Source organism: Lethenteron reissneri, unplaced genomic scaffold (genome assembly GCF_015708825.2).
Source record: "Lethenteron reissneri isolate LAM-NWPU_2019-01 unplaced genomic scaffold, ASM1570882v1 scaffold_1639, whole genome shotgun sequence".
In the NCBI taxonomy this organism is placed as follows: domain Eukaryota; kingdom Metazoa; phylum Chordata; class Hyperoartia; order Petromyzontiformes; family Petromyzontidae; genus Lethenteron; species Lethenteron reissneri.
The window spans coordinates 5,582,695-5,694,498 of NW_026891376.1; the positions used below are offsets into that span (position 1 = coordinate 5,582,695).

At 51.5% G+C, this 111,804-nt stretch overlaps 4 protein-coding genes across 7 annotated transcripts in view; 2 read left to right on the forward strand and 2 right to left on the reverse strand.

Annotated features, from left to right (window-relative positions):
- LOC133362990 (serine/arginine repetitive matrix protein 2-like) overlaps nucleotides 1-8,226 on the reverse strand; it is a 60,830-nt gene extending 52,604 nt beyond the window's left edge. For all 3 annotated transcript variants that reach the window (XM_061581971.1, XM_061581970.1, XM_061581972.1), the window contains exon 1: nucleotides 7,874-8,226. The gene's annotated coding sequence lies outside the window, so the exon portion shown is untranslated. The remainder of the gene's footprint in view (nucleotides 1-7,873) is intronic.
- A 3,289-nt stretch (nucleotides 8,227-11,515) lies between these two features.
- LOC133362992 (TBC1 domain family member 10A-like) lies at nucleotides 11,516-40,591 on the forward strand. Of its 2 annotated transcripts, XM_061581977.1 has the most exons (9): nucleotides 11,516-12,001; nucleotides 19,345-19,477; nucleotides 20,869-20,976; nucleotides 22,185-22,291; nucleotides 25,117-25,231; nucleotides 33,972-34,037; nucleotides 35,004-35,196; nucleotides 35,973-36,172; nucleotides 36,991-40,591. In XM_061581977.1, exons 1-9 carry the CDS (start codon nucleotides 11,958-11,960, stop codon nucleotides 37,084-37,086), a joined length of 1,062 nt encoding a protein of 353 aa, XP_061437961.1. In that variant the 5' UTR covers nucleotides 11,516-11,957; the 3' UTR covers nucleotides 37,087-40,591. The 2 variants fall into 2 exon arrangements, with proteins under 2 accessions (XP_061437961.1, XP_061437962.1); XM_061581978.1 differs by lacking the exon at nucleotides 33,972-34,037.
- A 14,486-nt stretch (nucleotides 40,592-55,077) lies between these two features.
- On the reverse strand, nucleotides 55,078-72,135 carry LOC133338982 (ras-related protein Rab-3D-like). Its single transcript, XM_061547116.1, has 5 exons — nucleotides 72,104-72,135; nucleotides 62,121-62,420; nucleotides 61,500-61,618; nucleotides 58,842-58,966; nucleotides 55,078-57,560 (listed from the first exon to the last, which is right to left on the reverse strand). Exons 2-5 carry the CDS (start codon nucleotides 62,418-62,420, stop codon nucleotides 57,382-57,384), a joined length of 723 nt encoding a protein of 240 aa, XP_061403100.1. The 5' UTR covers nucleotides 72,104-72,135; the 3' UTR covers nucleotides 55,078-57,381.
- Nucleotides 72,136-84,409: 12,274 nt separating this feature from the next.
- On the forward strand, nucleotides 84,410-95,296 carry LOC133363037 (cytochrome b-c1 complex subunit 6, mitochondrial-like). The gene is made up of 4 exons (XM_061582046.1): nucleotides 84,410-84,564; nucleotides 86,950-86,988; nucleotides 93,225-93,380; nucleotides 95,153-95,296. The coding sequence occupies exons 1-4, from the start codon at nucleotides 84,532-84,534 to the stop codon at nucleotides 95,183-95,185; spliced, it is 261 nt and encodes an 86-aa protein (XP_061438030.1). The 5' UTR covers nucleotides 84,410-84,531; the 3' UTR covers nucleotides 95,186-95,296.
- Nucleotides 95,297-111,804: the final 16,508 nt, after the last annotated feature.

Consider the following 111,804-nt stretch of genomic DNA (forward strand, 5'->3'; position numbering starts at 1 on the left):
GGTCACCCAGGAGCGGGAGCGCGCGTGAGGGCTGGAGCCGATTTTGTCGCTGCGGTCTCCGTGGCTAAGTCGGTGAACTACGGGGTTGAGTAAATGAACCTTATGGCGGGACCCCGGGGTCCCATACCCCCTATGGCTCTCGCATAAATTGCTTTGCGACGTAATTGTATGTCTGTTGAAGGCGAACGATACGGCAATCTCTTCCTCTAGAAGAGCTCTACGCGATGCGCTATTCAACGTTTTGTTGATGACTACGGCTGCGCTTGGACGACACGATAGCAGAATGACCCGCGCGAGGCGGGTCACGGCGTTTATGTGCGCGGTGGAACGGAATCGCCAAAGATTAATTAATCAATTACGATCTTAATCAATTACGATTTTGACTTCCGTTTATTCGGGACACCGGGGTCCGCCATAGGGTTCAAATGTCCTTGGTTGTCCTGAAATTATTGCATCGATAGGGCGTAGCAAATCAAAGGCGTCGTTAATACACCATGGAGACACCCTGGGTTCTCCACGGGGACACCCTGGGGACACCACGGGGACACCACGGGGACACCCTGGGGACACCACGGGGACACCACGGAGACACCACGGGGACACCACGGGGACACCATGGGGACACCACGGGGACACCACGGGGACACCCTGGGGACACCACGGGGACACCACGGGGACACCCTGGGGACACCCTGGGGACACCACGGGGACACCACGGGGACACCACGGGGACACCCTGGAGACACCCTGGGGACACCCTGGGGACACCACGGAGACACCACGGGGACACCCTGGGGACACCACGGGGACACCACGGGGACACCACGGGGACACCACGGGGACACCATGGGGACACCCTGGGGACACCACGGGGACACCACGGGGACACCACGGAGACACCACGGGGACACCCTGGGGACACCACGGGGACACCACGGGGACACCACGGGGACACCACGGGGACACCATGGGGACACCCTGGGGACACCACGGGGACACCACGGGGACACCACGGGGACACCCTGGGGACACCCTGGGGACACCCTGGGGACACCACGGGGACACCACGGGGACACCACGGGGACACCCTGGGGACACCATGGAGACACCCTGGGGTCTCCACGGGGACACCCTGGGGACACTAGGTGAGACACGAAATGAGACACGGGATAATATACGGGGTGAGACACGGGGACACAGGGGGAGATGAAGACACGGAGACACAGAGACACAGGGAGATGGCGACATGGCGAGACGGGGACCTGGGGACACGGGGATACAGAGACACGGGGAGATGGAGACACGGGGACATATACACGTAGAGAGACACAGAGAAACGGGGTTGAAACACGGGGTGAGACACAGGGACAGCTCTCTGACCCTTCTAGAACATTGCTAGAATACACATCGAATTCACGTATACACATTTACACACACAAGCGAACACAAAGGTCCCCCGTATCGCCTTATCAGGCTGTAGGGGCAATTGCTGTTAGTAACGAGGAGCAGCGGCAATAGCTGTGCCTATGAAGGCACCACGCCCGCCCGGCCGCCTTTGTCTCCCCCGGTGTCTGATGTTGATACTGGACACACCGCACCAAGTACTCGTTCAAGGCTGAGTCGACCTAGGGGAGTCCCAGGACCGGTTCAGGAATTCTCTGTGAGCGGGAATCGAAGTCGGGTCTTTGAGGCGGGTGGCGCCACCGCTCCTCAACAGATGTGCGCACGCACACACGTGTAAACACACGCACACACGTGTAAACACACACACACGTGCGCACGCACACACGTGTAAACACACACGCTCACGCGTGTGTGTGCGTGTGTGTGCGTGCCGTGTCAGCTGGGCAGTGGAGCCTCATGAATATTCATGAGAGGAACGTGAATAATAAATGAGGTCGTGAATATTGAATGATGTCATTAATAATTCATGAGGGTGAGGCGGGTTGGCGTTGGTGGTCCAGTGGTGAGGATTGGGAGGATGGTGATGATGATAGTGATGGTGATGAAGATGGTGAGGATGGTGAGGAAGATGGTGAGGATGGTGATAATGATAGTGATGATGATAGTGATGGTGTTGATGGTGAGGATGATGGTGAGGATGGTGATGATGATAGTGATGATAGTGATGATGATGAAGATGGTGGTGAGGATAACGGTGAGGATGGTGAGGATGATGGTGAACATGGTGATGATAATGGTGATGATGGTGTTGATGGTGATGATGATGACGATGGTGTTGATGATGGTGATGATGGTGATGATGGTGAGGATGGTGATGATGGTGAGGATGATCTTTGTCTGTGTGAGTTTGGGTGAGTGAGTGAGTGAGTGGGTGAGTGAGTGAACGGATAGGTGAGTGTACGAGTGGGTGAAATATTGAATGGATGAGTGGGTGGGAGAGTGAGTGGGTGAGTGTATGAATGGGTGAGTGATCGAATGGGTGAGTGTATTAAATGGGTGCGTGGGTGAGTGTGTGTATGAGTGAGTCTGTGTCTGTGCCACTGGGGAAGACAAAGGCGGCCGAGCTAGGGGTGGTGCTCGCCACCCACCCCCTCGTGTGCCATTGTGGCGGCCTTAATAGGCGCTGCTACTCGCTACAACAGGACTTGCCCTAACATTACTGTGTAGGCTACCTGGGGAATCTTTGTCCGTGTGCAAGTGTGCACATAGGGACTGCTGCTACTCGCTACTAACGGCACTTGCCCCTAAAGTCTCTGGAGGTTACACGTGGGAGCTTTGTCTGGGTGTGTGTATATAGGCACTACAGATATTCGCTGCTCACAGCATTTGTCCCGACAACCCTGTGTAGGCTACCTGGGGGAGCTTTGTCTGTGTGTGTGTACATAGGCACTGCTTCTTTTCGCGACTAACAGCACTTGCCTCTACCGCACTGTGGAGGCTACCTGGGGGAGGTTTGTCTGTGTCTGAGCGTGCGAGCTGCGTACAGCACAGAGGCGGTGACCTTCCATCGTCATTGGGAGCCTGCGAGAGGGAGTGTGTGTGTCACTGTGTGTGTGTCACTGTGTGTTTGTGTGTGTCAGTGTTTGTGTGTCAGTGTGTGTCAGTGTTTGTGTGTGTCAGTGTTTGTGTGTGTCAGTGTTTTCGTGTGTCAGTGTGTGTGTCTTTTGTCTCTGTGTGTCAGTGTGTGTGTGTGGCTTTTGCCTGTGTGTGTCAGTGTGTGTGTGTGTCTGTGAGTGGGGAGTGGTAGTGTAGCGGTGAGCGCGATGCGCTATAAGTCCGGCAACCCGGGTTCGATACCCGATCATGGCCAACACCACCATTGACGATTATCTGAACCGGGCCTCCCCTCGGTCGGCTCAGCCTCAAAATGAGTACCTGGTGCGGTGTGTAAACATCGCCACTGGGGAGACAAAGGCGGTCGGGCGTGGTGTTGGCCACCCACCCCCTCGTGTACTGTTCCGGCCTTCATAGGTGCTCACTAATAGCACTTGCCGCCACAGTATGTTAAGGCTATACGGGGGATCTTTGTCAGTGTGTGTGTCAGTGTGTGTGTCAGTGTGGGTGTCAGTGAGTGTGTGTATATGTGTGTGAGCTTATGTGTGAGTGTGACTGTGGGTGCCAGTGTGTCTGTGTGTGTGTCTGTGTTTCAGGAAAGGGCGGTCCTGCACGGATGCCATGTTTTCTGTCCGTCTGCTACAGCAGAGGTGGAGGGAATTCCAACAAGACCTACATCTCTGCTTTATTGACCTGGTCAAGGCCTATGATACCATCAGTAGGCCTGGGCTCTGGGTTGTTCTTAGTGCTTTCGGAGTCCTTGACCCTCTGCTCACGATCATTAAGGACCTTCATGATGGTGAGTGGGCCCGAGTAAAACTACGTGGCCGGGAGTCGGAGCCATTCCCTATACACCTTGGGGTGCAACAGGGATGACCTCTGGCTCCAACATTATTTAACATCTATTTTCACCACGTAGTTCGTGAGACCTTCAATAACTGTACCGGAGGAATTTCCATCTAGTACAGATATAATGGGAGGCTGATCGATGCCCGGATGCGGTCAAGAAATGGCTCCCTATTGCTCAACCATGTTATGTATTTCGATTTAAAGCTTTCGTGACTGCAGGGATTCATCTTCTTGTTTCTTTCGGTAAAGTCACGTAGAAGGGAAGTAATAAAATAATTATTTTATTACTTCCCTTCTACGTGACTTTACCGAAAGAAACAAGAACATGTTATGTATGCCGATAAATCTGATGATTGCTGCTCACTCAGAGGAGGAGTTGGAGGCGCTGCTGCTAAACCTGAAGCTTGCTACAAGGAGGTGGGCCTTACCATCAGCCCCACCAAAACTAAGCACCTGCTAGGGTATTTTGTACCATCGGACACTCCATCCCCACAACTCCCAATCGGTGATGGGGCATTTGTGGAGGGAGTGGAGAGTTTCCCATACCTTGGCAGTATGCTCATGACCGGCTCTGGTTTAACAGCAGAGGTCTCACTCCGAATCAGTCTAGCGGCAATATCTTTTCATCGGTTGCGTCACGCTGTGTGGAAGCTACCTGGTCTGTCGCTCCGCACGATGCTTCGGGTCTTCTCGGCCATAGTCATTCCCTCCCTTCTCTACACTTGCGAAACGTGGACCCCCAGAATGGAACATCTTCGCCGGTTAGAAACATTTAGGCTGGCCTGCCTACGATCCATGCTGGGTTTAACCAGGCTGGGTTGTGTAAGGAGCTCACACATCCTTGAAAGATCTGGACAAAGTCCCATCGGTGAGCTCCTCCGGCAGGCAAGGCTGCGTTGGCTGGGCCATGTAGCCCGCATGCCAAGCCACCGCATGCCTAAACAGCTTTTGTTCGGCCAGATCGAGGGGGCTAAACGGGCGCGGCACGGGCTAGAGAAGAGATGGAATGATGTGGTACAGGAGGATGTGGGACTGAGTGGACTTGCCAATGACTGGTGCCAGCGGTTTCAAGATCGGCCTCTGTGGAGGAGGCTCGTGAAGGACGCTGCTGGGCAGTTGGAGGCAGTCGCCCTCCAACAACAACGGAGGGCGGAGGAGCGACGCTCACAACAACGAGCGGAGCGCCGGGTGGTTAAAGCACAGCAAGTTGGCACAGTAGGGGGCACAGGTGGTGCATCAGCCACTCATCTCAGTCAGTCGATCCGTGGCACTTGGGTCTGCCCCGTGACCTCCTGCCAGCGGGCGTTCGACACTTCACGTGGCCTCAAGGTGCACATAGCCTGGCATAAGCGTCGTGGTGACGTCACCGCCACTTAGTGGCGAATGTCGGTTGTTGTTGTTGTCAGTAGTAGTGCAGCTACTAACCCGGCGACCCGAGTTCGATTCCCGCTGACGGCCATAACCACCAGTCACGATTATCTGAACCGGTCCTGGGCCTCCCCTAGGTCTACTCAGCCTCAAATAAGTACCTGGTGCGGTGTATAGTAAACATCGCCACTGGGGAGACAACGGCGGACGGGCGTAGTGCTGGCCACCCTCCCCCTCGTGCGCCACAGTGCCGACCTTCATAAGCGCTACTAATCGCTACTAACAGCACTTGCCCCAACAGTCCGTTAATGCTACACGGGGGATCTTTGTATTTCTGCGAGTGAAAATTGGTGATGCTGTAGCTGCTGCTTTTAATGATGATGCTGCTGATGATGCTCATGATGCTACCGCTGACGATTCTGCTGATGATGATGCTGATGATGTTGGTGATGCTCAGGATTCTGCTGATGCTGCTGTTGTTGATGATAATGCTGCTGATGATGCTGATAATTATACTGCTGCTGATGATACTGCTGCTGATGATGATACTGCTGCTGATTATGCTGCTGATGATACTGCTGATGTCGCTGATGATGATACTGCTGCTGCTGTTGATGATGCTGCTGATGCTGATACTGCGGCTGATGGTACTGCTGCTGATGACACTGCTGCTGATGCTGCTGTTGATGATGCCAGATCCACGTGCCCCCACTCTAAGCCGCTTTTGTGGAGCTTATAATGCGTGACAGGGGCCAGGGTAGCTTCTGAAACGATAAATAATAGTAGTAAAGTGAATCACCTCAGGCGAATGATTAGTTTTTTTAATCATTTTGTGATAATTATTTTATTATATTTTGAAGTATTGTTTAATATTTTGTAACATTTTTAAATTTTTGATACATTAGGCAATTTTTTTATAGCATTTTTATTTATTAAGTTTGAAAAATATATTTTTTGACAATTTTTCGATTTGTTTGATACATTATTATTTATTTGTTTTATTATTTTGTGACAAAAAAAATAAAATTGTATTACTGTTTTTTTAATTATTTTCATAACATTTATTATACATTTTAAAACATCTTTTGACTATTTAAAAAAATATTTGTTTTTACTATTTTTTTATCTTGTGATTATTTTTTGACTATTTTGTGATTATTTTTTATTATTTTGTGATTATTTTTTTGATTATTTGTGCGTGAAAATTTGTCGTGAGCGATTTTGCTCCTGATTTTCTTTTTACCTTTGTTCGGGTGTGTTTTGTGAATTGTGTTTGTGTATTGTGTTGTGTATTTTCTGTATTGTTTGTGTATTGTCTGTGTATTGTATTGTGCGTTATATTACATTGTGCATTGTGTTTGTGTACTGTGTATTGTGTAGTGCGTATTGTGTTGTGTATTGTGTGCATTGTGCTTGTGTAGTGTGTATTGTGTAGTGTGTATTGTTTGTGTATGGTTTGTGTATTGTTGTGTTTGTGTTGTAACGTTCTTGGACCAGTCCGCGCACGCTACAAAGAGCTTTACAAATAATCGGATTTCCCCTGCTGCGATATAAACAAATATCCCGATAATAGTAAAATAATAATGTATATGTTATTATAATATAAATAACATAAAAATCACCTGACTCCCGCCATATTTCGGAATATTTATTTTATACTGTAGGTGAGCAATCCGATGATCTGTAAAGCTCTTCACTCACAGATGTCCAGTTAGTCGACCTCGGCGTTGTCCACGCAAGCTCCCCGCTAATCCATATGGCGGGGGGTCAGGATGGGGGAGGGAAGGGGGGGACTAGTGGGGGGTTGTGGGGGGGGGTACCACCCCTAGGTCCACTCGGCTTGAAATGGGGGTGGGGGTCACGTGACGTTAGTGCGTGGTAGCGGTCAGCGCAACGAACCTGGCGACCCGACTTCGATTCCCGCTCACAGCCAACACCAGTGACGAGTATTTAAACCGTTCCCGGGCCTCCCCTAGGTCGTCTCAGCCTCAGATGAGTACCTGGTGCGATGTGTAAAAGCATGACCACTGGGAAGACAAAGGCGGCCGGGCATGGTGCTGGCCACCTATCCCCCTTGTGTGCCACATTGCCGGCCTTGGTGGGTGCTCCGGCCCCAACAGTCTGTTCAGGCTATACGGGAGATTTATTTCTTTGTACTCCACCCCCATTCACTGCTATTAAACATCGGCATAGGGGGAGACAAAGGTGGCCAGGCTTGGGGTGCATCGTGGTACTGTACCACCCACCCCCCTCTGTGTGTACCACAGTAGCGGCCTTCATAGGCGCTGCTGCTACTCGTTACTAACAGCACTTTCCTACATCACTGTGTAGGCTACCTGGGGGAGCTTTGCCTTTGTTACGTGAAAGCAATAGATTATCACAACCACCGCAACCATCACTATAACAACCACAACAGCCGAAACACAACCACATCACCAACATCACCACCGCCACCACCATCATCACCATCACCCTCATTACCTCCATCACCACCACCATCGATACCACCATCACCACCATCAACAATATCACCACCATCACTAACACCTCCACCATCAGCACTACCATCACCAAAATCACCACCACAACTACCCTCACCATCACCACCATCTGCGCGTGGACAAAGAGTGAGGCTTACCGGAAAGCCGGAGACACGAGGAGACGCAGAGGCAGAGCCCGGGAGACGCGTGGAGACAGAGGGAGACACGGAGGGGAGACACGGAGGGGAAACAATCAGAGACACTGGGAGACAGGGGGAGACACAGGGGGGAGAGAAACACTGGGAGACGGGGGAGACACAGGGGGGGAGGGAGACACCGGGAGACAGGGGGAGATACGGGGGGAGGGAGACAAGGGGAGACACGGGGAAAGGGATTGGGAGACAGGGGGAGACACGGAGGGGAGACGTGGTGGGGAGACGTGGTGGTGAGACAATGAGAGAAACTGGGAGACAGGGGGAGACACAGTGGGGAGGAAGACACTGGGAGGCACTGGGAGGAGAAACACGGAGGGAGACACGGAGGGGAGACACGGGGAGAGACACGGATGGGAGACGTGGTGGGGAGACAATGAGAGACACTGCTAGACAGGGGGAGACACTAAGAGACAGGGGGGAGACACGGAGAGACACAGAGAGACACTGATAGACCCTGCGCGGATTCAGCACCGCGGGCCGTGGACAGCGCGGCGCATGCGCATTGCGCGCCCCGCCTCGGGCTGCGTGGGGGGAGCTGGGGGGGTTCAGGGGAGATGGGGTTTCAGTGTGTGCGTGTGTGTCACTGTGTGTGACACTGTCTGTGTGTGTGTCAATGGAGGTGTCTTTGTGTGTGTCAGTGTCTGTGTGCGTGTGAAAGTGTGTCAGTGTGTGTCTCAGTGTGTGTGTCTTTGTATGTGTGTCTTTGTCTGTGTGTGTCAATGTGTGTCAGTGCATGTGAGTGTGTGTCATTGTCAGTGTCTGTTTCTTTATTTTTGTGTCAGTGTGTATGTGTGTGTGTGTCAGTACACATACATATTGACACGCAAAGACAAAGATCCCCCATTTAGCCTTAACAGACTGTAGGGGCAAGTGCTGTTAGCGAGCACCAATGAAGGCCGGCACGGCACACGAGGGGGTGGGTGGCCAGCACCACGCCCGGCCGCCTTTGTCTCCCTAGTAGCGAAGCTGACACACAGCACTCTGTACTCATTTGAGGTTGAGTCGACCTAGGGCAAGCCCAGAACCGGTTCGGATAATCGTCGCTGGTGTTGGTCGTGCGCTAACCACTACGGCGCCACTCCCCACACACACACTGGCACACACACACACACTTACATAGAGGCAAATACACGAACACACTGACACACACATTGACACAGACACTGACACAAAGACACATACACACACAAACGGACACACACTGACACTAACACACTGACACACACAAAGACACTAACACACTAACCACTAACACTCACACTGACTGACACAAAGACACACACGTGCATACACACTGACACGCACAAAGACACTGACACACACAAAGACACTGACACAAACTGACACACACACTGACACACACACAGATACTGACACTCACACACACGAAGACGCTGACACACACACTGGAAGTGACACACACAATGACACAATAACACACACACAGACCGGTGCAGAGGCACAGAAGAATCAGCAAACACAGCTGATGGCAACTCCTCCCCTCTCCCATTCACACACGCGTGTCTGTGTGTACGCGTGTGTGTGTACGTGTGCGTGCTCGTTTGTGTACGTGTGTGTGTACACGTGTGTGTACGTGTGTACGCGTGTGTGTACGAGTGTTACGTGTGTGTACATGTGTGTGTATGTGTGTGCGCGTGTGATGTGTACGTGTGATGTGTACACGGGTGTGTACGTGCATTGTATATATGTGTGTCTGTGTATTTGTGTGTGAGTGGAGAGCAGTAGTGTCGCCGTTAGCGCACTGCGCTACGAACCCTGCCACCCCAGTTTGATTACCTCTCACATCCAACACCAGTGACGACTATTTGAACCGGTCCTGGGCCTCCCCGAGGTCGATTCAGCCTCAAACGAGTACCTGGTACGATGTGTAAAAGCATCACCACTGGGGAGACAAAGGCGGCCGGGCGTGGTGCTGGCCACCCACCCCCTCGTGTGCCATACCGGCCTTCATATGTGCTGCTGCTCGCTACTAACAGCACTTTGTGGTTGTAATTGTTGTGATGGATGTGATGGTTGTGATGATGGATGTAATGGATGCGATGGTATTTATTGTTGTTATGCAGTTGGAGGCAGTTGCCCTCAAGCATCAGCCGAGAGCAGAGGAGCGACGCTCACAACAGCGAGTGGAGCGCCGGGCCGATAAAACACAGCGAGTTGTACCTAGCCTAGCACAGCAGTCAACCCATGGCACCAAAAGGGTCTATCCCGTGACCTCCTGCAGCTAGCCTGGCACAGCAGTCAACCCATGGTACTTGGGTCTGTCCCGTGACCTCTTCCTCCTGCACCTAGCTTGACACAGCAGTTAACCTATGGTACCTGGGTTTGTCCCGTGACCTCCTCCTGCACATAGCCTGGCACAGCAGTCAACCAATGGCACCCGCAGGAATCTGTTCCGTGACCTCCTCCAGCACATAGCCTGACACAGCAGTACATTTATGATACCTGGGTCTGCCCCGTGACCTCTTCCCTCTGCACCTAACCTGGCACAGCCGTTAATCCATGGTACCTGCAAGATCTGTTCCGTGACCTCCTGCACCTAGCTTGGCACAGCAGTCAAGCCATGGTACCGAGGTCTGTCCGGTGACCTCGTGCCAGCTGGCGTTCGACACTTCACGTGCCGTAAAGTACACCCAGCCCGGCACAAGCACCGTGGTGCCGTCCACCGAACTGTGGTTGTTGTATGACACATCCAGCACTGGGGAGACGAAGGCGGCAGGGCCACACTTGGCCCAGATGCCCAATTGAGCTATCTGGGGGGGGGGGGGGGGTAGACATCTGCTAGGCGTAGATGAATGAGTTGGGGGTGGGGTGAGTAGGTGGGTGAGTGGGTGGGTGAGTGAGTGGTGGGATGAGTGGTAGGGTGAGTGATGGTCACGTGATCTCCCGAGCTCTTTATCCGCTCAGCAGATGGGCGACAGATGGGGGAGGGGGTTAGACACGTGACCAAGCCCCGCCCCTCTCCTCCCATGGGACCCACGTGATCCACCCCCCTCCCCAAGAGAACCCACGTGACCATCCCCCTCTCCATCTCCCCCTTCCCCCCACGGCACCAACATGACAAATCCCCCCTCCCCTCATCCCCCCTCCCCCCCAGGTGACCCACGTGACAAATTTCCCCTCCCTCTCCCGGTGACCCACGTGACAAATCTTCCTCCCCCTCCATCCCCCCCTTCCCCCCCACCAGGTGACCCACGTGACAAATTCCCCTTTCCCTTACAGGTGACCCACGTGACAAATTCCCCTTTCCCTTACAGGTGACCCACGTGACAAATCCCCCCAGGCGACCCACGTGACCCCCCCCCCTTCCCCCCACGTGACAAATCCCCCATACCCCTCATTCCCCCCAGGTGATATACGTCACAAATCTCCCCTCCACCCATCCCCCTCCCCAGGTGACCCACGTGACAAATTCCTCCCCCCCCCATTCCAAATTTCCCCTCACAGGACCCACGTGACAAATCCCCCATCCCTCCCCAGGTGACCCACGTGATCAATCCCCCCCCCACTCACCCCCCACGCGCTTTACGACAGCGAGTAGCTGCCGATTCTCCTTTACGGCAGCGACGGTCGTCATGGCGACGAAGTAAGCGGCCTAGTAGCTTAGGCTAGAAGGTTTTTAACTTTGTAACATATTTATTTTGGTTTAATCCAGAACTAAAACTGGGAGACAAGGGGATAGGGTTCCCAATCGAGAGTCTGACACGGGTCACCAACATGATAGACGTCGACTGTAATACGAAGCGAATAGAACAAATGGGAGAGAAATCTGAGCAAAAAAATATATCTGCAAACCACCGTAACTCTGTTAAGGCGTGTCGATATTTTTATTGTCAACAATTTCACGGTTTTATTATTAAAGCGAAAATGTCGTGGGGAAAAGAGGGAGTCTGTGTAAGGGCCACGACGGCGGTTTAAAATAAAAAATAAATCACTAGGCCCCGATCGGGACCACGGTCTTGCCTCGTCTCCCTGGGCGGGTTGGAGTCTCGGGCCCCGCGGAGGCGCCATGGCGGAGCGCGGGGTCGCCGAGGCCGAGACAACGAAGCCCGGGTGAGTTGAAGAGCTTCATAGCTCATCGGGTTTCTCTTCCAGGCCAAATGAGAGTGAATGAGTGTGACTGTGTGAGCGTGTGACTGAATAAGTGTGAGAGTGTACGCGTGTGAATGAATGAGAGTGAATGATTGTGAGAGTGAATGATTGTGAGCGTGTGAATGTGTGAGAGTGAATGATTGTGAGAGTGAATGAGTGTGAGCGTGTGAATGTGTGAGAGTGAATGAGTGCGCGTGTGAATGAATATGAGAGTAAATGAGTGTGAATGAGTGAGTGCGCGTGTGAATGAATGGGTGTGAGAGTGAATGAGTGTGAGGGTGTGAATGAATGAGTGTGAGAGTCGGTGAGTGAGAGTGAGTGTTTGAATCAATGTGTGAGTGAGTGAATGAGTGAGAGTGAATGCGCGTGAGAGTGAGTGTGTGAATCAATATGAGTGAATAAGTGAGTGATTGAATGAGTGTGAGAGTGCGCGTGTGCGTGAATGAGTGATTAAGTGTGAGAGTGAATGAGTGATTGAATGAGTGAGAGTCAATGAGTGAGTGCGTGAATTAGTGTGAGTGAATGAGTGAGATTGTGATTGGATGAGTGAGTGTGAATGAGTGATTCAATGATATTGTGAGTGTGTGAATTAGTGCGTGATTGAATAAGAGTGCGAATGAGTGAGAGTGAACGAGTCAATGTCTGAATGAGTGTGATTGCGCGCGTGAATGTGTGAGAGTGAGTGTGTGAATGAGTGTGAGTGTATGAATAAGTATGAGAGTGAATGAGTGTGAGAGTGCGCGTGTGAGTGAATGAGTGATTGATTGTGGGAGTGAATGAGTGTGTGTGTGAATGAGAGTGACTTGAATGTATGCATGTATGTTGAACTTCTTCCGCACCGTACGTATCCAACCTTGCTGATCGGAAGTGCGGGAGGACAGAAAACTAAACACAACAAGAAGCAGTTCTCAATGTAGTTGTGTATAGTGTATTGTTTAATAGTGTAGTGTATAGTAGTGCAATGTGTAGTAGTGTAGTGTATCGTAAGTGTAGTGTATTGTAGTGTAGTGCATAGTGTTTAGTCGTGCCGTGTGTAGTAGTGTAGTGTATAGTGGTGTAGTGTGTAGCAGTGTAGTGTATATATTCTCTTACCTATAAAATTCATTTTCTGTCCCGTTCGTCCATCTGTCTGCGCACGCGCTTGCGAGGGATTTGGCTCTCAAACGGTGGGGTAGGACGTAAAATAATTGTCCAGGTGCCACGCCGTAAGCCCCGCGGTTGGCAAGTGCTATTTCCTTTTCCCGTCCATCACCTTGAAATTCGTTTAAATAGCGCTTTTTTGCAAGTTATATATTTGTAAAATTCGTTACACTTTTATTTATTTATTTCCCTTCACCGCTCGGGGTGGCACAACGCAGCAAACTGTGTATGCGCACAATGTTCATCACGGTTAGCCCCGAGCAACCCACACACGATCGGCACAAATTTTCATTCGCGTTAAACATGCAACTAAAACACACAAAACGCTGAGGTTGTTTGTTCACAGTGATGTCCTCTTCTCCCCACCCCACCCCAATGCGTCCTGTTACTACTATAGAGCCCCTAGATATTATTATAGCGCTTACATAGTATTATTGTAGCGCGGCCGGGGTGAGCGGCCCAATCCTCAGCCTGCCAAGATGACACCTTGGCCGGCTGCGCACTCTAGGCGAGGGCGGGGGGCTCTGCACGGGACTAGGCCTCACCACGGCAATGTTCCGTACCATTTCCTTGCATCTTTCCCTAACCTCACCTTGCTAGAAACCCAGTTTTTTTTATAAACACCTTCATAATATTACATTAACTATGTTTGTGTGCAGACTACTGTTTTTGTTTGCCTGCTCACAACTAAATGTTTAAAAATCACTGTCATTATATTTATTATTTGTCAACTCACCTTTATAGAAAACTTCTTTCGATAATCACCTTGATAATATTACATTTATACTGTTTGTGTGCAAATAGCTAATATTTATCTTCCTTGCTTATTTCACTAAACTCACGTACATATAATCCTGTTATTTTAATAATCTCCAAAATAAAAAAAACACATTGATTTTTGTGTGCTCACAACTAACATTCTATCAATAACTTGGGCATTAATAATATTCTTATTATTGTGTCAACAAACGTTCACAGGAACCGTAATTTTTAAGAATCACCTTGCAAATATTACATTCATAATGTTTGTGTACTGACAACTAAGATTTAAAAAATTACTTGGTCAATATTAATATATTTTTAATTGTGTCTACGTCCGTGTGTGTATCAGTCGATGTGTGTGCGACTCGATGTGTGTGTGCATGAGTTGATATCTCTGTGTGTCAGTCGCTGTGTGTGTATTAGTCAATGTGTGTGCATGGTGTGTGTACACAACTAATATTTAACAATTAGGTTACTTCAATTTTAAATAATTACGTGTGTGTCTGCGTCGATATGTGTGTGCGTAAGTCGATGTGTGTGTGTCAGTCCATGTGTGTGTGTTAGTCATCGCTTACGGCTGGGGTTTGCATCGTCCCCGACTCCTCCAGATGTCGAGGGTAAATGGGCGAGGTTTAGGACTGTGACTCATGCAGCTGCAATGGCTGCTTTGGGTACGCAGTCCAGACCTCCCCAAAGACCCTGGCTGACAGAGGAGGTGTTCAGGATAGTTGAGAAAAAGCGACAGGCCCACTCTAATCGTCTACAGCATCCCACATCAGAGAATGAGGAGGCTTGCCGCAGCCTTCGCTCGGAGGTTCGGAGAGCCGTGAGGCGCTGCAAAGATGGGTGGTGGTCGCGGGTTGCTGTGGAGATGGAGTCTGCCTCAATGGCCCGCGATCACAAATCCCTATTTAACTCCATCACAAAGGTAACCTGCAGCGCCACACCTATTACCATCATTAGGGGAAAAAACGGTGATCCAATATCCGACCCCCAGGAACAGGTTTGCAGATTTCCTGAGCATTTTTGTGAAGTCCTAGGGGAGGGGAAATCCCTCGACATGGGAAACATCGTGGGACAAAGTGGGGATAACCCTGCGGAGGCTGCAGTGCCCAAATATTTGAAGAAGTCACCCCATGTGAGTGGCTGGCTGAGGTACCATCTGTTGAGGAAGTACTAAAGGCGATCCAGAGTCTGAGACCAGGAAAGGCACCGGTCAGAGATGATCTCCCAAGCGGAATACTGAGGGAGGGTGGCGTTTGTGCACAGACTGCCCTACATGACATAACAACAGTCTGGACCACTGGACGGGTTCCGCAGTACTTAAAGGATGCCCTGGTGGTCCCCCTTTTTAAGAAGGGGGATTGCACGGACTATAACAACTACAGGGGCATCTCACTCCTCAGTGTGCCGGGAAAGGTCCTGGCAAGGATTATTCAACATTGCCTTGCTAGGCACGCTGAGGAGAGGCTTGCGGAGCCTCAATGTGGTTTCAGGAAAGGGCGGTCCTGCACGGATGCCATATTTTCTGTCCGTCTGCTACAGCAGAGGTGTAGGGAATTCCAACAAGACCGACATCTCTGCTTTATTGACCTGGTCAAGGCCTATGAGACCATCAGTAGGCCTGGGCTCTGGGTTGTTCTTTGTGCTTTCGGTGTCCGTGACCCTCTGCTCACAATCATTAAGGACCTTCATGATGGTGAGCGGGCCTGGGTAAAACTACGTGGCAGGGAGTTGGAGCCATTCCATGTACACCTTGGGGTGCGACAGGGATGTCCTCTGGCTCCCACATTATTTATCATCTATTTTGGCCTTCAATAGCTGTACCGGAGGAATTTCCATCTGGTACAGATATAATGGGAGGCTGATCGATGCCCGGGTGCGGTCAAGGGATTGCTTCCTATTTTTCAACCATGTTATGTATGCCGATGATCTGGTAATCGCTGCTCAGGATTTGGAGGCACTGCTGCTAAACCTGGAGCTTGCCACTAAGAGGTGGGGCCTTACCATCAGCCCCATCAAAACTAAGCACCTGCCAGGGTATTTTGTACCATCGGACACTCCACCCCCTAAACTCCTAATTGGTGATGGGGCAGTTGTGGAGAGAGTGGAGAGTTTCCCATATCTGGGCAGTGTGCTTATGACCGGCTCCGGTTTAACAGCAGAGGTCTGGCTCCAAATCAGTCGAGCAGCATTATCATTTCATCGGTTGCGTAACGCTGTGTGGAAGCTACCTGGTCTGTCGCTCTGCACGAAGCTTCAGGTCTTCTCGGCCACAGTCATTCCCTCCCTTCTCTACGCTTGCGAAACGTGGACCCCCCTAATGGAACATCTTCGCTGGTTAGAAACATTTAGGCTGGCCTGCCTACGATCCATCCTGGGTTTAACCAGGCTGGATTGTCTGAGGAGCTCACAAATCCTTGAAAGATCTGGACAAAGTCCCATCGGTGAGCTCCTCCGGCAGGCAAGGCTGCGTTGGCTGTGCCATGTAGCCCGCATGCCAAGTCACGGCATGCCTAAACAGCTTTTATTCGGCTAAACGGGTGCAGCACGGGCTAGAGAAGAGATGGAGTGATGTGGTACGGGAGGATGTGGAGCTGAGTGGACTTGCCGATGACTGGTACCAGTGGTGTCAAGATCGGCCTCTGTGGAGGAGACTCGTGAAGGACGCTGCTGGGCAGTTGGAGGCAGTCACCCTCCAGCAACAACGGAGGGTGGAGGAGCGACGCTAAAGTACAGCAAGTTGGCACAGTAGGCGGCACAGGTGGTGCATCAGCCACTCATCTCAGTCGACCCGTGGCACCTGGGTCTGCCCCGTGACCTGCCAGCGGGCGTTCGACACTTCACGTGGCCTCAAGGTGCACATAGTCCTGACACAAACATCGTGGTGACGTCACCGCCACTTAGTGTCGAATGGCGGTTGTTGTGTGTGCGTGTTTAGTGTTTGCGTAGACAACTAAGATTTTACAATTTAAATAGTACATTTCTTAATATTTATGTCTGTCTAAGTACATGTTTGCATGTGAGTCGATGTGTGTGTGTGTGGCTCCATGTGAGCATCTTAGTCCATTTCTTTGTGTGTGTGTACGTGCATGCGTGTGTGTGAGTCGATGTGTTTGTGTGTGTCAGTCCATGTGTGTGTGGCTCCATGTGAGTAAGTCCATTTCTTTATGTGTGTGTGTAGGTGCATGTGTAGTGACATATGACGTCACTACTGTGTCAGGTCTGTATACACATGACATCACTGCCATGTTGGGTCTGTATGCGTGGCGTCACTGCCTGTTCGGTATGGAGGCTGTTGACGGGTGCCACGGGGGTTGTGTCAGGCCGTGGCACTTCGAGTGACCCCGGCTGGACACGTGACCGGATTCAAGAGGGGTCCGGGGACCCTGGGGGTCACGTGGTCAGGGAGTGGAGCCTTCTCGTGGGTTCGAGAAGGGGGGTGTGGTCAAGGTCTGGCCGACCACGCCGGAGAGGTTTATCAGTGGGCTGAGCGCGCAGAGCTGGGCTATTGGTGCCTGGGATGAAGCCGTCGTATGAAGACTCTGATGAAAGAAGCCTCCAGTCATCGTGGCCAAGCAGAAGCCCTCCTGGCTTGGCCACGCCAAGTAGTACCCGAGTATTAGTGAGAGTAGGACGGTGGTCACCACCTTATGTGTAGGGTGTGTTGCAGTTGTGTTGCAGTTGTATTAAATAAATAGTGTTGCCTCCACATGAGTGTAAGTGTCTCTATCGAACCATTACGCATGTGTGTGTTAGTCCATGTGTGTGTGTAACTCCATGTGTGTGTATCTAAAGTCGATGTCTGTGTGTGTGGGTCAATGTCTGTGTGTGTAGGTCGATGTGTGTGTCTGTCTTTTTCGCCCGGGCAACACCGGGTACTTACCGCTAGTAGGAATATATAGCAGTGTAGTGTATAGTGTATTGGATCGTAGTTTATAGTATAGTGTATAGTCGTGTATTGTATAGTAGTGTATAGTATAGTGTATAGTAGTGTAACCGAGAAGATGGATTCTGGCTTAGCAATCATTGGAAGGACGTAATAAACCATTTCGACACACATTAGGGTGGGTAGAATAATACATAGTGTTATATTAAATGTATAAGATATAGGTTGGTTTACAGCAATACAGTATATAATTTAATGTTGGCAGTATATAGTACGGTATATGCTCGTGTGATGCAATAGAATAAAGTTTAGATGGAAGCATATTATATAATTTTTACGACGTAGAATTGTAATGTATTACTTGCTGTTAGTAACTCAGCTTAGTGTAGAGTATAGTAAGTATACTGATGGTGCTATGCTATTTATACTTTAGTTTTTTATGTAGTTTATACTTTAGTTTTCTACGTGGTGGTTGAGTAACTGCAGCTACATATCATTAACATTCCTTTCCTTTGTTACTGCTAATCCCTGCACCCCCCCTTGGTGCTGTTGATCCTGCATAATGCATGGGCATAATATGACTTTGAAACCCCCCCGCCCACCTCCTACGCATTTTCCATGAATATGCTAAATTCCTCTTCATATGCACATTCTTTTGTTAAGGCGCTCTTTCCTCCACCTCCAACGCAGCTTATATATAAGCTCCTAGCTTGGCATTGTCTCATTCTTCACCTGAAGACGGCTGCTTGCGTTGTAGCCGAAACGTCGTGAGAATTATTTTATTTTATTATGTTTTATTTTTATTATTTTATTACTTCCCTTCTACGTGACTTTACCGAAAGAACTAAGAAGATAGTTTATAGTAGTGTATAGCAGAGGTGGGACAAAGTCATTGTTATGCAAGTCCAAGTCGAGTCTGAAGTCATCAAATTCATGACTCGAGTCTGACTCGAGTCCAAGTCACATGACTCGAGTCCACACCTCAGAGGTGGGACAAAGTCATTGTTATGCAAGTCCAAGTCGAGTCTGAAGTCATCAAATTCATGACTCGAGTCTGACTCGAGTCCAAGTCACATGACTCGAGTCCACACCTCTGGTGTATAGTAGTTTAGTTTATAGTAGTGTATCGAAGTGTAGTGTGTAGTAGTGTCATTTATAGTAGTGTGCAGTAGTGTAGTGTGTCATAGTGTAGTATATAGTGTATTGTATAGTAGTGTATAGTGTAGTTGTGTGTAGTAATGTGTAGTGTATAATAGTGTATAGTTTATAGTAATGTGTAGTATATAGTGTATTGTATAGTAGTGTAGTGTATTGTGTAGAAATGTATAGTAGTGTAGTGTATAATGTAGTAGTTTTATAATAGTATGTAGTGTATAGTAGTGTGTGTGTATACGTTGAACTTCTTTGGCACCGTACATAGCCAAACCAAACTAAACAGTTCTAAAGAAACAAGTTGTCAATCGAGATTATGTAAAGTTGTAAACGATGATGATGACCTGCGAGTGAAATGCAGGCAGCAGCAGGAGGAGGAAGAGGTGGAGGAGGAGGTGGAGGAGGTTCCGTTGGAGTTGGTGAGGGAGAGGGAAGTTCAGTGGCTCAGAGTCCTCTCCGACTGGGACGGGTGGATGGGCGCTCGGCCTGGCAAGGTGAGGGTGAAGCACACCCTGAAGGGGTGGGTCTGTGGGTGGGTGAGTGGGGGTGGGTGAGTGGGTGAGTGGGGGTGGGTGAGTGGGTAAGTGGGGGTGGGTGAGTAGGTGATCGAGTGGGTGGGTGGGTTGGTGAGTGTGTGAGTGGGTGGGTGAGTGAGCGAGTGAGTGAGTGGGAGAGAGAGGAGAGGTGGGCTGATGATGAGTGAATACTTGAGTGGGTGAGTAGGTGAGCGAGTGGGTGGGTGGGTTGGTGAGTGTGTGAGTGGGTGGGTGAGTGAGCGAGTGAGTGAGTGGGAGAGAGAGGAGAGGTGGGCTGATGATGAGTGAATACTTGAGTGGGTGAGTGTGTGGGTGGGTGGGTAAGTTAGTGAGTGAGTGAATGAATGGGTGAGTGAGTTGTTGAGTGGATGACTGGGTGGGAGCGTGTGTGAGTGAATGCATGAGTGAGTGAGTGTGTGAGTGAAAGGATAAGTGCGTGGGTGAGTCGGTGTATAGGTATGTGGGGAGCGGTAGTGTAGCAGTTAGCGCGCCATGCTACGAACCCGAGTTTGATTCCTGCTCACGGCCAACACCAGTGACAATTATCTGCACCAGTCTTGGGCCTTCCCAAGGTCGACTCAGCCTCAGATGAATACCTGGTGCATTGTGTAGTAAACATCGCCACTAGGGAAACAAAGGCGGCCGGGCGTGATGCTGGCAACCCACCCCCTCGTGTGCCACAGTGCCGGCCTTTATAGGTGCTGCTCGCTAACAGCACTGGCCTCTACAGCACTGTTGAGGCTGAACGGGGGATCTTTGTATGTGTGTGAGTGTGTACATAGGTGCTGCTACTCGCTACTTACAGAACTTGCCCCAACAGTCTATTAAGGCTACACGGGGAATCTGTATGTGTTTGTGTGTACATAGACGCTACTCGCTACTAACAGCACTTGCCCCAACAGGTCTGTAGAGGCTACATTGAGGATCTTTGTCTCTGTGTGTGAGTGTGTGTCAGTGTGTACATAGCACTTGCCCCAACAGTCTCTTAAGGCTGAACGGGGGATCTTTGACTCTGCGTGTGTGTGTCAGTGTATACGTATTCGCTGCTACTCACTATTAACAGCAGTTTAACATGTAGGCTTTCACAACCCATATTATCCATAATAGAGGGGTTTTTTAATTAGGTTAGATTGCGTAAATATAAATGTTGTGTTAAACCCGCCACCACCCGACACGGCCGATTAGTAGGGTTTGTCACGTAAGCAAAACATACCAATTCGTTACTAGTTGAGCACTAACCGGTTGCGAGTTGGAGAGTCAACCCACAACATGTGTGCGTACTAAACAGCTCTTGCCCCAACAGGACTGTTGAGGCCACACGGGGGATCTTTGTCTCTGTGTCTGTACAGGTTCGTGAACTCTGCAGACTGGGAGTGCCCAACTCTCTGCGGGCGCGTGTTTGGCTCTTTATGACGGGAGCCAGGACTCGCATGCAACGGAATCCGGGAAAGTTCCAGGTGACGTGAGCATGCGTGCGTGTGTGTGTGTGCGTACCTGTGTGCGTGTAGCGGTTAGCGTGCTGCACTACGAATCCAGTGTCTCAAGTTCGATTCCCACTCACGGCCAAAACCAGTGACGAGTATCTGAACCGGTCCTGGGTCTCCCCTAGGTCGACTCAGACTCAAATGAGTACTTGGTGTGATGTGTAACATTGCCACTTGGGAAACAAAGGTGGCCGGGCGTGATGCTGGCAACCCACCCCCTTGTGTGCCACAGTGCCTGCCTTCATAGGTGCTTGCTAACAGCACTTTCCCCAACAGTCTGTTCAGGCTATACGGGGGATCTTTGCGCTTATAGGCTGTGTTGGCTGGGTCATATAGCCCGCATGCCCAGCCACAGCATGCCCAAATAGCTTTCGTTTGGCTTAATAAAGGGGGATAAATGGGCACGGCATGGGCTAGAGTAGAGATGGACTAATGCTGTACGAGAGTATATGGAGATGAGTGGACTTGCCGAAGAGTGGTATTAGCTGTATCAAGATCGGCCTCTGTGGAGGAGGCTCATGAAATACGCTGCTGATGGGCAATTGGAGGCTGTCGCCCTCCAGCAACAGCGGAGGGCAGAGGAGCGATGCTCCCAATGACGAGCAGAGTGCTGAGTGGCTAAAATACAGCAAATTGGCACAGCAGTGGGCACAAGTGGTGCATCAGCCAGTCATCTCAGTCAGTCGACCAATGGCACCTGGGACTGTCCCGTGATCTCCTGCCAGCAGGCAATCAACACTTCACGTAACCTTAGAGTGCACATGGCCTGGCACAAGCACCATAGTGATGTCACCGCCACTTAGTGGCAAACAGCAATTATTGTTGTTGTATATTTGTGTCTGTGTATATCATGGGGAGCGGTGGTGTCCACTTAGTCCTTCATTCAGCTGTGCACTCAGCTGTCCACTGGGCTGTTCAATCAGTCCTCCACTCAGCTGTCCACTCAGCTGTGCACTCAGCTGTCCACTCTGTCCTCCACTCAGCTGTTCACTATGTCCTCCACTCAGCTGTCCACTCAGCTATCCACTCGGCTGTCCACTCAGTCCTCTCCTCAGCTGTCCAGTCAGCTGTCAACTCAATCCTCCACTCAGTCGTCCACTCAGCTGTCCACTCAGTCTTCCACTGACCTATCCAATCAGTCCTCCACTCAACTGTCCACTCTATCCTTGGTGTCTCCGCAGGAGCTTGCGTCTGCGCCGGGCGACCCGCGTTGGGTGGAGGCGATCGAGAGAGACGTCCACCGGCAGTTCCCCTCGCACGAGATGTTCACCACCATGGGTGGATATGGGTACATGCACACACTCATACACCTACACACACCTACAAAAAAAACACAAAGGTCCCCCGTTTAGCATGTAACAGACTTTTGGGGCAAGTTTTGTTAGCGAGCACCTATAAAGACCGGAATGGCACACCAAGGGGGTGGGTGGCCAGGACCACTCCCGTCCGCCTTTGTCTCCCCAGTGGTGATGTTTCCACACCTCACCAGGTATTCATTTGAAGGTGACCTAGGGGAGGCCCAGTACCAGTTCAAATAATCGTAACTGGTGTTGGCCGTGAGCGGGAATCGTACCCAGGTCGCCAGGTTCGTAACGCAGTGTGCTAACCACTACGCTACCGCTCCCCAGACACACACCCACACAACAACAACTGGCATTTTCCACTAAGTGGTGGTGACGTCACCATGGCACTTGTGCCAGGCTAAGTGCACTTTAAGGCCACATGAAGTGTTGAACACCCGGAGGCAGGAGGTCACGTTACACACCCAGGTGCCATGGGTTCACTGACTGAGATGACCGGCTGATGCACCACCTCTGCTCCCTGCAGCAGCGCAGTTCAGCAGCAGCGCCTCCAACATCTCCTCTGAGTGAGCAGCAATCACCAGATCATCGGTGTACATAGCATAGTTGACCAAGAGGGAGCCATTCTTTGACCGCACCCGGGCATCGATCAGCCTCCTATTGTATCTGTACGAGATGGAGATTCCTCCAGTACAGCTATTGAAGGCTTCACGAATTACGTGGTCGAAATAGATGTTAAATAATGTGGGAGCCAGAGGACATCCTGTCGCCACCCCAAGGTGTACAGGGAATGGTTCCGACTCCCGGCCACGTAGTTTTACCCGCTCACCATCATGAAGGTCCTTAATGATTGTGAGCAGAGAGTCAGGGACTCCGAAACACGAAGAACAACCCAGAGCCCAGGCCTATTGATGGTATCATAGGCCTTGACCAGGTCAATAAAGCAGAGATGTAGGTCCTGTTGGAATTCCTTATACCTCTGTTGTAGCAGACGGACAGATAATATGGGATCTTTGCAGGACCGCCCTGGTCTGAAACCACATTGGGGCTCCGCAAGCCTCTTCTCAGCGTGCCTGGCAAGGCAATGTTGAATAATCCTCGCCAGGACCTTTTGTGTAGTAGTGCAGTGTATAGTAGTGTCCTGTGTAGTAGTGTAGTGTATAATCGTGTAGTGTAAAGTATGTTATTGTAGTATATAGTGTAAACTAAAGTAGTGTCGTGTTTAGTAGTGTCGTGTGTAGTGTATCGTCGTGTAGTGTATATTAGTGTCGTGTTTAGTGTATAGGACTGTAGTGTATACAGTGTTGTGTGTAGTATAGTGTATCGTGTAGTGTTTATTACTGTTGTATAGTATATAGTGCAGTGTATTGTAGTGTAGTGTGTAGTCGTGTAGTATAGAGTAGTGTCATGTATAATAGTCTGTATGTACATTTAACTTCTTTGACACTGTACGTCGCCAACCGTGATAATCGGAGGTGCATGGGAAGGACAACAAACTAAACACAGCAACAAGCAGTTGTAAAGAAACGAGTTGGCACGGGGGAGAGTTGTCTCAATGTAGTATAGTGGTGTAGTGTATCGTCGTGTATAGTAGTGTAGCACAGTATAGTGAGTAGTGCATTGTGTAATGGATTGTAGGGTAGTGTGTAGTATTGTCCAGTGTAGTCGTGTAATGTATAATAGTGTAGTGTATAGAGTAGTGTATTGTATAGTGCATGTATGTAGGTACTGTATAGTAGTGTAGTGTGTAGTGTATAGTTTCGTAGTATAGCATATAGTGTAGTGTATAGTATTCTAGTGTAGTATAGTGCAGTGTATCGTAGAGTAGCATAGTATAGTATAGTGAGTAGTGTAGTATTGTACAGTGTAGTAGTGTAGTGTATAGTAGTGTGTAGTTTATAGTATAGTAGTAAAGCGTTTAGTGTAGTGTATAGTACTGTAGTGTAGCATATAGTGTAGTGTATAGTGTAGTAGTGTTGTATGTAGTGTATAGTAATGTAGTGTAATGTGTAGTGTATAGTACTGGAGTGTATAGTGTAGTGTATAGTATTGTAGTGTAGTATATAGTGGTGTAGCGTATAGTGGAGTGTGTAGTATTAGTGTAGTGACGTAAATGGAGTCACTATGGCATTTAGCGCCAGCTACTGTCACAAGAGTGGAATTGTGCGTCTTGAGCCTCTGTCTGGTACCAGAGTAGGCATGGCATGGAAGCGGGCCGTAGGGGGCATGGTTCTGGTGACAGTCAGAGAGCGGGCAAATGAGGACGTGAGATTCTGGGTGAACTCAAGAGGGCGCGTGACCGGGACAGGTTAGCGAGGGGGCTCAAAGGGTGGCTTGAGGGGCACGTGATGCTCGGTCGAGAACCCTCTGGTGAGATCCAGAAGGGGCGTGGCCGAAGGTGGAGCGAGGCCACGCTTGGGAGCATAAAAGGGAGGTCCCGAGAGCAATCGCAGCTGTCTGTTGGAATGGAACCCATCGGTGCTACGTCTCTTTGATCCTCGGTCCTCGGTCTTTACGCTTGGCATCGTGGGTCAGGCAGTGTGTTACTGACTAACCCGGTTATGTAGTTACCTCATTGTGGTCTAGTTAACCGTGTAGTTATCACCTATATGTAGAACCCGTTGTTACGTTTAAGTAGTAGCCTTGTTGGGGCCGTGTAAGAAACGTGTTGCCTCCCAGTTCAAGAGTGTGCCTCCGTATAACCCACTACTTATTGGTATGTATATGCGTTGAACTTTTTTCACACCGCACGTAGCAAAAATCGTGCTGTGTGTGTGTCCCAACCACTCCTACCACCACCCCTCACCATCAGGCAGAGGGATCTGGCCCAGGTGCTCCGAGCATTCTCCGTGCTCTGCCCGGAGGTCGGTTACTGTCAGGCGCAGGCGCCCATCGCTGCCACCCTGCTCATGCGCATGCCAGCCGAGGTGCCAACACCCGCACATACACAAACGCACACACACGCACGCATACACACACACACACAACAACAACCGCCATGCACCACTAAGTGGCGGTGATGTCACTACGACGCTTGTGCCAGGCCATGTGCACCTTGAGGCCACGTGAAGTGTCGAACGTCCGCTGGCAGGAGGTCACGGGGCAGACCCAGGTGCCACAGGTCAACTGACTGAGAATGTCTGAAATGACTGGCTGATACACCACCTGTGCCCCCTACTGTGCCAACTTGCTGTGCTTTAGCCACCCGGCACTCCGCTCGTTGTTGTGAGCGTCGCTCCTCCGCCCTCCGTTGTTGTTGGAGGGCGACTGCCTCCAACTGCCCAGTAGCGTCCTTTACGAGCCTCCTCCACAGAGGCCGATCTTGACACCGCTGGTACCAGTCATCGGCAAGTCCACTCAGCTCCACGTCCTCCTGTACCATATCACTCCATCTCTTCTCTAGCCCATGCCGCGCCTGTTTAGCACCCTCGATCCGGCTGAACAAAAGCTGTTTAGGCATGCGATGGCTGGGCATGTGGGCTACATGGCCCAGCCAATGCAGCCTTGCCTGCCGGAGGAGTTCACCAATGGGACTTTGCCCAGATCTTTCAAGGATTTGGGAGCTCCTCACACAATCCAGCCTGGTTAAACCCAGGATGGATCGTAGGCAGGCCAGCCTGAATGTTTCTAACCGGCGAAGATGCTCCATTAGGGGGGTCCACGTTTCACAAGCGTAGAGAAGGGAGGGAATGACCGTGGCCGAGAAGACCTGAAGCTTCGTGTGGAGCGACAGACCATGGAGCTTCCACACAGCGTTACGCAACCGATGAAAAGATATTGCCGCTAGACTGATTCGGAGTGAGACCTCCACTGCCAAACCGGAGCCGGTCATTAGCACACTGCCCAGGTATGGGAAACTATCCACTCTCTCCACAACTGCCCCATCACTGATTGGGAGTTGTGGGGGTGGAGTGTCCGATAGTACAAAATACCCAGGCAGGTGCTTAGTTTGGTGGGGCTGATGGGAAGGCCCCACCTCTTAGTAGCATGCTCCAGTTTCAGCAGCAGCGTCTACAACTCCTCCTCTGAATGAGCAGCAATTGCCAAATCATCGGCATATATAACATGGTTGACCAATAGGGAGCCATCCCTTGACCGCACCCGGGCATCGATCAGCCTCCCATTATATCTGTACCAAATGGAAGTTCCCCCGGTACAGCTATTGAAGGCTTCATGGACTACGTGGTCAAAATAAATGTTAAATAATGTGGGAGCCAGAGGACATCCCTTTCGCACACCCCAAGGTGTACAGCGAATGGCTCTGACTCCCGGCCACGTAGTTTGTACCCGGGCCCGCTCACCATCATGAAGGTCCTTAATGATCGTGAGCAGAGGGTCAGGGACTCCTAAAGCACGAAGAACAACCCAGAGCCCAGGCCTACTGATGATATCATAGGCCTTGACCAGGTCAATAAAAGCAGAGATGTAGGTCTTGTTGGAATTCTCTACACCTCTGCTATAGCAGACGGACAGAAAATATGGCATCTGTGCAGGACCGCCCTAGCAAGGCGATGTTGAATAATCATTGCCAGAACCTTTCCCGGCACACAGAGAGTGAGATGCCCCTGTAGTTGTTACAGTCTGTGCGGTCCCCCTTCTTAAAGAGGGGGACCACCAGGGCATCCTTCCAGTCCTGCTGAACCCGTCCAGTGGTCCAGACTGTTGTTATGATGTCATGTAGGGCAGTCTGTGCACAAACGCCACCCTCCCTCAGTATTTCGCTTGGGAGATCATCTCTGACCTGTGCCTTTCCTGGTCTCAGACTCTGGATCGCCTTCAGTACTTCCTCAGCAGATGGCACCTCAGCCAGCCACTCACAGGGGGTGACTTCTTCCAATATTTGATGCACCGCAGCCTCAGCAGGGTCATCCTCACTTTGTGCCATGATGTTTTCCTGGCTGAGGGATTTCCCCTCCCCCAGGACCTCACAGAAATGCGCAGCAAATCTGCAAACCTGTTCCTGGGGGTCGGAGATTGGATCACCGTTTTTTCCCCTAATGATAATAATAGGTGTGGCGTTGCAGGTTACTTTTTTTATGGAGTTCAATAGGGATTTGTGATCGCGGGCCACTGAGGCAAACTCTATCTTCTCAGCAACCCGTGACCACCACCCATCCTTGCAGCGCCTCACGGCTCTCCAAACCTCCGAGCGAAGGCTACGATAAGCCTCCTCATTCTCTGACGTGGGATGCTGTAGACGATTAGAGTGGGCCTGTCACTTTTTTTCAGCCATCCTGAATACCTCTGTTAGGCAGCGTCTCTGGGGAAGTCCGGACCGCGTACCCAAAACAGCCTTTGCAGCTGCATGAGTCACAGTCCTAAACCTCGCCCATTTACCCTCGACCTCAGGAGGAGTGGGGGACGATGCCAACCCCAGCCGCAAGCAATGATGAAATTATCAGCTAACTGAGACGAGGCCACCTTAGGTTGGAATGGGGTCCTGGGTGTACACCCACCACCGGAGTGGAAGAATGGCAGGCGCATCTTACAGATGACTAGTCGATGGTCAGAGGGCAGATCAGTTCCATGGTAGGTCCTGGTGTCCGGCAAAACAACCCCCTACCTCCTCGCGGTGCCGGACGAGCAACGCTTTCGTGTATAGTGCTGTGAGGGCGGAATGGCCAATTCCGATTGGCCTTTCTCCTCATGCCGTCTGTGACCACCACAGTGGCTAAATGGGGGCTCTGGACGGGTGCGAGGGGCTGGTAACTAACCCCTCCACCTTAAATAAATTACCACTAAACCACGACTGAAATACGCACACACACACGCATGCACACACGCACATGCACACACGCACATGCATACACATACACACACGCATACACACCTGCACGAATTCACGCACACAAAGAAAAAGATCCCCCATGAGCCTCAACACGCTGGAAGGGCAAGTGCTGTTCGTAGCGATTATCAGCAGTGCCTATATACACACATACGCACGTATTGCCTCGATAAACTGTTGGGGCAAGTGCTGTTAGCGAGCAGTGCCTATGAAGGCCATCACTGGCACACGAGCGAGTGGGTGGCCGCCATTATCTTCCCAATTGCGATTTTTGATTCACACCACACCAGGTTCTCATTTGAGGCTGAGTCGACCTAGAGCAGGCCCAGGACCGGTTGTTCAGATGATGTATGTGTAGTGTGATGTACAGAGGCACACAAACAATGGTGGAGGCAACACTTTTATTAAACAACTTTCCCAACGGGGTAACTCTAACCGCCTCAGGTTCTATAGTAAAGTGTGGCTACCCTATCGCTATGTGAGTGCGGGTTAACTATCGACTGGGTCAGTCAGCACACATGCTGCTGACCCACGATGCCGAGCCAAAGACCGGGGCTTCCCCTTTATTCCCCTGGCTGTGACAGGAAGTGTCACTACATATGTTTGTATGTAGAACTTATTTCGCTCCGTACGTAGCCAACTGTGCTGATCGGAGGTACGGGGGGAAGGACAACAAACTAAACACATAAAGCAATTCTAAAGGAATTAGTTTGTCAATCTAGATGATGATTTTAAAGTGGCATTATAGCTCCCAGTGGCTTCCTAATATCTGAAAGAAGAACGTTCCAGACGGCCGCAGAAGTGCATCTGAATGCGGTGACCTCCGTCTTTGTTCAGTGGCCAGCCAAAACATGCACCAACCATGCTCGTCACTATGCCAACTCTGAGTTTTATCCGCCCGACAGACAGAGCTTATGCCGTACCGCATTCCGGCCAGGACAGCCCGGCTCGTTGGCCGCATCAGGCACCGGCCACCCCGGAATTCGGCGATTAATCTACGGGTCAAGGCAACACATATCTCTTTAACCTAGATGGATCAACAATCCAGTGACGGCGAACGAATCGGATGCGCACGCACTGTGGCTGGCGGACCTCCACAACCTCAACGGGGCCCTGCCAAGGGCGATGTAATTTAGGGGATGTCCCAATGGGCACCTGGGAACAATGTAGCCAAGCTTTGTCCGCCTTCCTCCACGGAAGCCCGGAACCCTGGTGTTTCTGCAAGCACTCGTTAGCCACTTGTCGGTTGGCCGAATTATCCACAGCAGCTTCCCGTGCTTCACGCAATCTGTCAAACATGACCTTCATCGAAGTAGGCATGGCGGATCCCTTTTTAGACAAGCTTAAGCCCATTTGCACGTGCATCAGGGGTTCGGGCTCCCTCGCATGCATCAAATAAAATGGTGAAAACCTCGTTGAGGCATAAGGGGCCAACCTATATGCGGCGAGGACGCCCGGAATAAACAGGTCCCAGTCTGACTGATTCACATTCACCTGGTGGCACAGCATGGACGTGAGGGTGCGATTTAAGCACTCCACCATTCCATCGGTTTGAGGGTGGTAGGGCGAGGTACGAATTTTATTTGTACCGAGGAGGTCACAGACCTCCTTGAGCAGTCGAGAAAAAAAATTCTGACTCTCGTCGGTAAGAAGCTACTCAGGGGCACCCTTATCTAAAACGTAGCCATGCAAAAAGGCATCGGTGATAGACGAGGCTGACTGATCTTGTAAGGTACTCGACCCCGACCAAAAGATACCTGTGGCCCCGCTGAGAAGTTTGGAATGGGCCTAAAATGTCAAGGGCCACAAGTTTGTTTATGCGAGATACCTGTATGGACTGTAGCGGGGGCCGATCATGCACAACTGGAGGCTTCCGACGCGTGCAATTCTGGCAGCCTTTAACAAATAGCACCACGTCACTTTCCCTGCCCCGGCCATGGAAAGTGACGCGTAAGGAGGCCATCAAGCAGGGCAACGGCTTGGACGGTCGCCGGAGTAGAGACATGGTTGCTGGATTTAACACGGCGCCACAATTTCAACAGAGAGGTATCCTCAATCTGTAAGGGAGACCATTCATCGCGAGGGAGACCCAGGCCGGAATCCGTGGGCAGCGGCGCACCTCGAAGAGGAGCCACGTCGGCCGTCGCGACCAACTGGGGCATGGAGTCAACTGGAGCCCTGCAATGACTCGAGCCAGTCGTGCATGCGCACCTACTGTCCGGTTGCAGCCTAGATAAAGCGTCCGCATTTCCATGCTGTGCCCCGTTTCTGTGAATGACGTCGAACGCATAGTCCTGCAGCACATCCAGCCAGCGAGACAACTGACCCGAAGGCTGGTCTACGCGCAAGGGGTATTGTAAGGCGGCATGATCCGTCCGAACAGTGAACCACCTGCCATACAAGTAGGGCCTGTACAGTTGGACAAAGTACACAATGGCCAGCAGCTCCCTACGGGTCACACAATAGCGTTGCTGCGTGGAGGACAACACCCGACTGCCATATGCAACAACCCTTTCGGCGCCGTCGACCACCTGGGAGAGCACAGTCCCTATGCCTGTGTCACTGGCATCCGTGTCTAACACAAAGGGCAGCAAGAAGTCGAGGTAACCCAGGGGGCAGCGCATCAGCCAGGGAATCCCAGAGCGCAACAAACGCTTCCTCCTCCTCTGTGCCCGAGTGGAATTTTTGGCCCTTAGCGGACAGCGCATGGAGTGGCTTAGCAATAGTAGCGAAATTCCATACAAAGCCACGGTAATATGACGCGAAGCCCACAAAACTGCGCACCTCTGCAACAGATGTGGTAATCGGCCACGCATGGGCACAAGCCATTTTCTCTGGGTCTATAGCGACTCCTGACGCGCTGACCACATGGCCCAAACATTTTACGGACGACTGCAGAAAATGGCACTTTTGTGGTTTGAATTTGAGGTTAGCAGCACGCACTTTGACGAAGACTGATTCTAGATGCTGCAGATGTTCGTGAAATGTGTGGCTGAAAACGATAACGTCGTCCAGATATATCAGACAGGAATCCCACTGTTGTAGCGAAATTTTGAGACCATCTCCATGAGGCGTTGAAAAGTGGCCGGGGCCGAGTGGAGGCCCATAGAAAGCCGATTGAATTGGAACTGCCCCTGGGGTGTGCGGAAAGCAGTTTTCGGTTTGGAGTCCTCATCAAATGGCAACTGCCAGAAGCCCGAGAGGGTGTCAAGCAAATCGTCCATGCGGGGAAGTGGGTAGGCATCTGCCACTGCAATTTTGTTTAATTTACGAAAATCAACGCAGAATCGGAGACCCCCATCCCGTTTCCTGACCAACACAATGGGGGCTCCCGAAGGGCTATTAGAGGGAGAGATGATGTCCGCCGCCAACATCTCATCAACCGCCAAGCGGACATGATCTTTCTCTCTGGGGCTAAGGCGATGGGAGTTCAACTGAATAGGGGGCAAATTCCCCGTGTCAATGGGATCGGACAATAGGGACGTGCGTCCGATATCGAATTTACTATGGCTAGAAACATCGCCAAATCGTTTAATAAGTGCTCGAAGTCGCTGTTGCTCATCGGGGGATAAGAGCGAATTTTCCTGGCAAAGTCTGTCAATCCAGGAGTCATCCAAATTGTCATCCCTGACTATTCCAGCCCCAAAAACGTCAACTGGCGTGGCGTCTACTGCTGACTGAGCAGGGTTCGCATGCGCCAAAACGGTACCGGCCTGTATACCAACGTGCGAAAGACCCACGTTCAAAAGCTGCAAAAAGGGTTTCTGGTCCTTCGACACGACCGTCAGAGCACCCAACAAGGAGGAAGTCCGAGATAAATAGTTAGAGGGAGTTAAGAGGACTCCCGCCTCAGGCCTTTGCAATTGCAGGGGTTTGCGCAATCTCAGGGACACCAACATTTGGGAACCCGGAGGAATCTTAATCGAATCACAAGCCAGAGCTCGTACACAGGCTGCAACAGGAGTCAGTAAGGTGGGAGAGTTTAAAAAAACTCAATGGATGGCCCGACGGCATCTCCATACAACCTTGGTCAATTAGTATTTGAGGGGTATACTGGCCAAGAAATCTGTGCCTAAGAGGCCTAGCACGGACAACGTCTTCGAGACCAGACCGGGCCCTTCCAATTCAATGTCCCCAATTGTAATGGAGGCGACAATATGACCCAGTATCCCCAAACTGCCTCCGTTTGCGGTGTTGGCTGAACTCCCGCTGGGGGCATGGTCGAGGTTGGAGGTGTGGGTGCAGTAACAGGCTAGCGAGGGAGAGGCTAGCGGAATCCTTAGTGTGAGTGTGATAGGTTAGGGGAGAATAGACTAGCGGGATATTCAGTGAGAGGTTAGCAGGGTCAGAAGCTAGCGGAGTATACAGTAAGAGGCTAGCGGAGAACAGGCTAGCGGAGCCAGAGAGAGAGCATCCGTGACAGGCTAGCAGAGTGCGGAGTAAACAGGCTAGCAGAGCAAGGGAGAGTGAGCTCGGGAGTAGCAGGCTAGCGGAGTAAGAGAGGGAGAGTTCGCGAGAGGAGTACGTGATGTTGAACGTGAGGAGCACCCGTGGGGGATGCTTCGAATAAAGTGACAGGAGAATAAGAAGTTGTCCGCGTGAATAAACACCACTACACATACATAGTACATACATACAGACTACATATATACTGCATATATACGATGCACGTACCACATACTACATGCCTACAGACTACATACAAAGTACATACATACAGATTACATATGTACTTCCTACATATAATCTACACTACTATACACTACACTACTATACACTAGACTACTGCACATTAAACTACTGTGGTGGTTGTTACGTGGAGAAAGGCGGACAGAAACACAAGGGTGTCTGCACCCACACACGGGTGTCTCCATCCACATCCGCATCGGTTAACCCTGGGGGGCCATGGGGGCGCTGTGATCCCCCATAGCCCCACCCCTCGGAGAGGATTCCTATAAAAGGCGGGGAGCCAGAGGGCTCGGGGCCAGTGTGTTAGAAGCTTACCATTGAAGACTGAAGACCGGCAGAATAGGCCCTGGAACTCCCCTGGCTCGCTGTCCTTGTCAGGGCCGAGCAGGGCAAGCCAGTGGTGCGGCCCCAAGAGCTCCAGGACCGCTGCTCTTGTAAGAGCACGGCCTGGTTAGCTGGGTGCCGGGATCCGTGATTGACCAGGGCCGGATCAGATAGCCTCCCCTAGCACTCATAGCGGAGGACTGGGAATAGGACAGTCAGAGGATAGTGCTAGGGGTGTTTCCCATTGAGTACGGGTTAAGGGGCTGTTACCCCTTCAAGTATTGTTACCGCCTTTTGGTTAAATAAAAGAGTGTGCCTCAACTACGTCGTCTGTCTCCCTGGGAACTCACTACACTACTACACACATACATGTACTACTAGCTTTACTACCCTGCTTCGCCCGGGACTTGGATTCACGATGCCCGGCCTCCTTTATCTCCCCAGTGGCGATGTTCACACACCATACCGGTTACTCGTTTGAGGCTGAGTCGACCTAGGGGAGGCCCAGGACCGGTTCAAATAATCGTCACCGGTGGTAGCCATGAGCGGGAATCGAACTCGGGTCGCCGGGTTCGTAGTGCAGCGCGCTAACCACTACGCATGCGCGGGTTACATGACAGAGATGTCATGTAACCTGCACAGTCTGGAAAGTACCCACATGGCAAATTTCAAGTTCTTTGCATGTCGGGAAGTACGCTAAACATTTTGAATAGACACACATATTCACAACTTTGCCTTTCATATATATTGAAATATACTACACTACATACTATATACAGACTACATACACATACATACTACACAAATACGTAAAAAATACATACGTACAGACTGTGTAGAGTCCAGTGCTGAATCCGTGTACCCAACAGGAGGCGTTCTGGTGCCTGGTCCAGATCTGTGAGCACTACCTCCCTGGGTACTACAGCCCTGGACTGGTCAGCACTAACACCTGCACTAACACCAGCACTAGCACATGCACTAACACCAGCACTAGCACATGTGTAATGTTAGCATTTGCAGACACACTGTTAGGAGGCAACAACTTTTATTCACACAATGCTACACCGTTACACACCTAACCCACTTCGGACAGGGCTACGTCCACCTATCCTCTCTGCACAGGGTAACTATGTATCTGGTCAAAGCAGCCGTCATGCTGTTGACCTACTTCAGACGGGATAGCTGTCTCTGGCCAGAGCAGCCCTCGCGCTGTTGACCCACGATGTCGAAGAGCGTGGACCCAGGCGACGAGCAGGATTCTTTCTACCACTGAACAGCCTCGAACCTCGTTTGAGCCTTCCCTTCTATCCTCTAACGCCCCCGCTACCCCCGCTCCTCCCTTGACCGCCCCCCCCCCTCGGCCCGTCCAGCCAATTCCTGTTCCCCTGCACCTGTTCACCCATCCTGTCACGTGCTTAACCCGAGCCGGGGTGACTTGTCCTCACGTGCCCCTATACCTCATCCCGGCCCATCACGTGCATGGTACTGTACCCTGCTAGTTATCTCCACAACACGCACAGCGCAAAGCGCCGTAGTGATCCGTATAACGTCACTACACTTGTACTAGCACTTGCATCAAATACCTGCACTAACACCTGCACTAACACCTGCACTAACACCAGTACTAGCACCTGCACTAGCACCTGTACTAACACTAGCACCAGCATTTACACCTAGACTACCACAAGCATTAGCATCTACACTAACACCAGCACCAACATGTTGTAGTGTGCCAGTGTGTATGTGTGGTTGCTGAATGTGGTTGCTGCATGATTGTGGCTGCTGTATGATTGTGGTTGTGTGGTTGCTATGATTGTGGTTGTGTGGTTGCTATGATTGTGGTTGCTATATGATTGTGGTTGTGTAGTTGCTGTATGATTGTGGTTGTGTGGTTGCTGCAGGAGGCGGTGCAGCAGGACTGTGAGCTGCTGTCCCTGCTGCTGGCGCCCCGCCTGTCCCCGCACGCTCGCGTCCTGCTGCACCGCCTGCAGCTTCCACCGACGCTCATCCTGCCCGAGTGGCTGCTGTGCGCGTTCGCACGCACGCTGCCTGCACCTAGCCTGGCGCGCGTCTGGGACATGTTCCTGTGCGAAGGTGACACGCGGTGACACACGACGTTGAGACACAGTGACACACACTGACACACGACGCTGACACAGTGACATGCGGTGACACACTGACACACATCAGTGACGCATGGTGACACACGACGGTGACACGCGAAGTTGACACACACTGACACATGACGCTGACACGCAGTGACACGTGACAGTGACACACGGTGACCCACGGTGACACACGACGGTGACACGCGACGCTGACACACACTGACACATGACGCTGACACGCAGTGACACACGGTGACACACGGTGACACACGGTGACCCACGGTGACACACGGAGACACGCACTGGTGACATGCGGTTGTGTGCCACCATGTGTCACCGCTACCCCTGCTGCAGGCGTGAAGGTCCTGCTGCACATGGTGCTACTGCTGCTGCTTCTGCTGCTGCTGTTAATTATCCTGCTGCTGCTGCTGTTAATTATCCTGCTGCCTCTTCTGCTCCTGTCAATGCTCCTGCTGCGTCTGCTGCTGTTAATTATCCTGCTGCTGTTAATTATCCTGTTGCTTCTTCTGCTGCTGATGCTACTGCTGCTGATGCTACTGTTGCTGCTGTTAATTATCCTTCTGCTAATTATGCTGCTGTCAATGCTTTCTGCTGTTGCTGCTGCTGTTAATGATGCTGCTGCTGTCACTGCTACTGCTGCCAATGCTCCTGCTGCCAATGCTCCTGCTGCTGCTGTCACTGCTCTTGCTGCTGCTGTCAATCCTGCTACTACTGTCACAGCTACCGGTACCCCTGCTGCAGGCGTGAAAGTCCTGTTGCGGGTGGCGCTGGTGCTGCTGATCGGGACCTTCGAGGAGCTCGCTGCTGCTGCTGATGCCGGGAATGCCGCCGGGAACTCCGCTGGCACCGTCGGGAACGCCAGCGACGACCTGTACTCTGTGCTGCAGGCGCTGCGCTGCCCGTCGCGCCACAACACCCACCCATCGTCGCTCGTGCCGCAGGTGTGACTCAAGACTGCCGCTCCAGTCTAGATTACAGATTCTATACTGGATGTTTGTGTGTGTGATTGAAAAGCTTTGTAGATCACCAGATTATTCCAGTCTACATTACAGATTCTGATACTTGACGTGCGTGTGTGAGCGATTCAAGAGCTTTCTAGATTATCGGATGAGTTGTCATAGATACACCCATAAAGACCCACCACTGCCAACACCACACAGTGATAGCGATTATCTTACACCGGTCCGGGCCCCCCCCCCCTAGGTCGACTCCGCCTCAAGTGAGTACCTGGTGCGGTGTGATGTGTAGTAAACATCACCACTGGGGGAGACATAGGTGGGGAGGGCGTGGCGCTGTACCACCCACCCCCTCATGTGCCACATTGGCGGCTTTAATAGGCGCGGCGCTACCCACTACTAATAGCACTTGCCCCTACAGTAACTGCATGAGCTACCTGGGGAAGCTTTGTTTGTGAGCGAATGAATGTGTTAGGGAGTGAATGTGTGAGTGGGTGAGTATGTGAGTCTGTCTCTGGGACTGGGGGAGACAAAGGCGGCCGGGCGTGGTGCTGGCCACCCACCCCATCGTGTGCTGTTCTGGCCTTCATAGGTGCTCGTTAACAGCACTTGCCCCAATAGTCCTTTAAGGCTATATGGGGGTTATTTGTCTGTGTGTGTGTGTCTGTGTGCGTCTGTGTCTATTTGTGTGTGAGTGTACATAGGCATTGCTGCTCGCTACTAACAGCACTTGCCCCAACAGTCTGTTCAGGTGACACGGGGGATCTTTGTCTTTGTGTGTGTGTGTGTCTGTCTGTGTCCAGATGCTGTCCCTGTCTCTGTCCACACGGAGGCTTCGCCGTCTCCACCTCTCCGTGATCCGCGATCGGAGACGCAGACGGAATCAGGAAGCGGCGTGAGCACCCAAACCCAGAAACCCGGAACGCGAATCCAGGATTGGAATTCGGACTCCGGAACAGGACCATGAACCGAACCAGAATGATAACTGGAGACAGGTCTGGAACAGAATTGGGACCACAACCTGAACTGAAACAGGGATCCAGGACCACAACTGGTTCAAGGATCCGGATCCAGACTAGGACCAGGACCAAAACCAGAACCAGAACTGGAACCAGATCTGGAACAGAACCAGGACCACGACCCAAATAGAACCATGACCAGAACTAGAATCAGAATAGAATCGGGTCAGGACCACAACCCGGACCGGAACTGGGACCCAGATCTGGACCAGAACCAGGACCACAACCCGAACTGGAACCAGAACCGGGACCAGAACCAGGACCTGGGACCCAGAACTGTACCTGGGGGAACAAAAAAAAAAGGAGTGAACTCTTCTTCAGTTGGGCCCAAAAATCACACCTGGCGCTCATGGAACTGGGGATAAGACCCGGAGCCGGAGTCCGGAGTCGCAATCCGGAGTCCAGAGCCGGAGGTGGAGTCCAGAGTTCAGAGGTCAGAGTTCTGGAGCTGAGAATCCACATCCATGACCAAAACCTGGAACAAGGAACTGGGGCATTTGGGAGCCCCGGAGTACGATGTTGACCCGGTTTTGAGTCAGGGGCTGGGATTTGATCTCGGCCTGGGTCCGTTGGCTAGGAGATGTTGACTACCTCACTTGGTATGCAGGAGGTTTGCGGAATATAGACCGTGACCCCGACGATGCCTGCTGCTGTATATTTGGAGTCTGCGTCTCTCTCTGCCCTTGGAGATGTTAACTACCTTGCCTGGTATGCAGGAGGTCGTGGGTTCTGCTTCTGAAATACTCTAAATACCATGGTAGCTGGGAGATGTTGACGACCTTGCCTGGTATGCAGGAAGTCGTGGATTTGGTCCCGTGACCCTGACTATGCCTGCTGCTGTATATTTGAAACAACGGCAATCATTGCCAAGTCATCAATTCCCAAGGATGAGCAAAATACCTGATCAAACCAAGGACATAAAAACCACCAAGACTCTATGGGCAACCAAAGATTTAAAAACCTGATGTCCCATTAAGACCCATAGTTAGTACAATAGGCTCTGCCACATACAAATTAGCACAGTACGTAACAAAACAAATACAGCTCTACATCTGTAGGACCTCTTCATTCATCAAAAACTCTGAACATCTCATAAATATAATTAAAGATATTAAGCTTAACCCTAAAGATATTATCATAAGTTTTGATGTGACTTCTCTGTTCACGAGGGTTCCGGTCAACGAGTCAATAAAATTACTCGACACTGGTAATTAACGCAGGTTTAGCCAAATATATTCCACGACTAGCTGAACACTGTCTAAAGAACACCTACTTCTTGTGGAAAGGTGACTTCTGTAAACAAAAAATGGGCTCTTGTTTGTCTCCTGTGATAGCGAATTTGTACATGTGTAGTGAATAACTCGGAGACGATCAGACTTGGAGGCACTTCTTTATTAACAAGCACCATCGGGTTAACACTCTTAATAATTAGTCCGTCTATGATCAGCAACGCTACTCAGTCAGGACAGATGGTAGGCTGCCTGACTGGTGACGCCCCGAGATGGTGAAGACGGAGACGATGACAAGAAGGATGGTGAAGACAACGAGAAGAATGGTGAAGACGATGAGAAGAATGGTGATGAAGACTTCAGCAGCACGACAGTGATCCCACTCCAACAACATTCCCGAGGTCCCCTACAGGGGCCCCTCTTATACTGTTAGCATGGCCTGGCTCCGCCCCCGGCCATGCCTCCTTTCTGGAACTTACTAGCAGGTTCTTGGTGTGCCCCTTCTGTGACCTTTCTCCGAGATCCCCCTCAGGTGTATATCCTGGCCTGCTGACGTCAGGACTGCTGTAAGCCGCAGATCCCCTTCGCTGCCAGCAGCCAGCGCTATGCTACTACCCTTCGCCACTGCACTACTATTCTATGCCACTACACATGGAAGATTTTGAAACCAAAGCAATAGCTTCAAGCACACTAAAACCCTCTGCTTGGTTATATATGTGGATGACACATTGGTGGTCTGGTCTCAACTCGCAAAAACCCATCCATCCAGTTCACCATGGAAATGGAAGCTGACAGAACTCTACCATTTCTGGATATTCTGCTTGGACGGGGTTTCAATGGTAAAATGACATACAGCGTTTACCAAAAGAAAACACACACTGACACCTATCTGAATGCAGAGTCACACCATCACCCCGCACAGAAATCCGCTGTCATTAAGACGCTCATTCATCAGGCTAAGAAAGTGTCAAATGGTGATAGTCTGAGAAGTTAAATTAAACATGGTAAAGAAGCACTGCAATTGACCAGTTACAATAATGCACAAATCAACAGGGCATTGAATGTCAAAACCAAATCAAATAACACGAGCATTGAAACTGCCCAAGTAATTAAAACTATTAAAATACTGTACATTGTGGGAGTAACTGATCAACTAGCTAGATGTTTGGAAAAACAAGCATCCGAGTCAGATTTGGCACAATACATAAAATACAGAAATTAATATCTGGTACAAAAGATGTACTACCGAAACTATCAACAGAAGTTGTGTACCGGATTAATTGCACTTGTGGCAAATGTTATGTTGGGCAAACAGGATGAATGATCAGCACGATACTAAAAGAACACCAAATAAATATTAAATACTCCCAAATACAACTGTCAGCAGTCGCGAAACACGTGTGCCAACAAGGACACTCAATTCATTTAGATAATGTTGAAGTTCTGTGCAAAACAAGTTACTACTGGCCAAGACTAATTACCGAATCTGTTGAAATTGAAAGAAATGCAAATAAGTGTAACCGTTCGGATAGCTACCGACTTAGTGCTGCTTGGAAGCGAATCATAAAATAAGATATTGCTTAAATGCATGCCTATACAGTCCACCATACTTGAATAGGGATTACGGTTGGAAAGGCTATTTTAGTACACACAATGGACATGAAGTACAAGATTAATGGGCTTGCAGAATGCGCATGCATAATGTACGTTGATTTATTAATCCCCCCCCCCCCCCCCACTTCGCACAAGAAGAGCAACACACGTGTTGTCATCACATCTACACCTCCACAAATCTGGCCGTCGCCTGATGAAGCTAGTTGTAATTACTGGCAAAACGTCGTACTCAGATTGTAAATGTTGTGGCTTGGCTCTCCAACACACCGGTGTGCTGTACTAGTGACGAATTGGCATGTCCTGCTTACGTGACAACCCTTACTAATTGTGACGGCTTTAACGACACATATTTACGTGATCTAACCCCAAGAAAAACCTGTATTATGGATGTATGTTTGCGTCTCTTTCTCCCCGTGGAGATGCCTGCTGTTGTATATTTGGAGTCTGCTTCTCTCTCTCTCCCCGTGCTGGTCGCATGGATTTTTCTATGGGTCCTACAGTGTTTCCGATCTACATTTATAATCGATGCCACGCGTTTAGAGTATTTGCAATAAATATCCACGTGATGATGATATCAGCCACCTGGTTGAGCTGTGTGTGAATGAGACTGAGTGTTTATATGTATGTGTATGTTTAATTTTTTTCGCACCGTACGTAGCCAACCGCGCTAATTGTAGGTACAGGGGAAGGAACAACTAGAAGCAGTTCTAAAGAAGTGGGTTTGTCAATCTAGATGATTTTAAGGTAAATAGCTCCCAGCTGCTTCCTAATATCGGAAGGAAGAGCGTTCCAGACAGCCACAGAAGCAGCCCATCTGAAAGTGCTGCGCGATGCGGTGACCGTTTTTGTTCATTGGCGAGCCAAAAGTGTAGTGTATAGCAGTGTATAATGTAGTTTATAGTGTGTAGTGTGGGCCGGTGGTTGCCTCAATCACAGGGTGACATGATGCGCCTGGGGCTGCAATCATGATTAGCTTAGGTGCATGTCCACTTGCTTGCTTGCCTGCCAGCTGCTCTGCTTGCATGCTTGCTTGGTTGCCATGTTTTGTTACCCATGCTGATAAACTTTGCAGTTGGCTAGCCATCATGGTGAAAAAGAAACCTGAGTGCATAAGTCTTCCTTACCAGGACAGAGCCTCTCCATCAAAACTTTTACTGTGCCTCCCCGTTGGTAGTCCCGTGCCACCAGGCCAAACCAGTAGGGTATCTTGGAGCTGCAGTGGTCCCCAGAGGTATCTACAACTTGCCAACCACTGCCTCACTGCCTGGTGGGTAAACTTTGGCTAGGGCAGTAAACTCTGACTCCAAATCTGTGGTGGGTACCCGCAATGGCGCTATTCAATAAACCGGATCTACAGCAGTCCTCTACAGCTTTGGCCAGAAGAAGGTCGCCGTGAGCTGCTCATGCCATCAGAGTCTGGCTGGAGTGCAGATGGTGGGCGTATGAACTGTGCAATCCTACTCTCACCTTAATCCACTCACTGCGCAGGCTTCTAGCTCCAAACCCTCCCCCCCCCCTTTTTTTAAGCCCAGCGGCGACAGTGAATGGTGGAAGGTGCAGGTCAAGGATGTGGCCAGGAGCATCTAGCCAAACTCTGCACGTAGGCAGCGATGGGGTGTAGGTCGCCAAGACATGAGATGGGACAGCGTGCTGCTCACCACTGATGGAAAATTTGGTCTAATACTTGTCTTGCACTCACTCCGGGTGGTTAGCCGCTACCATTAGAGCATCCCATTCAGCGGCTGAAACTCAATGAAATCCAAGACTCGTTTACCCCTTCAAATTGCTTCATGGAACGTCCGAAAAAACTGACAGACTGCACGGAAGGACAGCCCTCGTGGCCCATGAACTCAGGAAATACAACACCGACATTGCAGCGCTCAGTGAAACCTGCTTCCATGGAGAAGACTCTTCACAGAGGTTGGTGAGGGTTATACCTTCTGGAAGGGTGTTCCGGAAGTTGTTCGCTGCCTGTGAAAACCTCCAGCGCGTCCCTGAATGTCTTGTTGGCATAAGTGAGCCGCTGATGACATGGCACATCCCCTTGGCTGGGGGACGCTCTGCCACGCTCATCAGTGCTTATTCTCTTACGCTGTATGCAGACGATGCCAAGGAGGCCTTCTATAAAGCTCTCGACACTGCCATTAAAAACACACCACATACCGACAAGCTACTCTTCATGGGAGAATTCAATGCCAGGGTGGGCTCCGAACACCACCTAGTGATCACCAACACCCTTTTCCAGTTGAAGGACAAATACAAAAACTCCTGGCAAAACCCCTGCTCCAAGCACTGTCACCTCCTAGATTACATTATTGTCCATCACTGTGACCAAAAGGATGTACTAGTGACCCAAACCCCCAAATAAGATGCTGAAATGTCATACCCTCAAAAACCCTACTGTCATGAACAACCTGCGGCGTCTCCTCTCCACCAAACACCCCCAACCCCCCCCCCCCCGGACTCCGTCCCCAACACCACATAGACTCAGCTGCGCACAGCCATCCTCGAGGTAGCCTCCATATCAGTCGGGTACACCAAAAAGCGTCAGCAAGACCGGTTGAACGAGAATACTGCCGACAACCACACACTCCTGCAGAACAAACGCCAAGCCCACAAAGCCGTCCTGTCCAACCCACACTTCCCCACTCTCCAATCCTCCCTCTCCCAGGCCAAAGCAGAGTCTCAGTGTGATCGCTGTACCATGGAGGACACCTGGTGGGTCCAAAAGGCAGATCAGATCCAAAGCCTCTTGGACAAAAACAACACCCCACAGTTTTATGATGCCATCAAAGCCCTCTATGGCCCCTAAAAACAAGCCATCACCTCGGCCAGGTCTGCTGATGGCAACACGCTTTTCAAGTACTGCCAACATATCTTGGAGATATGGTCAGAGTATTTTGATAGCCTCATCAACCACACGAACCCTGCAGACCTACTCATCCTAGACACACTCCCAGATATCCCGCCCATTCATGAACTCGTGACCCCATCACAGTTTTCTGAGGTCCACCAGGCGGTCAAAGGCCTGAAAAATACCAAAAGGGCTGGACCTGAAGGCATCCCAGCTGAAGCCTTGAAAAACGGAGGATACCTTCTCCATCACCACTTGTACATTCTCATCAAGTTCATCTGGCTGTCCGAAACCATCCCGCATGAATGGAAGAATGCAAATGTAGTTAGCTACAAGAATACGGGTGACAAGTGGCTTGTGGCAACAGCAGATGTATCTCCCTCATTTAAGTCGCCAGGAGGGTCCTTGCCAGGATAATGTTCTACCGGCTCGCAGAGCACCTGTATGAAAACATTATCCCAGCATCCCAGTGCGGCTTCAGGAAAGGCAGGAGCACCACCGACGTAATCTTTGTGGCAAAGCAACTGCAGAAAAAATGTCAGGAGCAAAACAAAGACATCTTCATCGCTTTTATTAACATCACCAGAGTATTCAACACCAACTGCGAGACACTGGCAGCAGCTCAAACTTGGGGTGCCTCCCAAGTTTCTGAGTATTCTAAAACAGTTAAGAGAAAGAAAGCACTACAAGAGTGGTGCTTTGTGTGTAACGTCAAGCAAGGTTGTGTTCTGGTTCCAGTCATATTCAACATGATCCTTGCTGCTGTCACAAGCCTGGCACACAACTCCCACAGCTCAATCAACGGACTCCAGCTACAGTACCGTCTGGATGAAAAACTCTTCAACTTAAGTCCACACAAAAACGAGAACCCAACCCGAAACGTCGTGAGAATTGTTTTATTATGTTTTATTTTTATTATTTTATTACTTCCCTTCTACGTGACTTTACCGAAAGAAACAAGAAGATGAATCCCTGCAGTCACGAAAGCTTTAAATCGAAAAAGATCTCTGAACTGCAATATGTAGACGACTGTGCACTCCTGGCTCACATCCCATAATCCATGTAACACACCCTCAACCTGGTATCCTCCTTCTACTGCTCTGTCGGCTTCCAAGTCAATACTCAGAAGACAGAAATAATTCTCAACTCTCATCCGCGTCCCCCTCACTCCACACTTTCAACATCAGTAGTCTATCCCCCAAATTGGTACCCCATTTCACCTAACCCGGCTCTGCGCTCTCCCTATGTGCCCCCCCTATGTGCCCCCATGACGACGAAACCCACACTCGCTTCAATAGAGCCTCCGCTTCCTTTGGACGCCTCCGGGTCAGGGTCTTCGAAAATCATAACCTCAAGACCCACACCAAGATGGCAGTTCACAACGCCATTTGTGTCCCTATCCTGCTTTACAGCTCAGAGACCTCGACCCCATATAGGTGGCACATCAACATCCTGGAAGCCATCCACATCAGATGCCTCCAGCGCATCCTAAGGCTAACCTGGGAAATCAAAGTACCCCAACGCCAAATCGTCCTGCATTGAGGCAAGCATGGCTAAACGACACCTCCGCTGGCGTGGCCACGTGATCCGCATGCCTGATCACCACCTCCCTCCGTCAAGTTCGCTATGGCCAACTCAGCGCAGCCAAATGCTCTGCTGGAGGACAAAAATAGCGCTTCAAGGACCATAGCAAGGACCTGCTGAAGCGCTGTAACATCAACCCCTCCAGCCTATAACCCCTGGGGCTGGACAGGTCTCCCTGGCAGTCCACCTGTGCCAGAAGGATTCAGCACTTGGAAGACGCCTTCTCACAGAGGAAATACGAGAGACGCACCCAGAGACACCAACACGCAGCTGGGATAACGCCATCCGACACCCAACAGACGCCGCATGTCCCATCTGCAGTAGAATGTGCGGCTCTGGCATCGGCCTCCACACCTACATGAAGTGGCATGAGCACCAAAAGCGCTTAGCCACATATACACCCCATAAACAAGTGGAGCGGCGTCATCATTGTCTTTGATGGACAGCCAAGAGAAAGCGGAACGTGTTTAGTAGTGTATATCAGTGTAGTATGTAGTAGTGTAGTTTAGAGTAGTTTAGTCTGTAGTAGTGTATAATGTATTGTATAGTAGTGTAGTGTATAGTCGTATATAGTGTAGTTTAGTGTGTAGTGTATCGTCGTGTATAGTATACTGACAGTCCTCGACTTACGAACGCCTGACTTAGTGAAGTGCTTACAAACCAGCTTCCATTAGATACAAAAAGAAATAGCATTGACTTTAGAACACGAACTTGCAATTGCACAAACTGAACCACGGAATTATTTTGTTCAGAGGAGTGGTCATCTGCGAGATGTCGTGATTCGGCCTCGCGCTAGTAGTGAATGTTTGCGTGTGTGTACGTGTGTTTGTGTCAGTGTGTGCGTGGAGGGAAGGCCAATTCCAAAATCAGCTATACCCCATTCATGGTGCTTGTAGCCAAAACAGCGGCTAAACAGGGGTTCTGGACAGGTGCGAAGGGCTGGTAACCCCTCCAAATTCAATTATTGATCACACACCCACGTGAAAAATATTGAATATAGCTTCTGCTGGAGGCCACGGGGGCACAGACGTCTTTGACGTCTCCTGGCCAACCCTCATTTGGCGGAGCCAGGAGACTGAATCCTTATCCTCGGGATTCCTCCAGAAAAAGCTAAAGCCATGTGGAATGTTCGAAAGCTCACTGTGGAGGAGAGGCTGCTACTCCTGTCGGGAGCTGGACCAGTACCACCTGGATCTCTGCGGTATTCAGAAGGTCCAGTGGTCCGGCTCTGGCTCCTGCTACTATAAGGGGTGGACAGTTCTCTAGTTGGGACAGGAAACTGCCAAACAACAGGGAGTGGCACTTCTTAACAAAAGAATGAAGTTGGTGTGGGCACATGGCGGTGAGGTGTGGGAAGCTGTAAGCCCCAAGCTATTGTAGGCTTGCCTTCCTATCAATCAGAGGCTAGAAGTGGTGGTCGTGGTTAATTATGCCCTCATCGAAGATGAACATCAGTGGAGGGATGCAGGCATGACCAATGAGTCAGATGCCTTCTATGACCTCCTGTCACAGGTGCTAGCTGATGTGGCTTCTCGGGATAAAGTCATCCTGTTGGGTGACTTTAATTCCCGAGTGGGTAATGATACTGGCACCTGGTCTGGAGTGATTGGAATGCATGGATCAGATAAACTCAATAACAATGGTAGGAGGCTGCTCGACTTTTGTGCACCCCATCGGCTTGTAATTACCAACACCAACACGCTGTTCCGGCATCGCACATTCACACAACATCATGGATGCACGCCGGGTCCAGGCAAGAACATCTGCTGGACTATATAGTGACGGAACAATGGATGCGGGCCAATGTCTTTGACACCAGAACCGACCGTGGAGATGATTTGCCCACTGACCATCAGCTTGTCATCTGTAAGATTCGCCTGCCTATTCTTCCAATCCGGTGGTGGGTATACATATAGGACCCCATTCCAACCGACAGTGGCCTGGTCTCAGCTAGTTTATGAAAGTTTCAAGCGAGTAGTTTACCGAAAGAACGAAGAAGAAGATGAATCCCTGCAGTCACGAAAGCTTTAAATCGAAATTGAGTATTTAATAATCGCAGCTGGGGTTGGCATTGACTCCCACTCCTGATGCTGAGGGGAAATGGGCAAGGCTTAGGACCGTGGCTCATGCAGCTGCAATGGCTGCTTTGGGTGCACGGTCCAGACCTCTCCAGAGACCCGAGCTGACAGAAGAGGTTTTCCGGCTGGCTGAGAAAAAAGTGAAAGGCCCACTCAGTTCAGTTCATGTATTAGGTATAGCCCTGTGAGCCATGCGGCTCTTGAATCGGGTGCAATCGCAACAAACAAAAACATGAACAAGAAACATCTTAAAGTGACTACGCGCAACATAAAAATCCAGGAAAAAACAGCAAAGTCTTCCAGAAAAGCACCGTATATCAACGCTGTGTGCAAAAATGCCAGTGGGATGCAAGTCAAACAATAACAACCATAAGACAATTTAGATTAAAGTTATCAGTCTAACTCTGTACTACAAACAAATATGGCTAAACCAAAACGTTTTCGAAATCACCAAAATAAAGCTATTAAACCAATGTAACAGTGATCATAGGAACTGTGATTCAAATTTAACAATAACGATATACATAACATGTACGACCAAACGTTGCAGCCATAGCTGGCAGCATGAGTCACTCCATAACAGCAGCAGTATCAACATTTTTCAATGCACCTTTAAAGATCAGCACACTATGATCAAAACTAAAGATCATACTTTGCAGCGGTCATCCGGAGCAATACATTTGATTTCAGGCCACTGAATAGCAGTGGCAGCTCGAAGTATGCAACTCATCTCGAGCAGTTTTGAGTGAAGATCTCACAGGTAGTGATCCAAGTTGCAGTTTATTGGCAATAGCATTCCAGGCCCTGGGGGCATCAATAGCAAAGGCCCTTCCTCCAGTATTTGTACGACAATAAGGAATGTGAAGCTGTACTCTTAGGTTTTTTCGGTAAAGTCACATAGGTAAAAAAAAATAGAAATAAAATAATAATAAATCATTTAAATCACAATGTGAAGCTGGTAAATGAGCGAAAACCTTCAGTCACATTTGTTCTTCGAAACAGTGAGGAGATCCAGCAGGTAGTCTGCTGACTCTTTTTGTAAGTACATCGTGAATAAATAAGATCTGATGCACAAGCCGTCGATCATTAAGAGATGTTAAGTTTGACCCAATGTGGAGTCGCAGTGATGGGTCCTATACCGGCAGTTCAATGCAAATCTAAAGGCCGAGTGATACATTGAGTCAAGCTTCTTCAGTACAGCATTGGGGGCTGATACTGGTAGTAACCTTCTGGTTACACCAGCCCATAGGGGATTTCAAGTTTCAAGTTTCATTTATTAGGTATAGCCCTGTGAGCCATTCGGCTCTTGAATCGGGTGCAACCGCAACAAAAAAAAAACATGAACAAGAAACATCTTAAAGTGACTATGTGCATTATTCTATGTCGTGCATTCCAAATATGGGAGGGGTGGGTGGGGTTGTGTGGAAAGGGGAGGGTGGGGAGGGAGGGGCTTGGTTGGGAGGATAGGGTGGGGAGGGGCCAGTGGTGGAGAGGGTGGGGCTGGGTGGGGGGGGGCTGGGTGGGGAGGGTGGGGCTGGGTGGGGGGGGTGGGAAGGGAAGGGTGGGGTGGGGCTGGGTGGGGAAGGAGGGTGGGGCTGGGTGGGGGGGCTGGGTGAGGAGGGGCTAGTCACCCCGTGGTGCCCTTATAAAACACAACGTTTTACAGGTAGGAACAACAGGTTACACACTGCCCACCAGGGATTATTTGTCTGCCGTGCATCGGAATGCAGCCCACCCCCCCCCCCCCGTCCGACCGCCGAGCAGGGCCACGATTGGTTGAGGATGTCGGGGAGGGTGGGGGGAAGGTAAACACGCCCAATCATCCAACTCTCCCCCCCCAAACGCCGAGTGGGGCCGCCATTGGTAGAGGTGGGGTGTAAACACGCCCACTCATGCAATCCCCTCCCCACCGAACACCGAGCAATGCCGCGATTGGTTGACGATGTCGGGGAGAGTGGGGGGGTAAACATGCCCACTCATCCAACTGCCCCCCCCCCCCCGAACGCCGCGCTGACCAAACATGTTCCTACCTACCCAATCCGAAGGAACGTGTAACTTACTCACTCTGGCTTGTGCCCGCCCTCGCAGTCGAGAGAGTGTGTGTGTGAGTCTGAGAGTGTGAGCGTGAGTGTATGAGTGTGAGAGTGAGTGTGTGTGTGTGAGTCTGAGAGTGTGAGAGTGAGTGTGTGTGTGAGTCTGAGAGTCTGAGAGTGAGTGTGTATGTGTGAGTCTGAGAGTGTGTGTGTGAGTCTGAGAGTGTGAGGGTGTGAGTCTGAGAGTGTGAGAGTGTGTGTATGTGTGTGCGAGTCTGAGAGTGTGTGTGTGTGAGTCTGAAAGTGTGAGTGTGTGAGTCTGAGAGTGTGAGAGTGAGTGTATGGGTGAGTCTGAGAGTGTGGGAGTGAGTGTGAGTCTGAGAGTGTGAGAGTGGAGCGCCGGGTGGCTAAAGCACAGCAAGTTGGTACAGTAGGGGGCACAGGTGGTGCATCAGCCAGTCATCTCGGTCATCTCGGTCAGTCGACCCGTGGCACCTGCTGGGTCTGCCCCGTGACCTCCTGCCAGCGGGCGTTCGACACTTCACGTGGCCTCAAGGTGCACTTGGCCTGGCACAAGCGTCGTGGTGACGTCACCGCCACTTAGTGGCGAATGGCGGTTGTTGTTATGTGTGAGTCTGAAAGTGTGTGTGTGTGAGTCTGATAGTGTGAGTGTGTGAGTCTGAGAGTGTGAGAGTGAGTGTATGTGTGAGTCTGAGAGTGTGGGAGTGAGTGTGAGTCTGAGAGTGTGAGAGTGAGTGTGTGTGTGTGAGTCTGAGAGTGAGTGTGCGTGTGAGTCTGAGAGTGAGTGTGTGTGAGTCTGACAGTGTGAGGGTGAGTGTGTGTGTGTCAGTCTGAGAGTGTGAGAGTGAGTGTATGTGTGTGTGAGTCTGAAAGTATTAGAGTGAGTGTATTTGTGAGTCTGAGAGTGTGGGAGTGAGTGTGAGTCTGAGAGTGTGAGAGTGAGTGTGTGTGTGTGAGTCTGAGAGTGAGTGTGTGTGTGTATGGGTCTGGGAGTGTGAGAGTGAGTGTGTGTGAGTCTGAGAGTGTGAGGGTGAGTGTGTGTGTGAGTCTGAAAGTGTGAAAGTGAGTGTATGTGTGTGTGAGTCTCTGAGAGTGTGAGATTGAGTGTGTGTGTGAGTATGAGAGTGAGTGTGAGTCTGAGAATGTGAGATTGAGGGTGTGTGTGTGTATGTGAGTCTGAGAGTGTGAGAGTGTGTGTGTGTGTGAGTCTGAGCGTGTGAGAGTGAGTGTATGTGTGCGAGTCTGAGAGTGTGAGAGTGAGTGTGTGTGTGTTTGAGTCAGAGAGTGTGAGGGTGAGTGTGTGTGAGTCTGACAGTGTGAGATTGAGTGTGTGTGTGAGTCTGAGAGTGTGAGATGTAAGTGTGTGTGTGAGTCTGAGAGTGTGAGAGTGAGTGTGTGTGAGTCTGAGAGTGTGAGAGTGAGTGTGTGTGTGAGTCTGAGAGTGTGAGAGTGAGTGTGTGTGTGTGAGTCTGACAGTGTGAGGGTGAGTGTGTGTGTGTGAGTCTGAGAGTGTGAGAGTGAGTGTATGTGTGTGTGAGTCTGAGAGTGTGGGGGTGAGTGCATGTGTGTGAGGGTCTTAGTTACCTAGAGTGTTATACAGGTAGGAACAACAGGTTCCACACTGCCCACCAGGGATTCTTTTTCTGTCTGTCATGCATATCCGGAATTCCGCCCACCCATGCAACTCCCCACCGAACACCGAGCTACGCCGCGATTGGTTGACGATGTCGGGGAGAGTGGGGGGGAAGGGTAAACATGCCCACTCATCCAACTGCCCCCCCCCCCCCCTGAACGCCGCGCTGTCCAACCAAGTTCCTACCTGCCCACTCCGAAAGAACGTGTAACCTACTCACTCCGGCTTATGCCCGCCCTCACAGTCGGGCATATTTGCGGAATACACCACGTCGCCGTTGACCCTGGCCATTGACCGAGCAACCCAACGTTACTACCAGCTCCCTCCGCAGGTATGTGTTTAAAATACGATGTCACAGTAATCAAGTAGAGGCAGTATGGTAGCTTTTATCAATTCCAAACGGAACATAGGGGGGAAGCAGTGCTTGTGTCGATACAGAAAACCAATTTTTATTTTTGTCTTTTTACTAATATAATCAATGTGATCTTGAAAATTCAGGTTTGAATCAAGGATGACCCCAAGATACTTATAGATCTTGACTTGCTCTATTTGATAATTATTTAAGGAATGTAATTGGGGAAAAATAACTTCCCGCTTTAGTATTGGTGAGAAGCATAGCAACTTGGTTTTGGAGGTATTCAGGACTAGCTGATGTTGTAGTTTGTTGAAATCACCCTGGAGCTTAGCAATCATGTCATCCGGAGAGCGGCCAGCAGTAATCAATATCGTGTCATCTGCAAAAAAAGATTTACCCTGGAATGTTCCAGGTCAGTGCCCAAGTCATTGACATAAAGAGAGGATAAGAGGGGGTCGAGGATGGAACCCTGTGGAACCCCTGTTGTTATCTTAACACTGTTTGACCTCCAGCCATCTATGAATACAGTTTGGGTGCGAGAAGAGAGTTTTCTGGGCCTCAAATATTGGAAGAAGTGGTTTGCTGATGTGCCATCTGTTGAGAAAGTACAGAAGGCAATCCAGAATTTGAGACCAGAAAAGCGCTGGGCAGAGATGATCACCCAAGCAAAATGCTGAGGGAGGGTGGCGTTTGTGCACAGACTGCCCTATATGACATCATGATAACAGTCTGGACCACTGAACCATACAGACTGCACAGACTGTAACAACTACAGGGGCATCTCCATCCTCAGTGTGCCAGGAAAGGTCATGGCAAGGATTATTCAAACCGGAGTTCCAGGAACGCTGAGGAGAGGCTTGTGAAGCCCAAATGTGGTTTCTGGAAAGGGCGGTCTGGCACAGAGGCCAAATTTTACGTCCGTTTGCTACAGCAGTGGTGTCAAAAATTTCAACAGGAGCTGCATCTCTGCTTTATTGCCCTGGTTAAGGCCTATGATACCATCAGTAGGCCTGAACTGTGGGCAGTTCTTCGTGCTTTCATAATGGTGGAAAGGCCTGGGTAACACTACCTGGCCGGGAGTCGGAGCCATTCCCTGTTCACCTTGGGGTGTGGACAGGGTTGTCCTCTGGCTCCCACATTATTTCACATCTATTTCAACCACGTAGTTCGTAAAACCTTCGATGGCTGTACCTGAAGAATTTCCATCTGGTACAGATAGAATGGGAGGCTGATCAATGCCCGGGTGTGGTCAAGTGATGGCTCCCTATTCGTCTGATATATGTATGCTGATGATCTGGTGATTGCTGCTTACTCAGAGGAGGAGTTGGAGCATGCCACTTAGAGGTGGGGAATTACCATCAGCCTCACCAAAACTAAGCACCTGTAACTCCAAATTGGTGATGGGACAGTTGTGGAAAGAGTGGAGAGTTTCACATACTTGGGCAGTATGCTCATGACTGGCTCCGGTTTGACAGCACGTATCAATCGAGCGGCATTATCTTTTCGTCGGCTGCGTAACGCTGTATGGAAGCTGCCTGGTCTGTCGCTCCACACGAAATTTCAGGTCTTCTCGGCCACGATTCTTGTGAAACGTGGACCCCTTTAATGGAACATCTTCATAGATTAGAAACATTTAGGTTGGCCTGCCTATGATCCATCCTGGGTTTAACCAGGCTGGATTGTGTGGGGAGCTCATAAATTGTTGAAAGATCTGGACAAAGTCCCATCGGTGAGCTCCTCTAGCAAGCAAGGCTGCGTTGGCTGCGTCATGTCACTCGCATGCCCAGCCACCGCATGCCTAAACAGCTTTTGTTCGGCCGGATAGAGCGGGGTAAACAGGCGCGGCACATGCTAGAGAAGAGATGGAATGATGTGGTACAGGAGGAAGTGGAGCTGAGGGAACTTGCCAATGACTGGTACCAACGATGTCAAAATCGGCCTTTGTGGAGGAAGCTAGTGAACAACGCTACTGGGCAGTTGTATGGAGTCGCCCTCCAGCAACAAACCGAGGGCAGAGGAGCGATGCTCACAACAACGAGCGGAGCGCCGTGCGTATAAAACAATAGGGGGGCACAGGTGGTGCATCGGCCAGTCACCTCAGTCAGTCAACCCATGGCACCTGGGTCTGCCCCGTGACCTCCTGCCAGCGGGCGTTCAACACTTCACGTGACCTTAACATGCATATATAGCCTGGCACAAGTGCCATTGTGATATCACCACCACTTAGTGGCGAATGGCGGTTGTTGTTGTGAGTGTGCGTCAGTGTGTGTGTGAGTGTGGTGAGCGGTAGTGTAGCCATTAGTTCGAATCGCATTTCACCGGCAAACACCAGTGACGATTCTCTCAACTGGTCCTGGGCCTCAAATGAGTACCTGGTGCGGTGTGTAAACATCACCACTAGGGAGACAAAGGCTGCCGGGCGTGCTACTGGCCACTCATCCCCTCGTGTGCCGTTTTCGGCCTTCATATGTGCTCGCTAACAGCACTTGCCCCTACATCACTATTGAGGCTACATGGGGGATATTTGTGTGTTTGTGTGCACATAGGTGCTGCTACTTGCTACTTATAGAATATTTGTCTTGTGTGTGTGGGGAGCGGTAGTGTAGTGGTTAGCGCACTGCATTACGAAACTGGCCACCCGAGTAAAATTTCTGCTCACGGCCAACACCAGTGACGATTATCTGACACTGGTCCTGGGCCTCCCCTATGTCGACTCAGCCTCAAATGAGTACCTAGTGCGGTGTGTAGTAAACATTGCCACTAGGGAGATAAAGGTGGTCGGGCGTGGTGCTGGCCACCCTCCCCCTCGTGTGCCGTGCCGGCCTTCATCGGCAGTGTTTGCTAACATCACTTGCCCCAAAAGCCTGCTTAGGCTATATGGGGGGTCTTATTTTTGTATGCACGCGTGTGTGGGGGGGGAGAGGGGGGACTGCAACGGTTAGCACGCTGTGCTACGAACCTGGCGACCAATATTCAATTGTAGGGCTCCATCTCCAACTCGACCGGGGGCAACCAGCCGGAGCCCCGGTGTCCCAGGCTCCATCCGCCACTTCGTCATCATGGGACAATCTCGACTCCACGTTCCTCTCTTTTCTTTTTACAATCAGAGGAAGCAAGACGATGCTCGGTGTAGTCGGCACTTTGCTTCTTTCATCATTTCATTTTTTTATGCTTTGCTTTACGTAACCCCCCCCCCCCTCTTTTTTAATGAAAGATTTCACAATATATTTCACGCTCTGCTCTCCTTACCCCTTCTCTCTACCTCCCCCCCTCTCTCTACCCCCTCCCCCTCTTTCTACCCCCCCTCTCTCTACCCCCTCTCTCCCTACTCCAGGTCAATGTTCCCCCTATGTTTTCTATGTAATATTTGTAATATTACTATAATTCATTTTACATTTTTAAAATGTATTTTTACGGCAAGTGCTGCATCTGCACCCAGCCCTTCTCGCAGTCCTACGGCCTCCGACGGGTAGCTCATCGTCTGACTCCAGTGTCGGATGGTGTGTTCGTTTTGTCCAATATGCGTGCCTAACGGGACATCCTGGCGCGACATTCAATCCACGACTTACACAGAAACCGGGGACTCCATGCCATATACAGCCTCGCTAACACCTTTATTTCCGGCGCGCACAACCCCTTTAAAGAAAACGGTCCAGTCGGTACGACCCGAAAGTGCATTGCAAGAAAAAAACTTCTCCAATGCTTCCTAACCCACCCAGTCGACCAAGCGTCCTCCCTCGTAGCTCCAGTAACTGGCGTTGCACGGACTCTGTGAGCGGCGAAGAGAGTGGGGGGCTTGCCGAGATGTCCACGGCGAAGACTTCGGAGACAAGACGGCCCCCCCCCCTCGTTCCCGGCGTCTCACCTTTCATTTTCAACTTTGAAGAACCCATGTCACGTGACGATGCGGCGCAGCCAATCGTTAGCCTACCTGTGGCGACATACAGGGACCTTTCCTCTCACAGGACCGCGGTTCCCTTTCATTTACCCCGAACCATTGTCCGCTTTTCCCGCCACGTTTCACCCTGACGCTGTTTCTCAGGCGTGGAGAACTCATCGCAGCTGACCCGGTCATTTTTGGGGCCGTCCATAAAATGACGTCACGTGATTTAGGACAATTTTTGCCCCCCCTCCCCTTCGTCACACGACATTACAAAAAGTCAGAACCCCCCTCCAATATGACGTCACAAAGCTCTGCCCCCCCCCCCCATTTTTTTTTACATGCTTCAAATCGCTTTAAACTATTGTCATTGTAGTGCGTATTTAATGTGGCGCTGCACTCTGATTTTGTAGGAGAAAACATTTATTCAAAAGTCTTTAATTAAGTAGAACATGTTGTCTATATTTATTTAAAGTTGCGCATTTTGATGTGACGTGACATTTCTCACCCCCCCCCCCCTCGTCACACATCGTCACAAATGTCTGACCCTCCCCCCCCCCCAGGTGCGTGACGTCATTTATGGACGGCCCCTTTTTTGTGTGCCCATACCACTGTCAAGCCAATTCAGGGACGCTTCAATGTAAACTACCCTGTTGGGTAGAGCCAAACTCCTGGACCCAGGACACAGGTGGACATTCCTCGGAATCCTCGAAGTAAAACCCAACTGATAGACCCCGGTGATCCCCAATGAGGACACTACTTGTGAGTGAGTGTATTCAATCGTGGGGTAGAGGGGGGATGTTTTGGGGCCAGGGTGCAGTTGTCGAGGGTGCAGGGGGGGCGGCGCCAGCAGAGTGGCTTCGATGCTGTGGCATCAGACAATTCTCACTCACGATCAATACCTGTGAAGATTATCTGAACCAGTCCTGGGCCTCCACTCGGTTGACTCAGCCTCAAAGGAATAGCGGGTGCGGTGTGTAAACATCGCCGCAGGGGAGACAAAGGCAGCCGGGCGTGGCGCTGACCACTGACCTCGTGTGCCACAGTGCCGGCCTTCATAGGCGTTGCTCGCTAACAGCACTCGTCCCGACAGCCTGTTAAGGCTACATGGGAGATCGTTGTCGTTGGGGTGTCTGTGTGTCTCTGTGTGTGCCCCTTGTCTGTGTGTGTGCCCATTGTCTGTGTGTGTGTGCCCATTGTCTGTGTGTGTGCCCATTGTCTGTGTGTGTGTCCATTGTCTGTGTGTGTGCCTATAGTCTGTGTGTGTGTGCCCATTGTCTGTGTGTGTGTGCCTATTGTCTGTGTGTGTGTGCCCATTGTCTGTGTGTACGCAATTGTGGTGCCTCATTGTCCCCCTTCCGACTACAAGCTAGAATCAGGACTCAAGGTAAGTGAAAATAAAATATATATATGCATTTACGTGACTTAATGTTATGTTTTACTTACTATACAGTAATGTTTTTTTACGGTGTTGCCTGAAAATGTATAACATATCTTCCTAATTATGATTTTAACGATGCTTCCATTTTTGTTGAACCGTAACACATTTCATAACACTGACCGTCTGGGCATTTAAAAAACAGTGCATTATTTTATTCCGACTTACGAACCGTTGGACTTACGAACGGGTCTCAGGAACGACTTGGGTTCGTAACCCGAGGACTGCCCATAGTGTAAAGTTTAGTATGTGTAGTGTATAGTGTAGTGTATAGTCTACAGTAGTATGTGTGTATGTTGAACTTATTTCGCACCGTATGTAGCCAATCGTGCTAATCGGAGGTGCGGGGGAAGGACAAAAAAATGTAACACAACAAGTAGTTCTAAAAAGAATAGTTTCCAATGTAGTAGTGTTGTGTAAAGTGTATATTAGTGTAGTGTATATTAGTTTGTATGTACATTGAACTTCGTGATAATATAATCAGAGGTGCGGGGGAAGGACAACTAACACACAAAAATGTGTGCGAGTGACTCGGTGTTATGGAAGAGTCAGCGAATCAGTGCCAGTTTGTAAGTCACCACACACGATTGAAGTTCTTCGGAGCCGGTGATCTGCACAAGGCCGTGTGAGTGATTTGGCAAGTGTAGAATCACAAACTCACACCCACTCCGTGATGACAGTTCTGTCAATCCGGTGGTCTTGGCAAGGCTGTCCAATTGACTGAGTGAGTGGGTGAAGTCAGCGAGTCACCACACGCCATGATAGCAGTTCTATGAATCCGATAGTCTGGGCAAGGCTGAGTGAGTGGGTGTGAGTCAATGAGTCGCCACACACGCGATAGCATTTATGTCAAGCCGGTGGTTTGGGCAAGGCTGTGCACGTGAGTGAGTGGGTAAGTCAGCGAGTCGCCACACGCGACGGTAGTTCTGTAGTGCTGGCGGTTTGGGCAAGACTGAGTGACTTAATGAGTCAGTGGGTGTGAGTTTGTAAGTCACTACATGGCGTGGCAGTTCTGTCAATGCGGTGGTGTTGGCAAGGCTGTGCTAGAGACTTAGTGAGTGAGCTGCCACACACATGCTGTGATGGAAATTCTGTCTAGGCCGGTGGTCTGGACAAAGCTGAGTGGGTGAGTGGATAAGCCAATGAGTGGCCACACACCATGACAGTTCTGTCGATTCGGATGTGCGAACAAAGCTGTGCGAGTGGCTGACTTAGTGATTCCCTACATGCATGCCGTGATGGCAGTTCTGTCGATGCAGTGATGTGGGCAAGGCTGTGCGAGTGACTTTGGGTGTAAGTGGGTAAGTCAGCGAGTCACCGCACGCGATGGCAGTTCTGTTGATCCGGTGGTCTGAGCAAGGCTGTGCGAGTGACTTGGTGAGTCAGTGAGTCACGACGCAGGCTGCGATGGCAGTTCTGTCGATGCGGTGGTGTGGGCAAGGCCGAGAGCGTCATATCAGCAGGAGCAGGCCTGCTGAGCGTGGGCCCCTCCCGCCAGGATCACCGGGGCATCCCCCCGGCCAGCATTGTCCGACGAGGCGGAGGGGAGTCTCTCGCAGACAAGGTCCACGAGTGCGTCGAAGGTCTCGGCCACGCCGAGGTTCTCCTTGGAGCTCGTCTCACGGAAGCCGAAGCCTCCACGGCCCCCAGAGAGAGGGGAGAAGGGGGTGTGGGGGGGGGTGGGAAGAGTGAGGATGAGGGGGAGAGCGGGGAGAGGGTTGGGACGAGGGAGAAGGGGGATTAGGGGAAGGGAGGTAAGTAGGGAGAGCGAGCGGGAGGGAGAGGTGGGGAGAGGGGGGGATGAGTCGGAGGGAGAAGATCAGATGAAAGGGAAGGGAGAGGGGGGGAGAGAATGAAGGAGCATGGGGGAGAGTGGAGAAGAGGGGGATGGGGGGAGTGAGAGAGAGATAGTTGTCTATACACAGAACTCCTGAATTCACCTCTGCAAGTTTTGTTTATTCGCGATTTTATTTTTGCCTTTTTTAGTGTGGATTGTATTCCCCGACGATACGTTATTAGCTTTATATACCTTTTGATAACGCTTATGTTCATACAGTGATCCCTTGTAAACCGCGAATTTACCAACCGCGAGATGTGAGCACACCCAGATTGACTTCTGCATACCTGTTTACCAGCCGCGAGCATCTCCATTTGAGTTTATCCAGGGCCTCCTCTACTTACGGGCATTCGATTTACGAACTTCCAGAGATACGAACAACCCCGTCTCTATGTCTAGTTGCCTGTTTGGATCGAGAGCCGTAAGTTCAACCGCTGCGTGATAGATGGGACCCCCCCCCTCTCCTCGGGGGATGGACCAAGGGACGAGTGAGACACATCAAGAGGGCGGCGACTGAGAAGGAACAAGATGGCGGCCTCAATTCAGACCTCAACGAAAAGAAAATCATCATTAGACCTCCTTTGCCAGTACAAACATATTATAATAGGGTTTTCCCCCTTTTTTCTGGCAACAAAACTGAAACCTTTTTATGAGGAATCATGTGTGCGTTAACCACAATACTTGTGGTCAAAATGCAAACTCTGATAATATATGCATTGTCCTTGAAACTGATTGGTCCGCTGTGTAGCCTAACCTAGAGGCACTCCCAGCGGTAGCTATCCCTGTGCGTTAATTTGGTGCCAGTAGGGGTAGCGATGACTGCTGCTGTGTAGTCTACCCTAGGGGCACACCCTGTGGTAGCTGTCCCTGTGCGTTAGTTTGGTGCCAGCAGGGGTAGCGATTTCCATTGTATAGCCTACCCTACGGGCACACCCAGTGGTAGCTGTCCTTGTGCGTTAGTTTGGTGCCAGTAGGGGTAGTGATAACTGCTGTTGTGTAGCCTTGCCCCTGTCAAGGTTGCATGATGGTCGTGGTGGTGAAAGAGGGGTGAGGTGTGTCTTCTTCTGCGTCTTTCTTACCGAGTTGCTCCGCCAGTCGCTTGCCCGTGTCGGTCGCCACCACTCGCTCCGGCTCCAGGTCGCATTTGTTGCCAACAACAATCACCCGGGCGCTGTCCCAGGAGTAGGCGGTGATCTGAGTCGCCCTAGAGGAGGACACCAGGGGAGGGAGGAGGGGGGAGGGTGAGATGTTGACTACCTCGACTGGTATGCAGGAGGTTCGTGGGTTCAATTCCGTAACTGACGATGCCTGCTGCCGTATACGTGGAGACTGTGTGTATGTCTCTCTCTCACAGTGGAGATGTTGACTACCTCGCCCGGTATGCAGGAGGTTCGTGAGTTCGATCCCGTAACTGACGATGCCTGCTGCTGTATATTTGGAGTCTTCGTCTCTCTCGCTCCCCGTGGTGGTCGCTCGAATATTTTCCTCCACATTTAGAATCAACGTGCATTGTGTGGCTAATTACGACATAACATTAAACCAGATCATTACGAGAACACCCATGTCTTAAGTTAGACAGAGTTTAGTTTGCCCTCAGCCCTTGATAAAACTCCTGTTGGATGAAGGCCTCTCTGAGCCATACGCCATGCTAGCTAGGAGATGTTAACTACCTCGCCTGAGGTGCAAGAGGTTTCGTGGGTTCGATCCCGTGACCCTGACGATGCCTGCTGTATACTTGGACTTTTTGTGTGTCTATCTCTCCCAGTGGAGATGTTGACTACCTCGCCTGGTATGCAGGAGGTTGTTGGTTCGATCTCCGACCCTGCCAGATGTTAACTACCTCGCCTGGTATGCAGAAGGTTCGTGGGTTCGATCCCGTGACCTTGACGATGCCTGCTGCTGTATATTTGGAGTCTGAGTCTCTCTCTCCCCGTGGAGATTTTAACTACTTCACCTGGTATGCAGGAGTTCGTGGGTTCGATCTCGTGACCCTATAGATGCCTGATGATGTATATTTGGAATCTGAGTCTCTCTCTTCCCGTGGATATGTTAACTACCTCACCTGGTATGCAGGAGATCGTGGGTTTGATCCCGTGACCCTGACGATGCCTGCTGATGTATATATGGAGTCTGCGTCTCTCTCTTTCCCCGTGGTCGTGTAGATTTTTCTCCGGGCACTCCACTTTTCCCCTCCACAATTAGAATCAACATCACCACGCGTTTTGAGAATTTGGCTGCTGCTATGAATTTCCACGTGACGATAATCGACTTTGTTGAGCTATCATTTGATCGCCAGGTCGCTTTTGAAAAAGAACTATACAGCTCAGTGGGCCTTACTTGGTAAAATAAAAAAAAATTGTTTAGTTTATTGGTCTCTGTGTTTCTCAGGGTCTCTATGTATCTCTATGTGTCTCTAAGGGTCTATATATATATCTCTATGGGTCTCTATGGATATCTATGCATCTCTGTGTGTTTACAGTATTGGGCTGCTGCTATACATTTCTACACGATGATATGCCACATTTAGTTGAGCTATAATTTGTGATAAACAATTTTTATTGTACTAGGTAAGGCCCCACTTAGCAATGTAGCTATCCCTTTTTAAAGAAGACACCTGACAATCATGAATGATAGATCAACCAAATAACTGATATCATCATCCTGTGGAAATTCATAGCGGCAGCCAACTACTCTAAACTCATGACGTTGATTATAAATGTGGAGGATAAAAGCGAAGGGACCGGAGAAAAATTAGCAGGCATCGTCAGGGTCACGGAATCGAACCCACGACCTCCTGAATACCAGGCGAGGTAGTTAACATTTCCACGGGGTGAGAGCTACATGCAGACTCCAAATATCCAGCAGCAGGCATCGTGAGGGTCGGGATCGAACCCACAACCTCCTGCGTACCAGGCAAGGTAGTGGCAACTGTCTCTGTGGGTTAGTCTACAAATAGGGGGCGAAGATGATGGTGGTTAATTGGTGAAGGCGGAGGAAGTGTGCTGATGGTAGTGGTGGTCGTAACGGTAATGGCAGTGATGGTGGTGGTGATGCTAGTGATCAAAGTGATGGTAGTGGTGGTGGTGATGGTAGTGGTGGTGGTGGTAGTGATGGTGATGGTGGTAGTGGACATGGTAGTGATGATAATAGTTGTGGTGATGGTAGTGGTGATGCTGGTGATGATGGTGGTGATGGTAGTGATGATGATGATAGTGGTGATGGTAGTTTATGGTGGTAGTGGTGATAATAGTGATGATGGTAGTGATGGCAGTGATGGTGGTGATGGTGGTAGTGGTGATGGTAGTGGTGGTGATAATGATGGTGATGGTGGTAGTGGTCATGGTAGTGATGATAGTAGTGGTGGTGATAGTAGTGGTGATGGTAGTGATGGTGGTGATTTCGGTGATGATGATGGTAGAGTTGATGGTGGTAGTGGTGCTGGGAGTGATGGTGGTCGTGATGGTGGTAGAGATGGTATTGCTGATGGAGATAATAGTGATGGTGGTGATGGTAGTGATGATGGTAGTGATGATAATAGTGATGATGGTAGTGACGGCAGTGATGGTGATGATGGTGGTAGTCGTGATGGTAGTAGTGGTAGTGGTCATGGTAGTGATGATGGTATTGGATGGCAGTGATGGAGGTGATGGTAGTGATGGTGATGGTAGTGGTGATGGTGGTAGTGGTGGTGGTAGTGGTGACGGTAGTGATGGTGATGGTAGTCGTGATGGTGGTACCAGTCGGTGATGGCTGTGAAGGACTCCTGGCTAGTGATGTCGTACACCAGCAGGAACCCCATGGCGCCACGGTAGTAGGCGGTGGTGATGGTGCGGTAACGCTCTTGACCCGCGGTATCCTGACACGTGCACAGTCGGTGCCATGCTCGGTGCACCCACTCTCTCACTCACTCATACAGCCACCCACTCACCCACTTAACCAATTACCCACTGGCCTACCCAGCCATTCGCTCACTCACCCACCCACACACCCTCTCACCCACTCACCCACCCACCCGTCCCCTCACCCTCCAACCCACTCACCCACCCACACACCCTCCAACCCACTCACCCACTCACTCCCCTACCCACTCACCAACCCTTTCACTCACCCACCAACCATTTGACTCACCTACCCACTCACCTACTCACCCACCCACCCACTCACTGACCCACACGCACCCATTCACTCACTCACCCACCCACCCACCTAGCCATTCACCCACCCACTCACCCACCCATCCACTCATCAACAGTCCCACCTATCCACCCACCCACTCACCGATCCACCCACTCACCCACCGTCCCACCCACCCACCCACCATCCCTCCCACCCACCCACCGTCCCACCCAGCTACTCACCCAGATCTGGAGTTTTATGGTCTTGCCGCCGCGTCTCAGCGTCTTCACCTTAAAGTCGATGCCCACTGTGGAGACGAAAGCGGCCGTGAAAGAGTCCTCCGCATAGCGGAAGAGCAGAGACGTTTTCCCCACCCCGCTGTTGCCTATGATCAGCAGCTTGAACATCAAGTCGAAGGGCTGCTCCACCCCTCCAGCTCCACCTCCAGCTTCGCCTACAGCTATTAGTTCACCAGCACCTCCTCCACCACCACCACCACCTCCTCCTCGAACTTGCTGCTTGGGGTCAGTAGCTGAGGCCATCTAATGAGGGGGGAGGGAGGGAGGAAGGGAGGGGAGGGAGGGGGGGATAGGAGGGGGGACGGAGGGAGGAGGGGACAGGGGGAGAGAAGGGAAGGAGGGGGTGAATTGGGGGGGGGGATCAAACACACCCACTCACACACTAACATAAACTCACACTCGCTCACACACTCTCACTCATACACAGTACTCACCAACAACAACAGCCACCGATCGTCACTAGGTGGTGGTGACGTTACCACGGTACCTGTGCCAGGCCACATGCAGGCCAGGTGCAATTAAAGGCCACGTTAAGTGTCGAGGGATCACTGTTGGCCGAAGGGCACGGGACAGACCCAGCAGGTGCCATGGGTTTACCGACTGAGATGACTGGCAGAATCACCACCTGTGCTCCCCTACTATGTGACCTTTTGCTGTGTTTTATCCACCCGGCGCTCCGCTCATTGTTGTGATTATCGCTCCTCTGCCTTCCATTGTTGGTGGAGGGCGACTGCCTCCAACTGTCTAGTAGCTTCCTTCATCAGCCTCCTCCACAGAGGCCAATCTTGACACCGTTGGTACCAATCAACGGCAAGTCCACTCAGTTCCACATCCACTTGTATGACATCGTTCAGTCTCTTCTCTAGCCCGTGCCATGCCCGTTTAGCCCCCTTTATCTGGCCAAAAAAATCAGTTTAGGCATGCGGTGGCTGGGCATGCGGGCTACATGATCTACCCAATGCAGCCTTGCCTGCTGTAGGAGCTCACAATTGGGACATAGTCCAGATCTTTCGAAGACTTATGAGCTTCTCACGCAATCCAGCTGGGTTAAACCCAGGATGGATCATAGACAAGCCAGCCTGAATGTTTCTAACCCGCCAAGATGTTCCAGGGGAGTGGGGGGGGGGGGTCCACGTTTCACAAGCATAGAGAAGGGAGGGCATGACCGTGGCCGAAAAGACCGGAAGCCTCGTGCGGAGTGACAGACCAGGTTGCTTCCACACAGCATTATGCAACCAATGAAAAGATATTGCCACTCGACTGATTCAGAGTGAGACCTCTGCTGTTAAACCGGAGCCTGTCATGATCACACTGCCCAGGTATGGGAAACTCTCCACTCTCTCCACAACTGCCCTATCACCAATTGGGAGTTGTGGGGTGGAGTGTCCGATGGTACAAAATACCAAGGCAGGTGCTTAGTTTTGGTGGGGCTAATGGTAAAGCCCCACCTCCTAGTGGCAAGCTCCAGATTCAGCAGCAGCGCCTCCTACTCCTCCTCTGAGTGAGCACCAATTACCAGATCATTGGCATACATAACATGGTTGAGCAATAGGGAGACATCCCTTGACCGCACCCGGCCATCGATCAGCTTCCCGTTGTATCTGTACCAAATAGAAATTCCTCCGGTACAGCTATTGAAGGCTTCACGAACTACGTGGTCGAAATAGATGTTAAATAATGTGGGAGCCAGAGGACATCCCGGTTGCACCCCAAGGTGTACAGGGAATGGCTCTGACTCCTGGCCACGTAGTTTTATCCGGGCCCGCTCACCATCATGAAGGTCCTTAATGATCGTGAGCTGAGGGTCAGAGACTCTGAAAGCACGAAGAGCAACCCAGAGCCCAGGCCTACTGATGGTATCATAGGCCTTGACCAGGTCAATAAAGCAGAGATATACTGTAGATCTTGTTGGAATTCCCTACATCTCTGCTGTAGCAGACGGACAGAAAATATGGCATATGTGCAGGACCGCCCTTTCCTGAAACCACATTGGGGCTCTGCAAGCCTTTCCTCAGTCTACCTAACAAGGCGATGTTGAATAATCCTGTGGAGGTGGCCATTGTATTGTGAGAGATTAGCATGGCAATGTAAGAAAACCACCGCAATAGTGGCTGTGTTAGTGAAACATTTAGCCTGTTAATGTTATGATGTCATTAGGGCAGTCAGTGCACAAACGTCATCCTCCCTCAGCATTTTGCTTGGGAGATCATCTCTGCCCGATGTCTTTCCTGGTCTCAGACTCTGGTACTTCCTCAACAGATGGCACCTCAGCCAGCCACTCACAGGGGGTGACTTCTTCTTCCAATATTTGAGGCACCGCAGCCTCGGCAGGGTCATCCCCACTTTGTTCCATGCTGTTTTCCAGGCTGAGGGATTTCCCCTCCCACAGGACCTCAGAAATGATCAGCAAATCTGCAAACCTGTTCCTGGGGGTCGGAAATTGGATCACCGTTCTTTCCCCTAATGATGGTAATATGTGTGGCGCTACAGGTTACTTTTTTATGGAATTAAAGAGCAATTTGTGATCACGGGCCATTGAGGTAGACTCCATCTCCTCAGCAACCTGCAACCTCCACTCATCCTTGCAGTGCCTCATGGCTCTCTGAACCTCCAAGCAAAGGTTACGGTAAGCCTCCTCATTCTCCGACGTGGGATGCTGTAGCCAATGAGAGTGGGTCTGTCGCTTTTTCTCAGCCAGCTTGAACACCTCCTCTGTCAGCCAGGGTTTCTGGTGAGGTCTGGACCGTGTCACCAAAGCAGCCATTGAAGCTGCATGAGCCACAGTCCTAAATCTCGCCCATTTTCCCTCGACATCAGGACGAGTAGGGACGATGCCAACCCTAGCCAGAAGGGATGATGAAATTCTCACTTGAAACTTTCATCAGCTAGCTAAGACCATGCCACTGAGGGTTTGAATGGGGTCTTGGGTGTACACCCACCACTGGAGTGTAGGAATGGCAGGCGCATCTTACAGTTGATGGTCAGTGGGCAGATCAGCTCTACGGTAGGTCCTGGTGTCAAGGACATGGGCCCGCATCCGCTGTTCCGTCGCTATGTAGTCCAGCAGATGTTCTTGCTTTGACCCGGCATGCATCCATGATGTTGTGTGGATGCGCCGATGCCGGAAGAGTGTGTTGGTAATTACAAACCCATAGGCTGCAGAAAAATCGAGCAGCCTCCTGCCGTTGTTATTGAGCTTATCTGGCCCATGCCTTCCAATCACTCCAGACCACGTGCCAGCATCATGACCAACTCGGGCATTGAAGTCACCCAGCAAGATGACTCTATCCCATGGGGCCACTTTAGCTAGCACCTGTGACAGGAGGTCATAGAAGGCATCTGACTCATCGGCCTTGCCTGCATCCCTCCACGGATGTTCGTCTTCAGTGGGGGCATAAGTAACCACGACTCCTCGCCTCTGGTTGATGGAAAGGCGAGCCCAAAGTAGTCTGGGGCTTACAGCATCCCACACCTCACCGCCACGCTCCCACGCCCCCTTCATTCTGTTGTTCATAAGAAGAGCCACTCCCTGTTGTTTGGCAGTCTCCTGCCCCGAAAAGAGGACTGTCCACCCTTCATGGTGGAAGGAACCAGAGCCGGTCCACCGGACCTCCTGAATACCACAGAGGTCCAGGCGGTACCGGTCCAGCTCCTGACAGAGGAGTGGCAGCCTCTCCTCCGCAGTGAGCGTTCGAACATTCCACTTGACCACATGTAGTGTTTTTTTGTTGTTTCTGTAGGAGCCCCGAGGGTAAGGATTCAGTCTCCGGGCTCTGCCAAATGGGGTTTGGCCAGGAGACGTCATAGACGCCTGTCCCGCCGGGGCCTCCGGCACAAGCTTATTAATAAAAATTTTCCGTCGTGGTTTAGTGGTAATTAATTTCCAGGTGGAAGGGTTACCAGCCCCTCGCGGTCATCCGGAGCCCCCATTTGGCCGCTGTGGTGGTTACAAACGCCATGAGGGGAATGGCCAATTTAAATTGGCCCTCCCCCCACGGCACTGCCCACCACAGCCTTGCCGCCCGGCACCACGAGGAGGTAGGGGGTTGATTTTGCCAGACACCAGTACGCCACACTCTACAGTATACACAATGCAGTACACCACATGCTACAGTACACCATGCTACAGTACACCATGCTAGTGAACAGCAGACAGTAATCCACACGAGGCTGCATACCTGGCAACCCATATGGTTTGCTCCGTATCCTTGTACATAGAAACTGAGTTTTCAGGTCCATACGGTGTGCAGCCGTTTCAATACGGGAAACCAAAAAATTGTCTGTTTATGTTTCTCCCTTGTGATGGGACTGTATAGGATGAACGTTGAGATTTATAAGGGGCACAGGGTGACCAATAAGTTCTGAATTGGTCTGTAATAAGGTATGTAGTATTCATATTATTTGGGTATTTCGGTAAAGTCACATAGATAGGTTCAAATAAAATATAAAATCAGAGAACTGAAAAACGGCTCGCTGATTCGGCTCTCTGATTTTACATTAACAGGTTAAATTTGTGTTAATGTAAAATCAGAGAGCCGAAAAACGGCTCTGATTCAACTCTCTGATTTTACATTAACAGGTTAAATTTTTCACACTAACACAGCCACCTCGCTCACTGAGCTCGAGGTTGCTGCTCTGCAGTCTCCATTAACATGCTAATCTCCCACATTAACATAGCCACCTCGGGGCGCTGGCCGTGGAGGCCACTCAACAATCTTACATTAACATCTTACGTAAAAAAAAAGAGATGACATTGTCATCCTCTCAGCCGACAAGGGCAATGCCACTGTCAGCATGGATAAAACCACATACAACAACAAAATCCAGGACCTTCTTAATGATGGCAGTTATACCAAAATCAACAAAGATCCTACCAACCGCCTGGCCACAAAAACCAATAACATCATCACTAATTCGACTTTTCTAATCGAACCGACCAAGCAGCTCTCCCTAAAACCTTCGGCTGCTAGACCACCCAGATTTTATGGCCTTCCAAAAATCCATAAAGAAGTAACTCCACTCCGCCCTATCGCATCCACCATCAACTCACCTACCTACAAACTGGCCCGAATTCTGTCTGAGACCCTGCTTCCATTCACGGGCAAGTCCACCTCGGCAGTATATCACTCAGCTCACTTAGTTTCTCTAATCAAGGACATTTCCCTGTCTCCGGAAGATTATTTGCTTGTCAGTTTCGATGTAGTCTCTCTGTTCACCAAGGTACCTGTACCTGACACCATAGCAATCATTGAAAACTTGGTCCAACATGGACTGAATCCTGATGTACCAACTTTGGCGAGGCACTGCCTTACCAACACTTACTTCACCTGGAATGTTACATTCTACAAACAAAATGAAGGTACCCCTATATGGGTTCTCCTTATCACCAGTGGTAGCGAATGTTTTCATGGAGAAATTTGAAACAGATGCCATCCTGATATCCACTCTACGTCCTTCCCTGTGGAAGAGAAACGTTGATGACACTTTCGTCATCTGGCCACATGGCCAGCCAGCACTGAACCAATGTTTCAACCACATCAAATTCCATACACCTATCCATCAAATTACCCATGGATGTGGAAATGATGGCAAGCTAGCATTCCTGGATGTTTTGATCAAGAAGAGGCCTGATGGCTCGTTGGGACACTCTGTCGACAGGAAATCCACCCACACAGATTCCTATCTGAAACCCAATTCCCACCACCACCCGGCACAGAATAATTCCCTTATCAAAACATTACACCATAGGGCCCATTGCATCTTCCGACCAGCACCACCTAGCCAGTGAACTGGAGCACGTACACCAAGCCCTCAAGATGAATGGATACTCAGATCGCACAATCCGCAAAGCTGTATCTGTAACCATGGGGAGACAACCACCTGAGGACCCAATACAAACCATCACCTTGCCATACATAGCAGGTGTTACCAAAAATATTTCCAAAATCTTAAACAAACATAAGGTCCAGGTCCGATTCAATACAGTACACAAAATCCGTGATTTGATCCGATCTGTGAAGGATGTCATTCCTGACATGCAATACCCTGGTGTCTACAAACTAAGTTGTGTCTACGGCAGCAGTTATATTGGGGAAACGAAACGACATGTCTCGGACCGTGTTCGCAAACACAAGGCAGAACCAATACCTCTGCCGTGGCTGATCACTGTGATAACACTTTGGGCTCGCACAATATTTTTTTCCCGAGATCAAGGTACTTTGCAAACCTTCGGGCAACCATCAAAGATTTGTTCATGAAGCCATCCAGATATATAAATAGAGACAATTTCAACCGAGAAGTAGGGTATAAGCTGAGCAATCATTGGAAGGACGTTATTAACCAGGTTAAGTCATAATTTGCTGTGATGCTTCCATCCTTCTGCCGTTTGGCAGGAAGGATGCCTTTGCATTAACGGGCTGGGGCCTCACTAACATGGCTCCCTTAATTCGATGTATCGATGGTTCTTGCTGTTTTATGGGCTGTGTCTCTCACTGGCATGGCCACCATTGCGGTGGTTCTCTTGCGTTGACACGCTTGCCTCTCACAGCGCAGTGGCCAGCGCCACAGCTTGTGTTAAAAATAGACGTATCATTTAACTTACTAATCTCCCTACATTCTCTCTCTAATCTCCCATTAACATAGTGCTAATCTTCCATTAACACTGCTGCTGTAGCGCATGTGCGGCGATGGTGTTCATATGTGGCGAAGGAAGCTCATTAACTTTGACATGCTAATCTGTCCCCCTAATTCTCTCTCTCCATAATCTTCCCTATTAACACAACTGTTCGTTCTTGCATGCGGGGATGGGACTTCTTTCCAGCTCTGCTTGCTTGCCCTTGGGCTGCACCAACTTCAAACATATATAACCCCTTGTTGTAGCAGCTCTCTCGCTGTGTTCTTCCTGGTTCAGCAGTTCTGCTGCTGGATATTTTTGCCTGAGGACGACCGCTTGTGTTGCAATCGAAACGTCGTGATTTTTATTTTTTTTACCTACGTGACTTTACCGAAAGAATGCAAAAGTATTAACATGCTAATTTTTACTTGGCAGCCCTTTGATTGATGTAAAACCCACCACCGTCGCGGTCGCTGCCCACCACTTACATTAACATTGGCTGGTGACATTTGGGCTATGCCCATCTCAAACCTTTATAAACAGTTTGCCTTTAGAAGCTAACCCCTTCTTCCTTATAACGAACGCTTGAGTTGCGATCGAAACGTCGTAGTTTCATGTTATTTTCTTTGAACCTATCTACGTGACTTTACCGAAAGACCCAAAGAAAATAAATTCCTGCATTCACGAAAGCTTTAAGTGAAGAGGTATGTAGCAGTGTAGTGTATAGTGTAGTGCATAGTGTTGTGTATAGTGTATTGTATAGGATGAACGTTGAAATTTATAAGGGGCACGGGGTGACCAATGAGGTCTGAATTGGTCTGTAATAAGGTAGGGCACTGATAAGGGTTCGACAGGTATGAGGCTGTATCGCACACACTTCTCTATTCAGTACATTAAAACTAAACAATGTGCACATAAATATAAACAGACATGAACACATGCACAAAAATACGCAAACCCACAGACACGAGGACACAAATACAATACACAGATACTCGACAGAAAAAGCACACGTTGTCTCGCACACACACAGACAAAAGGTGCATCTAGATACATACACCCACAGATAAAGATCACCCTGTAGAGACCACAACAGACAACAGACAGGGGTACACACACACACAGGGGTACACACACACACAAGTGTACACACACACACAGGGGTACACACACACACAGGGTACACACACACAGAGGGGTACACACAAAGGGATACACACACACAGGGGATACACACACACACGGGTACACACACACAGGGGTACACACACAGGGTACACACACACATAGGGGTACACACACAGGGTACACACACACAGGGGTACACACAAGGGTACACACACACAGGGGCACACACACAGGGGTACACACACACAAGGGTACACACACACACAGGGTACACACACACAGGGGTACACACACGCAGGGGTACACACACACAGGGGTACACACACACAGGGGTACACACACACAGGGGTACACACACACAAAGGGGTACACACACACACACAGGGGTACACACACAGGGTACACACACACACAGGGGTACACACACACACAGGGGTACACACACAGGGGTACACACACACACAGGGGTACACACACAGGATACACACACACACAGGGGTACACACACAGGATACACAAACACACACAGGGGTACACACAGGGGTACACACACAGGGGTACACACACACAGGGGATACACACACACACAGGGGTACACACACACAGAGGGGTACACACACACACAGGGGTACACACACAGGGTACACACACACACACAGGGGTACACACACACACAGGGGTACACACACAGGATACACACACACACAGGGGTACACACACAGGATACACAAACACACACAGGGGTACACACAGGGGTACACACACAGGGGTACACACACACAGGGGATACACACACACACAGGGGTACACACACACACAGGGTACACACACACAGGGGTACACACACGCAGGGGTACACACACACAGGGGTACACACACACAGGGGTACACACACACAAAGGGGTACACACACACACACACAGGGGTACACACACAGGGTACACACACACACAGGGGTACACACACACACATTGGTACACACACAGGGTACATACACACACAGGGGTACACACACACACAGGGGTACACACACAGGATACACACACACACAGGGGTACACACACAGGATACACAAACACACACAGGGGTACACACAGGGGTACACACACAGGGGTACACACACACAGGGGATACACACACACACAGGGGTACACACACACAGAGGGGTACACACACACAGGGGTACACACAAACAGGGCATACACACACACACAGGGGTACACACACACACAGGGGTACACACACACAGGGGTACACACACACACACACACAGGGGTACACACACACACACAGGGGTACACACACACACACAGGGGTACACACACAGGGGTACACACACACATGGTACACACACACATAGGGGTACACACACAGGGTACACACACACACAGGGGTACACACACACACAGGGGTACACACACACAGCGGTACACACACACAGGGGTACACACACGCAGGGTACACACACACAGGGGTACACACACAGGGCACACACACACACAGGGGTACACACACAGGGGTACACACACACAGGGGTACACACACATGGGCACACACACACACAGGGGTACACACACAGGGGTACACACACACACAGAAGTACACACACACACAGGGGTACACACACACACAGGGGTACACACACACATACAGAGGTACACACACACACAGGGGTACACACACACACAGGGTACACACACACACACAGGGTACACACACGCAGGGGTACACACACACAGGGGTACACACACGGGGTACACACACAGGGTACACACACAAGGGTACACACACACATAGGGGTACACACACACACAGGGGTACACACACAGGATACACAAACACACACAGGGGTACACACACAGAGGCACACACACACACATAGGGGTACACACACAGGGGTACACACACACACAGGGGTACACACAGGGGTGCACACACACAGGGGTACACACACACAGGGGTACACACAAAGCGATACACACACACACAGGGGTACACACACAGGATACACACAGATACACCACACACAGGGGTACACACACAGGATACACAAACACACACAGAGGCACACACACACACATAGGGGTACACACACAGGGGTACACACACACACAGGGGTACACACACACAGGTGTACACACTCACACAGAGCTACACACAATATTCCTAACCCCACGTTACTCACCTCTCTCTCCAACTCTCTCTCCCTCTCTCTCTCTCCACGGAATCTTCAACACCCGGATTCACGTGGCCACGTGACCCTCTCATACACACACTCACACAGACACTCATACAGACACTCACAGTTACAAAAAAAAGACACACATACATACAGACACAAAGAAACACCCAGACACTCACTCATACGTACAACAACAACAACCTACCTTAGCCACTAAGTAGCAGTGATGTCACCATGGCGCTTGTGCCAGGCTTAGTGCACTTTAGGGCCACGTGAAGTGTCGAACGTCCACTGGCAGGAGGTCACGGGGCAGACCCAGGTGCCATGGGCTGACTGAGATGACTAGCCGATGCGCCTCCTGTGCCCCCTAATGTGTACTGTGGTACCACGACTGCGGAGCAACTCCGCAAGCGCCGCGATTGTCCACTACCCCCCACCCTGAGCACACACACACACACGCAGCACTTGCATCCACGTAGTGTCCCTGGCGGGGGATCACCTGGCACCACGGATTTTCATCCGAGGGGCCCCTAGAGGGGAAGTCCCACGGTTTCCCGGTGCCAGGAGATTGGCCGACCGCCCCCCCCCCCCCCCCCTCAGAACAAATGACATTGCGCCCCCCCTAAATTGGCTTACAATTGTATGGAGTGCACAGAAGCTCACCGGGCTAACCGCAAAGATATGCTCACAGCACCGGGGAGCGGCCAGGGTGAAATATTACGCAAGCAGCGCAGACGAGGAGGTGGAAGGGAAATCCCTGTGCACACCGCGGGTGTGTATTCGGCAGCCAGCGGCCTCCCAGATTAAACCGCTTGAGCCAGGGATAAGGAATGCGGGCACTGAGACAATGGGCCGGGAGATAGCGTAACGTAATTCCCGAGGTAACAGCAGCAACGTTTGAAAATCAAAAGGTAGCCCCACGATTGGATGCGCAGGATGACGTAATGTAACCCTGGATTTTCGAAATCCCAGGGCATAAAAAGGGGAACCCGAAACGGTTCAGGGGTCTTCTGATCTCCAGCCGCTTGGTGACCCAGACCGACTCTCGGCCAGCCTGCCTCTTCGAGCCGCTCGCAGCTTCCGTGAGACGCCAGCGAGTGCCGCCACGAGACAGCGATAGGCAGGGTTCTCTCCTAACTCTGTCCCTTCGCTTCTGCTCGCAGAATATTTCCTCCGGGCAGTAGAGGGTTTTGCGCCGTGAATAAACGCTAGCACAGAGCATTTGTGCAGTGTGATTTGTGTGTGTGGAGCAGCTGCATGGGCGGACGAGCGGCGAGAGTGAAGGCAGAGCCGCAGCACGGGTGCTCGTTAAAAGCAATGCCTGCAGGTGCGCGCGTGTTTGCACCGCTGCTGTAGTGTTAACTGTGGTACGTACGCGTATTAGGGTATAATCATCAGCAGGGGCGCGCGTGTTCACGCTGCCGCTATAGTGTTGGTCATAGTACATGCGCGGGTTAGGATATAAACCGCCCGCAGGAGCGCGCGCGTTCACGCAGCTGCTGTAGCATTAGTGTTGGTGTGTGTGCATGTGTGGAATAACCCCGCGTGGCGGTGAGCCAGCGATCTAGTGATGTCTCTCAGAGGGCGCGCTAACGCAGGGGGGCCGATCACCTGGTTTGCGGGGGCCTGGCGGGGGCTGATCGACGCAGTGGAGGAGGGAGTGGAGGGGGCTGATGTCGCGCCCCACCTGCCCGGCGAGGGCAGTGGGGTGGACGTCGGCCCCCACTCCTTCATGAGCCTCTTCCACAGAGGCAGATCTTGACACCGCTGGTACCAGTCATTGGCAAGTCCACTCAGCTCCACATCCTCTTATGCTAAATCATTCCATCTCTTCTCTAGCTCGTGCCATTGACTCACCCACTCACTCACTCACCCTCCCACTCACTCTCTCCCCCACTGACCCATCATCTCCTCTCCAGCTCGTGCCGGGCCCATTTAGCCCCCCTCTATCCGGTTGAACAAAAGCTTTTGGGGCATGTAGTGCCTGGGCATGCGGGCTACATGACCCAGCCAACGCAGCCTCCTCACCTGCCGGGGGTCACCAATGATACAGTTGTTTGTTGTCCTTCCGACACACCTCTGATTTGTGTGGTTGGTGAGGTATGGTGCAAAAGAAGTTCAACTTGCATACATACTATTGTAGTGGATAAAAATGGGAGGAAACTTTCTTGGAGGCAACACGTTTATTATAACATTAAACACTACAACACAAAGAGGTAACGGCCCGTTCCACCCCATACTCTAGGGAGGTATCTCCCGGGCTAGCATGCCTCTCACTGGCTATGTTCTATGCCTACCCTGGTGAGGCTTGAGTCTTCACTGGTTAAAGCTCGAGCCCGACCCTAGCCAGGGGTTTGGGCTCTGCCCTTTGGGCTCTTCTCTTCAAACCTTCAGGAGGCTCTTCAGTCTTCAGGCGGATGACAACTGCCGGGACCGTTCAAGAACCCGGCTTATATACACAGTCCTGGCTCACTCAGCCCCTAGCCACACCTTCCTTTTAGAATCTTCTCCAGGGCTCTGGAGAGTCACGTCATCCCCCCGGACCCCTCCCTGGGGCATGCGGTCCGCACCCTTGGTCACGATGCTCCCCAAGGATTGCCTAGGGCCAACGGCCTAACATCGTTAATCTAGCTGGGTCAAATTTCGATTTAAAGGTTTCGTGACAAGCTGGGTCAGCCTCCCTTCCGCCCCCTATTGATACAGGGCTAGTACTGCCGGCTACGAGTAGTGGCGATCACGATCAACCATGCCACGACATTTACCCCCCCCCCCCCCCTCGCAGCATCCAGCCGTCCCGGCTGCCAACTATCCCCATAAGAGCGTGCAAAATCGGAACAAGTACGTGTGCCTCAAAATCAACGACAACAGAAGCAGGAACAACCTGACATAAATACCCCAGCCCACCTGTACAAATATTACACTATGTACAATTTAACATACACTCCCACACAAGCAAATAAAATATCCGCGCGATCCCCCGCAGCGCCCCCTGCAAGATACGTGCAAATCACGGCAACGACGGCACATCCGACCAAGCGCAAGGCAAACGTAAGGAAGGCCACCGACAGTGGCAACCCGGCAGACGCGAAGGTAGGCGGGAAGGGTCACGAAAATCTTGGGGCCTTACAGTGGGTCCGCGATGCAGGACCATCGTACAGGTCAGGGGGTTTTGTGAGAGGGTCGGAGGAGAATGGCCCAGCCTGGGGAACATCTGACTCGGCGGTTGACCACTTGTCGACGGGAGCGGCCGGTGATGACGGCCGTTGAGAACTCACTCCCTCGGCATCTGGGGGTGCAACACCACGGCTGTGCTGAGGCTTATGCTCCGTGGACACGTGACCCGGCTCGTCGGACACATCACGCACTCAGCCCCGCAATGTGTAGGTGAAATAGAGGAGCGCGGCGTGAGGAAGGGTTTCAGGTGCGACGGGTGGACATACCAACACCGCCGGCCCGACTGAACTTTAAAACACTGGGGACGCACAACCTGGACAATGTCGACAGGGCACCGCCAGGGCCTGAGTAACTTTGGTAACGTTGCCAATGGCACCTGGGGGCAATGGAGCCAGGCCTTGTCTCCTTTTACCCGTACATGTGTGGATGCACGAAGACCCCGCAACCGTTCTGTGGCCCGTTGCCGTCTGCCAGAATTTTCCCTCGCGGCTTCCCTAGCCTCAGACAACTTCGGAAGGTTGAATCATATGTGGTCAGTCAATTTAGATTTTTAGGGGGCCGGATTAACGCGCAGTTGTACCTCCACGGGTGGGTCAACATCTCTGCCGTACATCAAGTAGAAAGGTGAGTAACCGGTGGCCGCATGAGGCGCCATTCTGTATGCGGCCAGGACCCTGGGGATCTGCAGATCCAATCAAGCTGCGATTGGCTCACCTGGTGACACAGCATGGAGGTGAGCATTCTGTGCAAACGCTCGATCATGCCGTCAGTCTGTGGGTGGTACGGGGAGGTACGCATTTTCTGTGTGCCCAACATGTTACAAATGTCCCGCAGCAAAGTAGATTAGTAATTCCTTCCCTGGTCGGTCAGCAGCCGTTCAGGAGCCTTTGTCCAGAACATAGCCCTGGACAAAGGCATCGACGATGGCTGCTGCCAACTGGTTGGGGAGCGGCCAAGCCATAGGCCAGCGCGTGAAGTACTCCACTCCAACCAGCAGGTACTTGTTACCTCGGGGAGTGGCAGGAAAAGGTCCAAGGACGTCCAAGGCGACAAGCCCATTGATATGGGTCACTTGAATGGACTGCAGAGGTGGGCAAGATGGTCGGGCTGGCGGCTTTCGCCGTGCGCAGTGAGTGCAGCCCTGCAGTAAATCAGCCACATCTTTAGCCATGCCTGGCCAAAAAAAGTCAAGTTGGAGCATGACGAGGGTTTTATGCACCCCTAAATGAAAGAGTCGCTCGTGTGCAGCCCAAACAGCTTTACCCTGCAGGGCAGGTGGGCACAACAATGTTGTATCATCACAGGCTGCCGTCCCATGACATTAAGAGGCCATCGCGAAAGACAAATGTCGCGAAACCATCACGGCCCCACTCTCCTTAGACTGTCCGGCCTGACGAAGTTTGAAGAGAGAAATATCGTCCATCTGGAGGCGGCCCCAATCACCATGGGTTAGGCCGAGCAACACATCCTGAGCGAGCATACCCTCAGAATCCCCACAGAGACCCGTCTCGGCCACTGCAGCGAGGTAATAGGGCAAGCTATCGACTGGCTGCTTGCAGCGTCCTGAACCCAGAAAACACGCACACCTGTCGGCCGTCGGCAGACGCGACAAGGCATCGGCATTACAGTGTTGGGTGCGCTTGCAATATTTAACCGTAAATGAATAATCCTGGAGGATTTCTAACCAGCGAGAGAGTTGACAGGATGCTGAATGAAGAACACAATTGCCAACAGCTCACGGCGAGTTACACAATATTGTTGCTCCGCCCGGCTGCCATATGCAATCACACGTTCGACCCCGTCAACAACCTGTGACAAAACTCCTCCCATACCGGTATTACTTGCATCCGTGTCAAGGATGAAGGGCAACGAAAAGTTAGGGTAGCTCAGGAGAGGGGCATTTACCAAGCCATCACGCAGCAAGTTAAATGCGGCCTCCTCCACCTCACCTCAGTGAAACTTAATGCCTTTTGCCATCAGTGCATGAAGGGGCTTAGCAATGGAAGCAAAGCCCGCCACGAAGTGTTGGTAATAAGACGCAAAGCCCATAAAACTCCGCACTTCCCCCACCAATGTGGGGGTCGGCCATGTGCGAACACAATCAGTTTTTTCTGGATCGGTGGCAATGCCCGAACGGCTGACAATGTCGCGAAGGTAGCACACCGATTCCCGCAAGAGGTGGCACTTCTGCGGTTTAAATTAAAGGTTTGCTGCCCGCATTTGAATAAAAACAGCCTTCAACCGTTCGAGGTGTTCATCGAAAGTGCAGCTGAAGACAATGACGTCGTCTAAACAGATCAAGCATGAGACCCACTGGATCCCAGCAAGAACCAGCTTCATCAACCGCTAGAATGTTGCTGGGGGCAAGTGAAGGCCCTGCGGTGTGCAGAAAGCGGTTTTGATGCCGCGTCAAGGGGCAATTGCCAAAAACCAGACGAGGTCCAGTGTCGAAAAGTAATGTGCCCCCGCTAAGGCATCTAGGGATTCGTCCATACGGGGAAGCGGGTACGCGTCGGCCACCGAAATTTTGTTAAGTCTGCGAAAATCGACACGGAACCTTAAGCTGCCATCATGCTTCTTTACAAGAACAACATGGGCTGGTGGATGGAGAGATGTCGGCAGCTAACATGTCATTGACAGCCAACGTGATATGTTCTTTCTCAGCCGGGTTCTGCCAGATGGGAGCAACGTTGCCCGTGTCAATATGGTGTTTTAGCAATTAAGTGCATCCAATGTCAAATTTTGATTTGCTAAACACGTCGGAAAAGTCTTGTAACAGAGCGCGTAATTTGTCCCTCTGGAAATTTGACAAATTGCCAGCCGAAGAACAGAGTAGGTCTAACCATCGGTCATCGAGGTCGGAGTGTGGTTGCGATCGAGGTACCACTCTGACGTGGCCTACAATCGAATCGGCCTGGAGCGCCGGCGTCGCGTGAGCAAGCATTCAAAACTTGGATGAAGGGATCTCGATCCCCTGATACCAGAGTCTGCGCACCAACCAATTCTAAACCCTGAACCACAGTATTTGAAGGACCTATCAAGACACCCCCCGCCGTCGATCCAGAATCGAGAGGTTTCTGAAGCCGAAGGGGAACCAGCATCTGCACACCCGGCGGGATGCGCACCGTTTGGGACGCCATCGCCTGAACGGTAGCTCAGGCCATGCGCAATCGGGTAGGGGATGGTAGGAATGGCATACGCCGACCGGAGGGCAATTCAATACAGCCTTGGTCAATTAGAATTTTGATAGGCATCTTGCCCAAGAAATCTGTACCTAATAAACATGGAACGGCGAGGGATTATGAGACCAGAATGGGTCCAGCCAACTTCACGTCGCCAATACAAATTTGGGCTTTAATTTGACCAATTAGGCCCAGCGACCCCTCGTTAGCAGCGAAACACGGAACATCAATTGGAAGCACTTGCTTGAAGAAGCAAGTGCGCCTGTATGCATTTTGTGGCGCGCAGGGAACACGTCTCCATCATCGACGGCATGTATGACCACACGCAGCATCTTTTATAAAACAAGCACGTCGATGCCCTTGATGTCCATACAAGGGAAGGCGGCCTTCGCCAGGGCATGCAGCGCGCTGCGGAAGGCAAGGGGAGTCGCTGACTCACCCTTCCTCCAAGTGGCGAACCAGTGTCGAGTGTCCGATGGTGGGCCGTAGATGTCGGCCAAGTGTTGCAACGCCCGCTGAAATGTAGACCGCTCCTCTCGTGGAATTGTGTTGAGGGTGACTAGGGCGTCGTCGTCCAGAGCGGCCGGGAGTGCCCGCAGCGCCTCTTCCTCTGTCCATCCCGCCATTTCGCGGTGCGAGAGGAAGCGGTGTAGAAAGGCCGTCCAGTCGCCGCCCGCCGCCAAGAATTCTTTAAGGACGAGCAGTTACGGGTGGATGGCCGGCACACGTCCCACAGGCAGATGTTCCCCGTCACTTTTGGTGGGAACCGCGCCTGCCGTCAGCCAACAAAATGGCGGCCCCTTGCGGCAATCGCACCGCCGATGACGCGGCAACCGCTGATTGGTGCGGGCCACGGCCAGAAGTGACACCAGTCCTGTGATGCTCTTGGCTCCTGGCGGAAGCTCCCCCAATCTTAGCAGGAGATTCAAAACTGTGGGCGGGAATTGTAGAAGCGGGGGCGGCAATGGCCGTTACTCGCTGGTCTGCTCGGTCCTCCCCTGCCACTCACCTGCCCACCCACTCAATCAATCCGACCCACTCACCTGCCCACTCACTCACTCACCTGCCCACCCATCAAATCACCGACCCACTCATCTGCTCACCCACTTACTCACCTACCCACCCACTCACCTGCCCACCCAATTCCTTACCCACTTATCTGCCCACCCCCTCACCTACCCACTCACTCACCTTTCCACTCACTCACCTACCCACTCACCTACCCACTCACCTACCCACCTACCCACTCACATGCCCACCCACTCACTCACCAACCCACTCGACCTGCCCACCCACTCACCCAAGGCCCACTCACCTGCCCACCCACTCACTCACCTGCCCACCCACCCACTCAACTATCCACTCACCTGCCCACCCACTCACTCACCCACTCACCTGCCCACCTACTCATCTACCCACTCACCTGCCCACCCACTCACTCACCTACCCACTCACCTGCCTACCCACTCACTGACCCACTTACCTGCCAACCACCCACTCACCTGCCCACCCACTCACTAACCTACCCCCTCACCTGCCCACATACCCACTCACCTGCCCATCCACTCACCTGCCATTCCACTAACTCACCTATCCACTCACATGCCCACCCACTCACTCACCTACCCACTCACCTGCCCACCCACTCACCTGACCACCCACTCACTGACCCACTCACCTGCCACCCACCCACTCACCTACCTACTCACCTGCCCACCCACTCACTCACCTATCCACTCACCTGCCCACCCCCTCACCTACCCACTCACTAACCTACCCACTCACCTGCCCACATACCCACTCACCTGCCCATCCACTAACTCACCTACCCACCCACATGCCCACCCACTCACTCACCAACCCACTCACCTGCCCTCCCACTCACCCAAGGCCCACTCACCTGCCCACCCACCCACTCAACTATCCACTCACCTGCCCACCCACTCAGCTGCCCACCCACTCACTCACCTACCCACTCACCTGCCTACCCACTCACTGACATACTTGCCTGCCACCCACCCACTCACCTACCCACTCACCTGCCCACCCATTCACTAACCTACCCCCTCACCTGCCCACATACCCACTCACCTGCCCATCCACTCACCTGCAATTCCACTAACTCACCTACCCACTCACATGCCCACCCACTCACTCACCTACCCACTCACCTGCCCACCCACTCACTCACCTACCCAATCACCTGCCCACATACCCACTCACCTGCCTATTCACTAACTCACCTACCCACTCACATGTCCACCCACTCACTCACCAACCCACTCACCCAAGGCCCACTCACCTGCCCACCCACCCACTCAACTATCCACTCACCTGCCCATCCACTCAGCTGCCCACTCACTCACTCGCCCACTCACCTGCCCACCCACTTACTCACCTGCCCACCCACCCACTCATCTACCCACTCACCTGCCCACCCAGTCACTCACCTACCCGCTCACTGACCCACTTACCTGCCACCCACCCACTCACCTACCCACTCACCTGCCCACCCATTCACTAACCTACCCTCTCACCTGCCCACATACCCACTCACCTGCCCATCCACTCACCTCCCATTCCACTAACTCACCTACCCACTCACATGCCCACCCACTCACTCACCTACCCACTCACCTGCTCACCCACTCACTCACCTGCCCACCCACTCACTGACCCACTCACCTGCCACCCACCCACTCACCTACCCACTCACCTGCCCACCCAATCACTCACCTGCCCACCCACTCACTCACCTGCCCACCCCCTCACCTACCCACTCACCTATCCACTCACTAACCTAGCCACTCACCTGCCCACATACCCACTCACCTGCCCATCCACTCACCTGCCCATCCACTAACTCACCTACCCACTCACCTGCCCACCCACTCACTCACCTACCCACTCACCTGCCTACCCACTCACTGACCCACTCACCTGCCCACCCATTCACTAACCTACACCCTCACCTGCCCACATACACACTCACCTGCCCATCCACTCACTCACCTACCCACTCACCTGCCCACCCCCTCACCTACCCACTCATTTAACCTACCCACTCACCTGCCCACATATCCACTCACCTGCCCATCCACTCACCTGCCCATCCACTAACTCACCTACCCACTCACATGCCCACCCACTCACTCATCTATCCACTCACTCACCTGCCCACCCACTCACTCATCTACCCACTCACCTGCCCACCCACTCACTTACCTGCCCACCCACCCACTCACCTACCCACTCACCTGCCCACCCACTCACTCACCTACCCACTCACCTGCCTACCCACTCACTGACCCACTTACCTGCCACCCACCCACTCACCTACCCACTCACCTGCCCACCCACTCACCTGCCCATCCACTAACTCACCTACCCACTAGCATGCCCACCCACTCATTGACCCATTCACCTGCCACCCACCCACTCACCTACCCACTCACCTGCCCACCCACTCATTGACCCACTCACCTGCCACCCACCCACTCACCTACCCACCCCCTCACCTACCCACTCACTCACCTATCCACTCACTAACCTACTCACTCACCTGCCCACATACCAACTCACCTGCTCATCCACTCACCTGCCCATCCACTAACTCACCTACCCACTCACCTGCCCACCCACTCACTCACCTACCCACTTACCTGCCCACTGACCTGCCCACCCACTGACTCACCTACCCACTCACCTGCCCACCCACTCACTCACCTGCCCACCCACCCACTCAACTATCCACTCACCTGCCCACCCACTCAGCTGCCCACCCACTCACTCACTCACCCACTCACCTGCCCACCTAACTCACTCATCCTACCCACTTACCTGCCCACCCCCTCACCTACCCACTCACTCACCTATCCACTCACTAACTTACCCACTCACCTGCCCACATACCCACTCACCTGCCCATCCACTCACCTGCCCATCCACTAACTCACCTACCCACTCACATGCCCACCCACTCACTCATCTATCCACTCACTCACCTGCCCACACACCCACTCACTCACCCACTCACCGACCCACTCAGGGTCACGGGATCGAAGCCACGACCTCCTGCAGACCAGGCGAGGGAGTTCACGTTTCCCTCTTCGCCAGTCGCAGCGCCTATGAAGGCCGTCACTGTAGCGCGCGAGGGGGTGGGTGGTCAGCACCACCCTAGCCCGGCCGCCTTTGTCTCCCCCAGTGGCGATGTTTACCACACCGCACCGGGTACTCGTTTAAGGCTGAGTCGACCTAGAGGAGGCCCCGGGACCGGCTCAGATAATCGCTGTCACTGGTGATGGTGGCCGTGAGCGGGAATCGACCTCGGGTTCGTTGAGCAGCGTGTGGTGTGCTAACTACTGCACCACCGCTCTCCACCAACGCAGACCACGCGACGTAGAGCGCGATGACGTCCAAGGCAGACCACAGAACGTAGAGCGCGATGACGTCATACACATACCACCCTAAGTAGAGCGCGATGACGTCACGCATACCCCCCGACATAAAGCGCGATTACGTCACACGCAGACCACCCGACGTGGAGCGCGATGACGTCACGCATACCACCCAATATAAAGCGCGATGACGTCACACGCAGACCACCCGACGTAGAGCGCAATGACGTCATACATATACTACCCGACGTAGAGCGCAATGACGTCATACACATACCTCCCGACGTAGAGCGCGATGACGTCATACACATACTACCCGACGTAGAGCGCGATGACGTCACACGCAGACCACCCGACATATTGCGCGCTGACGTCACACGCAGTACATCCGACGTTGAGCGCGATGACGTCACACGCAGACCACGAACGTAGAGCGCGATGACGTCATACAAATACCACCCGACGTAGAGCGCGATGACGTCACGCATACCACCCAACATAAAGCGCGATGACGTCACACGCAGACCCCCCGGCGTAGAGCGCGATGACGTCATACACATACCACCCGACGTAGAGCGCGATGACGTCACACGCAGACAACCCGACGTAGTGCGCGATGACGTCATACACATACCACCCGACGTAGAGCGCGATGACATCACGCATACCACCCAACATAAAGCGCGATGACGTCACACGCAGACCACCCGACGTAGAGCGCGATGACGTCATACACATACCACCGACGTAGAGCGCGATGACGTCACACGCAGACCACCCGACGTAGAGCGCGATGACGTCATACACATACCACCGACGTAGAGCGCGATGACGTCACACGCAGACCACCGACGTAGTGCGCGTTGACGTCACACGCAGCACATCCAATGTTGAGCGCGATGACGTCACACGCAGACCACAGAACGTAGAGCGCGATGACGTCACGTATACCACCCAACAAAGCGCGATGACGTCACACGCAGACCACCCGACGTAGAGCGCGATGACGTCACATGCAGACCACCCAACGTAGAGCGCGCTGACGTCACACGCAGCACATCCGACGTAGTGCGCGATGACGTCACATGCAGACCACCCAACGTAGAGCGTGCTGACGTCACACGCATATCACCCGACGTAGAGCGCGATGACGTCACGAAGACCACCCGATGTAGAACTCTATGACGTCACACTCAAACCACCCAACTTAGAGCGCGAAGAGGTCACACGCAGACCACCCGACGTGAAATAAATGAAATGAAAATGAAATTAAAACCCGACGTAGAGCGCGATGACGTCACACGCAGACCACCCGACGTAGAGCGCGCTGACGTCATACTCAGACCGCACAACACAGAGCGCGATGACGTCACACGGTGATTCAGCGAACGCATGATGTCACCGCGCTTCGTTTGCCTTTGCGTGTTCAATGTAGAGGGGCGGTGCCATGCGCTCTTGCGTCATCACGCACCGTGCGCGCTGACGTCATCACGCACCGTGCACTCTTGCGTCATCACGCACCGTGCGCTCTTGCGTCATCACGCACCGTGCGCTCTTGCGTCATCACGCACCGAGCGCTCTTGCGTCATCACGCACCGTGCGCTCTTGCGTCATCACGCACCGTGCGCGCTGACGTCATCACGCACAGCTCGCCCTTGTCCGTCCTCGCCGCCTCGCAATGGAGACCGTGAAGGCCGCAAGTCCCGAACCGGTAACAGAGACACGGGGAGAGACACGGGGAGAGAGACACGGGGACAGAGACACGGGGAGAGAGAGACACGGGGAGAGAGAGACACGGGGAGAGAGAGACACGGGGAGAGAGAGAGACACGGAGAGAGACGAGAGACACGGGGAGAGAGAGAGACACGGGGAGAGAGAGACACGGGGAGAGAGAGACACGGGAGAGAGAGAGACACGGGGAGAGAGAGAGACACGGGGAGAGAGAGACACGGGGAGAGAGAGAGACACGGGGAGAGAGAGAGACACGGGGAGAGAGAGAGACACGGGGAGAGAGAGAGACACGGGGAGAGAGAGAGACACGGGGAGAGAGAGAGACACGGGGAGAGAGAGAGACACGGGGAGAGAGAGAGACACGGGGAGAGAGAGAGACACGGGAGAGAGAGAGACACGGGGAGAGAGAGAGACACGGGAGAGAGAGAGACACGGGGAGAGAGAGAGACACGGGGAGAGAGAGAGACACGGGGAGAGAGAGAGACACGGGAGAGAGAGAGACACGGGGAGAGAGAGAGACACGGGGAGAGAGAGAGACACGGGAGAGAGAGAGACACGGGGAGAGAGAGAGAGACACGGGGAGAGAGAGACACGGGGAGAGAGAGAGACACGGGGGAGAGAGAGAGAGACACGGAGGAGAGAGACACGGGGAGAGACGGAGACACGGGGACAGAGAGACACGGGGAGAGAGAGACACGGGGAGAGAGAGACACGGAGGAGAGACGGAGACAGGGGGAGAGAGAGGAGAGACGGGGAGAGAGACACGGGGAGAGAGACGGAGACAGGGGAGAGAGACGGAGACACGGGGACAGAGACACGGGGAGAGAGAGACGGGGAGAGAGAGAGACACGGGGAGAGACGGAGACACGGGGACAGAGACACGGGGAGAGAGAGACACGGGGAGAGAGGACACGGGGAACGGAGACAGGAGAGAGACACGGGGTGAGAGAGACACGGGGAGAGAGAGACACACGGGGAGAGAGACACGGGGAGAGACGGACACACGGGGAGAGAGACACGGGGAGAGACGGAGACACGGGGAGAGAGACACGGGGAGGAACACGTGAAGGTGATATAGGAACACGTGAAGGTGATATAGGAACACGAGAAGGTGATATAGGAACACGAGAAGGTGATATAGGAACATGTGAAGGTGATATAGGAACATGTGAAGGTGATATAGGAACGCGTGAAGGTGATATAGGAACATGTGAAGGTGATATAGGAACACGTGAAGGTGATATAGGAACACGTGAAGGTGATATAGGAACGCGTGAAGGTGATATGGGAACGCATGTAGGTGATATAGGAACATGTGAAGGTGATATAGGAACGCGTGAAGGTGATATAGGAACGCGTGAAGGTGATATAGGAACGCGTGAATGTGATATAGGAACGCGTGAAGGTGATATAGGAACGCGTGAAGGTGATATAGGAACGCGTGAAGGTGATATAGGAACGCGTGAAGGTGATATAGTAACGCGTGAAGGTGATATAGGAACGCGTGAAGGTGATATAGGAACACGTGAAGGTGATATAGGAACGCGTGAAGGTGATATAGGAACGCGTGAAGGTGATATAGGAACACGTGAAGGTGATATAGGAACACGTGAAGGTGATATAGGAACACGTGAAGGTGATATAGGAACACGTGGGTGTACGGTTGGGTGTTGAGAGCGTTGCTCTACGAACCTGGCAACCCGGGTTCGATTCCCGCTCACGGCCAACACCAGTGACAATTATCTGAACCGGTCCTTGGCCTCCCCTAGGTCGACTCGGCCTCAAATGAATACCCAAAGGCGACCGGGCGTGGTGTTGGCCACCCACCCCCTCAGTGCCGGTCTTCATAGTTGCTTGCTAAAAGCACTTGCCCCAACAGTCTGTTAAGGTTATACGGGAGATTTTTGTCTTTGAGTGGGTGAATGATTGGTGAGTGAGCAGGTGGTGAGTGGCTGGGCGATGAGAGGATGGGTGAGTGGTTGGTGGGTGAGCGCGGGTGGGGGGTGATCGAGTGAGTGGGTGAGTGAGCAGGTGGTGAGTGGCTGGGTGATGAGAGGATGGGTGAGTGGTTGGTGGGTGAGCGGGTGGGTGAGCAGTTGAGTGGGCGGATGAGGAGGTGGGTGACAAGGTGAGTGAGTGGTGAGCGAGTGGATGGTGAGTATGTGGATGGATCGTGAGTGGATGAGTGGTTGGGTAGATGAGTGAGCGAGTGGTTAATAGGTGGGTGGGTGAGTGGTGGGTGGGTGAGTGGTGAGTGGGTGGGTGAGTGGTGAGTGGGTGGGTTGATGGCTGGGTGGATGAGTGAGTGGGTGGGCGGGTGAGTGGTGAGCTCGTGGTGACCCTGTCATTTGATTTTCTGTTTCAGGAGCCAGTTGAGAAGGAGGAGGAAGAGGAGGATGTGGTGGTGAGAATCCTTTCCAACGTGGCTTCGCTTGTACCCTCTTTGTGTCTCTGTGTCTGTGAGTCTCTTTGTGTCTGTGGGTGTTTGTGAGTCTGTGGGTCTCTGTGTGTCTGTCTTTGCGAGTCTCTTGTGAGTTTCCCCTTGCCCCCTCTCTGTCTCCGTGTGTCTGTAAGTTTCTTGTGAGTTTCTGTGAGTCTCTGTTTCCTCTGGCCCCCTCTCTGTGTCTCTATATGAGTCTCTGTTTGTCTTGCACAGTTTCTGTATAATTGTCTCTCTGTGTGTCCCTGTGTGTGTCTGTGAGTCTGTTTTTGTGAGTCTGTGCGTCTCCAGCAAAACAACCCCCTACCTCCTCGTTGGTACCGGATGTTAATGCTGTGGTGAGCAGTGCCATGGGGGGAGGGCCAATTTCAATCGGCCATTCCCCTCATGGTGTTTGTAGCTACTACAGTGGCCAAATTGGGGGCTCTAGATGGGTGCTAGGGGCTGGTAACCCCTCTACCTTACTTATGCCCCCCCGAAGATAAACATCAGTGGAGGGATGCAGGCAAGGCCAATGAGTCTCATAACTTATATGACCTTGTCACAGGTAATAGCTAAAGTGGCACCCCTCAGGATAGAGTTATCCTGGTGGGTGACTTTAATGCCTGATTTGGCCATGATGCTGGCATCTGGTCTGGAGTGATTGGAAGGCATGGGCCAGATCAGCTCAATAACAACGGTAGGAGGCTGCTAGACTTTTGTGCAGCCCATGGGCTTGGAATTACCAACACGCTGTTCCGACATCTGCGCATCCACACAACATCATGGATGCATGCCGGGTTCAAGCAAGAACATCTGCTGGGCTAAATGCTGAGGGAGGGTGGCATATGTGTGCAGACTGCCATACATGCCATCATAATAACAATCTGGACCACTGGACTGGTTCCACAGGATTGGAAGGATGCCCTAGTGGTCCCACTTTTTAAGAAGGGGACCGCACAGACTGTAACAACTACAGGGGCATCTCCTTCAGTGTGCCAGGAAAGGTCCTGGCAAGGATAATTTAACATCGCCTTGCCAGGCACTCTTGAGAAGAGGCATGTGGAGCCCCAATGTGGTTTCAGTAAAGGGCGGTCATGCACAGATGCCATTTTTTCTGTCCGTCTGCTACAGCAGAGTTGTAGGGAATTCCAACCGGACCTACATTTTGCATTATTGACCTGGTCAAGGCCTATGATACCATCAGTAGGCATGGGATCTAGGTTGTTCTTCGTGCTTTCAGAGTCGCTGACATTCTCTGCTCCCAATTATTAAGAACCTTCATGATGGTGAGCAGGCCCCTGTAAAACTACGTGGTTGGGAGTAGAGGCCGACCGAAATTCGGTTTTGGTGCCGAAAGTTGGCCTCTTTCGGCATACTTTCGGTGTCGGCCGAAAGTCAATTTTTAACTTTCGGTTTACTTTTGGTTTCGGCCGAAAGTCAATTTTCTACTTTCGGTTTACTTTTGGTTTCGGCCGAAAGTCAATTTTTAGCTTTCGGTTTACTTTTGGTTTCGGCCGAAAGTCAATTTTTAACTTTCGGTTTACTTTTGGTTTCGGCCGAAAGTCAATTTTCTACTTTCGGTTTACTTTTGGTTTCGGCCGAAAGTCAATTTTCTACTTTCGGTTAACTTTTGGTTTCGGCCGAAAGTCAATTTTTAACTTTCGGTCTGGTTTCAGTTTCGGCCAAAACTGATATTGACTTTTGGTCGTCATTCGTGAACCGAAGATCTATTTTTAGAATATAATGCTAGTGCTACGTCTATCACTCTACTTATCGGCGGTCAGTCGGCGCTAGGCAATCCTATGCGATAGGCTGCAAACACACACACACGTCAGCAGCAGCAGCTTGGGAGCGAGGTTCCAGCCACAACCATGGTCTGCTAATGTTTTTACGACCGGTCAACAGACGGCTGCATGTCTGGCTGAATGCGGAAAAACTGTTGTTTCTTAACTACAACATTCGTTTGTTTGGATATAATTACCAAGTAAGTAACACCTAAAGATTTAATATTGATTTGAAGCTTTCGTGACTGCAGGAATCCATACTCTTTGGTTCTTTCAGTAAAGTCACGTAGGTAGAAATAAAACAAAATACATCAGGATGTTTCGATAGCAACACAAGCCATGGTCTTCAGGTGAAAATCGCGATAGCCGCGATGTCTGCTGCAAGCAGCACGATGTCTGCTGCCTTGTGAAGAGAAGCTGTTACCAGCAAGTTGACATAAGTTTTGGAGAACAAAGGTAGCCGAAGTAGTGTTAATGGGGTATTGTAGTATCAAGGTAATAAATAGCGTCAGTCTGTGTAATAACCACCGGTATGACTGCATCGACTTGCTCATCTCTCATTGCCTTTAACATGATGTTCTCATTGACTTCGCTCATTGTCTTTGACATGCTTTTCTCATCAACTTTAACATGCTATTCTTGGTTACACATAAACTGACATTAACTTGCTAATTTTTTCATTAACTTTTACATGCTTCTTTCATCAAAATACATATGCTAATCCTACATGCTAATCTGAGCTCTTATGCGCTACGGAAGCTCATTAACTTTGCACTATAATCCAGCATGCTAATCTAAGTTCATTTCCTTTAACATGGCACGCTATTTATTACCTTTACACTATAATATCCCATTAACACTACTTCGGCTACCTTTGTTACTCAAAAACTTATATACACTCTTGCTGGTGACAGCTTCTCTTCACAAGGCATCAGGACATTGTGCTGCTTGCAGCAGACATTGCGGCTATCGCGATTTTCACCTGAAAATAATGGCTTATGTTGCTATCGAAACGTCGTAATTTATTTTGTTTTATTTCTACCTACGTGACTTTACTGACAGAACCAAAGAGTACCTAAAGATTTGATATTTAGCGACTCTTACTGCAGGCTCTGAATGATTAGTTCTAGATTTATTTTTAATTAAAGTAGCATTACATCATGATATATTTCATAAATCCTGTGTTTGGTAACTTCGGTTATATACCTTTCTGTCTCGGTCGAAAGTGTAGTTAAACTTTCAGCTTCGGTTTCGGCCGAAAGTGTAGTTAAACTTTCGGTTTCGGCTGAAAGTCAATTTGTAACTTTTGGTCTGGTTTGGGTTTCGGCCTGAAACCAGAAATTCAGTTTCGATCGGTCCCTAGTTGGGAGTTGGAGCCATTCCCTGTTCACCTTGGGGTGCGACAGGGATGTCCTCTGGCTCCCACATTATTTAACATTTATTTTGACCACGGAGTTGGTGAAGCCTTCGATGGCTGTACCGGAGGAATTTCCATCTGGTACAGATACAATGCGAGGCTAATCGATGCCCGGTTGCGGTCAAGGGATGGCTCTCTATTGGTCAACCATGTTATGTATGCTGATGATCTGGTGATTGCTGCTCACTCAGAGGAGGAGTTGGAGGCACTGCTGCTGAACCTGGAGCGTGCCACTAAGCAGTGGGACCTTGCCATCAGCCCCACCAAAACGAAGCACCTGCCTGGGTATTTTGTACCATCAGACACTCCACCTCCACAACTCCCAATTGGTGATGGGGCAGTTGTGGAGAGATAGTGGAGAGTTTTCCATACCTGGGCAGTATGCTCATGACCGGCTCCGGTTTGACAGCAGAGGTCTCACTCTGAATCAGTCGAGCGGATTTATCTTTTCATCGATTGCATAACACTCTTTGGTTCTTTCGGTAAAGTGACGTAGAAAGAAAAATAAATTACATAATAGCATATGACGTTTCAATTGCAACACAAGCAATCATCATCAGGTACGAATGAAAGAGAAAAAAACCTAGTAAACTAAAATATAATGCAATACAACACAGAGAGTCGGCTAACATAAAAGTCTACACCCTACCTGGTTGATTACGTTCTTCCAAATATTGCTACATTTCAGAGAGAGATAAAACACAGACACGGAGACACATAGACAGACACATAAGTAGAGAGAGATAACACAGAGACACACAGAGAGAGACACACACATAGGCACACAGAGAAATAATGCCTCTGTCGAGGTCTGTGGCTCCACACAACGCTTCGGGTCTTCCCGGCCATGGTCATGTCCTCCATTCTCTATGCTTCCAAAACGTGGAACCCCCCCTGTGGAACATCTTCACCGGTTAGAAACATTTAGGCTGGCCTGCCTACGATCCATCCTGGGTTTAACCAGGCAAGGCTGCATTGGCTGGTTCATGTATCCTGTGTGCCCAGCCACCACATGCTTAAACAGCTTTTTTGTTCAGCCGGGGAGAGGGGTCTAAATGGGCGCGGCACGGGCTATAGAAGAGATGTAGTGATGTGGTACAGGAGGATGTGGAGCTGAGTGGACTTGTCGATGACTGGTACCAGCGGTGTCAAGATCGGCTTCTGTGGGGGAGGCTCGTGAAGGACTCTGCTACTGGGCAGTTAGAGGCAGTCGCCCTCCAGCAACAACGGAGGGCAGAGGAGAGATGCTCAAAACAACGAGCGGAACGCCGGGTGGCTAAAACACAGCAAATTGGCACATTAGGGGGCACAGGTGGTGCATCGACCAGTCATGTCAGTCAGTAGACTCATGGCACCTGGGTCTGCCCCGTGACCTCCTGCCGGCGGGCGTTCGACACTTCATGTGGCCTTAACGTGCACATAGTCTGGCACAAGCACCATGGTGACGTCACTGCCACTTAGGGTCAAATGGCAGTTGTTGTTGTTGTCTCTGTGAGTCTCTGTGTCTCCCTTTGTCCCCTCTGAGTCTCTGTCTCTGTGAGTCTTTGTGTGTCTCCCCTTGTCCCCTTTGTAAGTCTCTGTGTATCTCTGTATTTGTGCATCTCTGTGAGTCTTTGTCTGTGTGTCTCCCCTTGTCCCCTCTGTAAGTCTTTGTGGATCTCTGTCTGTGTGTCTGTGTCTGTGTATCTGAGTCGGTGAGTCTCTGTGAGTGTTTCTCTGTGTGTCTCCCCTTGTCCCATCTGTGAGTCTCTTGAGTCTCTTTGTGTATCTGTGATTCTGTGTCTCCTCTTGTCTCCTCTGTCTGAGTTTTTGTTAGACTGTGTCTCTGTCTCTGTGAGTCTCTTAGTCTTTGTCTTCCCTTGTCCCCCTCTCTGTGTGTGTCTGTCTCTGTGAGTCTAAGTTTTTTGGTAGGCAGGCCCAGGCAAGGCTACAGTGGCAGGGAGTCAGAGCCATTCCCTGTTCACCTTGGGGTGTGACACGGATGTCCTCTGGTGCCTACATTATTTAATACCATCTTTGACCACGTAGTTAGAGAAACTTCCCAACGTGTACCGGAGGAATTTCTATCTTGTACTGATTGATGCCCGGGTGCGGTTGAGGGATGGCTCCCTATTGGTCAACCGTGTTATGTACGCTGATGATCTGTTGATTGCTGCTCACTCAAGAGGACTTTAAGGTTCTGCTTCTGAACCTGGAACGTGTCACTAAGAGATGCGGCCTTGAACCTACAAACCATTTTTTATTTATCAGGTAAGGCCCGCTGAGCTATTAGCTCTTTTTCAGAAGCAACCTGGCCACAAATGATAGCTCAAAAAAGTGGCTCATGTGGAAATTTATAGCAGTCGAATACTCAAACGCATGTTTCTAAATGTGGAGGATAAAAATTTACCTGGAGAAAAATCCACATGACCACAGGGGAGAAATATACAGGTTTCAGTGTCTGGATCGAACCCACGACCTGCTGTACACCAGGCGAGGTAATCAACATCTCGCCACTGTGGCGCCCTACCAAAACTAAGCACCTGCCTGGGTATTTTGTGTCATCAACCATTCCACCTCTTCAACTCCCCATTGGTGATGGAGAGAAAGTGGAGAGTTTCCCATACCTGGGTAGTGTGCTTATGACCAGCTCCGGTTTGACAGCATAGGTCTCACTCCGAATCAGTCGAGTGGCATTACCTTTCATTGGCTGCATAATGCTGTGTGGAAGCTACCTGGTCTATCATTCTACACAGACCTTCGGGTCTTCTCAGCCACAGTCATGCCCTCAATTCTCTATGCTTGCGAAACGTAGAGCCCTCCCCGTTGAGGCAGCACTGTTCGCGAAGCTGTGAGTGTCTATATGCGTCTCTGTGTGACTTTGTGTTTCCATGTAAGCTTCCGTGTGAGTCTGTCAGTCCGTGAGTCTCCATGCGAGTCCATGAGTCTCTGTGTGAGTCCCTGAGAGTCTCCGTGTGAGTTTCTGTGTGTGTCTCTGCGTGAGTCTCCATGTGAGTCTGACTCCACGTCTCTCCCAGGACCCCAGGGATGCGGTGATAGAGCGCTGCACACGAGGCTGTGAGTCTCTCAAGGCGGAGCTCTCCAGCTGCGAGGCTCGCGTCTCGTCCCGGACTCGCACCCAGGAGACCTGTGCCCAGGAGCTACTGGACCTGATCCACTGCCAGGACCACTGTGTGCGTCTCCACAGGCAACCGCCGTAGCAACTGCGGCAACCAACATCACTGCGGCATCACTGTAGAGACTCCCATGATCGTAGCAACTACCATCGTCATAGCAGCAACTACCATCACCACAGCAATCACTGTAGTAACCACAATCACTGTAGGAAAAACAACCAATACCCGCCATTCGCCATTAAGTGACAGTGACATCACGACGGCGCCTGTGCCAGGCCAGGTGCACTTTGAGGCCATGTGAAGTGTCGAAGCCTCGCTTACAGGAGGTCTCGGGACAGACCGAGCTGCCATAGATTGGTTGACTGAGATGACCGGTAGATGCACAAGCTATACTTGCTTCCTTTTAGCTGCCTGGCGCTCTGCTCATTGTTGTGAGCGTCACTCCTCTGCCCTCCATTGTTGCTGGAGGGCGACTGCCTACAACTGCCCAAGTAGCATCTTCACGAGCCTCCTCCATAGAGGCCGATCTTGACACCGCTGGTACCAGTCGTCAGGCAAGTCCACTCAGCTCCACATCTTCCCCTACCACATCAGTCCATCCCTTCTCCAGCCCATGTTGTTCACGTTTAGGCCCTTCTATGCAGCCAAACAGAAGCTGCTTGGGCATGCCATGGCTGGACATGCAGGCTACATGACCCAGCCAAGGCAGCCTTGCCTGCCGGAGGAGCTCACTGACCAGAATGTGTCCAGATCTTTCAAGCATTTGTGAGCTCCTCACACAATTCAGCCTGTTTAAACCCAGGATGGATCGTAGGCATGCCAGCCTGAATGTTTCTAACCTGGCGCAGATGTTCCATTAGAGGGGTTCCACGTTTCATAAGTATAGAGAAGGGAGGGCATGACTGTGCCAAGAAGACCTGAAGCTTCGTGCAGACCAACAAACCAGGTAGCTTTCACACAGCTTTGCGCAGCCAATGAAAAGATAATGCCACCCGACTGATTCGGAGTGATACTTCCTCTGTTAAACCGGAGCTAGTCATAAGCATACTGCCCAGGTATGGGAAACTCTCCACTCTCGCCACAACTGCTCCATCACCAATGGGGAGCTGAGGGGGTTGAGTGTTTGGTGGCACAAAATACCCAGGCAGGTGCTTAGTTTTGGTGGGGCTGATGGTAAAATCCAACCTATTAGTGGCACACTCCAGGTTCAGCAGCAGCACCTCCAACTCCTCTAAGTGAGCAACAATCAGTAGATCATCAGCATGCCTAACATGGTTGACCAATAAGGTGCCATCCCTCAACAGCGTGCATGCATCGATCAGCCTCCCGTTGTATCTGTACCAGATGGAAATTCATTCCGGTACAGCCATGGAAATCTTCTCGAACTATGAGGTCATAGATGTGTTAAATAATGTGCGAGCAACCCAAGGTGAACAGGGAATGGCTCTGACTCCTGGCCACGTAGCTTTACCCGGGCCTGCTCACCATCATGAAGGCCCTAAATGATTGTGAAGAAAAATTGATGCACTCCAAAAGCACGAAAAACTGTCCACAGCCCTGGCCTGTTGATGGTATCATAGGCCTTGACCAGGTCAATAAAGCAGAGATGTAGGTCCTGTTGGAATTTCCTACATCTCTGCTGTAGCAGCCACCACCATCATCACCGCAATCACAACACAGCAACCAACATCACCATAGCTGCAACCACACCATAGAAATCACATTCACTGTAGCAGCAACCACCATCGCCGTAGCAATCACCATAACAGGAACCACAGGAATGAGTAATGATGATGACGTTGACGATGATGATGTTACTGTTGTTGCAGGTCGCAAAACATCTTTTTTCTAAACTGAAATGAAGAAACACCATCTCAACCTCACCCCACCGACCCCCCCATCCTAACCCCCAGTTGCCTGTCGACGCTGTGCGTGCTGTAAGCGCCAATAATAAACACTGAGTTGTCTCCAAAGTCCCTGTCTCCACAATCTCTCTCCCTGCTACACTAAGGTGTTTGATTTTTTGCCCCCCTGATTCTCTTCATACTTCGTCTCCTTATTCTCGAGTGCCTCCATGTTCTGGGTATACGTTTTAGTTGTAGTCGTAGGTTGCATAGTTCCAACCACTGACGCATGGACAGTCTTTAACACGGTCCTGATAGCTGCAAAACAGGGAGTGGCTCTTTTTTTGAACAAAACAATGAATGGGGTGTGGGAAGTTGCGAATATTGGGTGGTGGTTTACTCCCCCACCGAAATTGAACATCTGTGAATGGAAACAGGCAAGAACAATGAGTCCGATGCCTTCTATGGCTTGTGATGGGTGCTGGCTAAAGTGGCTCGGTTTAGAGTCCTATTAGGTGACATTAATGCCTGAGTGGGTTATGATACAGGCTCTTGGGTGCAGATCAGCTAAATTACAATATTTAGAGGCTACTATACTTCTATGTAGCCCATGGGCTATTAATCCCCAACATGCTGTTCTATAATCTGGGTCCAAGCAAAAAGATCTGCTGAAATACATAGTGACAGAAGAGCGAATGTGGGCCCATGGCCTTGACACGTGGACCTACCGTGCAGCTGATCTTCCCACTGACCATCGGCTTGGTCACAGAAATATGTGCTTGTGAGTCTTCCACTCCAGTGGTGGGTGTCCATCTAGAACAGGGGTGGGGAATGTCCAGCCCGCGAAATCATTTGGTCTGGCCCTGTCAAGGCAACCGCAGGCGGGACTCGAAATTCAATAAATCTAGGAGCAAATCTGGAAAAGCAGTTGCTTGTAGCAACATCATCAATACCAGCTAACATCACATGCCTCACCAAAGAGAAGCAGTTCCACCAGCCATCACATTAGGGGTGAGTTAATTAAATGTTTGATCAAATATAACAGGCTAATTTTAAGTTGATAATTTTGTATGGCCCGCGAATTATGTTATAAATATCTAAGTGGCCCTTGGCAGATAAAAGGTTCCCCACCCCTGATCTAGGACCTCATTCAAACCCACAGTGGCCTGGTTTCAGCCAGCTGATGAAAGTTGCAAGCAAGAATTCCATCATCGCTTCCAGCTGGGGTTGGCATCACCCCCCACTCCTGATGCCCATCCATCTTGGGTTTAACCAGGCTGGATTGTGAGAAGCTCACAAATCCTTGAAGGATTTTGGACATCCCCATCGAGTGAGCTCCTCTGACGGGCAATGCTTGCGTTGGCTGGGTCATATATCCAACATACCCAGCCACCACATGTCCAAGCAGCTTCTGTTTGGCCAGATAGAGGGATCGAAATGGACACCACACTGGCTGGAAAGGGGATGGACTGATGCAGTCAAGGGAAATATGGAGCTGATGGACTTGCTGAAGACAGCGCTCAGGGGAGAGTTGAATTATGGCGACATGGGTATTACAGAATAAGAAATTGTGAGGTTGAGCCATTGTCTCAAAGAGCACTTGCCTCTAGAGCCTGTATGGTTATTAGGATAATTTGTCTTTGCTTGCTGTGTAGGGGAGAGGGAAAGAGTGCTCTTAGCATATAGAGAATTACAAATATAATGATAATAACAATGTTATCTCTCAATAAAAACATCACTGCGTCTCAAGACTCCTTTTTAAGAGATGCATGCCCTGGAACGGCTGACCAGTTCCATGAAACAGGTGTTTGGCTTTGTGTGGGAATGAACCGGAGTACCGGGAGAAACGCCCACCTTGCACATGAGAGAATAACACTCGCAGTTCTGCAACCAGATGGAATTCACAGACCCACTTGCTGTACTGCTAGATAAAGGCATTCCTATGTATTATCTGCAGTAATGCTTTTTTGCTATACTTCACCATTACGCCCAGTATGGGTTGGTGAAGCGAGGGGGGCAGGACTGATTCTTTCGTCTCTCGACTCTGATTTCAGGCCATGGGTGTGTCGTGCGGTGCTCTAAGCACTGCAACTGCTCCACCCGATATGCTTGTGCACCGTTGCACGTAAGATATTAAATCGAAATGGAGTTTCCAGATTACATTTTTTATGGAATAAAAAATATAGGGTGTTTTAAAAGGATGGACCCGATTTAAAATCGCTATATCTCTGCAACCACGAACTGCCCATGAATGAAACTCTTACCACTTGAAAGGGCGGGGCATAGAGTTTCAAATGACGGAGCACCGCCACATTGGCACCTGCTGGTTCGACATTTTCTAAATGACACACTGCCTCAACGTTGGATAGGTCGCATGGAACCCCAAGACTTGGCGCTACACTCTTGGCACCCAAGATCCTCAGACATCACACCCTGCGACTTTTTCTTGTGGGGATACATCAAAGACCGTGTTTTTGTACCACTATTAGCAACTAATCTGGATGACCTCAAAAACAGAATCACGGCAGCGGTGACTTCAGTGGAAGAAGACACTTTGAGAGGCATTTGGGACGAATTCAACTATCGTCTCGATGTTGTCCATACAGCAGGTGAAGGGCACATAGAGCATTTATAAAATGGTTAGTAAAACTTGATAACTCAGATGTGGTACCGAAGGCACAAATGAACATTCAAAACTCGACATATAATGACACAATGTCTGATCAACAAATATGAAGGAAACATGACAGCAACTGTGGGGGCCGGCGTCCACCCCACCGCCCTTGCCGGGCAGGTGGGGCCGCAACGTCCTGCCCCCTCTACTCCCTCCTCCACCATGTCGATCGGCTCCCGCCGGGCCCCCGCCGACCGGATGATCGGCCCCCCGTGCTAGCGCCCTCTCTGAGGGACATGGCTAAATTGCTGGCTCACCATCGCACGGAGATATTCCACACGCGCCCGCGTACACCACCACTAATGCTAACGCACGGCGCGAATGCGCGTGCCCCTGCAGGCGATTATATCCTAACATGTGCACAAACCTAACACGCGCACACATCACAGCTAACGCGAGCGCGACTGCGCAAACGCGTGGACACCTGCAGGCGATTATATCAACGAGCGCTCACACCCCGGCTTACATGGAAGTGCAAACGTGCGTGCTCCTGCGGGCGATTATATTCTAACACAAGCACGCCCCCCACCGCTAATGCTAACGCGGTCGTGCGAACGCACACCTGCAGGCGATTATATCAACGAGCGCTCGTGCTGCAGCTCTACCCTCACTCTCGCCGCGCGTCCGCCCATGCAGCCACTTCACACATCACAGACACTGCACCGATGGTCTGTGTTAACGTTTATTCACGGCGCAAACCCTGCACTGCCCGGAGAGAATTTTCTGCGAGCAGAGCCTAGCCTACTGCTATCTAAGTCCCCAAACCTCACATGCCCTATAACGTACCTCGCAGCTGTACTCACGGCTATGAGAGTTGGAGGAAGGATGACGAACACGTTCCTTCGGAGTGGGCAGGTAGGAACTTGGTTGGACAGCGCAGCGTTGGGGGGGGCGGGGCAGTTGGATGAGTGGGCATGTTGACCCTTCTCCCCCACCCTCCCCGACATCGTCAACCAATCGCCGCGTAGCTTGGTGTTCGGTGAGGAGGTGCATGGGTGGGCGGAATTCCGGATATGCACGACAGACAGACAGACACATAATCCCTGGTGGGCAGTGTGGAACCTGTTGTTCCTACCTGTATAACACTCTAGGTAACTAAGACTCACACACACACACACTCACTCTCACACTCTCAGACACACACACACTCACTCTCAGACTCACACACACACTCACATCTCACACTCTCAGACTCACACACACACTATCAGACTCACATCTACACACACTCTCAGACTCACACACACACTCTCATACTCTCAGACTCACACACAAATACACTCACTCACACACTCTCAGACTCACACACACATACACTCACCCTCACACTCTCAGACTCACACACACACTCCCTCTCACACTCTCAGACTCACACACACACACTCACTCTCTCAGACTCACACACACACTCACACTCACTCTCAGACTCACACACATACACTCACTCTCAGACTCACACACACACACTCATGTCACACTCTCAGACTCACACACACACTGACTATCACACTCTCACACTCTCAGACACACACACTCACGCCCACACTCTCACTCACACACATACTCACACTCTCAGACTCACACACACACTCACCTCTCACACTCTCAGACTCACACACACATACACTCACTCTCACACTCTCAGACTCACACACACACACACTCTCACACTCAAACACTCTCAGACTCACACACACTCACACTCTCAGACTCACACATACATACACTCACACTCTCAGACTCACACACACTCACTCTCACACACACATACACTCAATCTCACAGACTCACACACACACTCACTCTCACACTCTCAGACTCACACATACACTCACCCTCACACACACAAACACTCACTCTCACACTTTCAGACTCACACACACACACTCTCAGATTCACACACACACCCTCACACTGTCAGACTCACACACACTCAGCGCGGCGTTCAGTGGGGGGGGGGGGGGGGGCAATTGGATGAGTGGGCGTGTTTACTTTCCCCCCACCCTCCCCGACATCCTCAGCCCCCTTAACTATCGGCCCCTCCCCCTTGCTTAGGCACCTCCCCTTACCCCCCTCCCTCAGGCCCCTCCGCTGACCCCCCTCCCTTAGGCCCCTCCCCTGACCCCCCCCCCCCCATATCTTTAGGCCCCTCCCCTGACCTCCCTTCCCTTAGGCCCCTTTATTTATGCACGACAGTCAGACAGACAGACAAAAAATCCCTGGTGGGCAGTGTGGAACATTGTTCCTACCTGTAAAAAACATTGCCTATCACTGCCTCGTAGCAGCACTCGCTGGCATCACACGGATGATGCGAGCAGCTCGAGGAGGCAGGACGGCAGGGGAGGGTCTTGGCAACCGAGCTGTTGAAGATGATAACTGTCCTGAACCGTTTTTTTTGGCTCCCTTTTTTATGCCCCTTGACTTTGAACATACAGGGTTACGTCATCCAGCACAGCCAATCGTACGCCTACCTGTGATTTTCAAGCGTTTTTTTTGCCTTACATGTGTAATGCGAGCAAGGATTGAGGGGGGGGCGGAGTCTGGGTCACGTGAGGAGAGGGAGGAGTTAAGGTCACGTGGGGGAGAGGATTTAGGGGGAGAACCGGAAGGGGATCGGGGAGTTGAGACGGAGTGAAACGGGAGGAGGCCACGCTGGGCGGTACGGGGAGGATGGCAGCGATCGCCACGAGTTGGGAGACGTCGGCACCGTCAGCCATCGGTGTCAGGACGCAGAGGGCTAGCGGGCTGTGGAAGGCTAGCTGCAGAGCGGAGCAGCAGTGTGACTGCAGAGCGGAGCAGCAGGGTGGCTGCAGAGCGGAGCAGCAGTGTGGCTGCAGAACGAAGCAGCAGGGTGGCTGCAGAGCGGAGCAGCAGTGAGGCTGCAGAGCGGAGCAGCAGGGTGGCTGTGGAGTGATCGTCGGAGGAGACGCGGGCCTGAGCGAGGACGCCGTGTGAGCGAGATTTATACGAACCCAAATAAAGGACAACGGAGATCTCCACTGAGAAAGAGTCCTTTATTACACATGGAGTGTTGCGAACGGTTACGTTTCAATCTATTGTCTGTGTACCCGTACTCATTAATTTCTGACTCAGCCTGTTTAATATGGAAGGATGTCCGGCTGGCGTATACACACCCTGCCCTGTGTGCATTCGGTCTGTGGTGCTGGGATCCCCTGACCTCATTGTCTGCTCTGCTCGCTTAATATATCACTCCAGCTCCCCTCCCCGATGTCGTGCATGGCTCATTGTGGCTGGCCCGGTGAACCTGTGCGCCCATACAATTTTAAGTGGGACTTGCCCTGTGGGGGTCGGCCAATCTCCTTGCACCGGGAAACCGCGGGACTTCCCCCCTAGAGGCCCTTCGGATGAAAACCCGTTGTACCAGGCGATCCCCCGCCAGGACACTACGTGTGTGTGCTGCAGAGTCACGTGGCACCACATAACACACTGCGCTACTTTTGATGTGGTTATCTGGCTTGACCACCTGAATGTAAAATTGTAGTTGTTACTCTGCACCTATATCAGCCATACGAAAAAAGAAGACAAAATGGCAGGGGAGGGACAGGTAGAGAATGAGAAATGGAGAAGCGGTGACGCTTTAAGAGAGGAAAAGAAGGAGGTTAAGGAGGGGGGCTGCTTTATGTACGGTTATTCCAGTGGAGGTGTGCAGGGAGGGAGAAGGATTGTGTGCAGGGAGATGGAGGGACAGAGAGAGACAGAGAAGATTGGGAATGAAGAGGATGAGAGTGGGCAGGGCTAGTGGTGAAGTGGGATGAGTTAGTAGAGGAGTGGGCAGGGTAGTGGTGAAGTGGGTTAGGCTAATGGAGGAGTGGCTCTCTGTATGAGTCTGGACGTTTTTCGTGACCCTGTAGCTTTGAGTTAATATACGAGTCTCTTTGTGAATGTGTTTGTCGAAGCGAGACTGTGTGTCTGTGTGAGTCTATGCATCCCTGTAAGTCTCTAGTTCAGTGTGAGTACATTTATCTGTGTTTGTCTTTTGTGTCCATATGAGTCTGTATATCTCAATGTGAGTCTGCAAATCTCCGTGAGTTTATGGGTTTGTGTGAAACCGAGTGTCAGTATTTCGACTGGTATCACTGTGATATCCACTTTCGTGGGCTACTTTCTAAAATGCACTGCACCGTGAGATATCCAAACATTAGTAGGTCGATAGCATTGGGTATAATATCTAAACTATTCAATAATATTGAAACATTTATATGAGTAACCAGGAGACTCCTCTTGTGAGTTACACCGAGTTTGTATTCTCCAGCACGTAGTCAATGCGAGAAGTTAGAATGATTGACATGCAAGAGAAGCAAGTGGAGTGAGCCAAATGGAAGGGTGGGTGGGGGAAGAAAGGGTGGGTGGGGAAGGGTGGGTGGGTGGGGAAGGAAGGGTGGGTGGGGGGGTACCTGCAAGCACTGTGTGGTGTTACATTTGATGTTTTATTAAATTATTTTACAATTTTCATTTGTATCTCTCACGGTAATAAAGTTGCTCAAGAGTGGAACATTATGGGGCTGAAACGTCGCTTAGTTTTAACATGGGAGTTAATGGGGTAATGATGAGTGTTCGACGAGTTTTCGCTTATCGAACATTTTCCACGGAACGTATCTCACTCGTGAAGCGAGACACGCCTGTTTACATTGTACCAAGATAATGTTGGTTGATTGAGTTACTCACCAGGTGACTTGTCATTGGTCAGTGAGCTCACCTCACGATAACCACCAATGTGATCAGCTCACCTTTCACGCAAACCGCGCGATGCACTGATGCTTACTCTACTACTGAGATACCAGGCCAGTTACTTAACATATAATTATTATTATCATATTTAAAATCACGCTACATATTAAATGTGGAATATCTGAGCCTGTTGTGCCTCCACAAAACAGAGCTTGTATCCCGGCTGATATCGTCTGCATCAGACCAACGTGGCCTCACCATAGTCCAGGTCTTCCCTCGCACTGCTCCACTCGGAAATTCCCTCCCATCGTTCTTGTCCCAAGTTCTTTGATACATCATGGGTCAATGTCTAGAAACGTGTTAACGCTCATCTATTACAACTTGAATTGTGCTGTTTGTTGCTGGCCGCTTTGCGTTATTGGCCTTTGTGCCTGCACTCGGCAACCGCGATTTAAGACAAAATGCCGATTTGTTTTTGGCTATGAAGTAGTCTTAACCCCCACACTGTGTGAGTGTGTGTCCTGTTATACGTGAAGTGTTCTTGAAGACTCGTGGACAACGGGGTAAGGCACACGTATTTATTTACACAATGTCTTTTCAGTACTGGAGGGATGTATCGGCCCCCTCACCCGTACAACTGGGAATTCACCCCTAGCTAGCCTTCCTAGCCGAGTCCTCCGCTAACGGGCTAGGGGAGGCTGTCTGGCCCGACACTGGTTAGTCGGGCTACGGTACCCGGAATCCCAGAGGTCTGACTCTGGTTCCGGGACCACGCCACTGGCTCCAGCCTGCACTGCCCTTACAAGGGCGGCGTCCCAGGGGGAGTCCAGGGCCTATCTGGCCGGTCTTCTCTCTTCCCTTAACTACTCTAAGACTGAGCCCCGAGCTCTCTGGCTCAACCCTTTTTATACCCCCCTAGAGGATCGAAACCCCCCTCACGCCGTCCAGTACGGACGTCGTTGCGGGCACCACCCCGTGTGCTCACGGAGTCCCCGCCCACTGTGTTTGTTATCCGTTAGCCCCTATGCAAACAGCCCTACACAAACAGCCCCTCTGTAACAGCCCTACATCACCCCCCCCTGTACAGCTCGCAGCCGTCCCGGCTGCTACAACTTTAATAAAGGCTATTTAACCCCTGGATCCCCGCGTGTGCCTTAAAAAAACGTTTTTAACGCTAACATGAAGGAACCAACAGCAACAACGACAACAACAACAACAATGACAACAACAAAACCCACAACCCCGAAGGGAACAATCCGACGCACCCCCCCTGAATAAATACGAATACCGTAAAAGCGACGCATATATACAGGTTAGGCAGGGAACTCGCAGCACACATGCAACACAACACAAAAAAAAAATGTGTTAGGAGCTCCCCACCGACGCAGCACCACGCAACCGTACGTAAGAGAGAAGAAGAAAAAAATGTTCGTCCAATGCATTATAAGAGTCTGCGCATTTTTGCGCGTGTCCTTGCTGCAGGCCCGTCACACGGGGCAATCCCGGGTGGCGAACCCGCCGGTGGCGGTTGTTCGTTTTGTATAGAGTCCGCGTCTGACGTCGCGGGAACCTCGGCGTCCCTTGCAGCAGCAGGTGGGTGCGGGCTCGTCAGTCCCGATGCACCTGGAGGTGGCACGGCCGGCAAGGCATTAGGTGAGCGCGGTGGAGACGGAGCTAGTGAGTCGGTCGACCCCCCACACGTCTGGCCACGCATGTGTGAAGTGGATTTGTGTACCGCGACGAAAGGTTTCAACCGAGAGGGGTGCACGAACCATCGCCGCTTCCCCCAACGAATGCGCACGCACTGTGGTCGCAAGACCTCGACCACTTCCACAGGGCCCCGCCACGGCCGCGCCAGCTTAGGGGAGGTGGCCAGGGGTACTTGGGGACAGTGCAACCATGCCCTGTCCCCCGGTTTCCACTGTATTACATGCGCCCGACCCAGCCTGAGGCGCTCGTTCGCCTTTTGACGGAGGTCCGAGTTCAACCTCGCAGCATCCCGCGCCTCTGTTAATTTAGCCAGATTAAATTTGACGTGGTCAGCCAATTTAGTTTTTCCTTGCGGGTCGGGGATCTGCAGCTGGGCGCGAACAGGCGGGTCGGGTTCGCGACCGTACATAAGGTAAAAGGGGGAAAACCCCGTAGCTGCATGGGGTGCCATCCGGTATGCCGCCAAGACCCCCTGAATATGCAGGTCCCAATCAGTCTGAGAATCTGAGACCTGCTGTGCCATCATTGACGAAATGGTGCGATGCAGGCGCTCGACCATTCCGTCGGTCTGTGGGTGATACGGGGAGGTCCGAATTTTCTTTGTGCCTAAGAGGTCACAGACTTGTTTAAGTAATTTGCTGGAAAAATTTTTACCCTGGTCGGTCAGCAGCCGTTCCGGAGCACCTTTGTCCAGGACGTATCCCTGAACAAAGGCGTCAACGATGGCTGCTGCCGACTGGTTGGCAAGGGGCCAGGCCATGGGCCAGCGCGTAAAATACTCGACTCCTGTCAGCAAATACCTATTGCCCCTGGGGGTGGCGGGAAATGGGCCCAAGATGTCCAGTGCGACAAGCTCATTTATTCTGGACACCTTGATTGATTGTAAAGGCGGGTTAGACTCCCGCGCCGGCGGTTTCCGTTGCGCACACCGCGGGCATGAACTCAAAAGATCCCCCACATCCTTTGTCATACCAGGCCAAAAAAAATCTAGTTGTATCAGTGCAAGGGTCTTTAGAGTCCCCAGATGTAACAGGCGCTCATGCGCGGCCCACACCACTTTGCCTCGCAACTCCGAAGGGACGACCAGCCGATGTCGCTGTGATTTTGCGTCCCAATGCATGAGCAGACCCTGTACCATTTCCCATGCACCCGAATCACCTTTCACCCGGCCAGCAGCCCCGACGCGACGACGCCACCCGAGGAGGGAGGTATCCTCCATTTGGAGGCGCCCCCACTCAGTGACGGGCAACCCCAACAGGGAATCCCTTCCCTGTTGTTCGATTGAATTATCAGGCAGTGGCTCGTCGTCGTCGGTGGCTGCCAGGATCGGAACCGATGCGTCCCCTGAAGGTCTGCAACGTCCCGACCCCAGGAGGCATGCACATTCCGAGGTGGTTGGCATGCGTGACAGAGCGTCCGCGTTGGTATGGCGAACGCCCTTACGGTAAGTGGTCTCAAAATCAAAATCCTGGAGAACCTCCAACCATCGAGACAACTGTCCCGATGGTTGTTGAACCCGCAGGGCATACTGTAGTGCCGCGTGATCTGTGCGGACGGTGAAATGCCGACCGTACAGATATGGGCGGTACTGTTGGATGAAAAAAACAATTGCCAACAGTTCTCTAAGGGTAACACAATATCTCTGCTCCGCAGGAGACAACACCCGACTACCGTACGCGACCACCCGTTCAACGCCATCAACCACCTGGGAAAGCACACCCCCAATACCCGTGTTGCTCGCATCGGTGTCGAGCAAAAAGGGTTTTGAAAAATCAGGGTAGATCAAGGGAGGGGCTTTCACCAGGGCGTCCCGAAGGGAGCGGAACGCAGCCTCCTCCTCTTTACCCCAGTGGAAACGAACCCCTTTAGATGTTAAAGCGTGCAGGGGTTTAGCAATTGTTGCAAAATCAGCAACAAACCGTCGATAATACGACGCGAACCCAATGAAACTCCTGACCTCTCCCACCGAGGTGGGAGTCGGCCAGGAGCTGACACACTGCGTTTTGGCGGGATCGGTAGCAATACCTGAGCGTCCCACGATGTGCCCCAAATAACGCACCGAATCACGCAACAAATGGCATTTTTGGGGCTTGAATTTCAAATTAGCAGCCCGCATCTTTAGGAAAACCGCCCGCAACCTCTGGAGATGCTCATCAAAAGTTTTACCAAAGACGATAACGTCATCCAAATAAATGAGGCACGACTCCCATTGCAGTCCAGCCAAAACCAATTCCATTAAACGCTGGAAAGTTGCCGGCGCTGAGTGTAAGCCCATCGGCAACCTGTTGAATTGAAACAAGCCGTGCGGTGTACGAAAAGCAGTTTTAGGCTTTGACTCATCATCCAGAGGAAGCTGCCAGAATCCCGAAAGTAAATCGAGTGTGGAAAAGAATCGCGCTCCCGCCAAGGCGTCAAGCGATTCATCCATCCGAGGGAGCGGGTATGCGTCGGCAACCGAAATTTTATTAAGACGCCGGAAGTCAACGCAAAACCGCAACGAACCGTCCTGCTTTTTAACCAGGACGATCGGCGCTCCCCAAGGGCTGGTGGAAGGAGAAATGATGTCCGCGGCCAACATGTCATCAACAGCCGATTTGACATGGTCCTTTTCGGCGGGACTCAACCGAAACGGATTTTGGCGAATTGGCGCGCTGTCACCCGTGTCAATATGGTGACGCAGCAAGTGAGTGCAACCCAAATCATATTTATTTCGACTAAAAACGTCGGAAAATTCTCGCAGTAGTGTTTTAAGTTGTTGACGCTCTGAATCGGACAGGTCCGTCGATCCCGCACAAAGCGCCTCGAGCCACCCTTCATCGCTGTCCGAACGCGGTCGCGACGCAGGGACAGTGTTGACGGAATTTACGGCGGGTTCCTCACATGGCACCGGCGTTGCGTGAGCAAGCACGGTCCCCTGTGGGAGCACCACCGTCCGCGAGCCCACATTTAGGACCGCGATGAAGGGTTCACCATCCCCTCTCACTATGGTCTGGGCCGGTAGTAAGTCAGGTCCACTAACCCCGGCCCTAGACGGTCCCAACAGTACCCCTTGTGCCCCAGCACCCTTAACGAGGGGCCGCCGAAGTTTCAAGGGTACCAACATTTGCGTTCCCGGAGGAACGCGTACCGTTCTCTCCACGAACGCCGGCACCGTCGCGAACGCCGTCCGAGTCGCAACCGGTGATGGCAGAAACGCCATGCGTCTGCCCGATGGAAGCTCTATGCACCCCTGGTCGATCAAAATTACAATCGGCATTTTGGCCAGGAAGTCCGTCCCCAGCAGGCACGGAACCGCCAGCGAGGAAGAAACAAAAATCGGCCCAGACAATTTTATTTCCCCGATACAAATTTGGGCACGAATTTGTCCGATGATGCCAAGTGAGCCCCCGTTAGCCGCATAGAATGGTATGTTAACTGGCATCAAGGGACGACTCCGGACAGGGAGAATGTTATAAATTAATTCCGAAATAATAGTCGCCGATGCCCCCGTATCGACCAGGATGCGCACTTCCACCCCGTCGATATATCCTACAACGGCCGACGACCCCGACGATGCGGCAACCACACGATCGGCCAGCACGGACCACTGGCCGGGTTCGATATGGGTACCCGGAGTGGTGCGTGATGGTGCGATGGTGCGTGATACCGGCCCCCCTCTCGTCGCGGTGTTTGAGTGCGTGACGGGTGTGTGTGTGGGCCAAACGTGTGGGGTGCCGCGACTCGCCGGTTTTTGATGGTGGGGCTTGGGATGAGGCCCGTCGTCCCGGTGAGGTGTCGTCCCGCGCTGACGAGGAGAGCGGCACCCCGAGGCGACGTGGCCCCGGACGCCGCAGTTAAAACACCGCGGGAGCGACGTCGGAGGTGACGAATGGTCGGAACGGCCCGACCCGTCCTGGCCCGGCCGTGCACTCGTCGCCTGTTGCCGTCGGTGGTCGACGGCGTAGAGTTCCTCCGTCGGAAGGGTGGCTGCAGCCACCGCCCGTCCCGCCGATGCCCTGCTGGCTTTTCGCCGAAGCGACAGGAGGTTTGCGTGGAGGAGCCGCGCCGCCTGGAGCGATGTCATTTCCGCGTCCTCCTGTGCGACGACAGCGATGTCAAGATCGTCGGCCAGGAGGAGTATCTTCTCCGTTACCATAGCGTCGATGCCGTCGTCATCCATACGGGGGAAGGCCGACTTGGCCATCGCCAGGAGGCTCGTTCGGTACGCCAGGGGCGACTCCTTTTCTCCCCGCTTGCGGTCGTAGAACTCCTGTCTGCATTCCGCCGATGGTCCGTAGACCCCTCCCAGCAGCTGCAGCGCCATCGGTAACGTAGAGCGCCTTTCCTTCGGTGCCGATGTTAGGGCGGCAAGCGCGTCGCCGTCCAGGAGCGCCGGCAGGGCGCTGAGAGCTTCTTCGTCTGTCCATTTAGCCATTTCTTGGTGGGCGAGGAAGCGTCTTCGGAAGCCGCTCCAGTCGCCCTCTGCGCCCACGAATTCTTTAAGCGGGGGCAGCCTTTGATGTAGTGCAGCGGTTGCCGTGGAGTCCCGTGGGCTGCTGCCTCCCCGACTCGGCTGCGTCTCGGCGCGAATGGCAGATGGCATCGCCTGTTGCAGCTTTGATGACGCGCCCTCCTCCGTCGTTGATGCGGCAGCCCCAGCGCGGCCGATGTCGGACCCCAGGTTGAGGTTGGCCACGCCCCTAGCGGTCGCTGCGTCGATGGCGGGAAATTCAGAATTTGAATCTTCAGAAATGGCGGGAAGGCGCTCCAGACGCCGGTTCCCCTCGCCCCGCGGTGGACCACCAGCCCCCAGCCGTGTGATGTTCTCCAGCGTAGCGGCAGCGGCGTAGAGCAGTTCCGCCAGCCTCTCGTGAGCCAGCCTCAGGTTGTCTGACCGCTGCTCCTCTTCATGGCGACGCTCCGGTAAGCACGCGTCCGGCCCCGGCTGCACGTCGTCTTGTTGAGCCATCTCGGGCTCGACAATTTCGGCGGCGTCTTCCGTCTGCTGTTCCCTGGCTCGAGCTGATCGGCGCGTGTCCATGTTCTTGGTTCTTCTGACGCCAGATGAAGTGTTCTTGAAGACTCGTGGACAACGGGGTAAGGCACACGTATTTATTTACACAATGTCTTTTCAGTACTGGAGGGATGTATCGGCCCCCTCACCCGTACAACTGGGAATTCACCCCTAGCTAGCCTTCCTAGCCGAGTCCTCCGCTAACGGGCTAGGGGAGGCTGTCTGGCCCGACACTGGTTAGTCGGGCTACGGTACCCGGAATCCCAGAGGTCTGACTCTGGTTCCGGGACCACGCCACTGGCTCCAGCCTGCACTGCCCTTACAAGGGCGGCGTCCCAGGGGGAGTCCAGGGCCTATCTGGCCGGTCTTCTCTCTTCCCTTAACTACTCTAAGACTGAGCCCCGAGCTCTCTGGCTCAACCCTTTTTATACCCCCCTAGAGGATCGAAACCCCCCTCACGCCGTCCAGTACGGACGTCGTTGCGGGCACCACCCCGTGTGCTCACGGAGTCCCCGCCCACTGTGTTTGTTATCCGTTAGCCCCTATGCAAACAGCCCTACACAAACAGCCCCTCTGTAACAGCCCTACATACGTGTAGGTGTGTATGCATCATACACGTGCGTGGTTATAAATCCTCCTCACACTGTATGAGTGTGTGTACTGTGTTATACGTGTAGGTGTGTATGTGTCCTACACGTGCGTGGTTATAAATTCCCTCCACGTGCACCGCTCACGATTCCAGTGCAAAACCACTCCCTGTGTAACGGTTACAATACATTTTTACCCCAAGTTACATCACATGCATTGCTATTTAAAACTATGTTTTTCACAACGCTCACTATGACCATCGTTTCCACTATCAACTCACCTACATACAAACTGGCCGTTTTCTGTCTGATACCTTGCTTCCATTCATGGGCAAGACTGCCTCAGCAGTACGTAACTCAGCTCACTTGGTCTCTCTAATCAAAGGCATTTCACTGTCCTCAGATTATTTGCTCGTCAGCGTTGATGTAGTTTCTCTGTTCACCAACGTTCCTGTACCTGACACCTTAGCAATAATTTAAGATTTAGTCCAACATGGACTGAATCCTGATGTTCCTACTCTGGTTAGGCACTGCCTTACCAACACTTACTTCACCTGGAATGGTACTTTCTACAAACAAAATGAAGGTACCCCATGGGTTCCCCTATCACCAGTGAAAGCGAATATTTTCATGGAGAAATTTGAAACAGATGTCATCCAGACATCCACCCTACGTCCGTTCTTGTGGAAGAGATATGTGGATGACACTTTCGTCATTTGGCCACATGGCCTGCCAGCATTGAACCAATTTCTCAACCACATGAATTCCATACACCCATCCATCAAATTCACCATGGAAGTGGAGAAGGATGGTAAGCTACCATTCCTGGATGTTTTGTTTGAGAACACTCTGCCTATAGGAAAGCCACCCACACAGATCCTATCTGAAACCTGATTCTTACCACCATCCGGCACAGAAGAATTCCCTCATCAAAACACTACACCATAGGGCCCACTGCATTTACGACCAACACCACTTAGCCAGTGAACTGGAACACGTACACCAGGCCCTCAAGATGGATGGATACTCGGATCCGCATTGTTCGCAAGGCTGTTTCTACAACCATGGAGAAACAACCCCCTGAGAATTTGATCGAAACCGTCACGTTGCCATACATAGCAGGTGTTACCAAATTGTTTTCCAAAACCTTAAACAAACACCAGATCCAGGTTCGATTCAATACAGTACACAAAATCCGTGATCTAGTCTCATCTGTGAAGGATGGCATTCCTGACATGCAATATCCTGGAGTCTATAAACTGAGTTGAACCTGCGGCAGCAGTTAAATTTGGGAAACGACATGTCTCGGACTGTGTTCGCGAACAGAAGGCAGATCTGAAACACGGCAGAACCAATACCTCTGCCGTGGCTGACCATTGTTATAATTCTGTGGGCTCGCATGATGTTGTTTTTCCCGAGACCAAGGTACTCTGCAAACCTTCGGGCTACTATCAATGGTTTGTTCATGAAGCCATATAAACATAGACATAACATCAACCGAGAAGATGCATATATATTGAGCAATCATTGGAAGGATGTTATTAACCAGGTAAAACCATAACTGTTTATGGTTGTTCCATCATATCTGTTGGGTACGAGTCTATTTTTCTGATTTAATTTCCCCCCCGCATCCACAGCGTTCCCAGCCTCCCACTTCCAGCCCCGCCCACTCCCCCCCCCCCCGCTTCACGTCCTCTCTCCCCCTAGCGCTCACGCAGTGCCCCCCATCTCCCTACACCCCCCCTCTCTCCTTTTGCTCCTCTCCCCCCTTTCTTACCTATATAACCTCTTGCCACGGCAGCTCTCTCGCCCACTGCATTGGCATTGTTGCTGCATTGGCATTGCTGCTACATTGGCATTGTTGCTGCATTGGCATTGTTGCTGCATTGGCATTGTTGCTGCATTGGCACTCGTGCACCACCCATGCTCCTGGTGCTGTTGATAAACTTGTGCTACGAAAGAACCAAAGAGTATGGATTACTGC

Coding starts and splice junctions, on each gene's coding strand:
- LOC133338982 (XM_061547116.1), bottom strand. CDS start 62,420: ATGGCCTCAGCTACTGACCCCAAGCAGCAAGTTCGAGGAGGAGGTGGT. Junction 61,619..62,120: donor CCATAAAACTCCAGATCTGG/GTGAGTAGCTGG, acceptor TGCACGTGTCAG/GATACCGCGGGTCAAGAGCG. Junction 58,967..61,499: donor TTCACAGCCATCACCGACTG/GTACCACCATCA, acceptor GTCCTCCTCTAG/GGCGACTCAGATCACCGCCT.
- LOC133362992 (XM_061581977.1), top strand. CDS start 11,958: ATGGCGGAGCGCGGGGTCGCCGAGGCCGAGACAACGAAGCCCGG. Junction 34,038..35,003: donor GGTACTACAGCCCTGGACTG/GTCAGCACTAAC, acceptor TGGTTGCTGCAG/GAGGCGGTGCAGCAGGACTG. Junction 35,197..35,972: donor GGACATGTTCCTGTGCGAAG/GTGACACGCGGT, acceptor CCCCTGCTGCAG/GCGTGAAAGTCCTGTTGCGG.
- LOC133363037 (XM_061582046.1), top strand. CDS start 84,532: ATGGAGACCGTGAAGGCCGCAAGTCCCGAACCG. Junction 86,989..93,224: donor AGGAAGAGGAGGATGTGGTG/GTGAGAATCCTT, acceptor CGTCTCTCCCAG/GACCCCAGGGATGCGGTGAT. Junction 93,381..95,152: donor TCCACTGCCAGGACCACTGT/GTGCGTCTCCAC, acceptor CTGTTGTTGCAG/GTCGCAAAACATCTTTTTTC.